This window comes from Rattus norvegicus, chromosome X, assembly GCF_036323735.1.
Source record: "Rattus norvegicus strain BN/NHsdMcwi chromosome X, GRCr8, whole genome shotgun sequence".
Taxonomy (NCBI): Eukaryota; Metazoa; Chordata; class Mammalia; order Rodentia; family Muridae; genus Rattus; species Rattus norvegicus.
The window spans coordinates 22,382,068-22,526,246 of record NC_086039.1 but is presented as its reverse complement, the minus strand read 5'-3'; the positions used below and the strand labels follow the sequence as shown (position 1 = coordinate 22,526,246).

The window sequence follows — 144,179 nt, the reverse complement described above, 5'->3', positions numbered from 1 at the left end:
TGTACGAGTCTGCAATCCCACCAACAATGGAGGAGTTTTCCTCTTTCTCCACATCCTCGCCAGCATTTGCTGTCACCTAAGTTTTTGATCTTAACCATTCTCACTGGTGTGAGGTGAAATCTCAGGGTTGTTTTGATTTGCATTTCCCTTATGACTAAAGATGTTGAACATTTCTTTGGGTGTTTCTCAGCCATTCGGCATTCCTCAGCTGTGAATTTTTGTTTAGCTCTGAACCCCATTTTTTAATAGGGTTACTTGTCTCTCTGCGGTCTAACTTCTTGAGTTCTTCGTATATTTTGGATATAAGGCCTCTATCTGTTGTAGGATTGGTAAAGATCTTTTCCCAATCTTTTGGTTGCCGTTTTGTCCTAACCACAGTGTCCTTTGCCTTACAGAAGCTTTGCAGTTTTCTGAGATCCCACTTGTCGATTCTTGATCTTAGAGCATAAGCCATTGGTGTTTTGTTCAAGAAATTTTTTCCAGTGCCCATGTGTTTCAGATGCTGCCCTAGTTTATCTTCTATTAGTTTGAGTGTATTTGGTTTGATGTGGAGGTCCTCAATCCACTTGTACTTAAGCTTTGTACAGGTTGATAAGCATGGATCGATCTGCATTCTTCTACATGTTGACCTTCAGTTGAACCAGCACCATTTGCTGAAAATGCTATCTTTTTTCCATTTGATGGTTTTGGCTCCTTTGTCAAAAATCAAGTGCCCATGGGTGTGTGGGTTCATTACTGGGTCTTCAATTCTATTTCATTGGTCTATCTGTCTGTCTCTGAACCAATAGCATTCAGTTTTTATCACTATTGCTCTGTAATCCTGCTTGAGTTCCGGGATAGTGATTCCCCCTGAAGTCCTTTTATTGTTGAGGATAGTTTTAGTGATCCTGGGTTTTTGTTATTCCAGATGTATTTGCAAATTGTTCTGTCTAACTCTTTGAAGAAGTGGATTGGCATTTTGATGGGGATTGCATTGAATCTGTAGATCGCTTTTGGTAAAATGGCCATTTTTACTATATTAATCCTACCAATCCATGAGCATGGGAGATCTTTCCATCTTCTGAGGTCTTCTTCAATTTCTTTCGTCAGAGTCTTGAAGTTCTTATCGTACAGATCTTTTACTTGCTTGGTTAAAGTCACACCGAAGTACTTTATATTATTTGGGTCTATTATGAAGGGTGTCGTTTCCCTAATTTCTTTCTCGGCTTGTTTCTCTTTTGTGTAGAGGAAGGCTACTGATTTATTTGAGTTAATTTTATACCCAGCCACTTTGCTGAAGTTGTCTATCAGCTTTAGTAGTTCTCTGGTGGAACTTTTGGGATCAGTTAAATATACTATCGTATCATCTGCAAATAGTGATATTTTGACTTCTTTTTTTCTGATCTGTATCCCCTTTACCTCCTTTTGTTTTCTGATTGCTCTGGCTAGAACTTCAAGAACTATATTGAATAAGTAGGGAGCGAGTGGGCAACTTTGTCTAGTCACTGATTTTAGTGGGATTGCTTCAAGTTTCTCTCCATTTATTTTAATGTTAGCAACTGGTTTGCTGTATGTGGCTTTTACTATGTTTAGGTATGGGCCTTGAATTCCTATTCTTTCCAGGACTTTTTCATGAAGGGGTGTTGAATTTTGTCAAATGCTTTCTCAGCATCTAATGAAATGATCATGCGGTTTTGTCCTTTCAGTTTGTTTATATAATGGATCACGTTGATGGTTTTCCGTATATTAAACCAGCCCGGCATGCCTGGGATGAAGCCGACTTGATCATGGTGGATGATTGTTTTGATGTGCTCTTGGATTCGGTTTGCCAGAATTTTATTGAGTATTTTTGCATCGATGTTCATAAGGGAAATTGGTCTGAAATTCTCTTTCTTTGCTGGGTCTTTGTGTGGTTTAGGCATAAGAGTAACTGTGCCTTCATTGAAGGAATTCGGTAGTGCTCCATCTGTTTCAATTCTGTGGAATAGTTTGGATAATATGGGTGTGAGGCCTTCCATGAAGGTCTGATAGAATTCTGCACTAAACCCTTCTGGACCTGGGCTCTTTTTGGTTGGGAGACCTTTAATGACTGCTCTATTTCCTTAGGAGTTATGGGGTTGTTTAACTGGTTTATCTGTTCCTGATTTAACTCTGGTACCTGGTATCTGTGTAGGAAATTGTCCATTTCCTGCAGATTTTCAAGTTTTGTTGAATATAGGCTTTTATAGTAAGATCTGATGATTTTTTGAATTTCCTCTGAATCTGTAGTTATGTCTTCCTTTTCATTTCTGATTTTGTTAATTTGGACACACTCTCTGTGTCCTCTCATTAGTCAGGCTTATGGTTTATCTATCTTGTTGATTTTCTCAAAGAACCAACTTTTGGTTCGGTTGATTCTTTCTATGGTCCTTTTTGTTTCTACTTGGTTGATTTCAGCTCTGAGTTTGATTATTTCCTGCCCTCTACTCCTCCTGGGTGTTTTTGCTTCTTTTGTTCTAGAGCTTTTAGGTGTGTGGTCAAGCTGCTCACATGTGCTCTCTCCTGTTTCTTAATGCGGGCAGTCAGAGCTATGAGATTTCATCTTAGCACAGCTTTCATTGTGTCCCATAAGTTCAGGTATGTTGTACCTTCATTTTCATTAAATTCTAAAAAGTCTTTAATTTCTTTCTTTATTTCTTCCTTGACCAGGTTATCATTGAGCAGAGCATTGTTCAACTTCCATGTATATGTGGGTGTTCTTCTGTTTTTGTTATTGACAGCCAGCTTTATCCTGTGGTGGTCTGATAGGACACATTGGATCATTTCTATCTTATTGTATCTGTTGAGGCCTGTTTTTTTTTTAATTTTTTAAATTTTTTTAAACTTGAGTATTTATTTACATTTCGAGTGTTATTCCCTTTCCCGGTATACGGGCCAACGTCCCCTTAATCCCTCCCCCTCCCCTTCTTTATGGGTGTTCCCCTCCACATCCTCCCCCCATTGCCACCCTCCCCCCAACAATCACATTCACTGGGGTTCAGTCTTAACAGGACCCAGGTCTTCCCCTTACACTGATGATCTCACTAGGGTATTCAATGCTACCTATGAGGTCAGAGTCCAGGGTCAGTCCATGTATAGTCTTCAGGTAGTGGCTTATTCCCTGGAAGCTCGGGTTGCTTGGCATTGTTGTTCATATGGTGTCTCAAGCCCCTTCAAGCTTTCCAGTTCTTTCTCTGATTCCTTCAATGGGGGTCCTGTTCTCAGTTCAGTGGTTTGCTGCTGGCATTCACCTCTGTATTTGCTGTATTCTGGCTGTGTCTCTCAGGAGAGATCTATATTCGCCTCCTGCCTGCCTGCACTTCTTTGCTTCATCCATCTTGTCTAATTGGGTGGCTGTATATGTATGGGCCACATGTGGGGCAGACTCTGAATGGGTGTTCCTTCTGTATCTGTTTTAATCTTTGCCTCTCTATTCCCTGCCAAGGGTATTCTTGTTCTCCCTTTTAAAGAAGGAGTGAAGCATTCACATTTTGATCATCCGTCTTGAGTTTCATGTGTTTTAGGCATCTAGGGTAATTCAAGCATTTGGGCTAATAGCCACTTATCAGTGAGTGCATACCATGTGTGTTTTTCTGTGATTGGGTTACCTCACTCAGGATGATATTTTCCAGTTCCAACCATTTGCCTACGAATTTCATAAACTCGTTGTTTTTGATAGCTGAGTAATATTCCATGGTGTAGATGTACCACATTTTCTGTATCCATTCCCCTGTTGAAGGGCTTCTGGGTTCTTTCCAGCTTCTGGCTATTATAAATAAGGCTGCTATGAACATCGTGGAGCACGTGTCTCTTTCATATGTTGGGGCATCTTTTGGGTATATGCCAAAGAGAGGTATAGCTGGATCCTCAGGCAGTCCAATTTTCTGAGGAAACTCCAGACTGATTTCCAGAATGATTGTACGAGTCTGCAATCCCACCAACAATGGAGGAGTTTTCCTCTTTCTCCACATCCTCGCCAGCATTTGCTGTCACCTAAGTTTTTGATCTTAACCATTCTCACTGGTGTGAGGTGAAATCTCAGGGTTGTTTTGATTTGCATTTCCCTTATGACTAAAGATGTTGAACATTTCTTTGGGTGTTTCTCAGCCATTCGGCATTCCTCAGCTGTGAATTTTTGTTTAGCTCTGAACCCCATTTTTTAATAGGGTTACTTGTCTCTCTGCGGTCTAACTTCTTGAGTTCTTCGTATATTTTGGATATAAGGCCTCTATCTGTTGTAGGATTGGTAAAGATCTTTTCCCAATCTTTTGGTTGCCGTTTTGTCCTAACCACAGTGTCCTTTGCCTTACAGAAGCTTTGCAGTTTTCTGAGATCCCACTTGTCGATTCTTGATCTTAGAGCATAAGCCATTGGTGTTTTGTTCAAGAAATTTTTTCCAGTGCCCATGTGTTTCAGATGCTGCCCTAGTTTATCTTCTATTAGTTTGAGTGTATTTGGTTTGATGTGGAGGTCCTCAATCCACTTGTACTTAAGCTTTGTACAGGTTGATAAGCATGGATCGATCTGCATTCTTCTACATGTTGACCTTCAGTTGAACCAGCACCATTTGCTGAAAATGCTATCTTTTTTCCATTTGATGGTTTTGGCTCCTTTGTCAAAAATCAAGTGCCCATGGGTGTGTGGGTTCATTACTGGGTCTTCAATTCTATTTCATTGGTCTATCTGTCTGTCTCTGAACCAATAGCATTCAGTTTTTATCACTATTGCTCTGTAATCCTGCTTGAGTTCCGGGATAGTGATTCCCCCTGAAGTCCTTTTATTGTTGAGGATAGTTTTAGTGATCCTGGGTTTTTGTTATTCCAGATGTATTTGCAAATTGTTCTGTCTAACTCTTTGAAGAAGTGGATTGGCATTTTGATGGGGATTGCATTGAATCTGTAGATCGCTTTTGGTAAAATGGCCATTTTTACTATATTAATCCTACCAATCCATGAGCATGGGAGATCTTTCCATCTTCTGAGGTCTTCTTCAATTTCTTTCGTCAGAGTCTTGAAGTTCTTATCGTACAGATCTTTTACTTGCTTGGTTAAAGTCACACCGAAGTACTTTATATTATTTGGGTCTATTATGAAGGGTGTCGTTTCCCTAATTTCTTTCTCGGCTTGTTTCTCTTTTGTGTAGAGGAAGGCTACTGATTTATTTGAGTTAATTTTATACCCAGCCACTTTGCTGAAGTTGTCTATCAGCTTTAGTAGTTCTCTGGTGGAACTTTTGGGATCAGTTAAATATACTATCGTATCATCTGCAAATAGTGATATTTTGACTTCTTTTTTTCTGATCTGTATCCCCTTTACCTCCTTTTGTTTTCTGATTGCTCTGGCTAGAACTTCAAGAACTATATTGAATAAGTAGGGAGCGAGTGGGCAACTTTGTCTAGTCACTGATTTTAGTGGGATTGCTTCAAGTTTCTCTCCATTTATTTTAATGTTAGCAACTGGTTTGCTGTATGTGGCTTTTACTATGTTTAGGTATGGGCCTTGAATTCCTATTCTTTCCAGGACTTTTTCATGAAGGGGTGTTGAATTTTGTCAAATGCTTTCTCAGCATCTAATGAAATGATCATGCGGTTTTGTCCTTTCAGTTTGTTTATATAATGGATCACGTTGATGGTTTTCCGTATATTAAACCAGCCCGGCATGCCTGGGATGAAGCCGACTTGATCATGGTGGATGATTGTTTTGATGTGCTCTTGGATTCGGTTTGCCAGAATTTTATTGAGTATTTTTGCATCGATGTTCATAAGGGAAATTGGTCTGAAATTCTCTTTCTTTGCTGGGTCTTTGTGTGGTTTAGGCATAAGAGTAACTGTGCCTTCATTGAAGGAATTCGGTAGTGCTCCATCTGTTTCAATTTGTGGAATAGTTTGGATAATATGGGTGTGAGGCCTTCCATGAAGGTCTGATAGAATTCTGCACTAAACCCATCTGGACCTGGGCTCTTTTTGGTTGGGAGACCTTTAATGACTGCTCTATTTCCTTAGGAGTTATGGGGTTGTTTAACTGGTTTATCTGTTCCTGATTTAACTCTGGTACCTGGTATCTGTGTAGGAAATTGTCCATTTCCTGCAGATTTTCAAGTTTTGTTGAATATAGGCTTTTATAGTAAGATCTGATGATTTTTTGAATTTCCTCTGAATCTGTAGTTATGTCTTCCTTTTCATTTCTGATTTTGTTAATTTGGACACACTCTCTGTGTCCTCTCATTAGTCAGGCTTATGGTTTATCTATCTTGTTGATTTTCTCAAAGAACCAACTTTTGGTTCTGTTGATGCTTTCTATGGTCCTTTTTGTTTCTACTTGGTTGATTTCAGCTCTGAGTTTGACTATTTCCTGTCTTCTACTCCTCTTGGGTTTATTTGCTTCTTTTTGTTCTAGAGCTTTTAGGTGTGTTGTCAAGCTGGTGACATATGCTCTTTCCTGTTTCTTTCTGCAGGCACTCAGATCTATGAATTTTCCTCTTAGCACAGCTTTCATTGTGTCCCATAAGTTTGTGTATGTTGTACCTTCATTTTCATTAAATTCTAAAAAGTCTATAATTTCTTTCTTTATTTCTTCCTTGACCAGGTTACTGTTGAGTAGAGCATTGTTCAACTTCCACGTAAATGTGGGCGTTCTTCTCTTATTGTTATTGAAGACCAGCTTTAGGCCGTGGTGGTCTGATAGCATGCATGGGATTATTTCTATCTTTCTGTACTTGTTGAGGCCTGTTTTATGAACAATTATATGGTCAATTTTGGAGAAAGTACCATGAGGTGTTGAGAAGAGTGTATATCGTTTTGCTTTAGGATAGAATGTTCTATAAATATATTGTAAGTCCATTTGGTTCATGACTTCCCTTAGTTAGTCTATGTCTCTGTTTAACTTCTGTTTACATGATCTGTCCTTTCATGAGTGTGGTGTGTTAAAATCTCCTACTATTATTGTGTGAGATGGAATATGTTTTTTGCGATTTAGTAAGGTTTCTTTTATGTATGTAGGTCCCCTTTTATTTGGAACTTAGATATTTACTATTGAGAGTTCATCTTGGTGGATTTTTCCCTCAATGAATATGAAGTTTCCTTCCTTATCTTTTTTGATAACTTTTAGTTGAAAATCGATTTTATTCGATATTATAATGGGTACTCCAGCTTGCTTCTTCCGACCGTTTGCTTGGAAAGTTGTTTTCCAGCCTTTCACTCTGAGGTAGTGTCTGTCTTTTTCTCTAAGGTGTGTTTCCTGTAGGTAGCAGAATGCAGGGTCCTCATTGCATATCCAGTTTGTTAATCTATATTTTTTATTGGGGTTTGAGACCATTGATATTGAGAAATATTAAGGATTATTAATTATAGCTTCCTTTTATAGTCATATTTGGATATGACGTTATGTTTGTGTACTTTTCTTTTCTTTGTTTTGTTGCCAAGATGATGAGTTTCTTGCTTTTTCTAGGGTGTAGCTTACCTCCTTATGTTGGGCTTTACCGTTTTCTTTTTTTTTCTTTTTTTTTTTTTATTAACTTGAGTATTTCTTATATACATTTCAAGTGTTATTACCTTTCCCGGTTTCCGGGCAAACATCCCCCTCCCCCCTCCCCTTCCTTATGGGTGTTCCCCTCCCAACCCTTCCCCCATTGCCGCCCTCCCGCCATAGTCTAGTTCACTGGGGGTTCAGTCTTAGCAGGACCCAGGGCTTCCCCTTCCACTGGTGCTCTTACCAGGATATTCATTGCTACCTATGGGGTCAGAGTCCAGGGTCAGTCCATGTATAATATTTAGGTAGTGGCTTAGTCCCTGGAAGCTCTGGTTGCTTGGCATTGTTGTTAATAAGGGGTCTCCAGCTCCTTCAAGCTCTTTGAGTTCTTTCGCTGATTCCTTCAACGGGGGTCCCGTTCTCAGTTCAGTGGTTTGCTGCTGGCATTCGCCTCTGTATTTGCTGTATTCTGGCTGTATCTCTCAGGAGCGATCTACATCCAGCTCCTGTCGGTCTGCACTTCTTTGCTTCATCCATCTTGTCTAATTGGGTGGCTGTATATGTATGGGCCACATGTGGGGCAGGCTCTGAATGGGTGTTCCTTCAGTCTCTGTTTTAATCTTTGCCTCTCCCTTCCCTGCCAAGGGTATTCTTTTTCCTCATTTAAAGAAGGAGTGAAGCATTCACATTTTGATCATCCATCTTGAGTTTCGTGTGTTCTGTGCATCTAGGGTAATTCAAGCATTTGGGCTATTAGCCACTTATGAATGAGTGCATACCATGTATGTCTTTCTGTGATTGGGTTGGCTCACTCAGGATGACATTTTCCAGTTCCAACCATTTGCCTACAAATTTCATAAACTCGTTGTTTTTGATAGCTGAGTAATATTCCATGGTGTAGATGTACCACATTTTCTGTATCCATTCCTCTGTTGAAGGGCATCTGGGTTCTTTCCATTTTCTGGCTATTATAAATAAGGCTGCGATGAACATAGTGGAGCACGTGTCTCTTTTATATGTTGAGGCATCTTTTGGGTATATACCCAAGAGAGGTATAGCTGGATCCTCGGGCAGTTCAATGTCCAATTTTCTGAGGAACCTCCAGACTGATTTCCAGAATGGTTTTACCAGTCTGCAATCCCACCAACAATGGAGGAGTGTTCCTCTTTCTCCACATCCTCGCCAGCATCTGCTGTCACCTGAGTTTTTGATCTTAACCATTCTCACTGGTGTGAGGTGAAATCTCAGGGTTGTTTTGATTTGCATTTCCCTTATGACTAAAGATGTTGCATATTTCTTTATGTGTTTCTCAGCCATTCGGCATTCCTCAGCTGTGAATTTTTGTTTAGCTCTGAACCCCATTTTTTAAAAGGGTTATTTGTTTCCCTGCGGTCTAACTTTTGAGTTCTTTGTATATTTTGGATATAAGGCCTCTATCTGTTGTAGGGTTGGTAAAGATCTTTTCCCAATCTGTTGGTTGCCGTTTTGTCCTAACCACAGTGTCCTTTGCCTTACAGAAGCTTTGAAGTTTTATGAGATCCCATTTGTCGATTCTTGATCTTAGAGCATAAGCCATTGGTGTTTTGTTTAGGAAATTTTTTCCAGTGCCCATGTGTTCTAGATGCTTCCCTAGTTTTTCTTCTATTAGTTTGAGTGTGTCTGGTTTGATGTGGAGGTCCTTGATCCACTTGGACTTAAGCTTTGTACAGGGTGATAAGGATGGATCGATCTGCATTCTTCTACATGTTGCCCTCCAGTTGATCCAGCACCATTTGCTGAAAATGCTATCTTTTTTCCATTGGATGGTTTTGGCTCCTTTGTCAAAAATCAAGTGACCATAGGTGTGTGGGTTCATTTCTGGGTCTTCAGTTCTATTCCATTGGTCTATCTGTCTGTCTCTGTACCAATACCATGCAGTTTTTATCACTATTGCTCTGTAATACTGCTTGAGTTCAGGGATAGTGATTCCCCCTGAAGTCCTTTTATTGTTGAGGATAGCTTTAGCTGTCCTGGGTTTTTGTTATTCCAGATGAATTTGAAAATTGTTCTGTCTAACTCTTTGAAGAAATGGATTGGTATTTTGATGGGGATTGCATTGAATCTGTAGATTGCTTTTGGTAAAATGGCCATTTTTACTATATTAATCCTGCCAATCCATGAGCATGGGAGATCTTTCCATCTTCTGAGGTCTTCTTCAATTTCTTTTCTCAGTGTCTTGAAGTTCTTATTGTACAGATCTTTTACTTGCTTGGTTAAAGTCACACCGAGGTACTTTATATTATTTGGGTCTATTATGAAGGGTGTCGTTTCCCTAATTTCTTTCTCGGCTTGTTTCTCTTTTGTGTAGAGGAAGGCTACTGATTTATTTGAGTTAATTTTATACCCAGCCACTTTGCTGAAGTTGTCTATCAGCTTTAGTAGTTCACTGGTGGAACTTTTGGGATCACTTAAATATACTATCATGTCATCTGCAAATAGTGATATTTTGACCTCTTCTTTTCCGATCTGTATCCCCTTGATCTCCTTTTGTTGTCTGATTGCTCTGGCTAGAACTTCAAGAACTATATTGAATAAGTAGGGAAAGAGTGGTCAGCCTTGTCTAGTCCATGATTTTAGTGGGATTGCTTCAAGTTTCTCTCCATTTAGTTTAATGTTAGCAACTGGTTTGCTGTATATGGCTTTTACTATGTTTAGGTATGGGCCTTGAATTCCTATTCTTTCCGGGACTTTTATCATGAAGGAGTGTTGAATTTTGTCAAATGCTTTCTCAGCATCTAATGAAATAATCATGTGGTTCTGTCCTTTCAGTTTGTTTATATAATGGATCACGTTGATGGTTTTCCATATATTAAACCATCCCTGCATGCCTGGGATGAAGCCTACTTGATCATGGTGGATGATTGTTTTGATGTTCTCTTGAATTCGGTTTGCCAGAATTTTTGAGTATTTTTGCGTCGATATTCATAAGGGAAATTGGTCTGAAGTTCTCTTTCTTTGTTGTGTCTTTGTTTGGTTTAGGTATAAGAGTAATTGTGGCTTCGTAGAAGGAATTCGGTAGGGCTCCATCTGTTTCAATTTTGTGGAATAGTTTGGATAATATTGGTATGAGGTCTTCTATGAAGGTTTGACAGAATTCTGCACTAAACCCGTCTGGACCTGGGCTCTTTTTGGTTGGGAGACCTTTAATGACTGCTTCTATTTCCTTAGGAGTTATGGGGTTGTTTAACTGGTTTATCTGTTCCTGATTTAACTTCGATACCTGGTATCTGTCTAGGAAATTGTCCATTTCCTGAAGATTTTCAAGTTTTGTTGAATATAGGTTTTTATAGTAAGATCTGATGATTTTTTGAATTTCCTCTGAATCTGTAGTTATGTCTCCCTTTTCATTTCTGATTTTGTTAATTTGGACGCACTCTCTGTGTCCTCTCGCTAGTCTGGCTAAGGGTTTATCTATCTTGTTGATTTTCTCAAAGAACCAACTTTTGGTTCTGATGATTCTTTCTATGGTCCTTTTTGTTTCTACTTGGTTGATTTCAGCTCTGAGTTTGATTATTTCCTGCCTTCTACTCCTCCTGGGTGTATTTGCTTCTTTTTGTTCTAGAGATTTTATGTGTGCTGTCAAGCTGCTGGCATATGCTCTTTCCTGTTTCTTTCTGCAGGCACTCAGCGCTATGAGTTTTCCTCTTAGCACAGCTTTCATTGTGTCCCATAAGTTTGGGTATGTTGTATCTTCATTTTCATTAAATTCTAAAAAGTTTTTAATTTCTTTCTTTATTTCTTCCTTGACCAGGTTATCATTGAGTAGAGCATTGTTCAATTTCCACGTATATGTGGGCATTCTTCCCTTATTGTTATTGAAGACCAGTTTTAGGCCGTGGTGGTCCGATAGCACGCATGGGATTATTTCTATCTTTCTGTATCTGTTGAGGCCCGTTTTTTGACCAATTATATGGTCAATTTTGGAGAAAGTACCATGAGGAGCTGAGAAGAAGGTATATCCTTTTGCTTTAGGATAGAATGTTCTATAAATATCCGTTAGGTCCATTTGGCTCATGACTTCTCTTAGTCTGTCTACATCTCTGTTTAATTTCTTTTTCCATGATCTGTCCATTGATGAGAGTGGGGTGTTGAAATCTCCCACTATTATTGTGTGAGGTCCAATGTGTGTTTTGAGCTTTAGTAAGGTTTCTTTTACGTATGTAGGTGCCCTTGTATTTGGGGCATAGATATTTAGGATTGAGAGTTCATCTTGGTGGATTTTTCCTTTGATGAATATGAAGTGTCCTTCCTTATCTTTTTTGATGACTTTTAGTTGAAAATTGATTTTATTTGATATTAGAATGGCTACTCCAGCTTGCTTCTTCTGACCATTTGCTTGGAAAGTTGTTTTCCACCCTTTCACTCTGAGGTAGTGTCTGTCTTTGTGTCTGAGGTGTGTTTCCTGTAGGCAGCAGAATGCAGGGTCCTCGTTGCGTATCCAGTTTGTTAATCTATTTCTTTTTATTGGGGAGTTGAGGCCATTGATGTTGAGAGATATTAAGGAATAGTGGTTATTGCTTCCCGTTATATTCATATTTGGATGTGAGGTTATGTTTGTGTGCTTTCATTCTCTTTGTTTTGTTGCCGAGACGATTAGTTTCTTGCTTCTTCTAGGTTATAGCTTGCCTCCTTATGTTGGGCTTTACCATTTATTATCCTTTGTAGTGCTGGATTTGTAGAAAGATATTGTGTAAATTTGGTTTTGTCATGGAATATCTTGGTTTCTCCATCAATGTTAATTGAGAGTTTTGCTGGATACAGTAACCTGGTCTGGCATTTGTGTTCTCTTAGGTCTGTATGACATCAGTCCAGGATCTTCTGGCCTTCATAGTTTCTGGCGAGAAGTCTGGTTTGATTCTGATAGGTCTCCCTTTATATGTTACTTGACCTTTTTCCCTTACTGCTTTTAATATTCTTTCTTTATTTTGTGCGTTTGGTGTTTTGACAATTATGTGACGGGAGGTGTTTCTTTTCTGGTCCAATCTATTTGGAGTTCTGTAGGCTTCTTCTATGTCTATGGGTATCTCTTTTTTTAGGTTAGGGAAGTTTTCTTCTATGATTTTGTTGAATATATTTACTGGTCCTTTGAGCTGGGAGTCTTCACTCTCTTCTATACCTATTATCCTTAGGTTTGATCTTCTCATTGAGTCCTGGATTTCCTGTATGTTTTGGACCAGTAGCTTTTTCTGCTTTACATTATCTTTGACAGTTGAGTCAATGATTTCTATGGAATCTTCTGCTCCTGAGATTGTCTCTTCCATCTCTTGTATTCTGTTGGTGAAGCTTGTATCTACAGTTCCTTGTCTCTTCTTTTGGTTTTCTATATCCAGGGTTGTTTCCATGTGTTCTTTCTTCATTGCTTCTATTTCCATTTTTAATTCCTTCAACTGTTTGATTGTGTTTTCCTGGAATTCTTTCAGGGATTTTTGTGTCTCCCCTCTATGGGCTTCTACTTGTTTATTTATGTTTTCCTGGAATTCTTTCAGGGATTTTTGTGTCTCCTCTCTATGGGCTTCTACTTGTTTTTTTATGTTTTCCTGGTATTCTTTCAGGGATTTTTGCGATTCTTTCAGGCATTTTTGCGATTCCTCTCTGTAGGCTTCTACTTGTTCTCTAAGGGAGTTCTTCACGTCTTTCTTGAAGTCCTCCAGCATCATGATCAAAAATGATTTTGAAACTAGTTCTTGCTTTTCTGGTGTGTTTGGATATTCCATGTTTGTTTTGATGGGAGAATTGGGTTCCGATGGTGCCATGTAGTCTTGGTTTCTGTTGCTTGGGTTCCTGCGCTTGCCTCTCGCCATCAGATTATCTCTAGTGTTACTTTGTTCTGCTATTTCTGACAGTGGCTAGACTGTCCTATAAGCCTGTGTGTCAGGAGTGCTGTAGACCAGTTTTCCTCTCTTTCAGTCAGTTATGGGGACAGAGTGTTCTGCTTTCTGGCGTGTAGTTTTTTCCTCTCTACAGGTCTTCAGCTGTTCCTGTGGGCCTGTGTCTTGAGTTCTCCAGCATCATGATCAAATGTGATTTTAAATCTAGATCTTGCTTTTCTGCTGTGTTTGGATATTCAGCTCTTCAGGTGTTCCTGTGGCCCTGTGCCCTCATTCGACCAGGCAGGTCGCTTGGAGCAGAAAAGTTGGTTTTACCTGTGGTCCTGTGGCTCTAGTTGCTCATGGGGGACTGCTTTTTAACTCTCTGTAAGGGTGGCAACCAGGAGGGCCTGTGCTGCCTTTTCCGGGATCCCAGATGGTGTTAGGTGTTTTCCTCTGGAGTCAGACATGTGGGCAGTGTGTAGTCTCTTCTGGCTTCCCAGGCATGTCTGCCTCTCTGAAGGTTTAGCTCTCCCTCCCCCGGGATTTGTGTGCAGAGAACTGTTGATTCAGGTCCTGGCAGTGTCTGGAGTGTGGGGGACCTGCAGCTCCAGTGCCCTTATCTTCCTGTTCCCAGAGGCCGTATAGTTTTCTCTTGGGCCAGGGATGTGGACAGGGGTGGGTAGTATGTGTGTTCTCTCCCGCTCTGCAGTCTCAGGAGTACCCACCTGCCTCTCCCAAGGGGTTTGGGATCAGTGAGCTGTGGGCTGGGATCAGCGAGGTTGGGGCTCCAGCTAAAAACCGGAAGTGTCCGGTCCGTGAGGAATTTTGCCTCTCTGTGTCCTGAGAACACCAGTCAGGGCGCTTGGAGCAGAAAAGTTGGTCTTACCTGTGGTCCCGTGGCTCAAGTTTGCTCATGGGTGGTTGCCTTTGAGCTCTCCCTGAGCGCGGTAACGATGAGGGCCTGCGTTGCCTTTTCTGGAAGCCCCCGTGCACTGGAGTCCCAGATGGCGTTAGGTGTTTTCCTCTCGCGTCAAAAATGTGGGCAGAGTGTAGTCTCTTCTGGCTTCCCAGGTGTGTCTGCCCTCTGAAATTTTAGCTCTCCCTCCCACAGGGCCCTGATTCCAATGTCTAGCAGGAAGAAACAAACAAACCAACATGACTCAGGTTGCCCTAGGACTCTTCTGTCAGTCCTTTTAGCCTTTCTGTCTTGTCCATTTCCCTTCCTGTTGGCATATGCCAACATGAAGACTTTCTCTTCAAGGATCTCCACAGCTGCCACATGTGAATAAGACCCACATTGAACAAAAAGAACCGAAGAACAGAAAACCAACACAAGATAAGACCAGAAAACTATGCCAAGAGTTATTTGAAACATGACTCCAGATGCCTAGATCCCAGTTTGAAAATACAAACATTAAAATTCAAGATGATATGTATCCTCCAGAAGCCTGCCAGTCTATTTACTAGGTTCTAAAAATGGCAATTTATCAGAAACTGATGAAAAGGGCTTGCAAATAAAACTATGAAGATGTTCATAAACTTTGAAGTGGATATGAATAAATGCCTTACTTAATAAAGACCATGGAAATGCAACCAAAGAGTTGAATAAAATTTTGAAAATATTTCAAGACATGAAAGTAGAATTTCACAAGGAAACACAATCAATAAAAAAAATCCAAGCTGAAATGAAATTCAAAATGAAAAACTCAGGAAATCAAGCAAAAACTTCAGAGGTAAGACAAATACTTAAAAGACAGAGAAGTGGGGTTATAGAGGTAACTCAGCAGTTAAGAGCACTGGCTGCTATTACAGAGGGCATGGGCTCAATTTCCAGGACCCACATGATGGCTTCCACTGTTTTTAACTCCAGTTCCAGGGGATCTGACACACTCACACAGGCATACAGGCAGGCAAAACATCAATGCACATTAAAGTAAAAATAATAAATCATATTTTTAAAGATACAAAGAAGAGAGCACTTAAATCTTGATAATAAGGGAGAAGAAAGAGGGCTTACCTAAAGAAAATGTTCAATCTTTTTATAAAAACCAAGATCAAAACACCCAGGAAATCTGAGATACTATGACAAGAACAAACCTACAAATAAAAGTTTTAAAGGAAGGAGAAGAAACCCAGGTTGCAAGCATAGAAAATACTAATAAAACCATACAAGAAAATTTCCCCAAGCCCCCCCCCCCCAAATAAACTTACCAAGGAACAGGAAGCATGTAGAATTGCAAATGGAGTAGGCCAGATAAGAAATTCCAAATGACACACAATAATCAAAACATTAAATATACAGAATAAAGAATACTAAAAGCTGCAAGAGGAAAAGACTAAATAACATACAAAGGCAGATATATTAGGAAAACACCTGATGTTTTTATTCCTTAAAAATAGATTTTTACCCTCACATAGCATATCCTGATTTTGGTTTCCCCTCCATTTCTCCTCCCAGTTTCTGCTTGCTTTCCATTCCTGCCCCTCTGGATCAACTCCCTTTCTGTTTCTCATTAGAAAACATAAAGTTTTCCAACAGATAACAATTCATAACAAAATAAAATATACTAATATAAAAACATTAAATTACAGTTGGACAAGACAAAAGGAGAAGAGACCAAGAGAAGGTGCAAGAATCAGAAACCTACTTATTCAACCACTCAGGAATCCCATAAATACACTAAAATAGAAAGCATAATGTATAGTCAGAGGGACTGGTACAGACCACTGTAGGTTGCTTTAGTCTCTGTGAGTTCATATGAGCTTTGCTCATGTTGATTTGGAGGTTCCTGTTTCCTGGAGGGGAGGGAATTTGGTGGAGGCAAACAATTTAGTGTTCCAGGGTCTCTCACTCTCTGTGTAATATGTGTATTTGGGTCTCTGAATTTGGTCCTATCTGTTGCAGAAAGAAGCTTTTCTGATGAAGACTGAATATAGTACTGATTTATGAATAGATACAGAATGTCATCAAGACTCATTTTATTGCTACATTTTTTAGAATAATAGAACGTGCTTTTCCCTGGGTATCTGGACTAAGTAGTCTATGGTTCTTGGTCACCCAAGCAGGGTCAGGTATAGGTTCATTCTCATGGATGGGGCCTTCCGTAAAATCAGATATTGGCTGGTTACTCCCACAAGCTTTGTGCCACCATTGCCCTAGCATGTCTTGCAGGCAGGCCACACGTGATTGTAGCTGACTTGGTGTTTCTGTTTCTGTTTTGGTAACATATATGTACATTTGTGAAACAAAGTCTCTTGAAAGTAGGAGTGAAGTCTGTGTAGGTACCAGCTCAACTTCTCCATGTTCAATACGTTGAGTAGGTGTTGTCTTGAGCAATGGGGTCTGTAGAGAACAACCTCTAGTCCTGGCAACAGTATGGATTGTTCTGGACCCCTTTGGAAAACAACTCAATTAGATATAAGCAAATTTCAGTAGTAGAAGCTTTGTTTGGTAACAGAAGGTAGCTAGTAGGGACTTTGTCTCCCCCATTATTTGGTGACTTCATTTAGATTGCCTTCCAATACAGAGATATTTAAGTAAACTTCTATTGTATTAGTTTTCCATACTACTACTCAGCTGGCCCTTAATTTTAGCTCTCATAATTTATATTCTCTCTTGTTCCCCTACCTTCACCATGCCCATTTGATTCTCCTTGTCTAGCCCTACCCATCTATCCATAACTATCTATTCAACTCCCTTTCCTAATGAGATATATCTGTATTCCCACTCTCTGAATCTTCATTCCTAAATGTGGAGCAGTAGTGTACCATGCCACCAGACAAAAGAACTGGTAAGGCTGAAGCAAACTCAGAACCCCAATAAATCTCATTATGGAGAATGGCAGGAGGTTGAACCAGGTCTTGAAGTGGTTCCTCTTGTGGAGTACATGAGCATGACACCCCACAAAGTGTAGGGATGTCATGTAGGTCCAAAACCTGAAGTCTTTCCCCATGCAAATAGAAGATCCCTAACATCTCAGACTAAAGATCTACCCCTATATCCCACCCCACTCCGAAAGGTTTATAAGGTCCATGTCCAAAAGGAATAAAGTGCATGAGTTATTTCACCATAGATCCTATGAAGTTGGCTGCCTATTGAGGTGTAACACTCCAAGAAAAAATTTTCTCTTCAGAAGGTTTTATCGAGGGACCATGATTCCACCTAAGCTGGATGTGCATGCTTGCTTAGTGGCACCAGCCCAGCTCCTAGATGCCCAATGTGTCTTACCACTTGCCACCAACACTGGGGCAGAAGTAGCTGTGGAAGAGGTGTGGAAACCTGCCCTGATCCAGCTTACCCTTGGAGAGCTGTAACATTTTGGCTGTTATAGCCATGCCATAGCACCATGAGACCATTCTTTCCAGCCACCCAGGATAAGGAACCTAATCTGACTTCCCGTCAGTATGCATACTGCCACCTAACTTCTGTGATCCTATGGTAGATTTGTCATTACTTATTTAATGAATAATATCTGCGTATACCTGAATACATAGTGTATTTGAATTTTTGGGTCTGTAAAACCTCATTCAGGGTGATTTATTCTAGGTCCACCCACTTACCTGTAAACATCATGATGCCATTGGTTTTTCTTCTTTTTTTATTGGATAGTTTATGTATTTATATTTCAGATGTTATCCCCCTTCTTGGTTCCCCCTTATCCCTTTCTATCTACCCCTGCATCTATGGGGATTCTTCCTCTCCCACCCACCCACTACCACCTCAAAACCCTGGCATTCCCTTACAGTAGGAAAAAGAACCTTCATAGGACCAAGGGCTTCTCCTCTCATTGATGCCAGAAAATGCCATCCTCTGCTACATATGCAGCTGGAGCCATGAGTCCCTGCATGTGTACTCTTTGTTTGGTGGTTTAGTCCCTGGGAGCTTTGGGTTGTCTGCTTAATTGATATTTCTGTTCTTTCTATGGGGTTTCAAACCCCTTCAGCTCCTTCAGTCCATTCTCTAACTCCTCCTGAGGGGTCCCTGTGCTCAGTCTGATGTGTAGCTGCAAACATCTTCATTTGTATCAGTAGGGCTGTGACAGAGTTTCTCAGGAGACAGCCATATGAGTCAGCAAGCACTTCTTGGCATCAGCAATAGTGACTGGATATGGTGGTTGCATTTGGGATGAAAATCCAGGTGGAGCAGTCTCTGGATAACTTTTTCTCCCATTCCTTCTCCAATCTTTGTAGCTGTATTTCCTCCTGTGAGTATTTTGTTCCCCTTTTTAAGAAGGAGTGAAGCATCCTCACTGTGGTCATCCTTCTCCTTGAGCTTCATGTGGTCTGTGGATTGTATCTTGGGTAATTCAAGCTTTTGGCCTAATATCCACTTATCGGTGAGTGCATACCATGTGTGATATTTTGTGACTGGGTTACCTGACTCAGGATGTTATTTCCTAGTTTCAGCTATTTACCTAAGAATTTCATGTAGTCATTGTTTTCCAGTAGCTGAGTAGTACTCCATTGTGTAAATGCACTATATTTTCTATATCCATTCCCCTGTTGAAGGACATGTGCAAAGAATCTTATTGATTCTTTGTATTGTTCTTTTTGTTTATACATGGTTGATTTCAGCTCTGTGTTTGATTAGTTCCTGCCATCTACTCTCCTTGGATGTATTTGTTTCTTTTTGTTCTAGAGCTTTCAGGTGTGATGTCAAGTGTTAGTGTATGCTCTCTCCTGTTTCATTTTGAAGGCATTCAGATCTATGAATTTTCCTCTCAGCACTGCTTTCATCATTTCTCATAAGTTTGGGCATGTTGTACCTTCATTTTCATTTAATTCAAAAAATTCTTTAATTTCTTTCTTCATTTCTTCCTTGACCATGATATCATTGAGTAGAGCATTGTTCAGCTTCCATGTGTATGGGGGCTTTCTGTAATTTTTGTTGTAATTGAAGACCAGCCTTAGTCCATGGTGATCTGATAGGGTACATGAGATAATTTCAATCTTCTTATTTGTTGAGGCCTATTTTATGACTAATTATATGGTCAGTTCTGGAGAAGATACAATGAGGTGCTGAGAAGAAGGTATGTTCCTTTGTTTGGGAATGAAATGTTGCCAGCCCAACCTACTATATCCAGCAAAACTCTCAATTACCATAGATGGAGAAACCAAGATATTCCATGACAAAGCCAAATTTACACAATATTTTTCCCCCAAATTCAACCTTACGAAGGATAATAAATAGAAAACTACAATAGAAGGTAGGAAATAACAACTTTGAAAAAGCATGAAAATAATCTTTCAGCAAACCCAAAAGTAGATAACCACAAAAACGTAATTCCACCTCTATAAACAGATATAACAGGAAACAATCATTATTCCTTAATATCTCTTAACATCAGTGGACTCAATTCCACAATAAAAAGACATATACTAACAAAGGGGATAAGTAAAGAGGATCCAGCATTTTGCTGCATACAGAAAATGTACCTCAGTGACAAGGACAGATGCTACCTAAAATAAAATGCTAGGAAAAATGTTTCCAAGCATATGTTCTCAAGAAAAAAGCTGGACTAGCCATTCTAATATCGAATAAAATCAATGTTCAACCAAAAGTTATCAAAAAAGTTAAGGGAGGACACTTTATACTGCTACAATAACAGTAGAAGTCATCAACACACCACTCTCATCATTGGACAGATCATGGAAACAGTAAGTTCTTGGAGATTAGGAATTTAAGGGACATACCTCATTATAATAAAGACAATTTTTAGAAAGTTTTAGCCAACATTGTATTGAATAGAGAGGAAGTCAATTGAATTCAATTAAAATTGGAAAACAGAGGAGGTCCACTCTGTTTATTTTCAATATACTATTTGTAAGTAATCCCAAAAATTCCATCAAAGAACTCCTTTTTTATTTCTTTTTCTTTTTTAGAGGATACTTTTATATTTACATTTCAAATGTTATCCCCCTTTTCTGTTTCCTCTTCATAATCCTCCTATCCTATCTCCACTCCCCCGAATCTCTGAGGGTTTTCCCAAACCGAAAAACACACCCCCTTCCTGCCAACCTGCCCTGACATTACCCTACACAGGGCTATCAAGCCTTGGCAGGACCAAAAGCTTCTGCTCCCACTGATGTTGAACAAGTCCTTCCTCTGCTGCATATGCAGATGGCACAATGAGTCTGTCCATGTATACTTTTTGGATGGAGGTTTAGTCCCTGGGAGCTCTGTTTGATTGGTATTGTTGTTCTTATGGGGTTGTAAATCCCATCAGTTCCTTTAATCATTTCTGTAACTGCTCCAAAGGGGACAGTATTCTCAGGTCAATGGTTGGCTATGAGCATTTACCTCTGTATTTGTCATGCTCTGGCAGAGCCTCACAGGAGACAGGCTCCTATTAGCATGCACTTCTTGGCATCAGCAATGTTTTCTGTCTTTGGTTGCTGTATGTATATGGGCTGGATCCCCAGGTGGAACAGTCTCTGGATAGCCTTTTCTTCAGTCTTTGCTCTAAACTTTGTCTCTGCATTTCCTCCTATGAATATTTTTGTTTGCCATTCTAAGAAGGACTGAAGCATCCACACTTCGTTTGTACTTCCTCTTGAACTTCAGGCAGTCTGTGAATTATATCTTGGGTAATTTGAGCTGTTGGGCTAATATCTACTTAGAGGTGAGTGTGTTCTTTTCTGATTGGGTTACCTCACTTAGGATGATATTTTCTAGTTCCATCCATTTGATGAATTTGATGGAGTCATTGTTTTTGATAGCTGAGTAAAACTCCATTGTGTAGATGTACCACATTTTCTGGATACATTCCTCTGTTGAAGGGCATCTGAGTTGTTTCCAGCTTCTGGCTATTATAAATAAGGCTGCTATTAATTTAAAGGAGCATGTATAATTGTTGTATGTTGGAGCATCATTTGAGTATATTCCCAGGAGTGCCATAGCTGGGTCCTCAGGTAAAATAATGTATAATTTTCTGAGGAATAGTCAGACTGATTTCCAGAGTTGTTGTACCAGCTTCCAATACCACCACCAGTGGAGGAGTGCTTCTCTTTCTTCACATTCTCTCCATCATCTGTTGTCACCTGAGATTTTATCTTAGTCATGCTGACTGCTATGAGGTGGAATCTTAAGGTTGTTTGGATTTGCATTTCCCTGATGACTAAGGTTGTTGAAGATTTCTTTAGGTGCTTCTCAGCCATTTGATATTTCTCAGTTGAGAATCCTTTGTTTAGCTCTGTACCCCATTTATTAATGGGGTTATTTCATTCTCTGGAGTCTAACTTCTTGAATTCTTTGTATATATTGCATATTAACCCTCTATTGCATGTAGGTTTGGTAAAGATTTTTCTCAGTCTGATGGCAGCCGTTTTGTCCTAATGAAATTTTCCTTTGCCTTACAGAACCTTTGATACTTTATGAGATCCCATTTGTCAATATTTGATCTTAGAGCATAAGCCATTGGTGTCCTGTTCAAGAATTTTTCCCAGTGTTCATCTGTTCGAGGATCTTCTGCACTTTTTCCTCTATTATTTTGAGTGTATATGGTTTTATGTGGAGGTCCTTGATCCACTTGGACTTGAGATTTGTACAAGGAAATAAGAATGGATTGATTTCCATTGTTCTACATGCTGCTCGCCACTTGAAACATCACAATTTGTTGAAAATGTTATCTTTTTTCCCCACTGTATGCTTTTATCACCTTTGTCAAAGATCAAGTGACCATAGGTATGTGGTTTAATTTCTGGGTCTTCAATTCTATTCTATTGATATAACTCCCTGTCTCTGTACCAATACAATAAAGTTTTTATCAGTATTGTTTTGTAATACAGCTTGAGTTTAGAATTGTTGATTCCCCAAGAAGTTCTTTTATTGTTGAGTATATCCATCCTGGTATTTTTGTTTTTCCAAATGAATTTGTAAATCACTCTTTCTAACTGTGATGGTTTGCATATACTTGGTCCAGAGATTGGCACTATTAGAAAGTGTGGCCTTGGGGGAAGTGTGTCACTGTGGTGCTGGGCTTGGAGCCCCTTCTAGCTGCCTGAGGATGCTCATTCTGTTCCTTCGGGTGAAGATGTATAACTCAGGTCCTCCTCAACCATGCCTGCCTTGACCCTGCCATGCTCCTGCTTAATTATAATGGACTGTACCTCTGAACCTGGAAGCCAACTCCAATTAAATATTGTCCTTTATAAAACTTGCATTGGTCATGGTGTCTCTTCACAACAATAAAACTCTAACTAAGACAGAAGTTGTTACCAGGGGTCCGGTATTGCTGTGATAGGCCTGATCATGCTTTTGTTTGGAAGACTGTGGGGACTTTGAATTTGGAAAGCAGTGAAATGCTTTAAATGGGGCTTAGTGGGCTATCTTAGTAGGAATGTGGCAGACTTTGTTACTGAGGGTAATTTTTTTAATCTTTATTAACTTGAGTACTTCTTATTTACATTTTGATTGTTATTCCCCTTCCTGATTTCCGGGCCAACATCACCCTCCCCCTCCCCTTCTATGTGGGCTTCCCCTCCCCATCCTCCCCCCATTACCACCCTCCCCACCACAATAACGTTCACTAGGTGTTCAGTCTTGGCAGGACCAAGGGCTTCCTCTTCCACTGGTGCTCTTATTAGGCTATTCATTGCTACTTATGAGGTTGGAGCCCAGGGTCAGTCCATGTATGATCTTTGGGTAGTGGCTTAGTCCCTAGAAGCTCTGGTTGGTTGGCATTGTTGCTCATATGGGGTCTTGAGCCCCTTCAAGCTCTTTCAGTCCTTTCTCTTATTCCTTCAACGGGGGACTCGTTCTCAGTTCAGTGGTTTGCTGCTGGCATTCACCTATGTATTTGCTGTATTCTGGGTATGTCTCTCAGGAGAGATCTACATCCAGTTCCTGTTGGCCTGCACTTCTTTGCTTCATCCATCTTTTCTAGTTTGGTGGCTGTATATGTTACTGAGGGTAATTTGAACTGTTCGAACCTGTCCCAAGATGGTTCAGTGAAGAAGAATTTCAGGATGTGACCTAAAGACTGCTTTTGCGGTCTTTTGGTGAAGAATGTGGCTGCATTTTGCCCTTGTCTGAAGAGTCGGCCTCAGGCTAAGTTAAAAAAAACTCAGATTAATTGCAATGACAAAGGAAATCTCAGAAACCCCAATCAAAGACTTTGATCTCTGGCTAAGTTTCATGAAGAGCATTCTACTTAAGCATAGCAAAGGAAAAAATATAAAATATATGATATTATAGGAGCACCAAAAGGTGAATCCTGTGTTCAAGGATATTAAATTAAATTAAGGGACTAGTGAACCTGGGGCAAAATTTTACCCAGCTAAGTTAGCTTCAGGCAACACAGTACAAACATTTAGTCCCAGGATATAGGCATATAGATCTCTAAATTCAAAGTCAATCTACAGAGCAAAGACAGTCAAGCTTAGGCAGTGAAGGAGCTAGAAAGAAAAAGTTAGTGATAATGTAATAGAATAATGTGGCCATGTTCCAGTTCCTATAAGCAGTAGAACTAGTCTGTTTCAGCCATGTGGTTCTGGCTTCATATTCAAGAGGAGAAGGAGACTCCTGGGACAATTGCTGCTATTTAGCTACAGCTAAGAAGTAGATCAACCTCACGGATGTGAAATCTTCTGGGAAGTGTTTTCTGACAGGATAAAGAAGTTGTGTTTCAGAGATAGCTATGTTTAATTTAATGCTGCATATGTACATGGTAATGTGTAAGAGTCACCCAGATGGTTCTGATTTTAAGGCATGAAGGTGTCATGAAGAGCAAATGAGACTGGGAACTGTGAGAGGCCATGGAAGGCCATTGGTGAAAGTACAGCCTCAGTTGCAATTGATGGCCCAGGACGGAAGGGATCATGCAGAGGAGTTAAGGCTTATCAACATAAAGAGAGCCTGTGAGAGTCTACTGATGAAACCTAGTTGCAAAAGAAGACCCAAGTGCATTGGAGATGCCAGTACCATGGGATGATTACCAAGAACAGCTAGGGCAGTGGAGTGGTTCAACCAGAGTCCTACAGAGGGCAGAGCTAGAGAAGTGAAGCCAGCTCTTTGGAGGATCATGTGTAGATCCAAGACATTGGAACAAACAGCCTTGGAGACCAAAAGATGTTAAAGATGCCTGAGCCACGGGCGATCTGCTGAGGAAAGCAGCTAGCCTGTAGTGGAACCAGCTCTGGAGAAAGAAGTTTGTTGTAGTCAACAAAGACAAAAAAAGAGTTGAAGATATGAAGACTGTTTTGACATCAGACATGGAGATGGCAGAGTTTGGAGTTTGCCCAGCTGGTTACCAGTCTTAATTCGGGGATTACAGTTAAGTGCTTGGATGAATCTCAGAAGAGATTTTTGAATTTTGGCCGTTTAAGAATGTTGATACTGCTATAGACTATGGGGATTTTGGAAGTTGGAATAAACATATTTTTGTATTATACTATGTTTAGGTATGACCTCCATACACTCATGTGTTTGAACAAGCCTATGAAGGCCGGGAGAAGAATGCGATTCTTTGCCTGTACTTGGCCCAGGGATTGGCACTATTAGAGAGTGTGGTCCTGTTGGAGGAAGAGTGTCATTGTAGGTGTGGGCTTGGTGACCTTCTTCCTTGATGCCCGAGCATGCTCAGTCTGTCTCTGGTTTCCTTTGGGTGAAGATGTTGAACTTAGCTACTCTTGCACCATGCCTCCCTGGATGCTGCCATGCTCCTGCTTGATGATAAAGGACTGAACCTCTGAACCTGTAAACTAGCCACAATTAAATGTTATCCTTTATATAACTTGCATTAGTTATGCTGTCTGTTCACAGCAATAAAACCCTAACCAAGACAATAACTATATGAAAAATTGAGTTGGAATTTTGATGGGGATTGCATTGAATCTGTACATTGCGTTTGGCACGATGGCCATTTTTACACTATTGATCTTGCCAATCCCTGAGCATAGGAGATCTTCACATCTTCTGAGATGTTCAATTTGTTTCTTCAGAGACTTGAAGTTCTTGTCACTTTCATTCGCTTGGGTAGAGTCAAACAGAGGTATTTTATGTCATTTGTGACTACTGTGACAGGTGTGGCTTCCCTAGTTTCTTTCTCAGCCTGTTTTCCTTTAAGGAGAAGAAGGCTACTGAATTGTTTGAATTAAATTTATATACACCATTTTGCTGAAGTGGTTTGTCAGGCTTAATAATTCTCCGGGGAACTGTTAGGGTCATTTAAGTATGCTATCATATCATCTGCAAGTAGTAACATTTTTACTTCTTCCTTTAAAATTTCTATTACCTTGACCTCCATTTGTTGTCTCATTGCTCTGGCTAGGACTTCATATACTATACCTAATTGGTAGAGAGATACAGGGCAGTCTTGTGTTGTCCCTGATTTAGTGGGATTGTTTCAATTTTCTCTCCATTTAGGTTGATGTTGACTACTGGTTTGATGTATATTGCTTTTTACTATGTTGAGATATGGGCCTTGAATTCCTGATCTTCCCACGACTTTCAACATGAAGCGGTGTTGAATTTTTCCAAATGATTTGTCAGCACCTAATGAGAACATGATATCATTTATTTCTTTAAGTTTGCTTATACAATGGATTACATTGATGGAGTTCTGTATATTGAACCATCCCTGCATTCCTGGATTGAAGCCCACTTGATCATGATGGATGATGGTTTTGATTTGTTCTTTAAATGTGTTTGCTAGAATTTTATTGAATAGTTTTGCGATGATATTCTTTTTTTTTTATTAACTTGAGTATTTCTTACATACATTTAGAGTGTTATTCCCTTTCCCAGTTTCCGGGCAAATATCCCCCTCCCCCCTCCCCTTCCTTACGGGTGTTCCCCTCCCAATCCTCCCTCCATTGCCGCCCTCACCCTAACAGTCTAGTTCACTGGGGGTTCAGTCTTAGCAGGACCCAGGGCTTCCCCTTCCACTGGTGCTCTTACTAGGATATTCATTGCTACCTATGAGGTCAGAGTCCAGGGTCAGTCCATGTATAGTCCTTAGGTAGTGGCTTAGTCCCTGGGAGCTCTGGTTGCTTGGCATTGTTGTACACATGGGGTATCGAGCCCCTTCAAGCTCTTCCAGTTCTTTCTCTGATTCCTTCAACGGGGGTCCTATTCTCAATTCAGTGGTTTGCTGCTGGCATACGCCTCTGTTTTTGCTGTATTCTGGCTGTGTCTCTCGGGAGAGATCTACATCCGGCTCCTGTCGGCCTGCACTTCTTTGCTTCATCCATCTTGTCTAATTGGATGACTGTATATGCATGGGCCACATGTGGGGCAGGCTCTGAATGGGTGTTCCTTCTGTGTCTGTTTTAATCTTTGCCTCTCTATTCCCTGCCAAGGGTATTCTTGTTCCCCTTTTAAAGAAGGAGTGAAGCATTCACATTTTGATCATCCGTCTTGAGTTTCATTTGTTCCAGGCATCTAGGGCAATTCAAGCATTTGGGCTAATAGCCACTTATCAATGAGGGCATACCATGTGTGTTTTTCTGTGATTGGGTTACCTCACTCAGGATGATATTTTCCAGTTCCAACCATTTGCCTACGAATTTCATAAAGTCATTGTTTTTGATAGCTGAGTAATATTCCATTGTGTAGATGTACCATATTTTCTGTATCCATCTTCTGTTGAACGGCATCTGGGTTCTTTCCAGCTTCTGGCTATTATAAATAAGGCTGCGATGAACATAGTGGAGCACATGTCTTTTTTATATGTTGGGGCAACTTTTGGGTATATGCCCAAGAGAGGTATAGCTGGATCATCTGGTAGTTCAATGTCAAATTTTCTGAGGAACCTCCAGACTGATTTCCAGAATGGTTTTACCAGTCTGCAATCCCACCAAAAATGGGGGAGTGCTTCTCTTTCTCCACATCCTCGCCAGCATCTGCTGTCACCTGAGTTTTTGATCTTAGCCATTCTCACTGGTGTGAGGTGAAATCTCAGGGTTGTTTTGATTTGCATTTCCCTTATGACTAAAGATGTTGAACATTTCTTTAGGTGTTTCTCCGCCATTCGGCATTCCTCAGCTGTGAATTCTTTGTTTAGCTCTGAACCCCATTTTTTAATAGGGTTATTTGTCTCCCTGCGGTCTAACTTCTTGAGTTCTTTGTATATTTTGGATATAAGGCCTCTATCTGTTGTAGGATTGGTAAAGATCTTTTCCCAATCTGTTGGTTGCCGTTTTGTCCTAACCACAGTGTCCTTTGCCTTACAGAAGCTTTGCAGTTTTATGAGATCCCATTTGTCGATTCTTTATCTTAGAACATAAGCCATTGGTGTTTTGTTCAAGAAATTTGTTCCAGTGCCCATGTGTTCCAGATGCTTCCCTAGTTTTGCTTCTATTAGTTTGAGTGTATCTGGTTTGATGTGGAGGTCCTTGATCCACTTGGACTTAAGCTTTGTACAGGGTGATAAGCATGGATCGATCTCCATTCTTCTACATTTTGACCTCCAGATGAACCAGCACCATTTGCTGAAAATGCTATCCTTTTTCCATTGGATGGTTTTGGCTGCTTTGTCAAAAATCAAGTGCCCATAGGTGTGTGGGTTCATTTCTGGGTCTTCAATTCTGTTCCATTGGTCTATCTGTCTGTCTCTGTACCAATACCATGCAGTTTTTATCACTATTGCTCTGTAATACTGCTTGAGTTCAGGGATAGTGATTCCCCCTGAAGTGCTTTTATTGTTGAGGATAGTTTTAGCTATCCTGGGTTTTTTGTTATTCCAGATGAATTTGCAAATTGTTCTGTCTACCTCTTTGAAGAATTGGATTGGCATTTTGATGGGGATTGCATTGAATCTGTAGATTGCTTTTGGTAAAATGGCCGTTTTTACCGTATTAATCCTGCCAATCGATGAGCATGGGAGATCTTTCCATCTTCTGAGGTCTTCTTCAATTTCTTTCTTCAGAGGCTTGAAGTTCTTATTGTACAGATCTTTTACTTGCTTGGTTAAAGTCACACCGAGATACTTTATATTATTTGGGTCTATTGTGAAGGGTGTCGTTTCCCTAATTTCTTTCTCGGCTTGATTCTCTTTTGTGTAGAGGAAGGCTACTGATTTCTTTGAGTTAATCTTATACCCAGCCACTTTGCTGAAGTTGTTTTTCAGCTTTAGTAGTTCTCTGGTGGAACTTTTGGGATCACTTAAATATACTATTATATCATCTGCAAATAGTGATATTTTGACTTCTTCTTTTCCGATCTGGATCCCCTTGACATCCTTTTGTTGTCTGATTGCTCTGGCTAGAACTTCAAGAACTATATTGAATAAGTAGGGAGAGAGTGGGCAGCCTTGTCTAGTCCCTGATTTTAGTGGGATTGCTTCAAGTTTCTCTCCATTTAGTTTAATGTTAGCAACTGGTTTGCTGTATATGGCTTTTACTATTTTTAGGTATGGGCCTTGAATTCCTATTCTTTCCAGGACTTTTATCATGAAGTGGTGTTGAATTTTGTCAAATGCTTTCTCAGCATCTAATGAAATGATCACGTGGTTTTGTTCTTTCAGTTTGTTTATATAATGGATCACGTTGATGGTTTTCCGTATATTAAACCATCCCTGCATGCCTGGGATGAAGCCTACTTGATCATGGTGGATGATTGTTTTGATGTGCTCTTGGATTCGGTTTGCCAGAATTTCTTGCTTCTTCTAGGGTACAGCTTGCCTCCTTATGTTGGGCTTTACCATTTATTATCCTTTGTAGTGCTGGATTTGTAGAAAGATATTGTGTAAACTTGGTTTTGTCATGGAATATCTTGGTTTCTCCATCTATGTTAATTGAGAGTTTTGCAGGATACAGTAACCTGGGCTGGCATTTGTGTTCTCTTAGGGTCTGTATGACATCAGTCCAGGATCTTCTGGCCTTCATAGTTTCTGGCAAGAAGTCTGGTGTGATTCTGATAGGTCTGCCTTTATATGTTACTTGACCTTTTTCCCTTACTGCTTTTAATATTCTTTATTTATTTTGTGCGTTTGGTGTTTTGACAATTATGTGACGGGAGGTGTTTCTTTTCTGGTCCAATCTATTTGGAGTTCTGTAGGCTTCTTCTATGTCTATGGGTATCTCTTTTTTTAGGTTAGGGAAGTTTTCTTCTATGATTTTGTTGAAGATATATACTTGTCCTTTGAGCTGGGAGTCTTCACTCTCTTCTATACCTATTATCCTTAGGTTTGATCTTCTCATTGAGTCCTGGATTTCCTGTATGTTTTGGACCAGTAGCTTTTTCTGCTTTACGTTATCTTTGACAGTTGAGTCAATGATTTCTATGGAATCTTCTGCTCCTGATATTCTCTCTTCCATCTCTTGTATTCTGTTGGTGAAGCTCGTATCTACAGCTCCTTGTCTCTTCTTTTGTTTTTCTATATCCAGGGTTGTTTCCATGTGTTCTTTCTTGATTGCTTCTATTTCCATTTTTAATTCCTTCAACTGTTTGTGTTTTCCTGGAATTCTTTCAGGGATTTGTGTGACTCCTCTCTATGGGCTTCTACTTGTTTATTTATGTTTTCCTGGAATTCTTTCAGGTATTTTTGTGACTCCTCTCTATGGGCTTCTACTTCTTTATTTATGATTTCCTGGAATTCTTTCAGGGATTTTTGCGATTCCTCTCTGTAGGCTTCTACTTGTTCTCTAAGGGAGTTCTTCAGCATCCTGATCATATATGATTTTGAAACTAGATTTTGCTTTTCTGGTGTGTTTGGATATTCTATTTTTGTTTTGGTGGGAGAATTGGGCTCCAATGATGCCATGTAGTCTTGGTTTCTGTTGCTTGGGTTCCTGCGCTTGCCTCTTGCCATCAGATTATCTCTAGTGTTACTTTGTTCTGCTAATTCTGACAGTGGCTAGACTGTCCTATAAGTCTGTGTGTCAGGAGTGCTGTAGACCTGTTTTCCTGTTTTCTTTCAGCCAGTTATGGGGACAGAGTGTTCTGCTTTCGGGCGTGTAGTTTTTCCTATCTACAGGCCTTCAGGTATTCCTGTGGGCCTGTGTCTGGTGTTCATCTGGCAGGTCACTTGCAGCAGAAAAGTTTTTCTTACCTGTGGTTCCAAGGCTCAAGTTTCCTCGTGGGCTGCTGCCTACGAGCTCTCTGTGGCGGCAGCAATCAGGAAGATCTGCACCGCCCTTTCCAGGAGCCTCTGTACACCAGGGTTCCAGATGGCGTTTGATGTTTTCCTGTTGCGTCACAGATTTGTGCGGAGTGCAGTCTCTTCTGGTTTCCCAGGCGTGTCTGCCTCTCTGTAGGTTTGGCTCTCCCTCCCACGGGATTTGGCTGCAGAGAACTGTTTATTCGGTCTGTCCCTTCTGGTTCTGGTGGTGTCTCAGGCGCAGGGGTCCTGCCGCTCCTTGGCCCTCCCCCACGGGAACCCAAAGGCCGTATACAGTTTCCTCTTGGGCCAGGGATGTGGGCAGGGTTGGGCAGTGTTGGTGGTCTCTTCTGCTCTGCAGCCTCAGGAGTGCCCACCTGACCAGGCAGTGAGGTCTCTCTCCTACGGGGTTTGGGAGCAGAGAGCTGCTGCGGGCCGGGATCCGCGGGTTTGGGACTTCCGGTAAACACAGGAAGTGCCCGGTCCTAGAGGAATTTTGCCTGTGTGTGTCCTGAGTTCACCAGGCAGGTCTCTTGCAGCAGAAAAGTTGGTCTTACCTGTGGTCCCGAGGCTCAAGTTTGCTCGTGGGGTGCTGCCTACGAGCTCTCTGTGGTGGCAGCAATCAGGAAGATCTTGCGATAATATTCTTAAGGAGAATTGGTCTGAAGTTTTCTTACTTTTTTGAGTCTTTGTGTGCTTTAGATATGAACATAAATGTGGCTTCATAGGAATTTGCTAGTGTTTTTTCTGTTTCTACTTTGTGGAATAGTTTGGGAAGTATTGGTATTAGGTCTTCTATTAAGGTCTGATAAAATTCTCCACTAAACCCATCTGGTCCTGAGCTTTTTTTTTTTTTTTTTTTTTTTTGTTGTTGTTGTTGTTGGGAGACTTTTAATAACTGCATCCATTCTTTTAGGAGTTCTGAAACTGTTTAGTTAATCTGATCCTGATTTAAATTTGATACCTGGTATTTGTCTAGAAAATTGTCCATTTCATCCTGGTTTTCCAGTTTTGTTGAACATAGGCTATTGTAGTTGGATATGATGACTTTTTCAATTTTTTCAGATTCTGTTGTTGTGTGTCACCTTTCATTTCTAATTTTCTTAATTTGGATATTCTTTCTGTATTCTCTTTTGAGTCTGGCTAAGATTTTTCTATTCTGTTGATTTTTCTCAAGGAACCAGCTCCTGGTTTTGTTGATTCTTTGTATCGTTCTTTTTCTTTCTGCTTGGTTGATTTCAAACCTGAGATTGATTATTTTCTGCCATCTACTCCTGTTAGGTATATTTTCATCCTTTTGTTCTAGAGCTTTTAGGTGTGCTGTCAAGCTGCTAGTATACACTCTGTTCAGTTTCTTTTTGGAGGCAATCAGAGCTATGCGTGTTCCTCTTAACACTGCTTTCATTGTGTTCCATAAGTTTGGGTATGTTGTGCCTTCACATTTATTAAATTCTAAAAAGTCTTTAATTTCTTTTCTTTATTTTTCTATTGACCAATTTATCATTCAGTATGGTGTTGTTCAACTTTCTTGTGTATATGGGCTTTCTGTAATTATTGTTCTTATTGAAGACAAGCCTTAGTCCACGGTGATCTAATAGGATCCATGGGATTATTTCAATATTCTTGTATTTGTTGCGGCTTGTTTTGTGACCACTTGTATCTTTAATTTTGGAGAATGCATCATGACATGCTGAGAGGAAAATTTATTCTTTTGTTAGAGGATGAAATGTTCCATAGGTGTCTGTTACATCCATTTGGTTTATAACTTATGTTAGTTTCACTGTGTCTCTGTTTAGTGTCTGTTTCCGTGATGTGTCCATTAATGAATGGGGTGTTGAAATCTCCAAGTATTATTGTGTTAGTTGCCATATGTGCATCGAACTTTAGTATGTTTTCTTTTATGAATGTAAGTACCCTTGTATTGCACAGATACTCAGGATTGAGATTTCATCTTGGTGGTTTTGTCATTTGATGAATATGAAGTGTGCTTCCTTATCTTTTTGATAGCATTTGTTTGAAAGGTGATTTTATGGATATTAAAATGGGTACTCCAGCTTGTTTCTTTGGACCATTTTCTTGGACTAATTTTTTTCTAGTCTTTTACACTGAGATAGCGTCTGTCTTTGTCACTTACATTTGTTTCCTGTATGCAGCAAAATGGTGGGTCCTTTTAAGTATTCAGTTTGTTAGTCTATGTCATTTATTGGGTAATTGAGTCTATTGATGCTAAGAGAGTTCAAGTAATAGTGATTGTTGTTTCTTGTTATTTTTGTTGTTAGAGGTGGAATTATGCTTTTTTGGCTCTCTTCTTTGGGGTTTGTTGCCAGACGATTTCTTTCTTGCTTTTTCTAGGGTGTTGGACCTTTCCATTTATTATCCTTTTTAGGGCTGGATTTATGGAATGATATTGTGTAAAATTGGTTTGACTTGGAATATCTTGGCTTCTCCATTTACGTTAATTGAGAGTGTTGCTAGATATAGTAGCCTAGTCGTTCGTGTTCTCTTTGGGTCTGTATGAGATGTCATACAGAAGTAATAGCAAGTTAAGGAACAGCTTCTAACAAAGAGTGTGGGAAAGCTTGGATCACTCAATTCTAAATAAGATCTCAGTATCAGATGCTTCTTCTGGGACTCATTCTTTCCAGGTATGGCAGATAGAGTGAAAGAGCTAGAGGACATAGTGTACAACAGCAGAACAATGCCCTTTAAGTCAATGTGAAAAAAGTTCATGTGAGCCCAGAGAGACTGTGCCAGTACCCCCAGGTTCTACAATGGTCTACACCAGGTCCTCTGCCTAAATACTGTATGTGCTTCTTTATTGATTCATGAGAATCTGGAGTACCAGTTGAATTGTAAGTGGGTCTCTGCTTCTTGATTTCTCCTGTTGTCATTTTGTCCTTTCCAACGTCAACATGATGGTGTTTCTTTTTCCTTGTTGTATTTTATTTTGTCATATTTTACTATTATCTGTTAGCCTTCTATTCTTTTCTAATGAGAGATAGAATGTGAGTAGATCCAAATGGGATGGTAGTGGGAAGAAACTGGGATGAGAGGAGGAAAGGGGCCTCAGGTTCAATATGGATCTAGACAGTGAGAAAAAATATAATTTTCAGTAAGAATTTTTTAAAAGAACAGATTCTACTCTTTTTTTAATTTCAATTTCTTGGATATTAAATTTAACTGGATTTTTACATTTCAAATGTGAACCCATTCTCCCTCCTCTCCTATCCCTGTTACCTGTCTGCATACTTCTATAGGAATGGTCCTACTCCAAACAAGCCACCCATTCCTTCTTGTATTTTCTGGCATTACCCTTCATTGGGGAAATGAGCCTTCACAGGTCCAAGGGCTTCTCCTCCTATTGATGCTGGACAATGCAATCCTCTGCTATATATATATATATATATATATATATATATATATATATATATATATATATATATATATGTGAAGTCTTGGGTTCCTCCATATGTACTTATTGGTTGATGGTTTAGTCCCTGGTAGCTCTAGTGGGTTCTGGTTGGTTGATACTATGGTTTTTTTCTATGCAGTTTCAAACCCCTTCAGCTCTGTCAGTCTTTTCTCTAACACTTCCTTTGGGGTCCCCTTGATTGGTCCAATTGTTTCTCTAATGTACCATTTATTTTTATGCTCTTTTGATTTTTTTTGCTCTTTTTCATACCCTTAAGTCTGTCTTCAAACCTCATCCCCATGATCCCTTCAGCGTGACACATTTTCCACCACAAATATTTATTTTCTGTCAGAAGCATGGGAATGAAAGTTCCTGGGCTCCAGAGCTCCTTGTACCCTGGTTCCAGGCAGTGCCATCCTTGTGACTGACTCCATACCCTCAGGATTATAACTGTTTCTCAGTGGACATTATGGTTCTTATCTCCAGGGTCTCAAATATTACAGTGTAAGTGTTGCTTGGACATGGAGTTCATGCTTGTTGCTCTCAGCTTTTCCTTAGTCAGGAGAGAGGCAGGTACAAGGAAACTGTCCTATTTCTCAGACTACTAGCAATGCTGCTAGTATTTGTACCTGAACATAAGACAAATGAGAATTAGAAGCAGTTAAAGGTGAGCCTGAGCCTTGAGCAGGTTCTTAGGAAGGAAGATACAAGGGAACCTAGCTTCTTCTTTCTGCTGGAGAGCATTTTACAAGCTTTTCCAAACAGCATGGTGTAGATGGTGACTTCTTACAGGGTCCATCTCTACAGAGAGAGAGTGGTACCAACTCAAAGAAGAGTGACTTCCAGGGATCTCGTCTATACAGCTCATGTATGACTTATGGTGACCTGATAAAAGCAGTCTTGTCCCTCTCTGAGCCCCCAGAATACAGGGTTCCTCCATTGACTCTCTACAGCTTCATCCAATAGGGAAGCAGGACAATAGAAAAAAGGCTATAATTTAGGGAGCGTTTTCTACATGACAAGCATTTGCTTTACACCAGATCATTTTAGTGAGCATCCTCTGTGTGTCAGGAAGTGGACTACGATATGGACATGTTCCAGTGCACTGTTGAAATTGTCATCTTTCATTGACTTTACTTGGTACTGTGGTCTACAGAAATCAACATTGAAGGGAACCAATCACTCCCCCCCCCATGCGGGTAATCTCCCTATACATCCCCCTTATTGCCCGCCTATATTCCCCTGCACTGGGGGTCCAACCTTGGCAGGACCAAGGGCTTCCCCTTCCAATGGTACCCCAACAAGGCTATTCACTGCTACATATGCAGTTGGAGCCCTGGGTCAGTCCATGTATAATCTTTTGGTTGGGGTTTAGTCCCTGGAAGCTCTGGTTGGTTGGCATTGTTGTTTTTATTGGGTTGCAAATTCCTTCAACTCTTTACTCTTTTGGGCAAGGTTTAAGTGTACTCTGAAGTTGTTAGTTACTGAAAATGTGTGTGTCAGCACTCTACCTTTAAATTTATAATGCAAGCACTTACACATTTTTGTTGTCTTTTAAATGCAATGTCTAGGGGGCCAGTCTCCCTGAGAAAGTCCTACCTGAGCTCATAGTTGAAGACAGGGAGGGTTCAAAAGCTATCTGGAAGAATAGGAGGTATGGAGGAATGAGTACAGAAGAGATAGGGGGATTCAGAGTCTGTGTCAGAGCACCCAAATGTGCAGTGCAGGCACTGGAAGTCCCTGAAATGTTGGGAAGACAGTTAAGTACAGAAACAGTTTTTAACTGGATAACAAATGCTGTTAGATAAAAGGAAATATGGAAAAGTTGGGCACACTGTGTGGACACCTTCTATTAGTCTAGATTTGGGGAGTTTCTTGTATGTTAAAAAATGCTTTTCAGAATCTGTGATGATTTTGTATATCCTTGGGAGGGACTCCACTATAGGAGGTATGTCAGTTTGGAGTATGTGGCCTCTGTGGGTGTGGGCTTTAATACTTTAGTTCTAACTGCATGGGACTATTCTGTAGCAGAATTCAAATGACAATGTAGAACTCTAAGATCCTCCTGCATCATCGCTGCCTGAATGCTACAATGTTCCCACATTGGTGGTAATGGACTGAACCTCTGAACCTGAAAGCCAGGCCCTAAGAAAGGATCCATGAAACAGCATATGCTAAGTACTGTGAATCAAAGTTGATACAGCTTGTTTTATTTGTTTTATTTATTTATTTATTTATTTATTTATTTATTTATTTTTATTAACTTGAGTATTTCTTATTTACATTTAGAATGTTATTCCCTTTCCCGATTTCCGGGCAAACATCCCCCTAATCCCTCTCCCTCCCATTCCTTATGGGTCTTCCCCTCCCTACCCTCCCCCCATTGTCACTCTTCCCCCAACAATCACATTCACTGGGGGTTCAGTCTTAGCAGGAGCAAGGGCTTCCCCTTCCACTGGTGATCTTAGTAGGATATTCATTGGTTACCTATGAGGTCACAGGCCAGGGTCAGTCCATGTATAGTTTTTAGGTAGTGGCTTAGTCCCTGGAAGCTCTAGTTGCTTGGCATTGTTGTTCATAAGGGGTCTCGAGCCCCTTCAAGCTCTTCCAGTTCTTTCTCTAATTCCTTCAATGGGGGTCCTATTCTCAGTTCAGTGGTTTGCTGGTGGCATTCACCTCTGTATTTGCTGTATTCTGGCTGTGTCTCTCAGGAGAGATCTACATCCGGTTCCTTTCTGCCTGCACTTCTTTGCTTCATCCATCTTGCCTAATTGGGTGGCTGTATATGTATGGGCCACATGTGGGGCGGACTCTGAATGGGTGTTCCTTCTGTCTCTGTTTTAATCTTTGCCTCTCTATTCCCTGCCAAGGGTATTCTTGTTCCCCTTTTAAAGAAGGAGTGAAGCATTAGCATATTCATCATCCATTTTGAGTTTCATTTATTCTAGGCATCTAGGGTAATTCAAGCATTTGGGCTAATAGCCACTTATCAATGAGTGCATACCATGTATGTTTTTCTGTGATTGGGTTACCTCACTCAGAATGATATTTTCCAGTTCCAACCATTTGCATACGAATTTCATAAAGTCATTGTTTTTGATAGCTGAGTAATATTCCATTGTGTACCACATTTTCTGTATCCATTCCTCTCTTGAACGGCATCTGGGTTCTTTCCAGGTCCTGGCTATTATAAATAAGGCTGCTATGAACATAGTGGAGCACGTGTCTTTTTCATATGTTGGGGTATCTTGTGGGTATATGGCCAAGAGAGGTATAGCTGGATCATCGGGTAGTTCAATGTCCAATTTTCTGAGGAACCTCCAGACTGATTTCCAGAATGGTTTTACCAGTCTGCAATCCCACCAACAATGGGGGAGTGCTTCTCTTTCTCCACATCCTTGCCAGCATCTGCTGTCACCTGAGTTTTTGATCTTAGCCATTCTCACTGGTGTGAGGTGAAATCTCAGGGTTGTTTTGATTTGCATTTCCCTTATGACTAAACATGTTGAACATTTCTTTAGGTGTATCTCAGCCATTCGGCATTCCTCAGCTGTGAATGCTTTGTTTAGTTCTGAACCCCATTTTTTAATAGGGTTATTTGTCTCCCTGCAGTGTAACTTCTTGAGTTCTTTGTATATTTTGGATATAAGCCCTCTATCTGTTGTAGGACTGATAAAGATCTTTTCCCAATCTGATGGTTGCCATTTTGTCCTAACCACAGTGTCCTTTGCCTAACAGAAGCTTTGCAGTTTTATGAGATCCCATTTGTGGATTCTTGATCTGAGAGCATAAGCCATTGGTGTTTTGTTCAGGAAATTTTTTTCCAGTGCCCATGTGTTCAAGGGGCTGCCCTAGTTTTTCTGCTATTAGTTTGAGTGTATCTGGTTTGATATGGAGGTCCTTGATCCACTTGGACTTAAGCTTTGTACAGGGTGATAAGCATGGATCGATTTGCAGTCTTCTACATGTTGACCTTCAGTTGAACCAGCACCATTTGCTGAAAATGCTATCTTTTTTCCATTTGATGGTTTTGGCTCCTTTGTCAAAAATCAAGTGCCCATAGGTGTGTGGGTTCATTTCTGGGTCTTCAATTCTATTCCATTGGTCTATCTGTTGGTCTCTGTACCATACCATGCAGTTTTTATCACTATGGCTCTGTAATACTGCTTGAGTTCAGGGATAGTGATTCCCCCTGAAGTCCTTTTATTGTTGAGGATAGTTTTAGCTCTCCTGGGTTTTTTGTTATTCCAGATGAATTTGCAAATTGTTCTGTCTAACTCTTTGAAAAATTGGATTGGTATTTTGATGGGATTGCACTGAATCTGTAGATTGCTTTTGGTAAAATGGCCATTTTTACTATATTAAACCTGCCAATCCATGAACATGGGAGATCTTTCCATATTCTGAGGTCTTCTTCAATTTCTGTCTCCAGAGGCTTGAAGTTCTTATTGTACAGATCTTTTACTTGCTTGGTTAAATTCAAACCGAGATACTTTACGTTATTTGGGTCTATTATGAAGGGTGTCGTTTCCCTAATTTCTTTCTCGGCTTGTTTCTCTTTTGTGTAGAGGAAGGCTACTGATTTATTTGAGTTAATTTTATACCTAGCCACTTTGCTGAAGTTGTTTATCAGCTTTAGTAGTTCTCTGGTAGAACTTTTGGGATCAGTTAAATATACTATCATGTCATCTGCAAATATTGATATTTTGACTTCTTCTTTTCCAGTCCTTATCCTCTTGATCTCCATTTGCTGTCTGATTACTCTGCCTAGAACTTCAAGAACTATATTGAATAAGTAGGGAGAGAGTGGGCAGCCTTGTGTAGTCCCTGATTTTAGTGGGATTGCTTCAAGTTTCTGTCCATTTAGTTTAATGGTACCACTGGTTTGCTGTATATGGCTTTTACTATGTTTAGTTATGGGCCTTGAATTCCTATTCTTTCCAGGACTTTTATCATGAAGGGGTGTTGAATTTTGTCAAATTCTTTCTCAGCATCTAATGAAAAGATCATGTGGTTTTGTTCTTTCAGTTTGTTTATATAATGGATCACGTTGATGTTTATCCGTATATTAAACCATCCCTGCATGCCTGGGATGAAGCCTACCTGATCATGGTGGATGATTGTTTTGATGTGCTCTTAGATTTGGTTTGCCAGAAATTTATTGAATATTTTTGCATCGATATTCATAAGGGAAATTGGTCTGAAGTTCTCTTTCTTTGTTGGGTCTTTGTGTGGTTTAGGTATAAGAGTAATTGTGGCTTCATAGAGGGAATTCGGTAGTGCTCCATCTGTTTCAATTTTGTGGAATAGTTTCGATAGTATTGGTTTGAGGTCTTCTATGAAGGTCTGATAGAATTCTGCAATAAACCCGTCTTGACCTGGGCTCTTTTTGGTTGGGAGACCTTTAATGACTGCTTCTACTTCCTTAGGAGTTATGGGGTTGTTTAACTGGTTTATCTGTTCCTGATTTAACTTCAGTACCTGGTATCTGTCTAGGAAATTGTCCATTTCCTGCAGATTTTCAAGTTTTGTTGAATATAGGCTTTTATAGTAAGATCTGATGATTTTTGAATTTCCTCTGAATCTGTAGTTATGTCTCCCTTTTCATTTCTGATTTTGTTAATTTGGACACACTCTCTGGTCCTCTCGTTAGTCTAGCTAAGGGTTTATCTATCTTGTTGATTTTCTCAAAGAACCAACTTTTGGTTCTGTTGATTTTTTTCTAGGTCCTTTTTGTTTCTACTTGGTTGATTTCAGTTCTGAGTTTGTTTATTTCCTGTCTTCTACTCCTCCTGGGTGTATTTGCTCCTTTTTGTTCTAGAGCTTTTAGGTGTGCTGTCAAGCTGGTGACATATGCTCTCTCCTGTTTCTTTCTGCAGGCACTCAGAGCTATGAGTTTTCCTCTTCGCGCAGCTTTCATTGGGTCCCATAAGTTTGTGTATGTTGTACCTTCATTTTCATTAAATTCTAAGAAGTCTAATTTCTTTCTTTATTTCTTCCTTGACCTGGTTATCATTGAGTAGAGCATTGTTCAACTTTCATGTATATGTGGGCATTCTTCCCTTATTGTTATTGAAGACAAGTTTTAGACCCTGGTGGTCTGATAGCACGCATGGGATTATTTCTACCTTTCTGTACCTGTTGAGGCCCGTTTTTTGACCAACTATACGGTCAATTTTGGAGAAAGTACCATGAGGAGCTGAGAAGAAGGTATATCCTTTTGCTTTAGGATAGAATGTTCTATAAATATCTGTTAAGTCCATTTGGCTCATGACTTCTCTTAGTCTGTCTACGTCTCTGTTTAATTTCTGTTTCCATGATCTGTCCACTGATGAGAGTGGGGTGTTGAAATCACCTACTATTATTGTGTGAGGTGCAAGGTGTGTTTTTTTTATGATTATTAACTTGAGTATTTCTTATATACATTTCGAGTGTTATTCCCTTTCCCAGTTTCCGGGCAAACATCCCCTCCCCCTCCCCTTTCTTATCGGTGTTCCCCTCCCCACCCTCCCACCTTTGTCCCCATCCCCCCAACAGTCTAGTTCACTGGGGGTTCAGTCTTAGCAGGACCCAGGGCTTCCCCTTCCACTGGTGCTCTTACTAGGATATTCATTGCTACCTATGAGGTCAGAGTCCAGGGTCAGTCCATATATAGTCTTTAGGTAGTGGCTTAGTCCCTGGAAGCTCTGGTTGCTTGGCATTGTTGTACATATGGGGTCTCGAGCCCCTTCAAGCTCTTCCAGTTCTTTCTCTGATTCCTTCAACGGGGGTCCTATTCTCAGTTCAGTGGTTTGCTGCTGGCATTCGCCTCTGTATTTGCTGTATTCTGGCTGTGTCTCTCAGGAGCGATCTACATCCGGCTCCTGTCGGTCTGCACTTCTTTGCTTCATCCATCTTGTCTAATTGGATGGCTGTATATGCATGGGCCACATGTGGGGCAGACTCTGAATGGGTGTTCCTTCAGTCTCTGTTTTAATCTTTGCCTCTCTATTCCCTGCCAAGGGTATTCTTGTTCCCCTTTTAAAGAAGGAGTGAACCATTCACATTTTGATCATCTCTCTTGAGTTTCATTTGTTCTAGGCATTTAGGGTAATTCAAGCATTTGGGCTAATAGCCACTTATCAGTGAGTGCATACCATGTATGTCTTTCTGTGTTTGGGTTAGCTCACTCAGTATGATATTTTACAGTTCCAGCCATTTGCCTACGAATTTCTTAAAGTCGTTGTTTTTGATAGCTGAGTAATATTCCATTGTGTAGATGTACCACATTTTCTGTATCCATTCCTCTGTTGAAGGGCATCTGAGTTCTTTCCAGCTTCTGGCTATTATAAATAAGGCTGCAATGAACATAGTGGAGCACGTGTCTTTTTTATATGTTGGGGCATCTTTTGGGTATATGCCCAAGAGAGGTATAGCTGGATCCTCAGGCAGTTCAATGTCCAATTTTCTGAGGATCCTCCAGACTGATTTCCAGAATGGTTGTACCAGTTTGCAATCCCACCAACAATGGAGGAGTGTTCCTCTTTCTCCACATCCTCGCCAGCATCTGTTGTCCCCTGAGTTTTTGATCTTAGCCATTCTCACTGGTGTGAGGTGAAATCTCAGGGTTGTTTTGATTTGCATTTCCCTTATGACTAAAGATGTTGAACATTTCTTTAGGTGTTTCTCCGCCATTCGGCATTCCTCAGCTGTGAATTCTTTGTTTAGCTCTGAGCCCCATTTTTTAATAGGGTTATTTGTTTCCCTGTGGTCTAACTTCTTGAGTTCTTTGTATATTTTGGATATAAGGCCTCTATCTGTTGTAGGATTGGTAAAGATCTTTTCCCAATCTGTTGGTTGCCGTTTTGTCCTAACCACAGTGTCCTTTGCCTTACAGAAGCTTTGCAGTTTTATGAGATCCCATTTGTCAATTCTTGATCTTAGAGCGTAAGCCATTGGTGTTTTGTTCAGGAAATTTTTTCAAGTGCCCATGTGTTCCAGATGCTTCCCTAGTTTTTCTTCTATTAGTTTGAGTGTGTCTGGTTTGATGTGGAGGTCCTTGATCCACTTGGACTTAAGCTTTGTACAGGGTGATAAGCATGGATCGATCTGCATTCTTCTACATGTTGACCTCCAGTTGAACCAGCACCATTTGCTGAAAATGCTATCTTTTTTCCATTGGATGGTTTTGGCTCCTTTGTCAAAAATCAAGTGACCATATGTGTGTGGGTTCATTTCTGGGTCTTCAATTCTATTCCATTGGTCCATCTGTCTGTCTCTGTACCAATACCATGGAGTTTTTATCACTATTGCTCTGTAATACTGCTTGAGTTCAGGGATAGTGATTCCCCCTGAAGACCTTTAATTGTTGAGGATAGTTTTAGCTATCCTGGGTTTTTTGTTGTTCCAGATGAATTTGCAAATTGTTCTGTCTAACTCTTTGAAGAATTGGATTGGTATTTTGATGGGGATTGCATTGAATCTGTAGATTGCTTTTGGTAAAATGGCCATTTTTACTATATTAATCCTGCCAATCCATGAGCATGGGAGATCTTTCCATCTTCTGAGGTCTTCTTCAATTTCCTTTTTCAGTGTCTTGAAGTTCTTATTGTACAGATATTTTACTTGCTTTGTTAAAGTCACTCCGAGGTACTTTATATTATTTGGGTCTATTATGAAGGGTGTCGTTTCCCTAATTTCTATCTCGGCTTGTTTCTCTTTTGTATAGAGGAAGGCAACTGATTTATTTGAGTTAATTTTATACCCAGCCACTTTGCTCAAGTTGTTTATCAGCTTTAGTAGTTCTCTGGTGGAACTCTTGGGATCACTTAAATATACTATCATATCATCTGCAAATAGTGACATTTTGACTTCTTCTTTTCCGATCTGTATCCCCTTGACATCCTTTTGTTGTCTGATTGCTCTGGCTAGAACTTCAAGAACTATATTGAATAAGTAGGGAGAGAGTGGGCAGCCTTGTCTAGTCCCTGATTTTAGTGGGATTGCTTCAAGTTTCTCTCCATTTAGTTTAATGTTAGCAACTGGTTTGCTGTATATGGCTTTTACCATGTTCAGGTATGGGCCTTGAATTCCTATTCTTTCCAGGACTTTTATCATGAAGGGGTGTTGAATTTTGTGAAATGCTTTCTCAGCATCTAATGAAATGATCATGTGGTTTTGTTCTTTCAGTTTGTTTATATAATGGATCACATTGATGGTTTTCCGTATATTAAACCATCCCTGCATGCCTGGGATGAAGCCTACTTGATCATGGTGGATGATTGTTTTGATGTGCTCTTGGATTCGGTTTGCCAGAATTTTATTGAGTATTTTTGCATCGATATTCATAGGGAAATTGGTCTGAAGTTCTCTTTCTTTGTTGTGTCTTTGTGTGGTTTAGGTATAAGAGTAATTGTGGCTTCGTAGAAGGTATTCGGTAGTGATCCATCTGTTTCAATTTTGTGGAATAGTTTGGATAATATTGGTATGAGGTCTTCTATGAAGGTTTGATAGAATTCTGCAGTAAACCCGTCTGGACCTGGGCTCTTTTTGGTTGGGAGACCTTTAATGACTGCTTCTCTTTCCTTAGGAGTTATGGGGTTGTTTAACTGGTTTATCTCTTCCTGATTTAACTTCGGTACCTGGTATCTGTCTAGGAAATTGTCCATTTCCTGAAGATTTTCAAGTTTTGTTGAATATAGGTTTTTGTAGTAAGATCTTATGATTTTTTGAATTTCCTCTGAATCTGTTGTTATGTCTCCCTTTTCATTTCTGATTTTGTTAATTTGGACGCACTCTCTGTGTCCTCTCGTTAGTCTGGCTAAGGGTTTATCTATCTTGTTGATTTTCTCAAAGAACCAACTTTTGGTTCTGTTAATTCTTTCTATGGTCCTTTTTGTTTCTACTTGGTTGATTTCAGCTCTGAGTTTGATTATTTCCTGCCTTCTACTCCTCCTGGCTGTATTGCTTCTTTTTGTTCTAGATCTTTTAGGTGTGCTGTCAAGCTGCTGACATATGCTCTTTCCCGTTTCTTTCTGCAGGCACTCAGCGCTATGAGTTTTCATCTTAGCACAGCTTTCATTGTGTCCCATAAGTTTGGGTATGTTGTACCTTCATTTTCATTAAATTCTAAAAAGTTTTTAATTTCTTTCTTTATTTCTTCCTTGACCAGGTTATCATTGAGTAGAGCACTGTTCAATTTCCAAGTATATGTGGACATTCTTCCTTGATTGTTATTGAAGACCAGTTTTAGGCCGTGGTGGTCCGATAGCACGCATGGGATTATTTCTATCTTTCTGTACCTGTTGAGGCCCGTTTTTTGACCAATTATATGGTCAATTTTGGAGAAAGTACCATGAGGAGCTGAGAAGAAGGTATATCCTTTTGCTTTAGGATAGAATGTTCTATAAATATCCGTTAAGTCCATTTGGCTCATGACTTCTCTTAGTCTGTCTACATCTCTGTTTAATTTCTGTTTCCATGATCTGTCCATTGATGAGAGTGGGGTGTTGAAATCTCCCACTATTATTGTGTGAGGTCCAATGTGTGTTTTGAGCTTTAGTAAGGTTTCTTTTACATATGTACTTGCCCTTGTATTTGGGGCATAGATATTTAGGATTGAGAGTTCATCTTGGTGGATTTTTCCTTTGATGAATATGAAGTGTCCTTCCTTATCTTTTTTGATGACTTTTAGTTGAAAATTGATTTTATTTGATATTAGAATAGCTACTCCAGCTTGCTTCTTCTGACCATTTGCTTGGAAAATTGTTTTCCAGCCTTTCACTCTGAGGTAGTGTCTGTCTTTGTGTCTGAGGTGTGTTTCCTGTAGGCAGCAGAATGCAGGGTCCTCGTTGCGTATCCAGTTTGTTAATCTATTTCTTTTTATTGGGGAGTTGAGGCCATTGATGTTGAGAGATATTAAGGAATAGTGGTTATTGCTTCCCGTTATATTCATATTTGGATGTGAGGTTATGTTTGTGTGCTTTCATTCTCTTTGTTTTGTTGCCAAGACAATTAGTTTTTTGCTTCTTCTAGGGTATAGCTTGCCTCCTTATGTTGGGCTTTACCATTTATTATCCTTTGTAGTGCTGGATTTGTAGAAAGATATTGTGTAAATTTGATTTTGTCATGGAATATCTTGGTTTCTCCATCTATGTTAATTGAGAGTTTTGCTGGATACAGTAACCTGGGCTGGCATTTGTGTTCTTTTAGGGTCTGTATGACATTAGTCCAGGATCTTCTGGCCTTCATAGTTTCTGGCGAGAAGTCTGGTGTGATTCTGATAGGTCTCCCTTTATATGTTACTTGACCTTTTTCCCTTACTGCTTTTAATATTCTTTCTTTATTTTGTGCGTTTGGTGTTTTGACAATTATGTGACGGGAGGTGTTTCTTTTCTGGTCCAATCTATTTGGAGTTCTGTAGGCTTCTTCTATGCCTATGGGTATCTCTTTTTTTAGGTTAGGGAATTTTCTTCTATGATTTTGTTGAAGATATTTACTGGTCCTTTGAGCTGGGAGTCTTCACTCTCTTCTATACCTATTATCCTTAGGTTTGATCTTCTCATTGAGTCCTGGATTTCCTGTATGTTTTGGACCAGTAGCTTTTTCAGCTTTACATTATCTTTGACAGTTGAGTCAATGATTTCTATGGAATCTTCTGCTCCTGAGATTCTCTCTTCCATCTCTTGTATTCTTTTGGTGATGCTTGTATCTACGGCTCCTTGTCTCTTCTTTTGGTTTTCTATATCCAGGGTTGTTTCCATGTGTTCTTTCTTGATTGCTTCTATTTCCATTTTTAATTCCTTCAATTGTTTGATTGTGTTTTCCTGGAATTCTTTCAGGGATTTTTGCGATTCCTCTCTGTAGGCTACTTGTTTATTAATGTTTTCCTGTGTTTCCCTAAGTGTGTTCATATCTTTCTTGAAGTCCTCCAGCATCATGATCAAATATGATTTTGAAACTAGATCTTGCTTTTCTGGTGTGTTTGGATATTCCATGTTTGTTTTGGTGGGAGAATTGGGTTCCGATGATGGCATGTAGTCTTGGTTTCTGTTGCTTGGGTTCCTGCGCTTGCCTCTCGCCATCAGATTATCTCTAGTGTTACTTTGTTCGGCTATTTCTGACAGTGTCTAGACTGTCCTATAAGCCTGTGTGTCAGGAGTGCTGTAGACCTGTTTTCCTCTCTTTCAGTCAGTTATGGGGACAGAGTGTTCTGCTTTCGGGCGTGTAGTTTTTCCTCTCTACCGGTCTTCAGCTGTTCCTGTGGGCCTGTGTCTTGAGTTCACCAGGCAGCTTTCTTGCAGCAGACACGTTGGTCTTACCTGTGGTCCCGAGGCTCAAGTTTGCTCGCGGGGTGCTGCCCAAGGGCTCTCTGCGGCGGCAGCAACCAGGAAGACCTGTGCCGCCCCTTCCGGGAGCTTCAGTGCACCAGGGTTCCAGATGGCCTTTGGTGTTTTCCTCTGGCGTCCGAGATGTATGTACAGAGAGCAGTCTCTTCTGGTTTCCCAGGCTTGTCTGCCTCTCTGAAGGTTCAGCTCTCCCTCCCACGGGATTTGGGTGCAGAGAACTGTTTATCCGGTCTGTTTCCCTCAGGTTCCGGTGGTGTCTCAGGCAGGGGTCCTGCCCCTCCTGGGCCCTCCCCCACAGGAGCCCAGAGGCCTTCTACAGTTTCCTCTTGTGCCAGGGATGTGGGCAGGGGTGAGCAGTGTTGGTGGTCTCTTCCGCTCTGCAGCCTCAGGAGTGCCCACCTGACCAGGTGGTTGGGTCTCTTTCCCACAGGGTCTGGGAGCACAGAGCTGCTGCGGGCCGGGATCAGCGGGCGTGGGACCTCCGGCAAACAGAGGACGTGCCCGGTCCTAGATGAACTCTGCCTCTGTGTGTCCTGATCTCACCAGGCAGCTCTCTTGCAGCAGACAAGTTGGTCTTACCTGTGGTCCCGAGGCTCAAGTTTGCTCGCAGGGTGCTGCCCAAGGGCTCTCTGCAGCGGCAGCTACCAGGAAGCGCTATGTGTGTTTTGAGCTGTAGTAAGGTTTCTTTTACGTATGTAGGTGCCCTTGTATTTGGGGCATAGATATTTAGGATTGAGAGTTCATGTTGGTGGATTTTTCCTTTGATGAATATGAAGTGTCCTTCCTTATCTTTTTTGATGACTTTTAAATGAAAATTGATTTTATTTGATATTAGAATGGCTACTCAAGCTTGCTTCTTTTGGCCATTTGCTTGGAAAGTTGTTTTCCAGCCTTTCACTCTGAAGTAGTGTCTGTCTTTGTCTCTGAGGTGTGTTTCCTGTAGGCAGCAGAATCCAGGGTCCTCGTTGCGTACCCAGTTTGTTAATCTATGTCTTTTTATTGGGGAGTTGAGGCCATTGATGTTGAGAGATATTAAGGAATAGTGATTATTGCTTCCTGTTATATTCATATTTGGATGTGAGGTTATGTTTGTGTGCTTTCATTCTCTTTGTTTTGTTGCCAAGACGATTAGTTTCTTGCTTCTTCTAGGGTATAGCTTGCCTCCTTATGTTGGGCTTTACCCTTTATTATCCTTTGTAGTGCTGGATTTTTAGAAAGATTTTGTGTAAATTTGGTTTTGTCATGGATTATCTTGGTTTCTCCATCTATGTTGATTGAGACTTTTGCAGGATACAGTAACCTGGGCTGGCGTTTGTGTTCTCTTAGGGTCTGTATGACGTCTGTCCAGGATCTTCTGTCCAATAAGATCTGTACAATAAGAACTTTAAGCGTCTGAAGAAAGAAATTGAAGAAGACCTCAGAAGATGGAAAGATCTCCCATGCTCATGGATTGGCAGGATTAATATAGTAAAAATGGCCATTTTACCAAAAGCGATCTACAGATTCAGTGCAATCCCCATCAAAATACCAATCCAATTCTTCAAAGAGTTAGACAGAACAATTTGCAAATTCATCTGGAATAACAAAAAACCCAGGATAGCTAAAACCATCCTCAACAATAAAAGGACTTCAGGGGGAATCACTATCCCTGAACTCAAGCAGGATTACAGAGCAATACTGATAAAAACTGCATGGTATTGGTACAGAGACAGACATATATATCTATGGAATAGAATTGAAGACCCAGAAATGAACCCATATACCTATGGTCACTTGATTTTTGACAAAGGAGCCAAAACCTTCCAATGGAATAAAGATAGCATTTTCAGCAAATGGTGCTGGTTCAACTGGAGGTCAACATGTAGAAGAATGCAGATCGATCCATGCTTATCACCCCGTCCAAAGCTTAAGTCCAAGTGGATCAAGGACCTCCACAGCAAACCAGATACACTCAGCCTAATAGAAGAATAGGAGGGGAAGCATCTGGAACTCATGGGCACTGGAAAAAATTTCCTGAACAAAACACCAATGGCTTATGCTCTAAGATCAAGAATTGACAAATGGGATCTCATAAAACTGCAAAGCTTCTGTAAGGCAAAGGACACTGTGTTTAGGACAAAACGGCAACCAACAGATTGGGAAAAGATCTTTACCAATCCTACAACAGATAGAGGCCTTATATCCAAAATATACAAAGAACTCAAGAAGTTAGACCGCAGGGAAACAAATAACCCTATTAAAAAATGGGGTTCAGAGCTAAACAAAGAATTCACAGCTGAGGAATGCCGAATGGCGGAGAAACACCTAAAGAAATGTTCAACATCTTTAGTCATAAGGGAAATGCAAATCAAAACAACCCTGAGATTTCACCTCACACCAGTGCGATTGGCTAAGATCAAAAACTCAGGTGACAGCAGATGCTGGCGAGGATGTGGAGAAAGAGGAACACTCCTCCATTGTTGGTGGGATTGCAGACTGGTAAAACCATTCTGGAAATCAGTCTGGAGGTTCCTCAGAAAATTGGACATTGAACTGCCTGAGGATCCAGCTATACCTCTCTTGGGCATATACCCAAAAGATGCCTCAACATATAAAAGAGACACGTGCTCCACTATGTTCATCGCAGCCTTATTTATAATAGCCAGAAAATGGAAAGAACCCAGATGCCCTTCAACAGAGGAATGGATACAGAAAATGTGGTACATCTACACAATGGAATATTACTCAGCTATCAAAAACAACGAGTTTATGAAATTCGTAGGCAAATGGTTGGAACTGGAAAATATCATCCTGAGTGAGCTAACCCAATCACAGAAAGACATACATGGTATGCACTCATTGATAAGTGGCTATTAGCCCAAATGCTTGAATTACCCTAGATCCCTAGAACAAACGAAACTCAAGACGGATGATCAAAATGTGAATGCTTCACTCCTTCTTTAAATGAGGAAAAAGAATACCCTTGGCAGGGAAGGGAGAGGCAAAGATTAAAACAGAGACTGAAGGAACACCCATTCAGAGCCTGCCCCACATGTGGCCCATACATATACAGCCACCCAATTAGACAAGATGGATGAAGCAAAGAAGTGCAGACCGACAGGAGCCGGATGTAGATCGCTCCTGAGAGACACAGCCAGAATACAGCAAATATAGAGGCGAATGCCAGCAGCAAACCACTGAACTGAGAATAGGTCCCCTATTGAAGGAATCAGAGAAAGAACTGGAAGAGCTTGAAGGGACTCGAGACCCCAAAAGTACAACAATGCCAAGCAACCAGAGCTTCCAGGGACTAAGCCACTACCTAAAGACTATACATGGACTGACCCTGGACTCTGACCCCATAGGTAGCAATGAATATCCTAGTAAGAGCACCAGTGGAAGGGGAAGCTCTGGGTCCTGCTAAGACTGAACCCCCAGTGAACTAGTCTATGGGGGGAGGGCGGCAATGGGGGGAGGGTTGGGAGGGGAACACCCATAAGGAAGGGGAGGGGGGAGGGGGATGTTTGCCCGGAAAGCGGGAAAGGGAATAACACTCGAAATGTATATAAGAAATACTCAAGTTAATAAAAAAAATAAAAAAAAAATAAAAAATAAAAAAAAAAAAAAAAAAAAACAGAGACTGAAGGAACTACCATTCAGAGTCTGCCCCACATGTGGCCCATACATATACAGCCACCCAGTTAGACAAGATGAATGAGGCAAAGAAGTGCAGACCAACAGGAGCCGGATGTAGATCGCCCCTGAGAGACACAGCCAGAATACAGCAAATACAATGGTGAATGCCAACAGCAAAACACTGAACTGAGAATAGGACCCCCGTTGAAGGAATTATAGAAAGAACTGGAAGAGCTTGAAGGGGCTCGAGACCCCATATGTACAACAATGCCAAGCAACCAGAACTTCCAGGGACTAAGCCACTACCTAAAGACTATACATGGACTGACCCTGGACTCTGACCTCATAGGTGGCAATGAATATCCTAGTAAGAGCACCAGTGGAAGGGGATGCCCTAGGTCCTGCTAAGACTGAACCCCCAGTGAACTAGACTGTTGTGGGGAGGGCGGCAATGGGGGGAGGGTTGGGAGGGGAACACCCATAAGGAATGGGAGGGGGGAGGGGGATGTTTGCCCGGAAACCAAAGAACTATTATTAAGTATTAAATAAATTAAAAAAAAGAAATAGTGATCTTTGCTTCCTGTTATATTCATATTTGGATATGAGGTTGTGTTTGTGTGCTTTTCTTCTCTTTGTTTTTTTGCCAAGACGATTATTTTCTTGCTTTTTCTAGGGTGTAGGTTGCCTCCTTATGTTGGGCTTTACCATTTATTTTCCTTTGTAGTGCTGGATTTGTAGAAAGATATTGTATAAATTTGGTTTTGTCATGGCATATCTTTGTTTCTCCATCTATGTTAATTGAGAGTTTTGCAGGATACAGTAACCTGGGCTGGCATTTTTGTTCTCTTATGGTCTGTATGACATCTGTCCAGGATCTTCTGGCTTTCATAGTCTCTGGCGAAAATCTGGTGTGATTCTGATAGGTCTGCCTTTATATGTTACTTGACCTTTTTCCCTTACTGTTTTTAATATTCTTTCTTTATTTTGTTCGTTTGGTGTTTTCACTATTATGTGTCGGGTGCTGTTTCTTTTCTGGTCCAATCTATTTGGAGTTCTGTAGGCTTCTTGTATGCCTATGGGTATCTCTTTCCTTAGGTTAGGGACGTTTTCTTCTATGATTTTGTTTAAGATATTTACTGGTACTTTGAGCTGGTTGTCTTCCCTGTCTTCTATACCTATTATCCTTAGGTTTGATCTTCTCATTGAGTCCTGGATTTCCTGTATGTTTTGGACCAGTAGCTTTTCTGCTGTATATTATCTTTGACTGTTGAGTCGATGATTTCTATGGAATCTTCTGCTCCTGAGATTCTCTCTTCTATCTCTTGTATTCTTTTGGTGATGTTTGTATCTACGGCTCCTTGTCTCTTCTTTTGGTTTTCTATATCCAGGGTTGTTTCCATATGTTCTTTCTTGATTGCTTCTATTTCCATTTTTAATTCCTTCAATTGTTTGATTGTGTTTTCCTGGAATTATCTCAGGGATTTTTGTGATTCCTCTCTATAGGCTTCTACTTTTTTATTTATGTTTTCCTGTGTTTCTCTAAGGGAGTTCTTCATGTCTTTCTTGAAGTCCTCCCGCATCATGATCAAATATGATTTTGAAACTAGATCTTGCTTTTCTGGTGTGTTTGGATATCCCGTGTTTGCTTTAGAGGGAGAATTGGGCTCCGAAGATACCATGTAGTCTTGGTTTCTGTTGCTTGTGTTCCTGCGCTTGCCTCTCACCATCAGATTATCTCTAGTGTTACTTTGTTCTGCTATTTCTGACAGTGGATAGACTGTCCTATAAGCCTGTGTGTCAGGAGTGCTGTAGACCTGTTTTCCTGTTTTCTTTCAGCCAGTTATGGGGACAGAGTGTTCTGCTTTCTGGCATTTAGTTTTTCCTATCTACAGGTCTTCAGCTGTTCCTGTGGGCCTCTGTCTTGAGTTCACCAGTCAGGTCACTTGCAGCAGAAAAGTTGGTCTTACCTGCAGTCTCGAGGCTCATGTTTGCTCGTGGGGTGTTGCTTATGATCTCTCCGTGGCAGCAGCAACCAGGAAGATCTGCGCCGCACTTTCCGGGAGCTTCCGTGCCCTATGGTTCCAGATGGCGTTTGGTGTTTTCCTCTGGAGTCAGAAATGTGGGCCGAGTGTAGACTCTTCTGGTTTCCCAGGCGTGTCTGCCTCTCTGAAGGTTTAGTTTTCCCTCCCACGGGATTTGGGTGCAGAGAACTCTTTATCAGGTCAGTCCCTTCAGGTTCTGTCGGTGTCTCAGACGCAGCGGATTTCCTTCTCCTGTGCCCTTATCCAAGGGAACCCAGAGGCCGTATACAGTTTCCTCTTGGGCCAGGGATGTGGGCAGGGGTGGGCAGTGTTGGCGGTCTCTTCTGCTCTGCAGTCTCAGGAGTGCCCAACTGTCTCGGCGGTGAGCTCTCTCTCCCACAGGGTTTTCCAGCTTGTTTTTCTGATCTGTCTTGTTCTCAAGTCAAACTTCGCTTTCTATATCTGATATCCCAAAAGCATTGTTAGAGAAAACACTGCCCAGTGACCCACCATAAGTGGTTTTTCTTTTTTCCAGTTTTCCTTAGTCTATATGACTCATAAAAGGCAAGCTTGCATCATGACATTGCTGTATGTGCGCATAATATGCTTGGGCCTTACTCACCTCTTTAATATTATGTTATCCTTCCCCAGCACTTTACAAGTCATTGCCTACACTCCCTGTATACGTCCCTTTAAATTTTTGTCCCTTTTTATTTGCTATGCCTTACTTCTCTTTTTTATGGCATCCACATATGTGATATTTGACTTTCCAAATCTGGCCTATTTCACACAAAATCCAATTTCTTCCATCAAACAATGTAGTTTTATCCTTCTTTTCAACCATAGAAGGCTTTCTTCTGTAAGCTCACAACATTTTTATTTTTAATTAAACCTAATATTAATTATTATTAAACCAAATATTCAGTGCATCATTTGAATTAACACTGAACCAGCCTCAAATGATGTACCTTTGTGTTGTTGCTCTCACTGTGGTATTCCGGGCTCTCCAGGATCTGACCCATGCCAGAAAAGATTGGATGAGATGTGTCAGCATTGGCCAACCTCCATCTGTGTCCACTGATTTTCTCCTTGGGCTCATTTTTCTCCTCTCTGTGATTCCACTTGTCTTAACATGGGGTGTGAGTCAACAAGGCACTCCATAAGCTATCGGTGATATACAACACACATTGTGCCAGGAAGTCCCCTCTGAGATAGGTCTGAATACAATCACATTGTGTAGAGGGAGTAAAGGCTTATAGGAAACATTAAAGAAGTGGTTGTTTCTTTCAAAAGTCACCAGTATCTGAACAATAAGTGATGGTGATCTGTGTGCTCTATTTGCAGGAATTCTGTTCTGCGGTTTCTTGTCATACACATACTCAATACAGCAGGCAAAGGTGTGCTACAACAGATATTTCAAAGACAGAGAGTGCACCTTTTGCATGTTGGAGAGTTGCTACCAAAAACAAAGGAAGACAAAACAAAACACAACACAATACAAGAAAACCAAAAATAGCAGTTTGATGTTAAAATTTTCATCTTTCAAATCATGAGACGCAAGCTCGCTGAACCCAAATCTCTTTCGGGAGAGTGCTGAATTCCCAGAAGTGCAGACAATTTTGAGTTCTCTATTTCTGCCCACTCCTGCTCACATTCCTGGCCAAGGAGGAACCTGCATAGTGGCCTCTGGATACAGGAATATAGGAGAAGTCATCAGCAGGAACCTGTTAGTTTCTGCCTGTGCCCAGAACTGAACTGAACAGGTCCTACAACTCCCTGCACTCAAATCCCATGGAGGAGAGATATGGACCCTCAGAAGTGCAGAACATCCTGAGAACTCAGAGGAGACAACTACTTTCTGCCCACATTCCTGATCAAAGAGGAAATCACCTAGTGCCATATGTGCCCTCTGGGCACAGGGAGTTAGGAGAGGCCCTATGGGCACAGTCAGGGGCAGGAACATTCTGTTTTCTGCCTGCACAGAGAGCTGAAAGTCAGTTGCCAGGAGCGCCTACATATGTAATAGCAGAAGTAAGACCAACTGTTCTGCACTGAGCAACCCAGATCAATGTTTCAGGTCACACAAATCCAGGAGCAGCTCTCCGTTCCCAGATCCGTGTGGAAAGAAAACAGGTCTATAGGAACGCTGACAAACAGGCCTACAGGAGGCCCAAACCACTGTCAGAGACAGCAAGACAGGCTAACACCAGAAACAACCTGATGGTGATAGGCAATTATAGGAACATAAGCAACAGAAACCAAGAAGACTTGACATCATCAGAGCCAAGTTCTCACACCAAAGCAAATATGGATTGTTGTGGTTTGCCCTGAAGTTACTGTATTTTGATGCTAATTCCACTGCCCCAAGGACAGCTGCCTAGTCACTACTCAGGACTCAGGTGACTTCACCAGAACCACCTCTTCACTGAATTTGTAAAGCACAGGTGAGGGGCAGGTACAGGATAGAAGGAGGCCTGTCGTTGGAGGAGAAGGAAGGATTGGCTGGAGAGAAGTTTGAAGGAAGAGGAGGAGACTAGAAGAGAGACGGGGAAGGAGAGAGGGGAGAAGCCGTGACAGGACAAGATGGCAGGTGATGTTAAGATTCTGCTCTGTGTATTTACAGGTTGTTATTAATGTTCTCAAGGGATGGATGGTACCGGGCTTTGTATGTTTAAGTGTGCAATTATATCTTACCAATAGGGTCAAAGATTATTGTGTTGTGTGTTCTTTTATGTGAGGGTTTGAGTGTAGGAAAGTGTGCGGCTGGGATGTGTTTCCGCCAAGATATCTAGCAGATATCTTGGGGCACCAAGGTGCAGACCTAGCGGGGTAAAAGACAACCACTACTTTATATTTTTATATTTTTACAACAACACTGGATATCAAAACACACCAGAGAAGCAAGATTTGGATTTAAAATCACATTTCATGATGATGATGGAGGACTTTAAGAAGGTCATAAATAACTCCCTTAAAGAAATATAGGACAACACAAGTAAACAAGTAGAAACTCTTAAAGAGGAAACACAAAAACACAACCAAACAAATAAAGGAATTGAACAAAACCATCCAGGATTTAAAAATGGAAAAAGAACCAATAAAGAAAGCACAAAGAAAGTTAGCCCAGGAGATAGAAACTTAGGGAAGAGATCAGGATTCCCAGATACAAGGATCACCAACAGAATACAAGAGATAGAAGAGAGAATCTCGGGGTCAGAAGATACCATAGAAAACAGTGTCCCACCAATCTAAGACAATTTAAAACACAACAAAAACTTGTAGCACAAATCCTCCAGAAAATTCAGAACACAATAAGAAAATCAAACCTATGTATACTAGGTACAGAAGAGAGCGAAGACTCCCACCTTAAAGAGCCAGTAAATATCTTCAACAAAATTATTGAAGAAACTTCTGTAACCTAAAGTAAGAGATGCCCATAAACATAAAAATTACAGAACTCCAAATATTTTGGACAGGAAAAGAAATTCCTCCCATCTCAAAATGGTCAAAACACCAAATGCACAAAACAAAGAAAGAATATTAAAAACTGTAAGGGAATATGGTCAAGTAATATATTAAGGCAGACCTGTCAGATTACACCAGACTTCTCAGAAGAGACCATGATGGCCAGAAGATCCTGGGCAGGGGTCATGCAGACCCTAAGAGAACAAATGCCAGCCCAGGCTACTATATCCAGCAAAATTCTCAATGAAAATAGATGGAGAAACCAAGATATTCCATGAAAAATCCAAATTTATACAATATCTTTCTACAAATCCAACCTTACACAGGAATAATAGATGGAAAACTCCAACACAAGGAGAGAAACTCCACCCTAGAAAAAGCAAGAAAGTAATCTCCTTTCAACAAAACAAAAAGAAGAGAGACACAGAAAGGTAATTTCCACCTCTATTAACAAAAATAACAGGAAGCAACAATCATTATTCCTTAATATCTCTTAATATCAGTGAACCCATTTCCCCAATAAAAAGACATAGAATAACAACGTGGATACTTAAAGAGAACCAAGCTTTTTGCTGCATACAGGAAACCCACCTCAGAGACAAAGACAGGTACTACCTCAGAGTAAAAGGCTGGAAAACAACTTTCAATGCAAATGGTCCAAAGAAACATACTGGAGTAGCCATTTTAATATTGAATAAAATCAACATTCAACCAAAGTTATCAAAAATGAAGAAGAAGGAAACTTCATATTCACCAAAGGAAAAATTGACCAAGATGAACTCTCAATACTAAATATCTATTTTCCAGATGCAAGGGCACCCAAATTCATAAAAGAAACCTTATTAAAGCTCCAAGTACATATTTCAGCTTGTACAATAATAGTAGGAGATTTCAACATCCCACTCCCATCAATGGACAGGTCATGGAAACAGAAATTAAACAGAGACGTGGAGAAACTAACAGAAGTTTTGAACCAAATGGACTTAATAGACATTTATAGAACATTTCATCCTAAAACAAAAGAATTCAACTTCTCAGCACTTTATGGTATCTTTTCTAAAAACTGATCATATAATCGGTCTCAAAACAGGCCTCAACAGATAAAAGAATATTGAAATAATCCCATGCATCCTATCAAATCACCATGGACTAAGGCTTGTCTTCAATAATAACAAGAAAAACAGAAAGCCCATATACACACAGAAGTTGAATAAGGCCATACTCAATGATAATTTGGTCAAGGAAAAAGCAAAGAAATCAATTAATAAATTTTTAGAATTTAATAAAAATGAAGGTACTACATACCCAAACTTATGGAACACAATGAAAGCAATGCTAAGAGGAACACTTATAGCTCTGACCGTCTCCAAAAAGAAACTGGAGCAGCTTGACAGCACACCTAAATGCCCTAGAACAAAAAGAAGCAAATATACCCAGGAGGAGTAGAAGGCAGAAAATAATCAAACTCAGGGTTGAAATCAACCAAGAAGAAACAAAAAGAACTATACAAAGAATCAACAAAACCAGGAGCTGGTTCTTTGAGAAAATCAACAGGATAGATAAAACCTTACCCAGATTCACCAGAGAGCAATGAGAGAGTATCCAAATTAACAAAAACAGAAATGAAAGGTGACACATAACAACTGAATCTGAAGAAATTCAAAAAGTCATCATATTCAACTACAATAGCCTATGTTCAAAACACCTGGAAAATCTGGATGAAATAGACAATTCTCTAGACAAACACCAGGTGATAAAGTGAAGTCAGGATCAGATAAATCATGTAAACAACCCCATAACTCCTAAAGAAATAAAAGCAGTTTTTAAAAGTCTCCCAAACAAAATGAGCCCAAGACGAAAGTGGTTAAGTGGAGAATTGTATCAGACTTTTATAAAAGGCCTCATACCAATACTCTCCAAACTATTCCACAAAATAGAAACACATGGAGCACTACTAAATTATGTCTATGAAGTCACATTTATGCTTATTCCTAAAGCACAGAAAAACCCAACATAAAAGAGATCTTCAGACCAATTTCCCTTATGAATATTGACGCAAAAATACCCAATAAAATTCTCACAAACCCAGCCCAAGAATACATCATAATGATCATCCATCATGATCGAGTAGGCTTTATGCCAAGAATGTAGAGATGGTTCAATATATGGAAATACATCAACATAATCCACTTTATAAACATACTCAAGAAAGAAAACACATGATCATTTCATTAGATGCTGAAAAAGCATTTGACAACATTCAACACCCCTTCATGATAAAAGCTCTGTAAAGATCCGGAATTCAAGACCCATACCTAAACATAGTAAAAGCAATATATGGCAAACCAGAAGCTAACATTAAACTACATAGAGAGAAACTTGAAGCAATCCCACTAAAATCAGTGACATATAAGTCTTATTGTGGCTTCTTAGAAGGAATTGGGTTGTGTTACTTCTTTTTCTATTTTGTGGAATAGTTAGAAGAGTATTGGTATTAGGTTCTCTTTGGAGGTATGATAGAAGTCTGCACTAAACCCATGTGGTCCTGGACTTAATTTTGTTGGGAGACTTTTAAAGACTACTTGTTTTCCTTTAGGGGTTATAGTACTGCTTTTATAGTCTATTTGACCCTGATTTTACTTTGGTACTTAGTATCTGGCTAGAAAATTTTCCATTTTATCCAGATTTTCTAGTTTTGTTGAACTTAGGCTTTTATAGTTGGTTTTTATATTTTTTGAATTTCCACAGTTATAGCTTACTTTTCTGATTTTGTTAATTTGGATACTGTGTCTCTGCCCTCTGGTTAGTCCGGCTAAGGGTATATCCATCTTTTTGATCTTCTAAACAAACAAAACAAAAACGGTCCTTGTTTTGTTGATTCTTTTTATATTTCTTTTTTTTTTTCTACATGGTTGTTTTCAGATCTGAGTTTGTTTATGTCCTGCCATCTATTGCTCTTGGGTGAATTTAGTTTTTTTCTCTAGAGCTTTAATATGTGCTGTCAATCTGTTAGTGTATGTTTCTCCAATTTCTTCTTGGAGCCACTCAGAGTTGTGAGTTTTCCTATAACTGCTTTTGTAGTTTCCTATAAGTTTGGGTATGTTGTGCCTTTATTTTCGTTAACTTCTAAAAAGCCTTTAATTTCTTTATTTCTTCCTTGACAAAAATGTCACTGAATAGAGTGTTGTTCAGCTTCCGTATATATGTGGGCTTTCTGTTCTTTTAATTGTTATTGAAGTCAATCCTTAGTCCATGGTGATCTGATAAGATGTATGGAATTTTTTCCATCTCCTTTTGTCTATTGAGGCCTGTTTTTGACCAATTATATGGTCAATTTTGGAGAAGGTATGAAGAGTTGCTGAGAAGAAGGTATATTCTTTTCTTTTAGGGTGAAATGTTCTATAGATGTCTAATTAATTTTGTTTATAATTTCTTTTGTTTCACTGTGTCTTTGTTTATTTTCTGTTTCCATGATCTGTAAATTTATGAGATTGTGGTGTTGAAGTCTCCCCCAATTATGTGTGTGGTGCAATGTGTGCATTGATCTTTAGTAAAGTTTCTTATATAAATGTGGGTGCCCTTGCATTTGGAGTATAGATATTTAGAAATGTGAGTTTATCTTGGTAGATTTTCCTTTGATGAATATGAAGTGTCCTTCCTTATATTTTTTTATAACTTCGCTGAATGATGGTTTTATTTTACATTAGAATGGCTATTCCAGTTTGTTTCTTGGGACAATTTGCTTTGTATACTTTTCCCCAGTCTTTAACGCTTAGGTAGTATCAGTCTTTCTCAGTGAGGTACATTTCCGGTATGCAGCAAAATGTTTATTTACATATCCAGTCTTTTAGTCTATGTCTTTTATTGGAGAAATTGAGTCCATTGATGTTGTGAGATATTAGGTATCAATGATTGTTGTTTTTTTCTTATTTTTGTTGTTAGAGTTGTGATCATGTTTTTGTGGCTATCATATTTTGGGTTTGTTGCAAGATTTTTTTCTAGCTTTTTTTAGGGTCTAGTTTCCCTCATTTTGTTGGAGTTTTCCATATATTATCCTTTGTAGGTCTAGTTTTTGGGAAAGATATTATATAAATCTTTTACTTATGAAATATATAGGTTTCTCCATCTATGATAAACGAGTGTTTTGCTGAGTATTATAGCCTGAGTTGGCATTTGTGTCCTTTTATTTTCTGTACGACATCTGTCCAGCATCTTCTAACTTTCATAGTCTCTGATGAGAAGTTTGGTATAATTCTGAAGGTCTGCCTTCATATGTTACTTGACCTTTTTCCCTTTGTGCTTTTAGTAATGTTTCTTTATTTTGTGTATTTTGTGTTTTGACTATTATGAAATGGGAGGAATTTCTTTTCTGGTCCAATCTGTTTTGAGTTCTGTAGGCATCTTGTATGTTTGTGGTTCGTTCTTTCTTTAGGTCAGGGAAGATTTCTCTGTAATTTTTTTGAATATATTTGTTGGTATTTTAAGGTCGGAATCTTTGTTCTCTTTTATACCTATTATTCTTATGTTTGGTCTTCTCATTGTGTCTGGATTTCTTGGATGGTTTTTGTTAGACACGTTTTTCGTTTTACATTTTTTTGAATATTGTGCCAATGTTTTCTGTGGAATCTTCTGCCCCTGAGATTCTCTCTTCAATCCCTTGCATTTTGTTGCTCATACTTGAATCTATGACCCCTGATCTCTTTCCTAGTTTTTTTTGCAGGGTTATCTCTCTTTGTGATTTCTTTATTGTTACTATTTCCAATTTTAGATCCTGGATGGTTATGCTCAATTCCTTCACCTGTTTGGTTGTGTTTTCCTTAAATTCTTTAATAGATTTTGAGTTTCCTCTTTAAGGGCTCTACTTGTTTACTTGTGTTCTCCTGTATTTCTTTAAGGGAGTTATTATGCCATTCTTAAAAATCTCTATCTTCATCATGAGATGTGATTTTAAATCCAAACATTGCTTTTCCTTTGTCTTGGGTATCCTGAACTTGCTGTGGCAGGAGAAATGTGTTCTGAAGATGCCAAGTAGTCTTAGCTTCTTTGTCTTAGGTTCTTGTGCCTGCCCCTTACCATCTGATTATGTCTGATGTTCGTTGGTCTTGCTATCTCTGAGTGGAGGTTGTCCTTCCTTTGGGTCTGTGAGCCTATGATTTTAGGATTGAGAGTGATCCTGGGAGACCAACTCTCTATATCCTACAGTTATTAGATAGGCCAGATTGGGTCCCCAGAGATTTACAAGTCATTCCTGTGGTTGAAAAAATCCAATAAAAGCCATTCTACACTAGATACCTCACCCAGAGATTGGACAGTTGCACTTTTGTCCCATTGAAAGCTTATTTCCACACAAAACTCTTCTTTCCATTGTTCATAGACCTGTTTTTGTACTAACTATCGAAAATCTGGAAACCAAAATGCCCAGTTGGTGACTATGCAAAAAAGCCAGTGGTACACCCAAACCATGGCATGGCACACAGTATATCTAAGGAGTAGGAGCAGAGGTTTCATCTTCTTTATATAACTGTGGTGCTGGATAATCAAACATAGCCCATGTCCCCCAAACACACACACACACACACACACACACACACACACACACAAACACAGACACACACACACACACACACACACACACACACACACACACACACACACACGGGTCAAGCAATTTTCCCATAAGCTGAATTCCTACAGAAGGGAATTTTCACATGCTCCAAAAAGTATGGATAATTAAGCACATGGTGATGAGCAGAAAGTGCCCACACCACCCATTTTTATGTGACATTATTGAAATGAAATGATTATGGAAATAGTAAACAATGGGGTGTGCTGCCCCAGTTTTAAGCATGCTAATAGATGACATCATAAAAACTAGCATGAGTCAGAGTTTCCCAATGGGATAGATGTGACAGTGGTTACAGTAGTGCTTTCATGAATTTGCACATAAGATACAACTACAGAAAGCTCTACACATCCATTATAGCGGTATTTGTGCCCTGCTTATGATGTATTATTATAACTCAAGGTAACGATCAGGGGAATTAACTAGATGAACAATGCTCTATATATTCAGATTCTTCTTTATCTATTTATAATGGTTTTGTAACAAAATCTTCACACACACACACACACACACACACACACACACACACACACACACAGACCTCCTTTAGACAGAGCACTCCTTTTGTGTTCCAGTCAATAAAATGGAAAGGAAGCAGTGTGAAAACAGCAAGCCAGAAACATTACATAGTTGTTCTAAATTTATTGGCAACATGTAAGGGAGGAAAAATGGAAAAATCAAGGAGGAAAAAACATTAGCTAGCACCATGAAAATAGCAACATGTGGAGTAGAGAAGTATTGATATCTGGTTATCCATACTGAGGAGCCTAACTTTCCAGAAGGCCTCAGGGAGGATGTCAAAATTACTAAAGAAAAGTTTAAAAACTTGATCTGGCAGAAGCAAGCTGGAGTTGCAATTCTAATATCAAATAAAACTGACTTTTAACCAAAAGTCATTAAAAAATTAAGGAAGGACACTTCATATTTGTCAAAGGAAAAATCCACCAAGATGAACTCTCAATTCTAAATATCTATGCTCCAAATGCAAGGGCACCTACATTCATAAAAGAATCCTTACTAAAGCTCAAAGCACACATTGCACATCACACAATAATAGTAGGAGATTTCAACACCCCACTCTCATCAATGGACAGATCATGGAAACAGAAATCAAACAGAGATATAGACAGACTAAGAGAAGTCATGAACCAAATGGATTTAAGAGATATTTGCAGAACCTAAGCAACAGAAACCAAGACTACTTGGCATCATCAGATCCCAGTTCTCCCTCCAAAGCAAATACTGGATATCGAAATGCACCAGAAAAGGAAGATTTGGATTTAAAATCACATCTCATGATGATGATAGGGGACTTTAAAAAAGACATCAATAAGAAGAGACTGCACGCTGCACACATTACTGATTCCAGAGGAAAACACCAAACGCCATCTGGAACCTTGGTGCACTGAGGCTCCCGGAAACAGTGGCGTAGATCTTCCTGGTTGCTGCCACCGCAGAGAACTTGTGGGAAGCACCCCGCGAGCAAACTTGATTCTTGGGACCACAGGTAAGACCAACTTTTCTGCTGCAAGTGACCTGCCTGGTGAACTCAAGACACAGGCCCACAGGAACAGCTGAAGACCTGTAGAGAGGAAAAACTACACGCCCGAAAGCAGAACACTCTGTCCCCATAACAGGCTGAAAGAAAACAGGAAAACAGGTCTACAGCACTCCTGACACACAGGCTTATAGGACAGTCTAGCCACTGTCAGAAAGAGCAGAACAAAGCAACACTAGAGATAATCTGATGGCAAGAGGCAAGCGCAGGAACCCAAGCAACAAAAACCAAGACTACATGGCATCATTGGTGCCCAATTCTCCCATCAAAACAAACATGGAATATCCAAACACACCAGAAAAGCAAGATCTAGTTTCAAAATCATATTTGATCATGATGCTGGAGGACTTCAAGAAAGACGTGAAGAACTCCCTTAGAGAACAAGTAGAAGCCTACAGAGAGGAATCGCAAAAATCCCTGAAAGAATTCCAGGAAATCATAAATAAACAAGTAGAAGCCCATAGAGAGGAATCACAAAAATCCCTGAAAGAATTCCAGGAAATCATAAATAAACAAGTAGAAGCCCATAGAGAGGAGTCACAAAAATCCCTGAAAGAATTCCAGGAAAACACAATCAAGCAGCTGAAGGAATTAAAAATGGAAATAGAAGCAATCAAGAAAAAACACATGGAAACAACCCTGGATATAGAAAACCAAAAGAAGAGAGAAGGAGCTGTAGATACGAGCTTCACCAACAAAATACAAGAGATGGAAGAGAGAATCTCAGGAGCAGAAGATTCCATTGAAATCATTGACTCAACTGTCAAAGATAATGTAAAGTGGAAAAAGCTACTGGTCCAAAACATACACGAAATCCAGGACTCAATGAGAAGATCAAACCTAAGGATAATAGGTATATAAGAGAGTGAAGACTCTCAGCTCAACGGACCAGTAAATATCTTCAACAAAATCATAGAAGAAAACTTCCCTAACCTAAAAAAAGAGATACCCATAGGCATACAAGAAGCCTACAGAACTCCAAATAGATTGGACCAGAAAAGAAACACCTCCCGTCACATAATAGTCAAAAACCAAACGCACAAAATAAAGAAAGAATATTAAAAGCAGTAGGGAAAAAGGTCAAGTAACATATAAAGGCAGACCTACCAGAATCACACCAGACTTTTCTCCACAAACTATGAAGGCCAGAAGATCCTGGACTGATGTCATACAGACCCTAAGAGAACACAAATGCCAGCCCAGGTTACTGTATCCTGCAAAACTCTCAATTAACATAGATGGAGAAACCAAGATATTCCATGACAAAACCAAATTTACACAATATCTTTCTACAAATCCAGCACTACAAAGGATAATAAATGGTAAAGCCCAACATAAGGAGGCAAGCTATACCCTAGAAGAAGCAAGAAACTAATTGTCTTGGCAACAAAACAATGAGAAGAAAAGCACACAAACATAACCTCACATCCAAATATGAATATAACAGGAGGCAATAATCACTATTCATTAATACCTCTCAACTTCAATGGCCTCAACTCCCCAATAAAAAGACATAGATTAACAAACTGGATATGCAACGAGAACCCTGCATTCTGCTGCCTACAGGAAACACACCTGAGAGACAAAGACAGACATTACCTCAGAGTGAAAGGCTGGAAAACAACTTTCCAAGCAAATGGTCAGAAGAAGCAAGCTGGGGTAGCCATTCTAATATCAAATAAAATCAATTTTCAACTAAAAGTCATCAAAAACGATAAGGAAGGACACTTCATATTCATCAAAGGAAAAATCCACCAAGATGAACTCTCAATCCTAAATATCTATGCCCAAAATACAAGGGCACCTACATACGTAAAAGAAACCTTACTAGAGCTCAAAACGCACATTGTACCTCACACAATAATATTAGGAGATTTCAACACCCTACTCTCATCAATGGACAGATCATGGAAACAGAAATTAAACAGAGACGTAGACAGACTAAGAGAAGTCATGAGCCAAATGGACTTAACAGATATTTATAGAACATTCTACCCTAAAGCAAAAGGATATACCTTCTTCTCAGCTCCTCACGGTATTTTCTCCAAAATTGACAATATAATTGGTCAAAAAACGGGCCTCAACAGGTACAGAAAGATAGAAATAATCCCATGCGTGCTATCAGACCACCACGGCCTAAAACTGGTCTACAATAACAATAAGGGAAGAATGCGAACATATATCTGGAAATTGAACAATGCTATACTCAATGATAACCTGATCAAGGAAGAAATAAAGAAAGAAATTAAAAACTTTTTAGAATTTAATGAAAATGAAGGTACAACATACCCAAATTTATGGGACACAATGGAAGTTGTGCTAGGAGGAAAACACATAGCACTGAGTGCCTGCAGAAAGAAACAGGAAAGAGCATATGTCAGCAGCTTGACAGCACACCTAAAAGCTCTAGAACAAAAAGAAGCAAATACACCCAGGAGGAGTAGAAGGCAGGAAATAATCAAACTCAGAGCTGAAATCAACCAAGTAGAAACAAAAAGAACATAGAAAGAATCAACAGAACCAAAAGTTGGTTCTTTGAGAAAATCAACAAGATAGATAAACCCTTAGCCAGACTAACAACAGGACACAGAGAGTGTGTCCAAATTAACAAAATCAGAAATGAAAAGGGAGACATAACTACAGATTCAGAGGAAATTCAAAAAATGATCAGATCCTACTACAAAAGCCTATATTCAACAAAACTTGAAAATCTGCAGGAAATGGGCAATTTCCTAGACAGATACCAGGCACTGAAGTTAAATCAGGAACAGATAAACCAGTTAAACAACCCCATAACGCCTAAGGAAATATAAGCAGTCATTAAAGGTCTCCCAACCAAAAAGAAACCAGGTCCAGACGGGTTTATTGCAGAATTCTATCAGACCTTCATAGAAGACCTCATACCAATACTCTCCAAACTATTCCACAAAATTGAAACCGATGGACCACTACAGAATTACTTCTATAAAGCCACAATTACTCTTATACCTAAACCACACAAAGACCCAACAAAGAAAGAGAACTTCAGACCAATTTCCCTTATGAATATCTACACAAAAATACTCAATAAAATTCTGGCAAACCGAATCCAAGAGCACATCAAAACAATCATCCACCATGATCAAGTAGGCTTCATCCCAGGCATGCAGGGACGGTTTAATATATGGAAATCCATGAACGTGATCCATTATATAAACAAACTGAAAGAACAAAACCACGTGATCATTTCATTAGATCCTGAGAAAGCATTTGACAAAATTCAACATCCCTTCATAATAAAAGTCCTGGAAAGAATAGGAATTTAAAGCCCATACATAAACATAGTAAAAGCCATATACAGCAAACCAGTTGCTAACATTAAACTAAATGGAGAGAAAGTTGAAGCAATCCCACTGAAATCAGGGCCTAGACAAGGCTGCCCACTCTCTCCCTACTTATTCAATATAGTTCTTGAAGTTCTAGCCAGAGCAAACAGACAACAATAGGAGGTCAAGGGGATACAGATCGGAAAAGAAGAAGTCAAAATATCACTATTTGCAGATGATATGATAGTATATTTAAGTGATCTGAAAAGTTCCACCAGAGAACTACTAAAGCTGATAAACAACTTCAGCAAAGTGACTGGGTATAAAATTAACTCAAATAAATCAGTAGCCTTCCTCTGCACAAAAGAGAAACTAGCCGAGAAAGAAAATAGGGAAATGACAGCCTTCATAATAGACCCAAATAATATAAAGTACCTCGTTGTGACTTTTACCAAGCAAGTAAAAGATTTGTACAATAAGAACTTCAAGACACTGAAGAAAGAAATTGAAGAAGACCTCAGAAGATAGAAAGATCTCCCATGCTCATGGATTGGCTGGATTAATATAGTAAAAATGGCCATTTTACCAAAAGCGATCTACAGATTCAATGCAATCCCCATCAAAATACCAATCCAATTCTTCAAAGAGTTAGACAGAACAATTTGCAAATTCATCTGGAATAACAAAAAACCCAGGATAGCTAAAACTATACTCAACAATAAAAGGACTTCAGGGGGAATCACTATCCCTGAACTCAAGCAGTATTACAAAGCAATAGTGATAAAAACTGCATGGTATTGGTACAGAGATAGAGAGATAGACCAATGGAGTAGAATTGAAGACCCAGAAATCAACCCACACACCAATGTTCACTTGATTTTTGACAAAGGAGCCAAAACCATCAAATGGAAAAAAGATAGCATTTTCAGCAAATGGTGCTGGTTCAACTGGAGGTCAACATGTAGAAGAATGGAGATCGATCCATGATTATCAGCCTGTACAAAGCTTAAGTCCAAGTGGATCAAGGACCTCCACATCAAACCAGACGCACTCAAACTAATAGAAGAAAAACTACGGAAGCATCTGGAACACATGGACACTGGAAAAAATTTCCTGAACAAAACACCAATGGCTTACGCTCTAAGATCAAGAATCGACAAATGGGATCTCATAAAACTGCAAAGCTTCTGTAAGGCAAAGGACACTGTGGTTAGGTCAAATCGGCAACCAACAGATTGGGAAAAGATCTTTACCAATCCTACAACAGATAGAGGCCTTATATCCAAAATATACAAAGAACTCAAGAAGTTAGACAGCAGGGAGACAAATAACCCTATTAAAAAATGGGGTTCAGAGCAAAACAAACAATTCACAGCTGAGGAATGCCGAATGGCTGAGAAACACCTAAAGAAATGTTCAACATCTTAACTCATAAGGGAAATGCAAATCAAAACAACCCTGAGATTTCACCTCATGCCAGTGAGAATGGCTAAGATAAAAAACTCACGTGACAGCAAATGCTGGCGAGGATGCGGAGAAAGAGGGACACTCCCCCATTGTTGGTGGGGTTGCAGACTGGTACAACCATTCTGGAAATCAGTCTGGAGGTTCCTCAGAAAAATGGACATTGAACTGCCTGAGGATCCAGCTATACCTTTCTTGGGCATATACCCAAAAGATGCCCCAACATATAAAAAAGACACGTGCTCCACTATGTTCATCGCAGCCTTATTTATAATAGCCAGAAGCTGGAAAGAACCCAGATGCCCTTCAACAGAGGAATGGATACAGAAAATGAGGTACATCTACACAATGGAATATTACTCAGCTATCAAAAACAATGACTTTATGAAATTCATAGGCAAATGTTTGGAACTGGAAATTATCATCCTGAGTGAGCTAACCCAATCACAGAAAGACATACATGGTATGCACTCATTGATAAGTGGCTATTAGCCCAAATGCTTGAATTACCCTAGATGCCTAGAACAAATGAAACTCAAGACGGATGATCAAAATGTGAATGCTTCACTCCTTCTTTAAAAGTGGAACAAGAATACCCTTGGCAGGGAAGAGAGAGGCAAAGATTAAAACAGAGACTGAAGGAACACCCATTCAGAGCCTGCCCCACATGTGGCCCATACATATACAGCCACCCAATTAGACAAGATGGATGAAGCAAAGAAGTCCAGATCAATAGGAGCCGGATGTAGATCGCTCCTGAGAGACACAGCCAGAATACAGCAAATACAGAGGCGAATGCCAGCAGCAAACCACTGAACTGAGAATAGGACCCCCGTTGAAGGAATCAGAGAAAGAACTGGAAGAGCTTGAAGGAGCTCGAGACCCCATATGTACAACAATGCCAAGCAACCAGACCTTCCAGGGACTAAGCCACTACCTAAAGACTATACATGGACTGACCCTGGACTCTGACCTCATAGGTAGCAATTCATATCCTAGTAAGAGCACCAGTGGAAGTGGAAGCACTGGGTCCTGCTAAGACTGAACCCCCAGTGAACTAGACTGTTGGGGGGAGGGCGGCAATGGGGGGAGGGCGGCAATGGGGGGAGGGTGGGGAGAGGAACACCCATAAGGAAGGGGAGGGGGAGGGGGATGTTGCCCGGAAACCGGGAAAGGGTATATCACTCGAAATGTATATAAGAAATACTCAAGTTAATAAAAAAAGAAAAGAAAATAAAAGAAAAGAAATTCCTCCTGTCACGTAATAGTCAAAACATAAAGAAAAAAAAAAGAAAGAGATCAATAACTTCACTAAATAAATAGAGGACCACAAAGGTAAAAAGTAGAAGCCCTTAAAGGGGAAACACAAATATCCCTTCAAGAATTACAAAAAATCAAAACCAAACAGGTTTAGAAATTAAATAAAACCACACAGGATCTAAAATGTATAAACAAGAAGACATCACAAAGGGAGACAACCCTGGAGGGAGAAAACCTAGGAAAGTGATCACAAGTCATAGAGGCAAGCATCACCAACAGACTACAAACGATAGAAGACAGAATCTCAGGGGCAAAAGATATCATAGAAAACATTAACCTAACCATAAAAGAAAGTGCAAAATCCAAAAAGCTCCTAACCCAAACCATCCTGGAAATCAAGGACACAATGAGAAAAATCAAACCTAAGGATAATAGGTATAGAAGAGAGCAAAGATTCCCAACTTAAAGGGCCAGTAAATATCTTGAACAAAGTTATAGAAGAAAACTTCCCTAATCTAAAGAAAGAGATTTCCATGAACATGCATGTATCCTGCAGAACTCCAAATTGATCGGAACAAAAAAGAAATTCCTCCTGTCACATAAAAGTCAAAAGAGAAAATGCATAAAACAAAGAATATTAAAAACACTAAGAGACAAAGTTCAAATAACATATAAAGGCAGACCTATGAGAATTACACCAGACATCTTATTAGAGAATATGAAAGTCAAAAGATCCTGGGCAGATGTCATATAGACCATAAGAGAACACAAATCATCCCAGGTCACTATATCCAACAGAGCTCTCATTAAACATAGATGGAAGAACCAGGATATTCCATTACAAAAACAAATTTACATAATATCTTTCCACAAACACAGCCCTATGAAGGATAACAGATGGAAAACTCAAAAAAAGGGAGGGAAGGTAACTTCACCCTAGATAAAGCAAGAATGTAGTCTTCTTACAATGGACCCATAATAAAATAGCCACACAAACATAATTCCACCTCTAACAACAAAAACACAACAGAAAGCCCACGTATACATAGAAGTAGAACCATGTTCTACCTAATGAAAAACTTGTCAAAGAAGAAATAATCAACTAAATTAAGGACATTTAATATTCAATAAAAAAAGAAAGCACAACATAACCAAACTTATGGGACCCAAATGAAAGCATTACTAGGAGGAAAACACAAATCTTTGAGTCCCTGTGAAAAGAAATTGGAGAGAACATATACTAGCAGCTTGATAGGGTACATAAAAACTCTGGAACAAAAGTAACCAAACACCAAAGAGGAGTAGATGTCAGGAAATAGTCAAACTTCAGGCTGAAATCAACGAAGTAGAAACAACAAGAACAACAACAACAACAAAAAAAAACATACAAAGAACCATCAAAATCAGGAACTGGTTCTTTGAGAAAATCAACAAGATAGATAAACACTTAGCCAGACTAACCAGAGGGCACAGAGAGTTTAACAAAATTAAGAAAATCAGAAATGAAAAGGGAAACATAAGAACAGAATCTGAAAAAAATTCAAAATCATCAAGTCATACTACAAAGCCTATATTAAACAAAACTGGAAAATCTGGATAAAATGAACAATTTTTTAGACAGATACCAGGTACCAAAGTTATATCAGGAGCAGATAAACTATGTAAACTCTCCCATAAACTCTAAAGAAATAGAAGCAGTTACTAAAAGTCTCCCAACCAAGAAAACCCCAGGACCAGATGGATTTAGTGGAGAATTCTATCAGTCATTCATAGAAGACCTATTATCAACATTGTCTAAACTGTTCAACAAAATAAATCAGAAGGAACAGTAGCCAATTCCTTCTATGAAGCCACATTTATGCTTATACTTACACCACACAAAGTCCCAACAAAAAAGAGAAATTCACACCAAGTTCCCTTATGAATATGGACTCAAAAACAACTCAGTAAAATTCCTGCAATCACAGTCCAAGAGCACATGAAAATAATCACCAGTCACGGTCAAGTAGGCTTTATCCCAGTGTGGCAGGGAGGGTTCACTGTATGGAAATCCATCAGCATAATCCACTATATAAGCAGACACAAAGAAATAAACCACATGGTCATCCCATTAGAGGCTGAGAAAGCATTTGACAAAATTCAACACCCCTTCATGTAAAAAGTCTTGGGAAGACCAGCATTTAAATTCCCATACCTAAACACAGTAAAGGCAATATACAGAAAACCAGTAGCCAATATCAAACTAAATTGAGAGAACCTTGAAACAATCCCACTAAAATCAGTGATTAGTCAAGGCTTTCCACTCTCTCCCTACTTATTTAATATAGTATTCAAGTCCTAGCCAGAGCAACCAGACAATTAAGGGAGGTCAAAGGGATACAAATTGGAAAGGAAGAATTTCAAAATATCACAATTTGTAGATGGTATGATATTATACTTACGTGACATCAAAAGTTCTACAAGAGAAATACTAAGCCTGATAAACAACTTCTGCAAAGTGGCTTGATATAAAATGAACTCAATCAAATCAGGAGCCTTCTTCTACTCAAAGATAAACAGGCTGAAAGTGAAATTAGGGAAATGACACCCTTCACAATAGTCCCACATAGCATAAAATACCTAGATGTTACTCTAACCAACAAGTTAAAGATCCATAAGAGAAGTTCAAGTCTCTGAAGAAAGAATTTGAAGAAGATCCCAGATTATGGAAAGATCTCCCATACTCATATATTAGCAGGATTAGTATTTGTAAAAATTGCCACCTTGATCAAAGCATTCTAAACATTCAATGCAATCTCCAACAAAACTCCAACTCATTAGAGTTAGAAAAAGCAATGTGCAAATACATTTAACATAACAAAAACCCAGGATAGTAAAAAAATCTTCAAAGGTAAAAGAACTGCTGGGGGAACTACCATCCCTAACCTCATGTTGTATTACAGAGCAACAGTGATAAAAACTGTATAGTATTTGCACAGAGACATACAGGTAGATAAGTGGAATTGAATTGTAGACCAAGAAATGAACTCACATGCCTATAGTCACTTGATCTTTGACAAAGGAGGTAAAACCATCCTGTGGAAACAAAGTAGCATTTTTAACAAATGGTGATAGTTCAACTGGAAATCAGCATGTAGAAAAATACAAATTGAACCATTCTTATTGCTCTGTACAAAGTTCAAGTCGAGGTGGATCAAAGACCTAGACATAAAATCAGATACACTCAAACTAATAGAAGGAAAAATGGGGAAGAGAGTCAAACACATTGGAAATGGGGAAAATTTCTTGAACGGAACAGAAATGGCTTATGGTCTAAGATCAAGAATCAGGAAATAGGACCTCATAAAATTGCAATGCTTCTGTAAGGGAAAGGATACTATAATTAGGACAAAATGGCAATGAACACATTGGGAAAAGATCTTTACCAATCCTACATCAGATAGAGGCTAATATCAAATATATACAAAGAACTCAAGAAGTTAGACTCCAGAGAGTCAAATAACCCTATTCAAACATGCTGTACAGAGCTAAACAAAGAATTACCAACTGAGGAATATAGAATCGCTAAAGAAGTCCCTAAAGAAATGTTGAACATTCTTAGTCACCTGGGAAATGCAAATCAAAACAACCCTGAGGTTCTACCTCACAGCAGTCAGAAGGGCTAATTTCAGAAACCCAAGTGACAACAGATGCTGGCAAGGATGTGGATATAGAGGAACACTTCTACATTGTTGGTGCGATTTCAAGCTGGTACAACCACTCTGGAAATCAGTCTGTAGATTCTGAGAAAATTGGACATTTTACTTCCTGTGGACCCAGGTATACTAACCACTCCTGAGCAAATACCCAAAAGATGCTCCAACAATAACAAGGACACATGCTGCACTATGTTCACTGCAGCCTTACTTACAATAGCCAGAGGTGGAAAGAACCCAGGTACCTTTCAACAGAGGAATGGATACAGAAATGTGGTACATCTACACAATGGAATACTATGAATCTATTAAAAACAATGACATCATGCAATTCATAGGCAAATGGAAAGAACTAGAAAATATGATCCTGTGTGTGGGAACCCAATCCCAAAATCACCTACATGTTATGTACTCACTGATAAGTGGATATCAGTTCAAAAGCTTGAATTACCCAAGATACAATCCACACACCACATGAAGCTCAAGAAGAAGGAAGACCAAAGTGTGGATTCTTCAGTCCTTCTTAAAAGGAGTAACAAAAATATTGATAGGTGGAGATATGGAGACAGAGTTTGGAGCAGAGACTGAAGGAATGGCCTTCAGAGCCTGCCCTACCTTGGGTCCAGCCCATATACATACAGCCATCAAACTCAGACAATGTTGCTGATGCCAAGATGTGCACGCTGACAGGAGCCTGATCTAGCTGTCTCCTGAGAGGCTTTGACAGGGCATGACAAATACAGAGGTGAATACTAGCAGCCAACCATTGAACTGAGAATGGGGTCCCTGTTGGAAGGGTAATATTAAGTATTAAGGGAGTTGAAGGAGCTTGCATACCCACAAGGACAATAATACCAAACAACCAGAGCTCCCAGGGGGTAAAACACCACCCAAAGAGTACACATGGCCAAACCCATGGCTCCAGCTGCATTTGTAGTAGTGGATGGCCTTGTTGGGCACCAATGTGTCGAGAAGCCTCTGGTCTTGCCAAGGCTTGAACACTAGTGTAGGTGAAATTCAGGGCAGGGAGGAGTAAGTGGTGGTTGGATGAGAGGGGGAACATACCCGTAAAAGAAGGGAGTGGGGGAATAAGACAGGGGGTTTTCGGAAGGAAACTGAAAGGGATAATATTTGAAAAGTAAATAAGATGCAATAAAAAAGAATAATAATAAATCTGGTTGTAGAATCTCTGGCCTATGCCAAAATATGGCTTCAACGAGTCTGAAGGAGAAAGTGTGGAATAGGCATAAAACACAGTCACAGGAAGTCTCTTTTTAGGTCAAACATGTTTTCTCTTTATTTGGAGATGAAACACAAACACACACACACACACACACACACACACACACACACACACACACACACACACACAGAGATGTAGCAAGGCTCCAACAAGCTACTACAAATATATTTTTTCTCCCAACCTGTTACAGAGTATTTGATCACATTGTGATCACCTAGAATGTGACCTGGAAAAATTTGTTTTTTGCTACAGATTAGTCAGCCCTAGCACACACATTTAAGTCAAGAGCTTTCTGTAAATCAGAACTAAATAAAGTCTAAATACTACTAATATTACTACTACTACTACTACTACTACTACTACTACTACTACTACTACTACTATTACTACTAATACTAATACTAATAATGATAATATCTAAAGGAAAAATGGCATATTTTCTTATATTAAAATACAGATGACTAGCTCAGAATAAAGCAAGTTCAAATAATTGACACATTCTGTCCCTGATTCCAAAACTATATCAGATCTGAATATAAAAAGAATGAAAAGGTATTAGAGATGAAAAATCTGTATTAGTTACAATGTTTCAATAGTAATTAAAAGTTTATTTACAACACAGTGACTGTATAGATCATAGAAATGTCTACAAATATATAGGTTAACAAAGACAAAGATAGACGGATATGGAGTTGCTGTATTACTCATGGAGCTGTTGGAAAGGATAACAGTCACTGAATGAAGGTCACAGTGACAATTTTGATTTCTGAATCATGTCACAATTTTATTACCTTTGAAGTTGGAAAATATATGCTCTCAACATACTATTTTAATAATCTTTTAATCTAAAATGTTGGATTGTATAAGTTCTAAGTAATTTACTCCCTGAAAGCAGCAGGATAGTTTCATTTTGGAAAATATGATAGCAAGACACAAGTGATTATTTGCTAACAATTCTGAGAAGTCTGTTGATGAATTGTTTTTAAGAATTGTGTTTTACAGAGACAGAAGGAACACCCATTCAGAGCCTGCCCCACATGTGGCCCATACTTATACAGCCACCCAATTAGATAAGATAGATGAAGCAAAGAAGTGCAGGCTGACAGGAACCAGATGTATATCTCTCCTGAGAGACACAGCCAGAATACAGCAAATACATAGGCGAATGCCAGCAGCACACCACTGAAGGAATCAGAGAAAGGTCTGGAAGAGCTTGAAGGGGCTCGAGAACCCATATGAACAACAATGCCAACCAACCAGAGCTTCCAGGGACTAAGTCACTACCCAACGACTATACATGGACTGATCACGGGCTCCAACCTCATAGGTAGTAATGAATTACCTAGTAAGAGCACCAGTGGTAGGGAAAGCCCTTGGTCCTGCCAAGACTGAACACCTAGTGAACGTGATTGTTTGGGGGAGGGTGGTAATGGGGGGAGGATGGGGAGGGGAAGCCCATATAGAAGGGGAGGGCGAGAGGTTAGGGGGATGTTGGCCCAGAAACCCGGAAGGGGAATAACAATTGAAATGTAAATAAGAAATACTCAAGTTAATAAAGATTAAAAAAAAAAGCTCCAGAAAAATAAAAAAAAATACAAAGATCTCAAGAAATTAGACTGCAGGAACACAAATAACCCTATTAAAAATGGGGTTCAGAGGGGCTGGGGATTTAGCTCAGTGGTAGAGCGCTTACCTAGGAAGCGCAAGGCCCTGGGTTCGGTCCCCAGCTCCGAAAAAAAGAACCAAAAAAAAATGGGGTTCAGAGGTAAACAAAGAATTCACAGCTGAGGAATGCCGAATGTCTGAGAAACCTAAAGAAATGTTCAACATCTTTAGTCATAAGGGAACTGCAAATCAAAATAACCCTGAGATTTCACTTCATACCAGTGAGAATGGCTAAGATCAAAACTCAGGTGATGGCAAATGCTGGTGAGGATGTGGAGAAAGAGGAACACTCCTCCATTGTTGGTGGGATTGCAGACTGGTACAACCATTCTGGAAATCAGTCTGGAGTGTCCTCAGAAAATTGGACATTGAACTACCTGAGGACCCACTCTTGGGCATATACCCCAAAGATGCCCCAACATATAACAAAGACACATACTCCACTATGTTTATAGCAGCCTTATTTATAATAGCCAGAAGCAGGAAAGAACCCAGATGCCCTTCAACAGATGAATGGATACAGAAAATGTGGTACATCTACACAATGGAATACCACTCAGCTATCAAAAAACAATGACCTTATGAAATTCATAGGCAAATGGATGGAACTGGAAAATATCATCCGGAGTGAGGTAACCCAATCACAGAAAAACACACATGGTATGCATTCATTGATAAGTGGATATTAGCCCAAATGCTCGAATTACCCTAGATGCACAGAACACATGAAACTCAAGAGGGATGACCAAAATGCTAATGCTTCACTCTATCTTTCAAAGAGGAACACGAATACCCTTGGGAGGAAATAGGGAGCGAAAGGTTAGAACAGAGGCACAAGGAACACCCATTCAGATCCTGCTACCCGTGTGGCCCCATATGAACAACAATGCCAAGCAACCAGAGCTTCCAGGGACTAAGCCACTACCCAAAGACTATATATACATGGTCTGACCCTGTGCTCCAACCTCATAGGTAACAATGAATAGCTTAGTAAGAGCAACAGTGGAAGGGGAAGCCCTTGGTCCTGCCAAGACTGAACCTCCAGTGAACTTGATTGTTGGGGGGAAGGTGGTAGTGGGGGGAGGATTGGGAGGGAAAGCCCATATAGAAGGGGAGGGGAGGGGCTGGGGGATGTTGGCCCAGAAACCGGGAAGGGGAATAACAATCAAAATGTAATTAAGAAATACTCAAGTTAATAAAGATACAATAAATAATATTTAAAAATGGATAGATAACAATAAATAATTAAAATAAATATAAATAATGATAAAATATCACATTTATTAGAAACAAAATTTACTATGTAAATATCATCAAAAACTGAAACTGATAAAGCACCTCCTTATATTTCTAATGAAATGAAATAAAATGAAATGAAAATTAACAAAATATAATAAATATATTACTAATATTCCTCATAATCCTATAAGCAATTCTGGAAAGGTCTTAGTGTACATTAAAAGAGATGCTTTTAAATGGAAGGAAAAAAGATAAGGGCCCCTAGAGATAGGTTGAAAATGTGTTACTAACTTGACTATTTCTAATGCTAGTGAAACAGGAGCAACAGCTACTGCAAGGCATTGAATTATTTTTTTAAAAAAATACTGCTGTGTTAAATTAACCTGTGTAGTACTAAGATGTCTTAACATTAGAATAAAAGGCAAGTAACATATTACAGTAGAGTTTAGGCTATGTCTTTGTTTTTACAAGAGAAGAACAAATGTGAATTACATAAAAACTAATTAAAATTCAACATGAGCAAGAGAGGTTTCATGCAAGCCCTGGCTGCTTACATGGATAGCAGGGTAAAAAAAAGGGGGAACAAAAAAGATTTTGAATCAAACAGCTGATCATCCTACTGCCTAGAAAATCTCTGAACACAATAGCCTTGTATTTTTGCCATGCTCTCTATGGTAACTGTACAGGCAATTGGAACAAATCATACTTATTGAACTTATATTACTAATCCTCCAATTAACATAGGAGCACGTTGGGGAGGGAGATATTTCTTTAATTTTCTTCGCCACCTGATCCTAACAAAAATTGTGGATCTGCTCAACCTGTAGAAGAGTGTAAAGAAACTGTAAAATATATTGTGGAAATAAAAGGAAGTCCTATTTGTGTGGGTAATGCAGTTCATTTTTAAAACACAACCTCCAAAATTTGGTTATCTAGAATTGATTATAGTACTATCCAGAATTCTTTCTTTAATTATCATGAGTCTTTTTATTACATTTTGGAAGGCTAATGTACTGGAAAACACCACATCAGCAATGAGAACAGAGAGGATATGGACTTAATGTGGCACTGGCTTCATTCACTCAGTTAACTCCATGACATGAAACTACTGTTAAGTTTTAGGAGACTTCTGTACAAACCTTATTGTTCCCCCAAAACTAAGTAAGCCCTGCTGCCCTTGAACCTTATACTGTTTGGTCCTAAGCAGGAGGTGGGCATATTGTCTGAGGCCAATATGTACTTACTTTAACAAAATCTTGATGTAGAAATGAAAATTTGGCCATTGATTCACTAACAGCTGAACATCCCTTACTACTATGTGATGGGGCTTGATTTGTTGTTGAAAAGAAGATGCAGGCTCTGCTCTCACGAAGCTTTTAGGTTATGTGAGTGTCATCACATGGCTTCTAATAATGGATACTATAATGGAAACAAATATTTGAGGCCACAATGTAGGACTAAAATGTGCACAGGAGAGACTCAGGTTCATGTGACTACTGTCAGTCAGAGAGCAGGACATGTGAAAGGCAGCATGGTGAGAAATAAAAATTAGGTATACATCGTGAAGTTATTGTTTTCTTAACGTCTGTATTTCTACCATCCTTTACAAGATCTTTGGGTAACCTGTAATTTTTTAATTTACAAATTGGTTTTGTTGTTTAGCAGGATGACTTCACACCACTGTTGCTGGCACTCAGAGAAAAGACAGTGGAGCCACATTAACCAGGACACAGGGGATATGCAAACAAGTCAGTCAGTTGCACAGGTTATCCAAAGTTTCATCTTCTTTTAAAGGAAAAACAGAATAAAGATTTCCCAGTGTTTCTAGTTTCCACCTGGTGCTGTTTCTTCAGCAATAACTTATCTTGGTTCAGAGTGACCCAAACCTCCTTGCAGACTGAGAATACAATTCGGCCAGCCGGCCAACTCTTAAGATGTGTTTCCTCTTATAAGTAAAAACAAAGTTAGTTACTTCTGAGCAAAGAATTATGAAGGGCACTTCCCCAGGTTTGCATCTTGCTGGGCAGAACACCAAGATCCCCTGCATAAGAAAGTCTGCTTCGTTTATATCTCAGTATACTGAGACTGACAGAATCATCCTAGGTTGCCTAGCAGCTAGTAAGCTGGGAGCAGTCTCCTCATATCATTTCTCTAGTTAGGGACCTTGTACTCATTTTGGGAGTAAGGTGGGATCCAGTGGTAGATGCTTCCTATTGTCTCTGTTTCAGAAGTTAGGGGGCTTTATTTGCATGGAGAATTGTGTCAGATGTTCTCCTTACCTGACTGTCGGCATTCTCAGTTGGGTATCATGGTAACATTTTCCAGGACATGTGCACCCTGGCTAGGAGCTGGTTCCAAGGTCTGTCATTCTCAATTATGAGAATTCCCAGGGTGTTTGAACCTGATTCAACATTACCAGGTGTTCTGTCTGGTGGCATGAACCACTTGCTCTTCAGGAATACAGAATTGTATAACCACTTCTGAAGTCAATTTGGGGATTTCTCAGAAAATTGGGAATTATTCTACCCTAAGACACAGCTGTACCATTCTTCTCTGAGCAGGTGGGGCCCCCTGGGCAAACCCCCACACTTGCACATCAAGGTTTTGTGAGACTAGGCACTTCAAATCATAAATGGAGTAAGAATTTTAAAACAGAGATATTTACATATGTATCCATTAAGACTAAACAATCATTAACTTTCAAAAGGGCTAGTTTCATGGAGGGTTAAAGACCATAATTAAGTTGTCATTAAAGTTTTGTATAGATAAACCCAGGCAATATTTTATCTTCTGTCCTTGCACCAACAATAAACATTCATTCCGTTTTTTTCATGTTAAAGAGGCTTTTATTTGTTTCTCTCACAACATTTTTTTTTATGTCTTGTCTGCATGCATGTATATGGGCCACATAAAAGTTGAGTTTCCACAGAGGTATGAAGAGGGTGGTGGAACACCAGGAACTGGAGTTCTAGAAGCAATGAGCTACCATATGGATTCTGAGATTTGAACTCAGATCATCTACATGAACAGAAAGTGCTCTTAATCTGTGTGCCCTCTCTCCAGCCACTACGTCAGTGTTTATTTTTTTTCTTTTTTTCATCTTTATTAACATGAGTATTTCTTATTTACATTTCAATTGTATTTGCCCTTCCCGGTTTCCAGGCCAACATCCCCCTAACACCTCCCCCACACCTTCTCTATGACAATTGCCCTCCCCATCTTCCCCTCCTTACCAACCTCCCCCCAACAATCACATTCACTGGGGGTTCAGTCTTGGCAGGACCAAGGGCATGCCCTTCCACTGGTGCTCTTACTAGGATGTTCATTGCTACCTACAAGGTTGGAGCCAAGGGTCAGTCCATGCATACTCTTTGGGTAGTGGCTTAGTCCCTGGAAGCTCTGGTTGCTTGGCATTGTTGTTCATATGGGACCTGAAGCCCCTTCAAGTTCTTCCAGAACTTTCTCTGAATCTTACCTAGTTTGGTGGCTGTATATGTATGGGCCAAATGTGGGGCAGGCTCTGAATGGGTGTTCCTTCTGCCTCTGTTCTAAATTTTGCCTCCCTATCCCCTCCCAAGCGTATTCTTGTTCCCCTTTTAGAGAAGGAGTGAAGCTTTCACATTTTGATCATCCGTCTTGAGTTTCATTTGTTCTGTGCATCTAGGGTAATTCAAGCACTTGGACTAATAGCCACATATCAATGAGTGCATACCATGTGTGTTTTTTCTGTGATTGGGTTACCTCACTCTGGATGATATTTTCCAATTAAATCCATTTGCCTATGAATTTCATAAAGTCATTGTTTTTGATATCTGTATAATATTCCATTGTGTAGATGTACCACATTTTCTGTATTCATTCCTCTGTTGAAGGGCATCTGGGTCTTTCCAGCTTCTGGCTATTATAAATAAGGCTGCTATGAGCATAGTGGAGCATGTGTGTTTGTTATATGTTGGGGCATTCTTTGGGTATATGCCCAAGAGAGGTATAGCTGGGTCCTCAGGTAGTTCAATGTCCAATTTTCTGAGGAACCTCCAGACTGATTTCCAGAATGGTTTAACCAGTGTGCAATACAACCAAAAATGGAGGAGTGTTCCTCTTTCTCCACATCCTCGCCAGCATTTGTTGTCACCTGAGTTTTGATCTTAGCCATTCTCACTGGTATGAAGTGAAATCTCAGGGTTATTTTGATTTGCATTTCCCTTATGACTAAAGATGATGAACATTTCTTTAGGTGTTTCTCAGATATACGGCATTCCTCAGTTGTGAATTCTTTACCTCTGAACCCCATTTTTTAATACGGTTATTTGTCTCCCTGCGGTCTAACTTCTTGAGTTCTTTGTATATTTTGGATATAAGGCCTCTATCTGTTGTAGGATTGGTAAAGATCTTTTCCCAATCTGTTGGTTGCCGTTTTGTCCTAACCACAGTGTCCTTTGCCTTACAGAAGCTTTGCAGTTTTATGAGATCCCATTTGTCGATTCTTGATCTTAGAGCATAAGCCATTGGTGTTTTGTTCAGGAAATTTTTTCAAGTGCCCATGTGTTCCAGATGCTTCCCTAGTTTTTCTTCTATTAGTTTGAGTGTGTCTGGTTTGATGTGGAGGTCCTTGATCCACTTGGACTTAAGCTTTGTACAGGGTGATAAGCATGGATCGATCTGCATTCTTCTACATGTTGACCTCCAGTTGAACCAGCACCATTTGCTGAAAATGCTATCTTTTTTCCATTGGATGGTTTTGGCTCCTTTGTCAAAAATCAAGTGACCATAGGTGTGTGGGTTCATTGCTGGGTCTTCAATTCTGTTCCATTGGTCTATCTGTCTGTCTCTGTACCAATACCATGCAGTTTTTATCACTATTGCTTTGTAATACTGCTTGAGTTCAGGGATAGTGATTCCCCCTGAAGTCCTTTTATTGTTGAGGATAGTTTTAGCTATCCTGGGTTTTTTGTTATTCCAGATGAATTTGCAAATTGTTCTTTCTAACTCTTTGAAGAATTGGATTGGTCTTTTGATGGGGATTGCATTGAATCTGTAGATCGCTTTTGGTAAAATGGCCATTTTTACTATATTAATCCTGCCAATCCATGAGCATGGGAGATCTTTCCATCTTCTGAGGTCTTCTTCAATTTCTTTCTTCAGTGTCTTGAAGTTCTTATTTTACAAATCTTTTACTTGCTTGGTTAAAGTCACAGCGAGATACTTTACGTTATTTGGGTCTATTATGAAGGGTGTCATTTCCCTAATTTCTTTCTCGGCTAGTTTCTCTTTTGTGTAGAGGAAGGCTACTGATTTATTTGAGTTAATTTTATACCCAGCCACTTTGCTGAAGTCGTTTATCAGCTTTAGAAGTTCTCTGGTGGAACTTTTGGGATCACTTAAATATACTATCATATCATCTGCAAATAGTGATATTTTGACTGCTTCTTTTCAGATCTGTATCCCCTTAACCTCCTTTTGTTGTCTGATTGCTCTGGCTAGAACTTCAAGAACTATATTGAATAAGTAGGGAGAGAGTGGGCCCTGATTATAGTGTGATTGCTTCAAGTTTCTCTCCATTTAGTTTAATGTTAGCAACTGGTTTGCTGTATATGGCTTTTACTAAGTTTAGGTATGGGCCTTGAATTCCAATTCTTTCCAGGACTTTTATCATGAAGGGGTGTTGAATTTTGTCAAATGTTTTCTCAGCATCTAATGAAATGATCATGTGGTTTTGTTCTTTCAGTTTGTTTATATAATGGATCACATTGATGGTTTTCCATATATTAAACCATCCCTGCATGCCTGGGATGAAGCCTACTTGATCATGGTGGATGACTGTTTTGATGTGCTCTTGGATTCGGTTTGCCAGAATTTTATTGAGTATTTTTGCGTCGATATTCATAAGGGAAATTGGTCTGAAGTTCTCTTTCTTTGTTGGGTCTTTGTGTGGTTTAGGTATAAGAGTAATTGTGGCTTCATAGAAGGAATTCGGTAGTGCTCCATCTGTTTCAATTTTGTGGAATAGTTTGGATAGTATTGGTATGAGGTCTTCTATGAAGGTCTGATAGAATTCTGCACTAAACCCGTCTGGACCTGGGCTCTTTTTGGTTGGGAGACCTTTAATGACTGCTTCTATTTCCTTAGGAGTTATGGGGTTGTTTAACTGGTTTATCTGTTCCTGATTTAACTTCGGTACCTGGTATCTGTCTAGGAAATTGTCCATTTCCTGCAGATTTTCAATTTTTGTTGAATATAGGCTTTTGTAGTAGGATCTGATGATTTTTTGAATTTCCTCTGAATCTGTAGTTATGTCTCCCTTTTCATTTCTGATTTTGTTAATTTGGACATACTCTCTGTGTCCTCTCATTAGTCTGGCTAAGGGTTTATCTATCTTGTTTACTTTCTCAAAGAAACAACTTTTGGTCCTTTTAATTCTTTGTATAGTCCTTTTTATTTCTACTTGGTTGATTTCAGCTCTGAATTTGATTATTTCCTGCCTTCTACTCCTCATGGGTGTATTTGCTTCTTTTGGTTCTGTAGGTTTTAGGTGTGCTGTCAAGCTACTGATAAATGCTCTCTCTCCTGTTTCTTTCTGCAGGCACTCAGAGCTATGAGTTTTCCTCTTAGCACAGCTTTCATTGGGTCCCATAAGTTTGGGTATGTTGTACCTTCATTTTCATTAAATTCTAAGAAGTCTTTAATTTCTTTCTTTATTTCTTCCTTGACCAGGTTACCATTGAATAAAGCATTGTTCAACTTCTATGTATGTGTGGGCGTTCTTGCCTTATTGTTATTGAAGACCAGCTTTTGCCCATGGTGGTTTGATAGGACAGATCGAATATTTCTGTTATTGTATCTGTTGAGGCCTGTTTTATGACCAATTATATGGTTACTTTTGGAGAAAGTACAATGAGGTGGCAAGAAGAAAGTATATCCTTTTGTTTTAGGATAGAATGTTCTATAAATATCTGTTAAGTCCATTTGGTTCATGATTTCTCTTAGTCTGCCTATGTCTATGTTTAATTTTTTTTCCATGACCTGTCCATTGATGAGTGTGGGGTGTTGAAATCTCCTACTATTATTGTGTGAGGTGCAATGTGTGTTTTGAGCTTTAGTAAGGTTTCTTTTATGTATGTAGGTGCCCTTGTACTTGGAGCATAGATATTTAGGATTGAGAGTTCATCTTGGTTAATTGTTCCTTTGATGAATATCAAGTGTCCTTCCTTATCTTTTTTGATGAGCTTTAGGTGAAAGTCGATATCATTCGATATTAGAATGGCTATTCCAGCTTGCGTCCTCAGACCATTTCCTTGTAAGGTTTTTTTCTAGCCTTTTATTCTGAGGTATTGTCTGTCTTTGTCCATGAGGTGTGTTTCCTGTATGCAGCAGAATTCACGGACCTCATTGTGTTTCCAGTTTGTTAATCTATGTCTTTTCATTGGGGAGTTGAGACCATTGATATTGAGAGACATTAAGGAATAGTGATTATTTCTTCGTGTTATATTCATATTTGGATATGAGATTATGTTTGTGTGCTTTTCTTCTGTTTGTGTTGTTGCCAAGACAATAAGTTTCTTGCTTTTTCTCGGGTGTAGTTTGCCTCCTTATGTTGGGCTTTACCATTTATTATCCTTTTAGGGCTGGATTTTTAGAAAGATTTGTTTAAATTTTGTTTTGTCATGGAATATCTTGGTGTTTCCATTCATGTTCATTGATTGTTTTGCTGGATACAGTAACCTGGGCTGGCATTTTTGTTCTCTTAGTGTCTGTATGATATCTGTCCTGGATCTTCTGGCTTTCATAGTCTCTGGCGAAAAGTCTGGTGTGATTCTGATAGGTCTGCCTTTATATGTTACTTGACCTTTTTCCCTTACTGCTTTTAATATTCTTTCTTTATTTTGTGCATTTGGTGTTTTGACTATTATGTATTGGGAGGTGTTTCTTTTCTGGTTCAATCTATTTGGAGTTCTGTAGGCTTCTTGTATGCTTATGGGTATCTCTTTTTTTAGGTTAGGGAAGTTTTTTTCTATGATTTTGTGGAAGATATTTACTGTTCCTTTGAGCTGGAAATCTTCACTCTCTTCTATACCTATTATACTCAGGTTTGATCTTCTCATTGAGTCCTAAATTTCCTCTACGTTTTTTACCAGTAGATTTTTTCGTTTTACAGTTTGTTTGACAGTTGTGTTGATGATTTCTATGGAATCTTCTGCTCCTGAGATTCTCTCTTCTATCTCTTGTATTCTGTTGGTGATGTTTGTATCTATGGCTCCTTTATCTTACTTTGGTTTCTACATCCAGTGTTGTTTCGCTGTGGCCTTTCTTCATTGCTTATATTTCTATTTTTAATTCCTTCACCTGTTTGATTGTGTTTTTCTGGAATTCTTTCAGGGATTTTTGTGATTCCTCTCTATAGGCCTCGACTTGTTTATTTATGTTTTCCTGCATTTCTCTAAGGGAGTTCTTCATGTCTTTCTTGAAATCCTCCAGCATCATGATCAAATGTGATTTTAAATCTAGATCTTGCTTTTCTGGTGTGTTTGGATATGCAGTGTTAGCTTTGGTGGGAGAATTGGGCTCTGATGATGCCATGTAATCTTGGTTTCTGTTGCTTGGGTTCCTGTGCTTGCCTCTCGCCATCAGGTTGTCTCTGGTGTTACCTTGTTCTGCTATTTCTGACAGTGGCTAGACCGTCCTATAGGCCTGTGTGTCAGGAGTGCTGTAAACCTGTTTTCCTGTTTTCTTTCAGTTGGTTATGGGAATAGAGTCTTCTGCTTTCGGGCATGTAGTCATTCCTGTCTACCGCTCTTCAGCTGTTCCTGTGGGCCTGTCTCCTGAGTCTATGAAGCAAGTCTCTTGGAGCAGAAATGTTGGTCTTACCTGTGGTCCCGTGGGTTAAGTTGCTCGTTGGGGGCTGCTTTTGAGCTCTCTGTGAGTGTGCCAACCAGGAGGGCCTGTGCTGCCTTTTCCTGCCTTTTCCCACTCCCCCACCCCCCGTGCACCAGGGTCCCAGATGGAGTTAGGTGTTTTCCTCTGGGGTCAGAAATGTGGGCAGAGTGTAGTCCCTTCTCACTTTCCAGGCTTGTATGCCCCTCTGAAGGTTTAGCTCTCCCTCCCAAGGGATTTGGGTGCAGAGAACTGTTGACAGTTTATTTTCAGGTCTGGGCGGTGTCTGGACTGCAGGGGATCTGCCCACTGAGTGCCCCTAACTCTGGTTCCTAGTGGCCATATATAGTTTCCTCTTGGGCCAGGGATGTGGGCAGGGGTCAGCAATATTGGTAGTCTCTCCCTCTCTGCACTGTCAGGAGTGCCTACCTGTCAGGCGGTGAGCTCTCTCTCCCAAGGGGTTTGGGTACAGAGAGCTGTGGGTTGGGATCAGTGAAGTTGGGGCTCCAGCTAAACCAGAATTGTCTGGTTCCAGAGCAATTTTGCCCCTGTGTGTCCTGAGTCCACCAGGCAGGTCGTTTGGAGCAGAAATTTGGTCTTACCTGAGGTCCTATGGGTCAAGTTGCTTGTGGGGCGCTGCTTTTGAGCTCTCCATGAGGGCAGCAGCCAGGAGGGCCTGCCTTGCCTTTTCCCAGAGCCCCTGTGCACCGTGGTCCCAGATGGTATTAGGTGTTTTCCTCTGGAGTCAGAAATGTGGGCAGAGTGTAGCTCTTCTGGCTTCCCAGGTGACCCTCTGAAGGTTTAGCTCTCCCTCCCATGGGATTTGGGTGCAGAGAACTGTTGACCAGTTACTTTCAGGTCTGGATGGTGTCTGAACTGCAGGGGATCTGCCGTTCGAGTGCCTAAATATTATTTTTATATTTACTCTCATTAACAGTATTATATATTATCATTTATAATTAAATTCTGTTATTTTTATTGTTATTTACTATTAAGTAATCTTGAATAATAGAGAATATACACCTTCAAATCATAAGACAGTTGAAACCTTTGAAAGCCCAATATGATGGTATATATTTTTTAGCTTTCCAAACTTTGTTAAATAAAATATATCCATTTACAAACTTTAATTCTTTTGTCCAACTTGAGATTACTGCCTGACTAGTGAGGATGTTTGAATCTCACAAGAGGGAATAAAATGTTCATAAGAGCAGATGGAGAAAGGTAGAACTAAGTGGAAAAGGGGATGGAGAAGGGAAGGGGGGATTTCAGGATGAGGTATAAGGGAAAATAGCAGAGATGGTCCAATGGCCAAGAGTATGAATGTAAATCTTCAGCTGAATGGGTGGGAATTGCAGTTGTAGGGAGCTACAGGAATAAACAGAGACCTGGGATGAGGAAGATGCTGAAGAATCAGTGAGGGTGACCTTACCTGAGGCTCAAATCATTGAGCATGATGACCAGAAGATGCTACCTCCTGTAGCCATGGGGGAACCCTAGTAGAGTTGTAGAGTCACCAGCCCATCCTCAAAGCTTTCATCCAAAAATTTAACTTGTCTACAAAAAATGCAGGCACAGGGGATGGAGCAGAAACTGAAAGTCCAACCAATAACCAACCCAATGAGAGACCCATCCCATTGGTGTGCGCTAATCTCTAAAACTATTAATTGTACTGTTATGCTTACAGAAAGGAATTTGTCCCAGCTGTTCTCAGATGCTCCAACCAGCACTTGGATCAGACAGATACAGACAACACATAGCCAAAGTGTGAATGGAGCTTGGGGACTCTTATGGAACAGTAAGAGGAAGAATTGCAGGCCCCAAAAGGGATAGAAACTCTACAGGGAGACAAAAGAGTAAGTTAACCTGTATTTTTGGGGCTTTCAGAACCTGAACAACCAACCAAAGAAAACATATGGCTTGACCTAGGCTTCCCCACACACATGTAGCAAATGTATAGCTTGGTCTTCATGTGGGTCCCGAACAACTGGAGTTTGGGCTATCCTAACAGCTGTTGCCTATATGTAGGACATGTTCTAGCTCTCTGACCTCAGGGTGAGAGAAAGTGCAGAGACTTGAAGTTCCAGGGTGGAGTGGAGTGCCAGGGTGGGGGCTGGGGATAACACATACTCAGAGGAAAAGTGAAGGGGCAATGGGGGAAGGATTATGGGGCTGTGACTGAAATGTGGGCAGTGATTGGATGTAAAGAGAATGAGTAAAAAAATTAAAAATAAAATAAAGTTTTAAAAAGGAAAAAGGAGAAAAATATTAACGTACAAAAAAGATTACTGCCTTCATGTATAGGATTGATTATGTAAGGAAAATTTAGGACAATTTTTAATAATAATATTAAGAAATTTAAGCTTGTTGTCATGTCACTTTAAGTCTTTACTATTACTGTGATTTATTTAAAGAAATTTTCCTGATTCTAAAATATTTTCAAATAATTTTACTATTTCATCATTACTTTGTGTCAATGGTTGTAGCAATGCAGTATGAGAATGAATATAAGTTATATACAATGTATAATTTCTTTCTCTAACTGCTTGTTGCAATTGCATAACTAATAAGGTTAATTCTGAGTGATAAGGAACATATTCAGCAGTTTGCATATGTAAAACAACTACTTTTGCATATTGACAAACAGTACTTATATTGAGAGCTTCAGGCAAATTTCACAATACTTTATGAATTGCATAAAATTCTTATTTTGAAAAAATTAAAATTTAAAATATTATCTTTTCTTGTAAAATTATTCCAGTAGGAGAATGACTGTAGGGTAGAACAATGAAATACAGTCAGGTTTATTATGATCTACTCAGTCCACATAGGCATCTTATAATCTTGTTCAACCTCGGCCAATTCCTTTTCTGTTTTAGTTGTTTCTTTTCATGGGCTGGTTAAACTTGAATAACCTTATAGGGTTTGGAACAAATTATATAACTCTTGAGTGATTAACTCAAATAGTAGGGCATAACCAGTTAATGTCTTTCAATAACCTTTTAAATCTTTGAGTGCTTTTCATTTATCTCTTCTAATCTAAACCTTTGTTTTTGGACTTTTTCTTGACTCAGTTTAAATCCTAAGTAATTTATAGAATTTATTTCTGTTTTTTTTTTCTTTCTGGTTCAAGCTATAATCCCCAGTAAAGTAAAACCTTTCCTGTTTCCTTAATATTTTTTAAGGTTATCTCTATCAGAGTCAGCCAATAAATTATCATCTATGTAATGGTAAATAATAGACCGAGGAGATAGTTTATGATTTTTGCTATCAGTTGTTGCACAAAATGCTGACATAACATTGGACTAGTAAACATTCCTTTAGAAAAAACTTTCCACTATATCTCTTTACAGGTTTAGATTATTATATGTTGGCACAGTAAAAGCTAATTTTTATCCATTTTGTTTTGCAAGGAAGTAGTAAAAATAATCTTTTAAATCATTAGGCCAATCTGCATGGTATAGAAGGTAAAGTAATTCCAAGCTGCAAAATACATTTATGGTGAATTACTTTAATTACCACTCTTAAACCTGTTAACATTCTTCATTTTCCAGAATCCCTTTTTATTACAAATACAAAAGAATTCCAAGGAGTAGTAGGCTCGTTATGTTTAGAAACCAATTGTTCTTGCACCAATGGCTCAAGTGACTATGCAATTGTTTGAATATGCTTGGCCCAGGGAGTGGCACTATTAGGAGGTATGGCCTTTTTGAAGTAGGTGTGACTTTGTTGGAGGACTTGTCACTGTGAGGATGGGCAATGGGACCCTCTTCCTAAGCACAGGGGAGCCAATCTTCTGTCTACCTTTAGATGAAGATGTAGTATTCTCAGCTCCTTCAGCCCTACATCTGTCTAAATGGTCCATGCTCCCACCTTGATATAAGCCAGCCCCAATTAAATGTTGTCCTTTATAAGTATTACCTTGGTCACAGTGTCTATTCACAATAATAAAACCCTAACTAAGACAGAAGTTAGTTCCATGGACTGGGGTGTTTCTGTGATAGGCCTGAATATGTTTTGGTGTAGAAGATTGTGAATTTAGAACTTTGGATTTGAAAAGCAGTGGAATGCTTTAAGTGGGGCTTAATGGGCCATCCTAGTGGGAATATGGAAGACTTTGTTGCTGAGAGTGATTTGAAATGTGCAGATCTCACCAAGAAGTTTCAGTGGAGAAGAATTTGAATATGGAGTCTAGAGAGTGGTTTTGGCAAAGAACATGCCTTTTTTGTTCTTCTCTGCAAAGTCTACTATGAGGCTAAGGTGAAAGGATTTATATTAATTGAATTAACAAAGGAAGTCCTAAAAATGCCAAGTAGAGACTCTGCCCCTTATGTTAGTCTCATAAAAAATTTCTGATCAAGCATAGCAAGTATAAAAAGAAAAAAGACAAATGTAAGGTTCAAGTAATAAGAAAGGAGCATCAGGAAGGGAAATGAAGGTAAATCCTATGTTCAAGGAGATAAAGAGATTAAGGCAAGCTAAGCTTATTATCTGTGTTTGCAGTCAACAGGAGTAATTTGGACTTTTTCTATTGACTAGTTTAGTTATTTGCATTTTAAATGTTATCTCCTGGATTCCCCACAGGAAAACCCCTATCCCACCCCCCACTTTTTTCTCCATAAGGGTCCTCTTCCACCTACTCCCTCCTACCTCCCTTCCCTGGCGTTGCCCTACACAGGGCCATCAAGCCTTCACAGGACCAAGGGTCTCTTCTCCCATTGATGCCCAAGAAGTCCAATTTTCTCTGCTAGCTATGAGACTAGAGCCATGGGTCACTCTAAATGTACACTTTGGTTTAGTCCGTGGAAGATCTGGGGTGGTCTGGTTAGTTGATATTGTTATTCTTCCTATGGGGTTGCAAAGCCCATCACCCAGCTCTAATCATATTGTTTTCTTAACATAAGCCATGATTTAATTTCAGTTTGATAATCTTCATCTACTGATCCTAGATGTACAATAAATCCTTGAGCTATGAAATGTTGGGAGCAATGCCCTTGAAGCCCTCCATTGTTGATGTTAAAATTAAGTATGACTAGGTTCATGGAAAATCCCCAGCCAGCTGCAGAAGACTAATACAAATCTGGTGGTCAAGAAAAATAATAATATGATAAAGACATCCTGCTGACTAATAGATATGACAAACCTGTGACCTTTCTGACATCCTGTCAACATCAGCCTACTCCCTGACCACAATATTGTGTCCTTGGCCTGTGTAAATGTTTCTTACACCCCCTCCTTCTGTTACCCATATTACGTTATAAATTCAGCCTTGGGAAAAAATAAAGTTGTCGCCTTGATCAGACTCTTGTCTTGGCATCCTTCTTCATGTCCCTTGTCCCACATTCTCTTCCAGGTACCCGAGACCCTTCGCTTACAATGAAACTACTTCCAAAAATTATTTTACAGTTTCTGTAGGGAAAGGGACCATACATACTAGTGACTATTTTATAACAAGGAAATAACAAACAATGTATTTACCCATTGCCAACTCAAGATGACACAAAATAGTATCCTTTAGATGTACAATACTGAATTTATATTTCCCTGGTTGCTTTGTTTAATTATTCCATTGCTGATGGGATATTGTTGGCCTGTTTTGTTTGTTCTTGCACTCTGATCTAGGCCCCTTTTCTTGTTTCCAGACAGTAAAAGCACTGCCTTGAGATCTCTTATTCATAGGCATTCAATAGCTCAACTACCAGGAACCATCCAGAGAAGGTAAAGAATAAAAGGTGATCTTCCTGAGATGGATCCAACATCAATTGTAAAGGCATGATGAGTTTTCACCATCTAAGCAAGGCAGAAGTAATTACATTAGAGGAAAATTAATGCAATTAATTTGCTTTCCTATTTTAAATTATATTTAATATATATGCATACATATATACATAAATATATATGTGTATATATATATATATATGTATACACACACGCACATATATATATACATATACATACATATATATGTATATAAAACCACTAGGAATTAGCCTAATTTTTGTGCAGATTCATGCAGAAATATGAAGATGTACTTTCTTGTAGTGATGCTAAAAAGATACATAGATGATTTCTTTTTATTTATCTATTTATATATTTATATATTTATTTATTTATTTATTTATTTATTTATTTATTTATTAACTTGAGTATTTCTTATATACATTTCGACTGTTATTCCTTTTCCCGGTTTCCGGGTTAACATCCCCCTACCCCCTCCACTTCCTTATGGGTGTTCCCCTCCCAATCCTCCCCCCATTGCCGCCCTCACCCTAACAGTCTAGTTCACTGGGGGTTCAGTCTTAGCAGGACCCAGGGCTTCCCCTTCCAATGGTGCTCTTACTAGGATATTAATCACTATCTATGAGGTCAGAGTCCAGGGTCAGTCCATGTACAGTCTTTAGGTATTGGCTTAGTCCCTGGAAGCTCTGGTTGCTTGGCATTGTTGTACATATGGGGTCTCGAGCCCCTTCAAGCTCTTCCAGTTCTTTCTCTGATTCCTTCAACAGGGGTCCTAATCTCAGTTCAGTGGTTTGCTGCTGGCATTCGCCTCTCAATTGCTGTATTCTGGCTGTGTCTCTCAGGAGCGATCTACATCCGGCTCCTGTCTGTCTGCACTTCTTTGCTTCATCCATCTTGTCTAATTGGGTGGCTGTATATGTATGGGCCACATGTGGGGCAGGCTCTGAATGGGTGTTCCTTCAGTCTCTGTTTTAATCTTTGCCTCTCTCTTCCCTGCCAAGGTTATTCTTGTTCCCCTTTTAAAGAAGGAGTGAAGCATTCACATTTTGATCATCTGTCTTGAGTTTCATTTGTTTTAGGCATCTAGGGTAATTCAAGCATTTGGGCTAATAGCCACTTATCAATGAGTGCACACCATGTATGTCTTTCTGTGATGGGGTTAGCTCACTCAGGATGATATTTTCCAGTTGCAACCATTTGCCTACGAGTTTCATAAAGCTGTTGTTTTTGATAGCTGAGTAATAGTCCATTGTGTAGATGTACCACATTTTCTGTATCCATTCCTCTGTTGAAGGGCATCTGGGTTCTTTCCAGCTACTGGCTGTTATAAATAAGGCTGCTATGAACATAGTGGAGCACATGTCTTTTTTATATGGTGGGACATCTTTTGGGTATATGCCCAAGAGAGGTATAGCTGGATCCTCAGGCAGTTCAATGTCAAATTTTCTGAGGAACCTCCAGACTGATTTCCAGAATGGTTGTACCAGTCTGCAATCCCACCAACAATGGAGGAGTGTGCCTCTTTCTTCGCATCCTCACCAGCATCTGCTGTCACCTGAGTGTTTGATCTTAGCCATTCTCACTGGTGTGAGGTGAAATCTCAGGGTTGTTTTGATTTGCATTTCCCTTATGAGTTAAGATGTTGAACATTTCTTTAGGTGTTTCTCAGACATTCAGCATTCCTCAGCTGTGAATTGTTTGTTTAGCTCTGAACCCCATTTTTTAATAGGGTTATTTGTCTCCCTGCGGTCTAACTTCTTGAGTTCTTTGTATATTTAGGATATAAGGCCTCTATCTGTTGTAGGATTGGTAAAGATCTTTTCCCAATCTGTTGGTTGCCGATTTGACCTAACCACATTGTCCTTTGCCTTACAAAAGCTTTGCAGTTTTATGAGATCCCATTTGTCGATTCTTGATCTTAGAGCATAAGCAATTGGTGTTTTGTTCAGGAAATTTTTTCCAGTGCTCATGTAGCTCAGATGCTTCCCTAGTTTTTCTTCTATTAGTTTGAGTGTGTCTGGTTTGATGTGGAGGTCCTTGATCCACTTGGACTTAAGCTATGTACAAGGTGATAAGCATGGATCAATCTGCATTCTTCTACATGTTGACCTCCAGTTGAACCAGCACCATTTGCTGAAAATGTTATCTTTTTTCCATTGGATGGTTTTGGTTCCTTTGTCAAAAATCAAGTGACCATAGGTGTGTGGGTTCATTGCTGGGTCTTCAATTCTATTCCATTGGTCTATCTGTCTGTCTCAGTACCAATACCATGCAGTTTTTATCACTATTGCTCTGTAACACTGCTTGAGTTCAGGGATAGTGATTCCCCCTGAAGTCCTTTTATTGTTGAGGATAGTTTTAGCTATCCTGGGTTTTTTCTTATTCCAGATGAATTTGCAAATTGTTCTGTCTAACTCTTTGAAGAATTGGATTGGTCTTTTGACGGGGATTGCAGTGAATCTGTAGATCGCTTTTGGTAAAATGGCCATTTTTACTATATTAATCCTGCCAATCCATGAGCATGGGAGACCTTTCCATCTTCTGAGGTCTTCTTCAATATCTTTCTTCAGTGTCTTGAAGTTCTTATTGTACAGATCTTTTACTTGCTTGGTTAAAGTCACGCCGAGGTACTTTATATTATTTGGGTCTATTATGAAGGGTGTCGTTTCCCTAATTTCTTTCTCGGCTTGTTTCTCTTTTGTTTCGAGGAAGGCTACTGATTTATTTGAGTTAATTTTATACCCAGCCACTTTGCTGAAGTTGTCAATAAGCTTTAGTAGTTCTCTGGTGGAACTTTTGGGATCAGTTATTATACTATCATATCATCTGCAAATAGTGATATTTTGACTTCTTCTTTTCCGATATGTGTCCCCTTGACCTCCTTTGTTATCTGATTGCTCTGGCTAGAACTTCAAGAACTATATTGAATAAGTAGGGAGAGAGTGGGCAGCCTTGTCTAGTCCCTGATTTTAGTGGGATTGCTTCAAGTTTCTCTCCATTTAGTTTAATGTTAGCAACTGGTTTGCTGTATATGGCTTTTACTAAGTTTAGGTATGGGCCTTGAATTCCAATTCTTTCCAGGACTTTTATCATGAAGGGGTGTTGAATTTTGTCAAATGTTTTCTCAGCATCTAATGAAATGATCATGTGGTTTTGTTCTTTCAGTTTGTTTATATAATGGATCACGTTGATGGTTTTCCGTATATTAAACCATCCCTGCATGCCTGGGATGAAGCCTACTTGATCATGGTGGATGATTGTTTTGATGTGCTCTTGGATTCGGTTTGCCAGAATTTTATTGAGTATTTTTGCGTCGATATTCATAAGGGAAATTGGTCTGAAGTTCTCTTTCTTTGTTGGGTCTTTGTGTGGTTTATGTATAACAGTAATTGTGGCTTCATAGAAGGAATTCGGTAGTGCTCCATCTGTTTCAATTTTGTGGAATAGTTTGGATAATATTGGTATGAGGTCTTCTATGAAGGTTTGATAGAATTCTGCACTAAACCCATCTGGACCTGGGCTCTTTTTGGTTGGGAGACCTTTAATGACTGCTTCTATTTCCTTAGGAGTTATGGGGTTGTTTAACTGGTTTATCTGTTCCTGATTTAACTTCGGTACCTGGTATTTGTCTAGGAAATTGTCCATTTCCTGTATATTTATTTATTTTTAACTTGAGTATTTATTTACATGTCGAGTGTTATTCCCTTTCCCGTTTTACAGGCCAACAACCCCCAGTCCCTACCCCTCCCCTTCTTGATGGGTGATTCCCTCCCCATCCTCCCCCCATTGCCGCCCTCCCCCAACAATCACGTTCTCTGGGGGTTCAGTCTTAGTAGGACTCAGGGCTTCCCCTTACACTGATGATCTTACTAGGGTATTCAATGCAACCTATGAGGTCAGAGTCCAGGGTCAGTCCCTGTATAGTCTTTAGGTAGTGGCTTTGTCCCTGGAAGCTCTGGTTGCTTGGCATTGTTGTTCATATGGGGTCTCGAGCCCCTTCAAGCTTTCTAGTTCTTTCTCTGATTCCTTCAATGGGGTCCTGTTCTCAGTTCAGTGTTTTGCTGCTGGCATTCGCCCCTGTATTTGCTGTATTCTGGCTGAGTCTCTAAGGAGAGATCTACATCCAGCTCCTGTCTGCCTGCACTTCTTTGCTTCATCCATCTTGTCTAATTGGGTGGCTGTATATATATGGGCCACATGTGGGGCAGGCTCTGAATGGTTGTTCCTTCTGTGTCTGTTTTAATCTTTGCCTCTCTCTTCCCTGCCAAGGGTATTCTTGTTCCCCTTTTAAAGAAGGAATGAAGCATTCACATTTTGATCATCCATCTTGAGTTTCATGTGTTCTATGCATCTAGGGTAATTCAAGCATTTGGGCTAATAGCCACTTATCAATGAGTTCATACCATGTGTGTTTTTCTGTGATTGGGTTACCTCACTCAGTATGATATTTTCCAGTTCCAACCATTTGCCTACGAATTCCATAAAGTCATTGTTTATGATAGCTGAGTAATATTCCATTGTGTAGATGTACCACATTTTCTGTATCCATTCCTCTGTTGAAGGGCATCTGGGTTTGTTCCAACTTCTGGCTATTATAAATACAGCTGCTATGAACATAGTGGAGCACGTGTCTTTTTTATATGTTGGGGCATTTTTGGGTATATGCCCAAGAGAGGTATAGCTGGATCCTTAGGCAGTTCAATGTCAAATTTTCTGAGGAACCTCCAGACTGATTTCCAGAATGGTTGTACCAGTCTGTAATCCCACCAACAATGGAGGAGTGCTCCTCTTTCTCCACATCCTCACCAGCATCTGCTGTCACCTGAGTTTTTGATCTTAGCCATTCTCACTGGTGTAAGGCGAAATCTCAGGGTTCTTTTGATTTGCATTTCCCTTATGACTAAAGATGTTGAACATTTCTTTAGGTGTTTCTCAGCCATTTGGCATTCCTCAGCTGTGAATTGTTTGTTTAGCTCTGAACCCCATTTTTTAATAGGGTTATTTGTCTCCCTGCGGTCTGACTTCTTGAGTTCTTTGTATATTTTGGATATAAGCCATCTATCTGTTGTAGGATTGGTGAAGATCATTTCCCAATCTGTTGGTTGCTGTTTTGTCCTAACCACAGTGTCCTTTGCCTTACAAAAGCTTTGCAGTTTTATGAGATCCCATTTGTGGATTCTTGATCTTAGAGCATAAACCATTGGTGTTTTGTTCAGGAAATTTTTTCCAGTGCCCATGTGTTCCAGATGCTGCCCTAGTTTTTCTTCTATTAGTTTGAGTGTATCTGGTTTGATGTGGACGTCCTTGATCCACTTGGACTTAAGCTTTGTACAGGGTGATAAGCATGGATGGATCTGCATTCTTCTATATGTTGACCTCCAGTTGAACCAGCACCATTTGCTGAAAATGCTATCTTTTTTCCATTGGATGGTTTTGGCTCCTTTGTCAAAAGTCAAGTGACCATAGGTGTGTGGGTTCATTTATGGGTCCTCATTTCTGTTCCATTGGTCTATCTGTCTGTCTCTGTACGAATACCATGCAGTTTTTATCACTATTGCTCTGTAATACTGCTTGAGTTCAGGGATAGTGATTCCCCCTGAAGTCCTTTTATTGTTGAGGATAGTTTTAGCTATCCTGGGTTTTTTCTTATTCCAGATGAATTTGCAAATTGTTCTGTCTAACTCTTTGAAGAATTGGATTGGTATTTTGATGGGGATTGCATTGAATCTGTAGATCGCTTTTGGTAAAATGGCCATTTTTACTATATTAATCCTACCAATCCATGAGCATGGGAGATCTTTCCATCTTCTGAGGTCTTCTTCAATTTCTTTCCTCAGTGTCTTGAAGTTCTTATTGTACAGATCTTTTACTTGCTTGGTTAAAGTCACACCGAGGTACTTTATATTATTTGGGTCTATTATGAAGGGTGTCGTTTCCCTAATTTCTTTCTCGGCTTGTTTCTCTTTTGTGTCGAGGAAGGCTACTGATTTATTTGAGTTAATTTTATACCCAGCCACTTTGCCGAAGTTGTCAATAAGCTTTAGTAGTTCTCTGGTGGAACTTTTGCGATCAGTTAAATATACTATCATATCATCTGCAAATAGTGATATTTTGACTTCTTCTTTTCCGATCTGTGTCCCCTTGACCTCCTTTTGTTATCTGATTGCTCTGGCTAGAACTTCAAGAACTATATTGAATAAGTAGGGAGAGAGTGGGCAGCCTTGTCTAGTCCCTGATTTTAGTGGAATTGCTTCAAGTTTCTCTCTATTTAGTTTAATGTTAGCAACTGGTTTGCTGTTTATGGCTTTTACTATGTTTAGGTATGGGCCTTGAGTTCCTATTCTTTCCTGGTCTTTTATCATGAAAGGGTGTTGAATTTTGTCAAATGCTTTCTCAGCATCTAATAAAATGATCATGTGGTTTTGTTCTTTCAGTTTGTTTATATAATGGATCACGTTGATGGTTTTCCGTATATTAAACCATCCCTGCATGCCTGGGATGAAGCCTACTTGATCATGTTGGATGATTGTTTTGATGTGCTCTTGAATTCTGTTTGCCAGAATTTTATTGAGTATTTTTGCGTTGATATTCATAATGAAATTGGTCTGAAATTCTCTTTCTTTGTTGGGTCTTTGTGTGGTTTATGTATAAGAGTAATTGTGGCTTCATAGAAGGAATTTGGCAGTGCTCCATCTGTTTCAATTTTATGGAATAGTTTGGATAATATTGGTATGAGGTCTTCTATGGAGGTCTGATAGAATTCTGCACTAAACCCGTCTGGACCTGGGCTCTTTTTGGTTGGGAGACCTTTAATGACTGCTTCTATTTCCTTAGGAGTTGTGGGGTTGTTTAACTGGTTTATCTCTTCCTGATTTAACTTCGATACCTGGTATCTCTCTTGGAAATTATACATTTACTGCAGATTTTCAAGTTTTATTGAATATAGGCTTTTATAGAAAATCTGATGATTTTTTTAATTTCCTCTGAATCTGTAGTTATGTCTCCCTTTTCATTTCTGATTTTGTTAATTTGGACACACTCTCTGTGTCCTCTCATTAGTCTGGCTAAGGGTTTATCAATCTTGTTGATTTTCTCAAAGAACAAACTTTTGATTCTGTTGATTCTTTCTATGGTCCTTTTTGTTTCTACTTGGTTGTTTTCAGCTCTGAGTTTGATTATTTCCTGCCTCCTACTCCTCCTGGGTGTATTCGCTTCTTTTTGTTCTAGAGCTTTTAGCTGTGCTGTCAAGCTACTCATAAATGCTCTCTCTCCTGTTTCTTTCTGCAGGCACTCAGAGCTATGAGTTTTCCTCTTAGCACAGCTTTCGTCCTGTACCATAAGTTTGGATATGTTGTACCTCCATTTTCATTAAATTCTAAAAAGTCTTTAATTTCTTTCTTTATTTCTTCCTTGACCAGGTTATCATTGAATAGAGCATTGTTCAACTTCCATGTATATGTGGGCGTTCTTCCCTTATTGTTATTGAAGACCAGCTTCAGCCCATGGTGGTCTGATAGGACGCATGGGATTATTTCTTTCTATCTTTCTGTATCTGTTGTGGCCTGTTTTATGACCAATTATATGGTCAATTTGGGAGACAGTACCGTGAGGAGCTGAGAAGAAAGTATATCCTTTTGCTTTAGGATCGAATATTCTATAAATATCTGTTATGTCCGTTTGGCTCATGACTTCTCTTAGTCTGTCTACGTCTCTCTTTAATTTCTGTTTCCATGATCTGTCCATTGATGAGAGTGGGGTGTTGAAATCTCCTACTATTATTGTGTGAGGTTCAATGTGTGTTTTGAGCTTTAGTAAGGTTTCTTTCATGTATGTAGGTGCCCTTGTATTTGAGGCATATATATTTAGGATTGAGAGTTCATCTTGCTGGATTTTTCCTTTGATGAATATGAAGTGTCCTTCCTTGTCTTTTTTGATGAATTTTAGTTGAAAATTGATTTTATTTGATATTAGAATTACTCCAGCTTGCTTCTTCTGACCGTTTGCTTGGAAAGTCATTTTCCAGCCTTTCACTCTGAGGTAGTGTTTGTCTTTGTCTCTGAGGTGTGTTTCCTGTAGGCAGCAGAATGCAGGGTCCTCGTTGCGTATCCAGTTTCTTAATCTATGTCTTTTTATTGGGGAGTTGAGGCCATTGATGTTGAGAGATATTAAGGAATAGTGATTATTGCTTCCTGTTATATTCATATTTGGATATGAGGTTATGTTTGTGTGCTTTTTCTTCTCTTTGTTTTGTTGCCAAGACGATTAGTTTCTTGCTTCTTCTAGGGTGTAGCTTGCCTCCTTATGTTGGGCTTTACCATTTATTATCCTTTGTAGTGCTGGATTTGTAAAAAGATATTGTTTAAATTTGGTTTTTTCATGGAATATCTTGGTTTTTCCATCTATGTTACTTGAGAGTTTTGTAGGATACAGTAACCTGGGCTGGCATTTGTGTTCTCTTAGGGTCTGTATGACATCTGTCCAGGATCTTCTGGCTTTCATAGTCTCTGGCGAAAAGTCTGGTGTGATTTTGATAGGTCTGCCTTTACATGTTACTTGACCTTTTTCCCTTACTGCTTTTAACATTTTTTCTTTATTTGTGCGTTTGGTGTTTTGACTATTATGTGACGGGAGGAGTTTTTTTTCTGGTCCAATCTATTTGGAGTTCTGTAGGCTTCTTGTATGCTTATGGGTATAAAAATATGGAACTATCACGAATTTGTGTGTCATCCTTGCGCAGGGGTCTTGCTAATCTTCTCTGTATCGTTCCAATTTTAGTATATGTGCTGCCGAAGTGAGCACATATAGATGATTTCTCAATGATAATCCTATAAGAATTCCTAAAATTGTATCAGTACTTATTAAGTCCTTTATATTAAGACCTGCTACTTAGTTCTCTCTGATATATAAACTGCAGTAAGAATTCTGCCAGGCTTACATGCCATAAGTAAATTGCTTTGGAGATAGAAAGTAGGTATTTATTGCTTAGAACATGTTCTTAGAGATTGTAAAACAGTTTACAAAGGGAACTAATGTAAGGACAGAAGATAAAATATTGGCTGGATTTATCTATACAAAACTTTAATAATAACTTAATTATGGCCGTTAATCCTCCATGAACCTGTAGAGGTAGTAAAAGATAATGAATATCTAGTCTTAAGGGATACATATGTAAACATCTCTGTTATAAACTTCTTAATCAATTTATGACTTGAATTTATGTTTGAACTATTAGTGAACATTTTAGGAAACAAGGTGGAAAGCTTGGGAAAACCATGTGATCTATTACCCTAAAAAATGGTAAAAATCTTGGAAGGAATACATTCCACGTGCATTATCCAGAATGAGTGAATTCTTTCCTCACTGACATCTGGTCCTTTGCTCCATTTGTGTATGTAAATATGAATGTGTGTGTGTGTGTGTGTGTGTGTGTGTGTGTGTGTGCATGATGCAATTATGAAATAATCATGTAACTGGGCCCAACTGGTTTACATGAAAGTTTATGTGTATCCATGAGTTTGTATAGTCATATGTGTGTGTTTCTACATATTTTCTTATGTAACAGTTTTTTGTTCTGTGAGATGGTTTTCTTCTCCTGGTTCAATCCTAGGCCTCGCTGCACATATATAGCAGATGTGCAACTCGACCTTCATGTAGGTCCTAAACACCTGGAATGGGGGCTATCCCAAGAGCTGTTGCCTATACATGAGATATGTTCCTTTTATTGGGCTGCCTTGTCCGGCCTCAGTAGGAGAGGAAGTGCCTAGCCTCACAGAAACTTGATATGCCAGGGTGGGAAGATACCCAGGGAGGTCCCAACAGCTCAGAGCAGAATGGTACAGCTGTGTCTTAGGGTAGAATAATTCCAAATTTCCTGGGAAACCTCCAAATTGATTTCAGAAGTGGTTGTACAAGATTGTATTCCTGTAAGGCAAGTGGATCGTGCCACCAGACCAAACACCTATTAATGTTGAAGCAGGTTCACAAACCCTGGGAATTCTCATAATTGAGAATGGCAGGTCTTGGAAACAGCTCCTAGTCAGGGTGCAAATATCCTGGAATACGTTAAAATGATACCCCTCTGAGAGGGCCATAGCACTCAGGTAAGAAGTACATCTGAAGCCCTTTTCCATGAAAACAACGCATCCCTAACATCTCAAAGTGAGCTAATGGAAATCATCTACCACTGGATCCTTACCCCCAAAAGGTTTATAATCTCCTTAACTATAGCAAAATGGAATGAGGGGACTGATCGCAACTTGTTAGCAGCTAGGCAACTTAGGATAATTCTCAGCATACTGAGATGAAAAGGAGACAGACTTTCTTTTTTTTTTTACCTTTTTTTTTATTAACTTGAGTATTTCTTATATACATTTCAAGTGTTATTCCCTTTCCCGGTATCCGGGCAAACATCCCCTCCCCCGTCCCCTTCCTTATGGGTGTTCCCCTACCGACCCTCCCCCCATTGCCGCCCTCCCCCCACCAGTCAAGTTCACTGGGGGTTCAGTCTTAGCAGGACCCAGGGCTTCTCCTTCCACTGGTGCTCTTACTAGGATATTCATTGCTACCTATGAGGTCAGAGTCCAGGGTCAGTCCATGTATAGTCTTTAGGTAGTGTCTTAGTCCCTGGAAGCTCTGGTTGCTTAGCATTGTTGTACATAAGGGGTCTCGAGCCCCTTCAAGATCTTCCAGTTCTTTCTCTGATTCCTTCAATGGGGGTCCTATTCTCAGTTCAGTGGTTTGCTGCTGGCATTCGCCTCTGTATTTGCTGTATTCTGGCTGTGTCTCTCAGGAGCGATCTACATCCGGCTCCTGTCGGTCTGCACTTCTTTCCTTCATCCATTTTGTCTAATTGGGTGGCTGTATATGTATGGGCCACATGTGGGGCAGGCTCTGAATGGGTGTTCCTTCAGTCTCTGTTTTAATCTTTGCCTCTCTCTTCCCGCCAAGGGTATTCTTGTTCCCCTTTTAAAGAAGGAGTGAAGCATTCACATTTTGATCATCCGTCTTGAGTTTCATTTGTTCTAGGGAACTAAGGTAATTCAAGCATTTGGGCTAATAGCCACTTATCAATGAGTGCATACCATGTATGTCTTTCTGTGATTGGGTTAGCTCACTCAGGATGATGTTTTCCAGTTCCAACCATTTGCCTACGAATTTCATAAAGTCGTTGTTTTTGATAGCTGAGTAATATTCCATTGTGTAGATGTACCACATTTTCTGTATCCATTCCTCTGTTGAAGGGCATCTGGGTTCTTTCCAGCTTCTGGCTATTATAAATAAGGCTGGAATGAACATAGTGGAGCACGTGTCTTTTTTATATGTTGGGGCATCTTTTGGGTATATGCCCAAGAGAGGTATAGCTGGATCCTCAGGCAGTTCAATGTCCAATTTTCTGAGGATCCTCCAGACTGATTTCCAGAATGGTTGTACCAGTTTGCAATCCCACCAACAATGGAGGAGTGTTCCTCTTTCTCCACATCCTCGCCAGCATCTGTTGTCCCCTGAGTTTTTGATCATAGCCATTCTCACTGGTGTGAGGTGAAATCTCAGGGTTGTTTTGATTTGCATTTCCCTTATGACTAAAGATGTTGAACATTTCTTTAGGTGTTTCTCAGCCATTTGGCATTCCTCAGCTGTGAATTCTTTGTTTAGCTCTGAACCCCATTTTTAATAGGGTTATTTGTTTCCCTGCGGTCTAACTTTTTGAGTTCTTTGTATATTTTGGATATAAGGCCTCTATCTGTTGTAGGATTGGTAAAGATCTTTTCCCAATCTGTTGGTTGCCATTTTGTCCTAACCACAGTGTCCTTTGCCTTACAGAAGCTTTGCAGTTTTACGAGATCCCATTTGTCGATTCTTGATCTTAGAGCGTAAGCCATTGGTGTTTTGTTTAGGAAATTTTCTCCAGAGCCCATGTGTTCGAGATGCTGCCCTAGTTTTTCTTCTATTAGTTTGAGTGTATCTGGTTTGATGTGGAGGTCCTTGATCCACTTGGACTTAAGCTTTGTACAGGGTGATAAGCATGGATCGATCTGCATTCTTCTACATGTTGACCTCCAGTTGAACCAGCACCATTTGCTGAAAATGCTATCTTTTTTCCATTTGATGGTTTTGGCTCCTTTGGAGACAGACTTTCTTAAGCAGAGGATCTTGGTGTTTTGCCTAGGAAGCTGCAAACCTGGGGAGTGGTCCTCATAATTTTTTTTCTCATGGGAAAGTAACCAGCTCTTCACTTTGTTGATTCTTTGTATACTTTTTTTGGTTTCTACTTGGTTGCTTTGAGCCCTGTGTTTCATTATGTCCTGCTGCCTATTCCTCTTGGTTGAATTGGCTTCCTTTTTTCTAGAGCTTTTAGGTGTGTGTCAAGCTACTAATGCATGCTCTATCCAATTTCTTTTTATTCACATTCATATCTATGAGATTTCCACTTAGCACTTCTTTCATTTTGTTCCATAAATATGGGTATATTTTGCCTTCATTTTCATTAAATTATAAAAACTATTTAATTTTTTTATTTATTCCTTGACCATGTTACCATTGAGTAGTGCATTGTTTAGCTTCCATGTGTATGTTAGCTTTCTGTAGTTATTGTTGTTATTGAAGACCGGCATTTGTCAGTGGTAATCTTATGGGATGCAGGGATTTTTTACAATTTTCTAGTATCTGTTGATGCCTGCTTTGTGACCCATTATGTGGCAAATTTTGGAGAAGGTAATTTGAGTTTCTGAGATGAAAGTATATTCTTTTGTTTTAGTACAAAATGTTCTATGAATATTTGATAGAACCATTTGGTTCATAATATCTGTTAGTTTTTCAATGTCTCTATTTTGATTTTGTTTCCATGATCTGTCCATCGAAGAGAGTGGGGTGTTGAAGTCTGCCACTATTATTGTGTGAGTTGCAATGTGTACTTTGAGCTTTAGCAAGGTTTCTTTTATGAATGCAGATGTCCTTGCATTTGGAGCACAGATACTCAGGATTGAGGGTACTTTTTCATGGATTTTTCCTTTGATGAATATGAAGTTCCCTTCCTTAACTTTTTGATAAGTTTTGGTTGAAAGTCGATTTTATTCGATAGTAGAATGACTACTCCATCTTGTTCCTCGGGATCACTTTCTAGGGAAACTTTTTCCAGCCTTCTACTCTGAGGTAGTGTCTGTCATTGTCACTGAGGTTTATTTCAGGTATGTAGCATAATGCTGGGTCTTCTTTCCATGTCCAGTCTGTTAGCCTATGCTTTTTTATTGGAACATTGAATCCATTGTTTTCAAGAAATATTAAGATATAACAATTGTTGTTTCCTGATATTGTTAGAGGAGGAATTGTTTTTGTGTCTCTCTTCTTTTGGTTTTGCTGCAAGAAGATTACCTTCTTGCTTTTTCTATGGGGTAATTTCCCTCCTTGTGGTGTTTTTCATTTATTATCATTTGTAGGACTGGAATTGTAGAAAGTTATTGTGTGAATTTGCTCTTGTAATGGAATATCTTGGTTTCTCCACTTATGTCAATTTAGAGTTTTGCTCCATATAGTAGCCTGGGCTAGTGTTTGCGTTCTCTGCATGACATTTATTTAGGATCTTCTGTCTTTCATAGTCTCTGTTGAGAAGTCTGATGTAATTCTGATAGGCCTGCCTTTATATGTTACTTGACTCTTTTCCCATAATGCTCTTAGAAATGTTTCTTTGTTTTGTGTATTTGGTATTTTGACTATTATGTGACTGGAGTGATTTCTTTTCTGGCAAATCTGTTTAAATATTTGTCTGCTTCTTGTATGGTCATGGGCCTTTCTTTCTTTAGGTTAGGGAAGTTTTCTTCTATAATTTTATTGAAGATATTTACTGGCCTTTCAAGTTGGGAATCTTTGTTCTTTTCTATATCTATTATTCGTAGATTTGTTCTTCCAATTGTGTCCTGTATTTCCTGGGTACTTTCCGTTAGGAGATTTTTCCTTTTTGCATTTTCTTTGTCTATCTTGTCAATGTTTTCTAAGGTATGTTCTGCCCCTAAGATTTTCTCTTCTCTCTCTTTTATTCTGTTGGTGATGCTAATGTCCATGACTCCTGATCTCTTTCCCAGAATTTCTATCACCAGGGTTTTCTTCATTTGTGTTTTCCTTATTGTTTCTATTTACGTTTTTAGATCCTGGATGATTTTGTTCAATTGCTTCACCTGTTTGGTTCTAGTTTCCTGTAATTCTTTAATCGATTTTTTTGTTTCCTCCTTATGGTCTTCTACTTTTTTACATGTGTTCTTCTCTATTTCTTTAAGGAAGTTATTTATCATCATCATGAGATGTAATTTTAAAACCAAAACTTGCTTTTATAGTGTGTTGGAGAATCGAGAACTTGCTGTGGTAGAAGGTATGGGTTCAGAAGATGTCAAGTAGTCTTCATTTCTGTTGCTTAGATTATTGTGCTTGTTCCTCTCCATCTGGTTATGTCTGGTGTTTGTTGGACTTGTGGCCTCTGAGTGGAGTTTGTTCCTCCTGTGGGTCTGTGAGACTATGATATTAAAAGTGAGAACAATCCTGGGAGACCAGCTCTCTCAGGTCACCTTGTAGGTCCAAGAACTGTGGGATAACTCCAGCTTGGGGGAGAGATGCAAGGCAGAAGATTCCTGTCCTTGGCTGCCTTTTGACTCCAGGACCCCATGTACTCCAAGACATTCATCTCCTTTGTCAGTCAATGAAAAGAAATTAGTGTCTCACCTTTGGGCTATGGGCTTAGGAGGGAGAGTGCTCCTGTCTGAACAACTTTGTGCAGGCAAGTTTTGTGTCTGAGACCTGTGAAACAGTTCCAGTTTTTATGAAGACCAGAAGGGTCCACTCCAAATCTGCCCTATGGCTCCTATGCCCAGTGAGCTCTGGCATGTCTCTTCTTGGATAATCAGTGGAGAAAAAGTGGGGTCCCATATCTGGGCTTTGGAGGAGAGTGGTCCTGGTAGACCAGTTCTCTACAGTCAAGGTTTGTGTCCTAGCGCTGTGGGAGAGCTCCAGTTCTGGGCCCCATTTGTTGATTCTTGATGTTGAAGCATAAGCCATTGGTGTTATGTTCAGGACTTTATTTGCAGTGCCCATATGTTGGATGATCTTCCCCACTTCCTCTTCTATTAGTTTCAGTGTATCTGGTTTTATGTGGAGGTCCTTGATCCACTTGGACTTGAGCTTTGTACAAGGAAATAAGAGTGAATCCACGTACATTCTTCTACATGCTGAGCACTAGGTGGAATAGCAGAATTTGTTGAAAATGCTGTCATTTTTCCAGTGGATGGTTTTAGCACCTCTGTCAAACATCAAGTAACCACAGGTATGTGGGTTCATTTCTGTGTCTTCAATTCTATTCCATTGATCAACTGCCTGTCACCGTACCAATACCATTCAGTTTTTATCATTATTGCTCTGTAATACAGATGCAGTTTAGGATTTGTGATTTCCCTCAGTTCTTTTATTGTTAAGAAGATTTTTCACTATCCTGTTTTTATTCCAAATGAGCTTGCAAATTGCTCTTCCAAATTCTATGAAAAAATTAGGTGGAATTTTGATGGGAATTGCATTGAACCTTTAGATTGCTTTCTGCAAGATGGCCACATTTACAATATTAATCCTGCCAAATAATCAGCATAGGCAATCTTTCCATCTTCTGAAATCTTCAATTTCTAACTTCAGAGACTTGAAGTTCTTGTCATACAGTTTTGCTTGGTTAGAGTGTGACCCCAAGGTATTTTATATTATTTGTGACTATTGTGAATGTTGTCATTTCCCTAATTTCTTTTTTTTCTTTTTCCTTTTTTTTCCGGAGCTGGGGACCAAACCCAGGACCTTGTGCTTGCTAGGCAAGCGCTCTACCACTGAGCTAAATTCCCAACCCCATTTCCCTAATTTCTTTCTCGGCCTATTTATGCTTTATGTTGAAGAAGGCTACTGATTTGTTTCAGTTAATTTTATATCTAGCCACTTTGCTGAACTTGTATATCAGGTTTAGGAGTTCTCTGTTGGCATTTTTGGTGTCACTTAATTATACTATCATGTCATTTGCAAATAGTAATATTTTTGACTTCTTCCTTTTCTATTTGTATCCTTTTTATCTCCATTTGTTGTCTAATAGTTCTTTCTGGCTAGGACTTTGAGTAGTATCATGACTAAGTAGGGAGAGAGTGGGCAGCCTTGTTTGGTCCCTGATTTTAATAGGATTGAGTCAACTTTCTCTCCATTTAGTTTGATGTTGGCTACTGGTTTGCTGTACATTGCTTTTATTATGTTTAAGTATGGGCCTTGAATTCCTTATCTTTCTAAGTCTTTTAACATGAAGGGGTGTTGAATTTTGTCAAATGCTTTCCCAGCATCTAATGAGATGATCACGTGTTTTTTCTTTGAGTTTGTCTAAATAGTGGATTACTTTGATTAATTTCCATATGTTGAAATATCACTGCATGTCTGGGAAGAAGCCTACTTGATCATGGTGAATGATCATTTTTATGTGTTCTTTGATACTGTTTGAGAGAATTTTATTGAATATTTTTGCATCAATATTCATGAAGAAAGTTGTTCTGAAGTTCTCTTTCTTTGTAATGTCTTTTTGTGTTTTGGGAATAAGCATAATTGTGGCTTCATAGATCGAATTGGGTCATATTCCTTCTGTTTCAATTTTGCCTAATTGTTTGATGAATATTGGTATTAGGACTTCTATGAAGACCTGATATAATTCTGCACAAAATACATTTGGTCCTGGGATTTTTTTTGGATTATTTTTTTGTTTGTTTTTTGTTTGATTTTGGTTCAGAGACTTTTAATGACTACTTCTATCTCTTTAGGTGTTATGGGATGGTTTAGATGGTTTACCTAATCATGACTTAATTTGGTACCTGGTTTCTGTCTAGAAAATGCTCATTTAATGCAGATTTTCCAGTTTTGTTGTATATAGGCTATTGCAGTAGAATCTGATGATTTTTGACTTTCCCCAGGCTCTGTTGTTATGTCTCACTTTTCATTGCTGATTTTGTCAATTTGTATACTGTCTCTTTGCTTTCTGCTTAGTCTAGCTAAGTGTTTATCTATCATGTTATTTTCTCAAAAAAACCAGCTCTTGGTTTTGTTGATTCTTTGTATAGTTCTTTTTTCTACTTGGTTGATTTCATCTCTGAGATTAAATATTTCCTGCCATCTATTCCTCTTGGTTGGATTTGCTTCTTTTTGTTCTATAGCTTCCAGGTGTGCTGTCAAGCTGTTACAGTATGTATTCTCTAGTTCCTTTTTGGATGCACTGAGAGCTATGAGTTTTTCTCTTAGCATTGCTTTCATTGCATCCCATAACTGTGGGCATGTTGTGTCTTCATCTTCATTAAATTCTAAAACATCTTTAATTTCTTTATTTATTTCTTCCTTGACCAATTTGTCATCGAGTGTCGTTCAGCTTCTGTATGTATATGGGACTTCTTTTGATTTTTTGTTGTTGTTGTTATCGAAGACCAGCATTAGTCCATGGTGATCTGATAGCATGCATGGGATTGTTTCAATCTCATTGTCTGTTGAGGCCTTTTTGTGACCAATTATATGGTCAATTTTGCAGAAGATACCATGAGGTACTTAGTAGAAGGTATATTCTTTTGTTTTAGCATAGATGTCTACTAAATCCATTTGGTTCATAACTTCTCTTAGTTTCACTGGGTCTCTGTTTACTTTTTCTTTCCATTTCCTGTTCTTTGATGAAAGTGGCATGTTGAATTCTCCTACTATTTTGATATGTTGTGCAATATATACTTTAAGGTTTAGTAAATATTTTTATTAATGTAGTTGCCCTTGCATTTGGAGCATAGTTGTTCGGAATTGAGAGTTTACCTTGGTAGATTTTTTTTGATGATTATGAAGTGTTCTTCCTTATGATTTTTTGATAACTCTTGGTTGAACATTGATTTTATTTGATATTATAATTGCTACTCCAGCTTGTTTCTTGGGCCCAATTTCTTAGAAACTCTTTTCTCAGTCTTTTATATTGAGGTAGCTTCTCTCTTTGTCTCTTAAGTGTGTTTCTTGTATGCAGTAAAATGCTTGGTCCTCTTTATGTATTCAGTCCGTTATTCTGTGTCTTTTTAGTGGGAAATTGATTCCATTGATGTTAAGAGATATTAAGTAATTGTGATTGTTTCCTGTTATTTTTGTTGTTAGAAGTGGAATTATGTTTGTGTGTCACTCTTCTTTTGGCTTTGTTGCAAAGATGATTACCTTCTTGCTTTTTCTATGGGATAATTTTGCTCATTTTGTTGGAGTTTTCCATTAATTATCCTTTCTAGTAATGGATTTGTGGAAAGATATTGTGTAAATTTGGTTTTCTCACGGAATATCTTGGTCTCTCCATCTATGGTAATTGAAAGATTTGCTAGATGCCAGGACTGGCATTTGTGTTCTATCAGGGTCTGTGTGACATCTGCAAGGATCTTCTGTTTTTCATAGTCTCTGTTGGGAAGTCTGGTGTAATTCTGCTTGTCTCCCTTTGTGATTTCTTTATTGTTGCTATTTACATTTATAGGTCCTGGATGTTTATGTTCCATTCCTTCACCTCTTTGTTTTTGTTTTCCTTTAGTTCATTAAGGAATTTTTATGTTTCCTCTTTAAGTGCTTCTACTTGTTTACCTGTGTTGTGCTGTGTTTCTTTGAGGGAGTTATTTATATTCTTCTTAATGTCCTCCATCACCATCAAGAGATGTGAATTTAAATACAAATCATGCTTCTCTGGTGTGTTGGGATATCCAATATTTACTTTGGTAGAAAGACTAGGCTCTGATACTGTCAAGTAGTCTTGGTTTCTGTTGCTTAGGTTCCTGTGCTTGCCTCTTGCCATCAGGTTGTCTCTGTTGTTAGCTGGTCTTTCTGTCTCTGAGAGTCACTTGGCCCTCCTATAAGCCTGTGTTTCAGGACTCATGTAGACATGTTTTCTCCCAGAAGGATCTGGGTACAGAGAGCTCTGGGATTGGGTCAGCTCTTGGCATAGGTAGAAACCAACAGAGTCCTCTCCCAGCCTGCTCCTGGGTTTTTGTGTCCTGAGGTCTTCAAGCAGGTTTCTCAGAGCAGAAGTGTTGTTCTTACCTCTGCTCTCAGGTGTGTCAACATTCATGGAGACTGTCTTTCAGATGTGAGCACAGACAGAGACTATAGGATTCCTCTCCCTGACTGCTCCTAGGTTCCTGTGTCCAGAGAACAGTAGTCTGGTTTTTCTTGACCCAGAAATGTGAGCAGAAGTGGTGGTCTCCCCTGAGCTCTAAGGATTTTCCACACTTATGAGAGTCCAGATCTCTCCTAGGCAGGATTTGGGTACAGAGCACTTTTCTTCCCCTGTGAATCTCTCTTCAGTCTCTTGCATTATGTTGGCAATGCTTCGGTCCATGACTCCCTATTTCTTTCCAAGGTTTTTGATCCTCAGGTTTGTCTCCCTTTTTCATTTCTTTATGTTTGCTATTTCCATTTTTATATACTGGTAGGTTTTACTCAATTCCTTTATCTCTTTGGTTGTATTTTCCTGCAGTTCTTTAAGGGAATTTTAGGTTTCCTCTTTAAGGGCTTCTACTTGTTTACCTGAATTGTTGTGTATTTCTTTAAGGGAGTTATTCATTTTCTTCTTAAGTGCTCTCTCATCACCATGAGATGTGATTTTAAACCCAAATATTGCAATCCTAATGTGTTGGGATATCCAGTATTTTCTGTGAGGGGAGAACTGGGTGCCAATGATGCCAAGTAGTCTTGGTTTCTGTTGTTTAGATTCTTGGGTTTGCCTTTCAATGTCTTGTTGTCTCTGATGTTAGTTGATCTTGATGCCCATGATTGGAGATTGTCCCTCCTGTGGGTCTGTGAACCTGTGATCTTAGGTGTGTGAAGGCTCCAGGGAGACCAGCTCTCTCAGGACAGGTTTTCATTCTGAGTTCTGCAGGCCTGCCCCAGCTTTGGGTGCAGATGGATACCTGAAGCTAGCTGTCCTTGGAAGCCCTCCAGCTCCCACACCCTGTGAACTTCCCAGTATGTCTCTCCTTGGATCATCAATGGAGAGAAAATGGCATCTCACTTGTGTGATATGGGCTTAAGTGTGTGAGCGTTCCTCATTGGCCAGCTTTCTGAGAGTGTGTGCTGTGTTTGAGGGCTATGGGAAAGCCCCAGCTCTAGGACCAGATGAAGACTGGAAGGGTCCTGTCCCAGGCTGCCCTGCAGTTTCCAAGCCTTGTGTACTTCTGCCAGAGCACTCCTTCAATGGTCAGTGGAGAGAAAGTGACTCCCATCTGTAAGGTATAGGCTTAGGAAGGAGAGTGCTCCTGCCAACACAGTTACTTGCCAAAAACTTTGTGGTCTGAGAGCTGTAGGACAACCCCGGTTCTGGGTGCAGATGAAGACCCAAAGGGTTTTATCCTGGGTTGCCTTGTGCTTCTGCACCCAGTGAGCTCAAGACAAGTCTCTCCAACTTTAGTCAATGGAGAGAAAGTGGGGTCCTACTTGTGGGCTTAGAAAGGAAAGCCCTTCCTGGCATAGCCATAATCTATAGGAGTATCAACAATGTTAAAAGTTCAAAGTTCAAAGTTTCTTCCTGCTCTCTGTAGGCAGGGTTTATGTTCTAGAGCTATGGGACAGCTCCAGCTCTGGGCCCCTTTCGTTGGTTCATGATGTTAAATTAAAAGCCATATGTGTTATGTTCAGGAAAAATTTCCCTGTGCTCATATGTTCCAGACTTCTCCACTTTCTCTTCTATTATTTTCAGTGTATCTGGTTTTATGTGGATGTCCTTGAGTCACTTGAATTGAGCTTTGTACACAGCAATAAGAGTGGAATGATTTCAATTCTACATGCTGACTGCCAGTTCCCCCAGCATTATTCGTTTAAAATGCTGTCTTTTTTTCCACTGGATGGTCTTAGTACCTTTGCAATGGATCATGTGACCATAAATGCATGGGTTCATTTATGGTTCTTGAATTCTATTCCCTTGATCTACTTGCCTGTCTCTATACAAATGCCATACAGTTTTAATCACTATTACTTTTTAGTATATGTGCTGCCGAAGCGAGCACTCACTATTACTTTTTAATAGAGCTTGAAGTGAGGGATGGTGATTTCCCCCAGAAGATCTTTTATTGTTGTAGTAGGCCGGGATGGAGACATTTCAAAAGCCCTTTCCAGTTCATTTAAAAAAGTGTGGCATTTGGGATACTGAGAAGCAGGAGACACATCCAACAGGGGACCTGCCATATGAAATAAGAGGCAGCCTTTAGTAGGCCAGGATGGAGACATCTCAGTAGCTCACAGCAGCTCTTTGTAAAAAACAGTTGTTCCCATTTCTCTTAACCTTAACCCTTGACAACATCTGTATAGATTTCATTTGTGTGTGACTGTCTTTTAGTTGGCTTTGCTGTGCATAACCATTCTATTATATCTGACTTTCCTACTTCTTTCTCCTTCTACTCTGGTGAAATCTGTTAAAATAGACGTTCCTTGATGTAATGATTCTTAAACAATTGGAAACTGAGGCATAGGAGCATAGCACAGCACAGTCCTATTGGCCCAGGTGCATGCTGTATGTTCTCATCTTAGAAACAATGTAATAACTGCACAATGGAAGTTCTAGATTAATGCTTGACTTTCAAAGTAAGTTTGAAAAAATTATTATAAAATGAATTAGAACCAACATTGGGACCCCAAGAAAAGAAAAAGTAATCGAAGTTCGAAAATAAATTTTTCATAACATTTGAGAGTGTTTCCTGGATATGACAGTATAGAATGCATAAAATTATATACTAGTAGAACTAGATCAAAATATTGGAATTCTTAGGAGAGTCATTTTGTGGATTGGTGCAATGTAAAGGAACAGAAAGATGGTGGAACTACCAAGTTAGGGTTAACTTGATTCTTTCTGGTCACTGCCTTTGCACATGTCATTTATACTTCGAGCATCACAGGAAAATGCAAGTAGTTGCCCTCACAGCTCTGAGTTCTGAAGTATAATAAGTCAAAAGTTAAAGTTTAAACAATGATAAGTTTGCAATTATTATTTTTTTGTCTACAGACCTGGGAAGAGAGGAAGCTTGAAATTTTGGGGAACAAGTGTAATTTTTAATTCTTTGAGATATGTGGTCATTCTTTTGAATTTGATTTGACAATGAATATACAGTGTCTTTTTCAATGTACTTTTTGGAGTATCAATAAAAGACTGGGGCAAGAGAAAGGCAAGAGAGCACGAAAAGTGCATGTGAAGAGAGAATGTGAGATGTGTATGAAGATTGTTTTTGAGTGAAAGGAGAGTACATGTAGTATGTGTGAGATATGTATGAGCTGTGAATGAAGAGTGTGTGTGAGAGTGAAAGGGTAATGAACAGAGTTGTGTATTAGTGTGGGAGTTGGAGAAAAGAAAAGCACAAAAGAAAAAAGCGGAGTGCATGAGAGAATGCAAAGTGTGTGTGGCCTCAACCTATGGGCAAGCAGTGAGAAATAAAGGGAGCAGAGGGAGAGAGGGAGGGATGGAGGGGGAGAGAGAGAGAGAGAGAGAGAGAGAGAGAGAGAGAGAGAGGAGAAACTTACTTTAAGCCTTGAAAAATTGGCTGTTAGTTTGTACACCGAAAATAGTCTGTGTATATTTATTAGGTGCCTTCCAGATATCCCTGGTTCCAGTTGAAAACTCCCATCCTGTGTCAAGGCTGGACCCTGTCAGTAAGTGTGCTCAGGTAGGTCATGGGACTCAGAACTGAAAGATTTGGGTATGACCTGTCTTAGTTTGGGTATTATTGTTGTGAACAGACACCATGATCAATACAAGTTTTATAAAGTATGACATTTATTTGGGTCTGGCTTACAGGTTTAGAGGTTAAGTCCATTATCATCAAGGCAGGAGCATGGCAGCACAGTGGCATCCAGGCAGGCATGGTGCAGGAAGAGCTGAGTTCTACATCTTCAGCAGAAGGAAGCTAGGAACAGACTGAGCATCCTCTGACATCTAGGAAGAGGGTCTCCAAGCCCACCCCCACAAGTGACACACTTCCTCCAACAAGGCCATGTCTTCTAATCTTGTCATGCCCTGGACCAATAATATGCAAACCATCACATTCCATTCCCTGGCCTCCATAGATTTATTTAAACACTTGAGTCTTTGGAGGCCATACTTAAACATAACATAATAAAAATGTACATTTAGCCCAACTTCCAAAGTCCCCATAGTCTATAGCAGTATCAACAATGTTAAAAGTCCAAAGTTCAAAGTCTCTTCTGAGATCCATCCAATCACTTAACTGTAATCCATGAATTACAACAGGCAACCAGCTGGGAAAACTTCAAACTCTGCCATCTCCATGTCTGATGTCAAAGTGGTCTTCAGAGCTTCAATTCCTTTTTCATCCTTGTTGACTGCAACAAAATTTTCTCCTGAGCTGGTTCCACTCCCTGTTAGCAGCTTTCCTCAGTAGATAGCCCATACCTCTGGCATCTTTAACATCTTTGGGTCTCCAAGGCAGCTTCAATGTTACAGCTTGTTTCAGTGTCTGGGATCTACAAATGAACCTCCAAAGGGTTGCCTTCACTTCTCCAACTCTTCCCTCTAGAGCATTCAGGTTGATTCACTCCACTGCTTCAGCTGTTCTTGGTGAACATCCCATGGTACGGGCATCTCCAATACATTGGGGTCTTTTGTTGTAGCTAGACTTCACTAATAGCCTCTCATAGGTTCTCTTCATGGTGCCAAGCCTCAACTCCTTTGCATGATCCCTTCAGTCCTGGGCTATCAGTTGCAACTGAGGGTGCACCTTCACCAATGACCTTCCATGGCCTCTCACAATGCCTCAGCTGTTCTTCATGACCCGTTCATGCCTTCAAAACCAGTACTACCTGGGTGAATCTTACCCATTACTAAGTACAGCTTCAGCATTAGGTACAATCTTGACTATCTTTGGAATACAGCTTCTTTTTGCTCTCAGAAACCACTTCCCTGAAGATTTCAACTCAGTGATACTCCTCTCTTTCTTAACTCCAGTTGACCAGCATCAATTGTTTCCTTCTCCTCTTAAATATAAAGCCAGAGACACATGGGCGAAGCTGCTGAGTTCTGCTGCTTGCAGGAGCTGGAACACACCCCCTTGTTCTATTACATTATCATTAGCTTCCTCTTTTCTAACTCCTTCATTGCCTATACTTGGCTGTTCTGGATCTTACTGTGTAGATTGCCTTTCAATTTAGAGATCTGTATGCCTGTCTCCTGGAATAAAATGTTTGTAGTAAGTTGCCTGGAGCTAACTTAGCTGGGCAGAATCTTGCCCCAAAGTCAATAGGCCCTTAATTCAATTTAATATCCTTGAATACAGGATTCAGCTCCTGGTGCCCCTGTAATATCATATATTTTATATTTGTCCTTTCTAAGCTTGCTATGCTTGTTTAGAATCCTCTTCATGAGACTTAGCCAGAGAACAAACTCTGTGATTGGGGTGTCTGAGACTTCCTTTGCTATTGCAATTAATCTGATTCTTTTTATCTAACCTTTCTGATACCAAATCCTGTGGAAGCAGTCTCCTGATGGTTTGCTTCCACCCTCTTCAAGATCCAGATTTGGTGGCCATTTTGTCCATTTCCTTCTTTCACAACTTATGCATGGCCTTGATCTTACCCTCTAAGGATCAATCTTGCCTAAGGAACTGAGATTCTAGACTTTTTTCTTGATCTGTCATTGGCACCCACCACATGATCCCTGAAAATCTTATATTCACTTCTCTCTTCCTTCAGGTTCTGGAGACAAAATTTGAAGGCAATGTTTTCTGTGGGCTTCCATGTTCTACTGCCTGGAATGTGAACCCAGTTATATTACACAGAAATTGCCTTATCAATAGGATGGCACCCATTGTTTGTTTTTCACCAATCTAAAGATTTATAGATCTGCATCTGTTTTTCCCATGCTGTTTCACAGAAAGCAGCCTGGTCCTCCAGACAAACCTTTCTTTGTCTATTCTGTTCGCAGCTGTATTGACCAACTATTGTTAAGCCCCATGGTATTGAATTACATGGCAGCAGAACTCCATCAACCATAGCCTCAAAAACGCTCAGAAAATGTTGCTATGATAGTATCAATGGTAAAAGAAAATTTTGTTTGACAATAGGTACCACTTCCATTCAAAGGGATTTCTTGTCACTTTCTGGATGAGTGGTTTTATGAAACTAAACAAATCATATTTCAGTGTTAACAAAAAGCAAATAAGTTTATGGGACATGTTACAGTAACATTTACAGAACTCTAGATAATTCTTACTGAATTTTTACTGAAATCACTGGGTTGTGGGCATTATTGGTCCATGGTTCTAACTTCATCCTTCTGGAGGGAAAGTCAGGTTGATTGCTGAGTGTCTTTGACCAGCCTTAAGTATGGGAGATTCAGGTGAGACCCACTTACTGAGTGACATCCTGTCTCAAAGAAACTAACTATATAACCACAAAAGAACATTCAGAAATGAAAATTCTATGTGAGTTTCATGAATGATTGGCATTTCCAAATAAAATCCTGATAAGAAGAAATTTGTATAGGGCCCACATATTTTGTGCTCTTAATTGTCTTGTGCCCTTTAAACTAACTTCTTTATTCTGACAATTGTTATGCCTGAGAGGGCATACAATTTTCATCCTTCTTTCTCCCCGTGAGAACTGCTCAAAAGTTCCCTCGCATATCTTTCTTGACTTCAAGACCTCTTCTACTGTAATTGGGGTACTTGCACAGGCATACATGCTTGCTGCTACAGTAAGACACAGAGCTGCATAGACAGATTACCACAAACCCTCTAAAACTGTTTCATATGGCTCCCATGTGTATAAGAGTAGGGCTTACCAGGTGAGTGTGAGTAACTCATCACGGTGTTCAACTCTGCAGAGAATAGATTCTCCTTCTTTTGTCAGATATATAAAGTCTGTAACTCTTTGTCTAAGGGAATAGGGGCTCATGAAGTTTCTTCCATCAGCATTGCCACATTGAATACTGTGAACATGATGCAATTCTATGATTAAAAAAACGTAGTGTTGAGATTTCATTGAGTACAATATCCATCATGTGTAGAGGATTCTATGGCCATGCCCTCATCCTGATCTTCTGGCTTTTACAATCTTCCTATCTCTTTGGCTGTGGTTTTCCCTGACCCATGGTTATAGTGATTCCTACATAGATTCACCGGTATGAATAATGGTGGAATAAATGCTGGGATTTTCCTCCATTTTGTTAGGGCATATCATCCATCAAATTCTTCCCTTATAGCACAACTCTAAGAATACATTCTTTTCTGTCATACTTCTATCCCCTAGCAAACACACAACACAGTCACATAGTAGTCCTCAAGAGGTTTCCTGCAAGGTTTTCATCTAACAATGCCCTGCTTCTTGAGGATTCCATTACAAACTGAGGAGAGAGATTATTCCACTATGAGCTGAGGCTATTGGTTGATGGTTTCTAATCTTTCCTTCTATACCAGTAAGCATAAAGTGCTAATACTTTTAAACACAACATCTGCAATAAAACCAACTGCTTTCCATCTCACTCCTCCAATTGATGCACAGAAGAGAGAAGTATGTTGTTGAGAATAATTCAGATAAAATCACCATAGAAACGGAGGTTTCTTCTAACACATGCCAAGTGAATGTAGGATCCCATGTCTTTGAATATTGTTTAATAAATTTGGAAACTAGTGTCCTGAGATTCTGAACTATAGTTATGCTACTTTGTGAAAGCATTTGTAAGAATACATAATTCTCAAAACTACTTTGGATAAAAACTAGTCTCTGGTGACTCAGACTTGCCATAAATTCCTATAGTAAATTGGTCTCTGAAACATCCATGAATTCCATATGTAAATAAAAGTGTCTCTGACCTGACAGTCCTTTTTCTTTAAAACCACTAACCTATCCTTGCCTATGAAAACACTAATAAACTGGAAGAGTAGGATGCCTATCGACATCCTGCTTGGGCTAGCAGCCTAACAGATATCCATATTCATAAATAAGACTCCATATAACTTATGCCAGAATCTCAAGTACCATGGAACACCAGTACATGGGAAAAGGGCCAAGGTGTATTTCAGATGTTGAACAACTGTTAACCATGTGAATGTCCTGAGTTCCATGCCCAGCACATCAGGATGAATTCAAATTAAAGCATCAGTTAGAGATTGTGAATACAGACATCACAGGTACTCAGGTCTGAGGATGCTGTGAGATGCTACTCTTCTCACTAAAGCAATCACATCCAGTAGTCTCCAAGGAAATCAGATTCATTCTTCTAATCAAAATCTCCTAGTGGAGGGGCTCAAGAGATCTTCTCTTTGTCTCTGTCCATGTTGCTTTGATTTTCCTTCAGTCTACTTCTTGGAATGTGTTACTCATAGAGTTCTTCGTACCGATGTGCTGGCTTTGTCTTGCCACACAGTCATTCTGACTATATCTGCATGCCACTGGGCTCACACAGCACTAGTTATAGAATTCATCCTGGTATGCCTTTGTGTTTCCTCAGGGTTTTCCCTGTTACTTAAACATTACTCTGACCAACCCTCTGTTTGTTATATTTTTGATCATTTGTTCTGAAAAATCATGTTGATGGGTAGGAGGGGGTGAGTCATAGCTTCCTTGTTTGAGTGAGCCCAACATAAAACTGTGTCCACAGTGGATATGGGCCTCAGAACTGTGAATTATACAAATATGTCTAACCTCACACACAGGTGATACTCAGTTTCAAATAAACTTGGCTTCCTGTGGAAAACTTCTTTCCTTCACTACAAATGTATTTTTATAAATGCAGGTATCAATTTTTTTTGCACATGGGAAATTGTAGTTTCTGAGAGACTATAAGTTCTGTTTATATAAGTACTCTCAAAAGCATTTAATAAAGATGCATTATTTCACAGACCTTCATTATTTGTCACATAATAGCAAGTTAAGGAACAGATCTTAACAAGGAGAGAGAGACCTTGGAACACTCTGTACTGAATGGGATCTCAGCATCAGATATTTCCTCTGGAAACCAGGCCAACCCAAGGAATGGGAGGTAGAAATAGTGTGAGAGCCACAGGGCATGGTATACATCAGGAGAACAAGGCCCTCTAAATCAACATGAACAAAGCAATGTGAGCTGAGAGTGGACTGAACTGGCATCCCCAGGGCCTACACTAGTCTATACTAGGTCCTCCACTGAAGTATTGTATCTGATGCTTTATTGTTTTCATGAGACTCCTGAGTACCATGTAAAGTATAAGTGGGTCTCTCCTTCTCATTTTCTCCTTTTGTCATTTTATATTGTCCAACTTCAGCAAGATGGTATTTCTTTTCCCTTGTTGAATTTTATTTTGTTATATTTTCTTATTATCTATTAGCATCCTGTTTTATTTTTCTAATGAGATATAAATTGAGTGGATCCAGATGGGAGGGTGGTGCAGAGGAACTGGAAGGAGTGGAGGGATAGGGCATCATAATAAAACAAGATATAGTGTGTGAGAAAATAATATACTTTTCAAAAAGAATTTTAAAAAATGTACAGTTTCTTCTTTGGTTTCTGTTTGTGCCCAGAAGTGACCTGGTTCCACATCTCTCCATACCCAAATCCCATGTGGGAGAGAGCTAAACTCTAAGAAGTCTGGACAATCCTGATAGTTCAGAGGAGGCAATTACTTCTGCCCCCATTCCTGTCTCAAGAGGAAACCCTCTAGAGGATACTGGACACAGGAACTTAGAAGCAGTCAGGGAGAGGATCCTTTTGGGGTCAGAGCTGAAAGCCAGTCACCAGGAGTGCTGTCACACCTGATAGCAGAGGTAAAATAAACACTTCTGCTCCGAGAGACCAGCCTGGAGCTTTCAAGACACAGAAACCCAGGAGCAGTTTGAGACATGGCACTTCTGGTCTCTGCCTGTGCCCTAAGCTCACAGGCCCATAGCTCTGGTACCCAGATCCCTAAGGGAGAAATGAAGTCACTAGGAGTGCTGACACACAGGCTTACAAAAGGTCAAGCCACTGGTAGAGACAGCAAGACCAGAGACAACCAGATGGCAAGAGGCAAGTCCAAGAAGTTAAACAACAGAAACCAAGAATGCTTGGGAACATCAAAGCCTGGTTCTCTCACCAAAGCAAATACTTGATATCCAAACACATTGGAAAAGCAAGATTCGAATTTAAAATCACATCTCAGGATGATGTTTGGGGTCTTTAAGAAGGACATAAATAACTCCCTTAAAGAAATACCTAACACAGGTAAACAAGTAGAAGACTTGCTCTTACAGAGAAAACACAAAAATTGCTCAAATAATTACAGAAAAACACAAGCAAACAGGTGAAGGAGTCGAAGAAAACCATCCAGGATCTGAAAATGAAAATAGAAAAAAAATGAAATCACAAAGTAAGACAACCCTGGTGATAGAAAACCTATGAAAGCAATCAGGAGTCATCGACACAAGCATCACCAACAGAATACAAGAGCTAGAAGATAAAATCTCAGGGGCAGAAGATACCATGGAAAATATTGACACATCCATCAAAAAATGTAAAATGCAGAAAGCCACTTATTCAAATAATCCAAAAATTTCAGTACACAATGTGAAGAATAAACTTATGGATAATACGTATAGAGGAGATTGACGATTCCCAAATTAAAGGGTCAGTAAATATCTTCAACAAAATTTTAGAAAAAAAACTGCCCTAACATAAAGAAAGAGATGCCCCTAAACATACAAGAAGTTTATAGAACTCCAAATAAATTGGACCACAAAAATTCCTCCCCACACATAATAGGCAAAACTCCAAATGCAAAAAACAAAGAATATTAAAAGCAGTAAGAGAAAAAGAGCAAGTAACATAAAGGCTCACCTATCAGAATTATACCAGCCTTCTCACCAGAGACTATGAAAGCCAGAAGATCCTAGAAAAATTTAATACAAACCCTAAGAGAACACAAATACCAACTCAGGCTATTATATCCAGTGAAACTCTCCATTACCATGAATGGAGAAAACAATATATTCCATGACAAAAGCAAATTTACACATCTTCCCAAAAATCCATCCCTACAAATGATAATAGATGGAAAACTCCAACAGAAGGAGGGAAAGTACATGCTACAAAAAGCAAGAAAGGAATCTTCTTGCAACAAACCCAAAAGAAGATAGCAATGCAAATATGACTCTAACTCTAACAACAGAAAACAACAAAACCCCAAAGAACAAAACAGGAAACAACAGTTACTATTCATTAATATCCATAACATTAATGGACTCAATCCCCCCCAAAAGACATAGACTAACAGACTGGATACATAAAGAGGACCCACCATTTTGCTCCATACAGAAAACATAACTCAATGACAAAGACAGACACTACACCAGAGTGAAAGCCTAGAAAACAATTTTCCAAGCAAATGGTCCCAAGAAAGTAGTTGGAGTAGACATTCTAATATAGAATAAAATTGACTTTCAACTAAAAGTTATCAAGAATATAAGGAAGTACACTTCATATTCATCAAAGGAAAAATTTCTCAACATGAACTCCCAATTCTGAATGTGTATGCTCCAAACGCAAGGACAACCACATTCACAAAAGAAAACTTACTAAAGCTAAAAGCACACATTGTACATCACATAATAGTAGTGGAAGAGTTCAAAACCACACTCTCATCAATGGACAGATCACGAAAACAGAAAAATAAACAGAGACATAGAGAAAGTAACATACATTATGAACCAAATGGATATAACAGATATTTACGGAATATCATTCTAAAGGAAAAGGATATACTTTCTTCTCAGCATAGTACCTTCTCCAAAAGTGACAAAACAGGCTTCAACATCTGAACAAGAAGATTGAAATAAATCCATGCATCTTATCAGATTACAACAACTAAATGCTGGTCAACAAAAAGAAAGAAAGGATCCATACACATGGAAGTTGAACAACATTCAACTCAATGATAACTTGGTAAAAGATGAAATAAAAAAGAAATTAAATTATTTTTAGAATTTAATGAAAATGAAGGCACAGCATAAGCAAACTTAAGGAAACAATGAAAGGAATACTAAGAGGAAAACTCATAGTTTCAAGTGTCTCCAAAAAGAAACTGTAGAAAGTATACACTAGCAGCTTCATGGAATCTCTAAAAGCTCTAGAACAAGAAGAGGGAAATACACTCAAGAGGAGTAGAATTCAGGAAATACTCAAACTAAGGGCTGAAATAAACCAAACAGAAACAAATAAAACTACACAAAGAATCAACTAAACCAGGAGCTGCTTCTTTGAGAAAATGAACAAGATGGGTAAACCATTAGCCAGAATAATTAGAGGGTACAGAGAGAGTATCAAAATTAACAAAAGCAGATATGAAAGGGGAGACATGACAACAGAATCTCAGGAAATTCAAAAAATCATCAGATTTTTCGACAAAAGACTATATTCAACAAAAGTGGAAAATATGGATGAAATGGACAAATATCTTTTTTTCTTTATTAACTTGAGTATTTCTTATTTACATTTCAATTGTTATTCCCTTTTCCAGTTTCCTGGCTAACATTCCCCTAACTCCTCCCTCTCCCCTTATATATGGGTGTTCCCCTCCCCATTCTCTCCCCATTAACGCCCTACCCCCAAATATCACGTTCACTGGGGGTTCAGTCTTAGCAAGACCAAGGGCTTCCCCTTCCACTGGTGCTCTTACTAGGCTATTCATTGCGACCTATGAGGTTGGAGCCCAAGTTCAGTCAATGTATAGTGGCTTAGTCCCTGGAAGCTCTGGTTGATTGGCATTGTTGTTCATATGGGGTCTCAAGCCCCTTCAAGCTCTTCCAGTCCTTTCTCTGATTCCTTGAAAGGTGGTCCCGTTCTCAGTTCAGTGGTTTGCTGCTTGCATTAGCCTATGTATTTGCGGTATTCTGGCTGTGTCTCTCAGGAGAGATCTACATCCGGTAGCTGTTGGCCTGCACTTCTTGCTTTATCCATCTTGTCCAATTGGGTGACTGTATATGTATGGGCCACATGTGGGGCAGGCTCAGGATGGATGTTCCTTCTGCCTCTGTTTAATCTTTGCCTCTCTATTCCCTGTCAACGGTATTCTTCTTGCCCTTTTAAAGAAGCAGTGAAGAATTCGCATTTTGATCATCCTTCTTGAGTTTCATGTGTTCTGTGCATCTAGGGCAATTCAAGCATTTGGACTAAATAGCCACTTATCAATGAGTTCATCCATGTGTGTTTTTCTGTGATTGGGTTACCTCACTCAGGATGATATTTTACAATTCAATCCATATGCCTATGAAATTCATAAAGTCATTTTTTGATAGCTGAGTAATATTCCTTGTGTAGATGTACCACATTTACTGTATCCATTCCTCTACTGAAGGGCATCTGGGTTCTTTCCAACTTCTGGCTATTATAAATAAGGCTGATATGAGCATAGTGGAGCATGCGTCTTTGTTATATGTTGGGGCATCTTTTGGGTATATGCCCAAGAGAAGTATAGCTGGATCCTCAGGTAGTTCAATGTCCAATTTTCTGAGGAACTTCCAGACTGATTTCCAGAATGGATTAACCAGTGTGCAATACAACCAAAAATGGAGGAGTGTTCCTCTTTCTCCACATCCTCGCCAGCATTTGTTGTTACCTGAGTTTTTGATCTTAGCCATTCTCACTGGTGTGAGGTGAAATCTCAGGGTTGTTTTGATTTGCATTTCCCTTATGACTAAAGATGTCGAACATTTCTTTAGGTGTTTCTCAGCCACTCAGCATTCCTCAGCTCTGAATTCTTTGTTTAGCTCAGAACCCCATTTTTAATAGGGTTATTAGTCTCCCTGCGGTCTAACTTCTTGAGTTCTTTGTATATTTTGGATATAAGCCCTCTATCTGTTGTAGGATTGGTAAAGATCTTTTCCCAACCTGTTGGTTACCGTTTTTTCCTAACCACAGTGTCCTTTGCCTTACAGAAGCTTTGCAGTTTTATGAGATCCGATTTGTTGATTCTTCATCTTAGAGCATAAGCCATTGGTGTTTTGTTCAGGAAATTTTCTCCAGTGCCCATGTGTTCGAGATGCTTCCCCACATTTTTATCTATTAGTGTGAGTGTATCTGGTTGATGTGGAGGTCCTTGATCCACTTGGACTTAAGCTTTGTACAGGGTGATAAGCATGGATCGATCTGCATTCTTCTACATATTGACCTCTAGTTGAACCAGCACCATTTGCTGAAAATGTTATCTTTTTTCCATTGGATGGTTTTGGCTCCTTTGTCAAAAATCAAGTGATCATAGGTGTGTGGGTTCATTTCTGGGTATTCAATTCTATTCCATTGGTCTATCCGTCTGTCTCTGTACCAATACCATGCAGTTTTTATCACTATTGCTCTGTAATACTGCTTGAGTTCAGGGATAGGGATTCCCCCAGAAGTCCTTTCATTGTTGAGAATAGTTTTTGCTATCCTGGGTTTTTGTTATTCCAGATGAATTTGCAAATTGTTCTGTCTAACTCTTTGAAGAATTGGATTGGTATTTTGATGGGGATTGCGTTGAATCTGTAGATCGCATTTGGTAAAATGGCCATTTTTACTATATTAATCCTGTCAATCCATGAGCATGGGAGATCTCTCCATCTTCTGAGGTCTTCTTCAATTTCTTTCTTCAGTGTCTTGAAGTTCTTCTTGTACAGATCTTTTACATGCTTGGTTAAAGTCACACCGAGGTATTTTATATTATTTAGGACTATTATGAAGGGTATCACTTCCATAATTTCTTTCTCAGCTTGTTTGTCTTTTCTGTAGAGGAAAGCTATTGATTTATTTGAGTTAACTTTATACCCAGGCACTTTGCTGAAGTTGTTTATCAGCCTTAGTAATATTTGGTGGAACTTTTGGGATCACATAAATATACTATCATATCATCTGCAAATAGTGATATTTTGACTTATTCTTTTCCAATCTGTATCCCCTTGATCACCTTTTGTTGTCTGATTGCTCTGGCTAGAATTTCAAGAACTATATTGAATAAGTAGGGAGAGAGTGGCAGCCTTGTCTAGTCCCTGATTTTAGTGGGATTGCTTTAAGTTTCTCTCCATTTAGTTTAATGTTAGCGACTGGTTTGCTGTATATAGCTTTTACTATGTTTAGGTATGGGCCTTGAATTCCTATTCTTTCCAGGACTCTTATCCTGAAGGGGTGTTGAATTTTGTCAAATGCTTTCTCAGCATCTAATGAAATGATCATGTGGTTTTGTTCTTTCAGTTTGTTTATATAGTGGATTGTGTTGATGGTTTTCCGTATATCAAACCATCCCTGCATCCCTGGAATGAAGCCTACTTGAAGGATGATTGTTTTGATGTGCTCTTGGATTCAGTTTGCAGAATTTTATTGAGTATCTTTTAGTCGATATTCATAAGGGAAATTGGTCTGAAGTTCTCTTTCTTTGTTGTTTTTTTGTGTTGTTTAGGTATAAGAGTAATTGTGGGGATTGGGGATTTAGCTCAGTGGTAGAGCGTTTGCCTAGCAAGTGCAAGGCCCTGGGTTCGGTCCCCAGCTCCAAAAAAGAAAAAAAAGAAAAAAAACAGTAAGAGTAATTGTGGCTTCATAGAAGGCATTCGGTACCGTTCCATCTATTTCAATTTCGTGGAAAAGTTTGGATAGTATTGGTATGAGGTCTTCTATGAAGATCTGATAGAATTCTGCACTAAACCCATCTGGACCTGGGCTCTTTTTGGTTGGGAGACCATTAATGACTGCTTCTGATTTGCTAGGAATTATGGGGATGTTTAAATGGTTTATCTGTTCGTGATTTAACTTCGGTACCTGGTATCTGTCTAGGTAAATGTCCTTTTCCTGCAGATTTTCAAGTTTTGTTGAATATAGGCATTTGTAGTAGGATCTGATGAATTTTTGAATTTCCTCTGTTTCTGCAGTTAAGTCTCCCTTTTCATTTCTGATTTTCGTAATTTGGAAACACTCTCTGTGTCTTCTCATTGGTCTGGCTAAGGGTTTATCTATCTTGTTGATTTTCTCAAAGAACCAACTTTTGGTTCTGTTGATTCTTTCTATGGTCCTTTTTGTTTCTACTTGGTTGATTTCAGCTCTGAGTTTGATAATTTCCTGCCTTCTACTCCTGCTGGGTGTATTTGCTTCTTTCTGTTCTAGAGGTTTTAGTTGTGCTGTCAAGCTGCTGACATATGCTCTCTCCTGTTTATTTCTGCAGGCAATCAGAGGTATGAGTTTTCCTTTTCATTGTGTCCCATAAGTTTGGGAATGTTGTACCTTCATTTTCATTAAATTCTAAGAAGTCTTTAATCTCTTTCTTTATTTCTTCCTTGACCAGGTTATCACTGAGTCGAGCGTTGTTCAACTTCCATGTATATGTGGGCATTCTTGCCTTATTGTTATTGAAGACCAGCTTTAGCCCATGGTGGTCTCATAGGAAGCAGGGGATTATTTCTATCTTATTGTATCTGTTGAGGCCTCTTTTATTATCAATTATATTGTCAATTTTGGAGAAAGTACCATGAGGTGCTGTGAAGAATGTATATCTTTTTGCTTTATGATAGAATGTTGTATAAATATCTGAAAAGTCCATTTGGTTCGTGACTTCTCTTAGTCTGTCTATGTCTCTGTTTAATTTCTGCTTCCATGACCTGTCCATTGATGAGAGTGGGGTGTTGAAAACTCTTACTATTATTGTGTGAGCTGCAATGTGTTTTGAGCTTTAGTAAGGTTTCTTTTATGCACATAGGTTCCCCTGTATTTGAAGTATAGATATTGAAGAGTGAGAGTTAATCTTGGGGGATTTTTCCTTTGATGAATATGAAGTGCCCCTGGGTTCGGTCCCCAGCCCCGGAAAAAAAAAAGAAAAAAAAAAGAAAAAAAAGAATATGAAGTGCCCTTCCTTAACTTTTTTGGACCCTTTCTTGGAAATTTATTTTATCCGATATTAAAATTGCTACTTGAGTTTGCTTCTTCAGACCATTTGCTTGGAAAGTTGTTTTCCAGCCTTTCACTCTGAGGTAGTGTCTGTCTTTGTCTCTGAGGTGTGTTTCCTGTAGGCAGCAGAATGCAGGGTCCTCGTTGCGTATCCAGTTTGTTAATCTATGTCTTTTTATTGGGGAGTTAAGGCCATTGATGGTGAGAGATATTAAGAAATAGTGATTATTGCTTCCTGTTATATCCATATTTGGATGTGAAATTATGTTTGTGTGCTTTTCTTCTCTTTGTTTTGTAGCCAAGATGATTAATTTCTTGCTTTTTCTAGAATGTAGCTTGCCTCCATATGATGAGCTTTTCCATTTATAATCCTTTGTAGTGCTGCATTTCTAGAAAGACATTGTGTAAATTTGGTTTTGTCACGGAATATCTTGGTTTCTCCCTCTATGTTAATTGAGAGTTTTGCAGCATACAGTAAACTGGGCTGGCATTTGTGTTCTTTGATGGTCTATATGACATCTTCCCAGGATCTTCTAGTTTTCATATTCTCTGGTGAGAATTCTGGTGTGATTCTGATAGGTCTGCCTTTATTTGTTACTTTACCTTTTTCCATTACTGCTTTCAATATTCTTTTTTTGTTTTGTTCAATTGCTGTTTTGACTATTATGTGACGGGAGGAGTTTCTTCTCTGGTCCAATCTATTTGGAATTCTGTAGGCTTCTTGTATTTTTATGGGCATCTCTTTCTTTAGGTTAGGGTATTTTTCTTCTATGATTTTGTTGAAGATATTTACTGGTCCTTTGAGCCGGGAGTCTTCACTCTCTTCTATACCTATTATCTTTAGGTATGATCTTCTCATTGAGTCCTGGATTTCCTGTATGTTTTGGACCAGTAGCTTTTCTGCTTTACATTATCTTTTAAAATTGAGTCAATGATTTCTATGGAATCTTCTGCTCCTGAGATTCTCTCTTCTATCTATTGTATTCTGTTTGTGATGCTTGTATCTATGGCTCCTTGTCTCTTCCTTTGGTTCTCTGTATCCAGGGTTGTTTCCCTGTGTTCTTTCTTCATTGCTTCTATTTTTTTTTAATTCCTTCATCTGTTTGTTTTTTCCTCGAATGCTTTCAGGGATTTTTGTGATTCCTCTCTATAGGCTTCTACTTGTTTATTTATGTTTTCCTGCTTTTTTTTTTATTAACTTGAGTATTTCTTATATACATTTCGAGTGTTATTCCCTTTCCCGGTATCCGGGCAAACAACCCCCTCCCCTCCCCTTCCTTATGGGTGTTCCCCTCCCAACCCTCCCCCCATTGCCGCCCTCCCCCCACCAGTCTAGTTCACTGGGGGTTCAGTCTTAGCAGGACACAGGGCTTCTCCTTCCACTGGTGCTCTTACTAGGATATTCATTGCTACCTATGAGGTCAGAGTCCAGGGTCAGTCCATGTATAGTCTTTAGGTAGTGGCTTAGTCGCTGGAAGCTCTGGTTGCATAGCATTGTTGTACATACGGGGTCTCGAGCCCCTTCAAGATCTTCCAGTTCTTTCTCTGATTCCTTCAATGGGGGTCCTATTCTCAGTTCAGTGGTTTGCTGCTGGCATTCGCCTCTGTATTTGCTATATTCTGGCTGTGTCTCTCAGGAGCGATCTACATCCGGCTCCTGTCGGTCTGCACTTCTTTGCTTCATCCATCCTGTCTAATTGGGTGGCTATATATGTATGGGCCACATATGGGGCAGGCTCTGAATGGGTGTTCCTTCAGTCTCTGTTTTAATCTTTGCCTCTCTCTTCCCTGCCAAGGGTATTCTTGTTCCCCTTTTAAAGAAGGAGTGAAGCATTCACATTTTGATCATCTGTCTTGAGTTTCATTAGTTCTAGGTATCTAGCGTAATTCAAGCATTTGGGCTAATAGCCACTTATCAATGAGTGCATACCATGTATGTCTTTCTGTGATTGGGTTAGCTCACTCAGGATGATATTTTCCAGTTCCAACCATTTGCCTACGAATTTCATAAAGTCGTTGTTTTTGATAGCTGAGTAATATTCCATTGTGTAGATGTACCACATTTTCTGTATCCATTCCTCTGTTGAAGGGCATCTGGGTTCTGTCCAGCTTCTGGCTATTATAAATAAGGCTGGAATGAACATAGTGGAGCACGTGTCTTTTTTATATGTTGGGGCATCTTTTGGGTATATGCCCAAGAGAGGTATAGCTGGATCCTCAGGCAGTTCAATGTCCAATTTTCTGAGGAACCTCCAGACTGATTTCCAGAATGTTTGTACCAGTATGCAATCCCACCAACAATGGAGGAGTGTTCCTCTTTCTCCACATCCTCGCCAGCATCTGTTCTGCCCTGTGTTTTTGATCTTACCCATTCTCACTGGTGTGAGGTGAAATGTCAGGGTTGTTTTGATTTGCATTTTCCTTATGACTAAAGATGTTGAACATTTCTTTAGGTGTTTCTCAGCCATTCAGAATTCCTCAGCTGTGAATTCTTTGTTTAGCTCTGAACCCCATTTTTTAATAGGGTTATTTGTCTCCCTGCAGTCTAACTTCTTGAGTTGTTTGTATATTTTGGATATAAGGCCTCTATCTGTTGTAGGATTGGTAAAGATCTTTTCCCAATCTGTTGGTTGCCGTTTTGTCCTAACCACAGTGTCCTTTGCCTTACAGAAGCTTTGCAGTTTTATGAGATCCCATTTGTCGATTCTTGATCTTAGAGCGTAAGCCATTGGTGTTTTGTTTAGGAAATTATTTCCAGTGCCCATGTGTTCCAGATGCTTCCCTAGTTTTTCTTCTATTAGTTTGAGTGTGTCTGGTTTGATGTGGAGGTCCTTGATCCACTTGGACTTAAGCTTTGTACAGGGTGATAAGCATGGATCGATCTGCATTCTTCTACATGTTGACCTCCAGTTGAACCAGTACCATTTGCTGAAAATGCTATCTTTTTTCCATTGGATGGTTTTGGCTCCTTTGTCAAAAATCAAGTGACCATAGGTGTGTGGGTTCATTTCTGGGTCTTCAATTCTATTCCATTGGTCTATCTGTCTGTCTCTGTACCAATACCATGCAGTTTTTATCACTATTGCTCTGTAATACTGCTTGAGTTCAGGGATAGTGATTCCCCCTGAAGTCCTTTTATTGTTGAGGATAGCTTTAGCTATCCTGGGTTTTTTGTTATTCCAGATGAATTTGCAAATTGTTCTGTCTAACTCTTTGAAGAATTGGATTGGTATTTTGATGGGGATTGCATTGAATCTGTAGATTGCTTTTGGTAAAATGGCCATTTTTACTATATTAATCCTGCCAATCCATGAGCATGGGAGATCTCTCCATCTTCTGAGGTCTTCTTCAATTTCCTTCTTCAGTGTCTTGATGTTCTTATTGTACAGATCTTTTACTTGCTTTGTTTAAGTCACACCGAGGTACTTTATATTATTTGGGTCTATTATGAAGGGTGTCGTTTCCCTAATTTCTTTCTCAGCTTGTTTCTCTTTTGTATAGAGGAAGGCAACTGATTTATTTGAGTTAATTTTATACCCAGCCACTTTGCTGAAGTTGTCTATCTGCTTTAGTAGTTCTCTGGTGGAATGTTTGGGATCACTTAAATATACTATCATATCATGTGCAAATAGTGATATTTTGACTTCTTCTTTTCCAATCTGTATCCCCTTGACCTCATTTTGTTGTCTGATTGCTCTGGCTAGAACTTCAAGAACTATATTGAATAAGTAGGGAGAGAGTGGGCAGCCTTGTCTAGTCCCTGATTTTAGTGGGATTGCTTCAAGTTTCTCTCCATTTAGTTTAATGTTAGCAACTGGTTTGCTGTATATGGCTTTTACTATGTTCAGGTATGGGCCTTGAATTCCTATAATTTCCATGACTTTTATCCTGAAGGGGTGTTGAATTTTGTCAAATGCTTTCTCAGCGTCTAATGAAATGATCATGTGGTTTTGTTCTTTCAGTTTGTTTATATAATGGATCACGTTGATGGTTTTCCGTATATTAAACCATCCCTGCATGCCTGGGATGAAGCCTACTTGGTCATGGTGGATGATTGTTTTGATGTGCTCTTGGATTCGGTTTGCCAGAATTTTGTTAAGTATTTTTGCGTCGAAATTCATTAGGGAAATTGGTCTGAAGTTCTCTTTCTTTATTGTGTCTTTGTGTGGTTTAGGTATAAGAGTAATTGTGGCTTCGTAGAAAGTATTCGGTAGTGCTCCATCTGTTTCAATTTTGTGGAATAGTTTGGATATTATTGGTATGAGGTCTTCTATGAAGGTTTGATAGAATTCTGCACTAAACTCGTCTGGACCTGGGCTCTTTTTGGTTGGGAGTCCTTTAATGACTGCTTCTATTTCCTTAGGAGTTATGGGGTTGTTTAACTGGTTTATCTGTTCCTGATTTAACTTCGGTACCTGGTATCTGTCTAGGAAATTGTCCATTTCCTGAAGATTTTCAAGTTTTGTTGAATATAGGTTTTTATAGTAAGATCTGATGATTTTTTGAATTTCCTCTGAATCTGTTGTTATGTCTCCCTTTTCATTTCTGATTTTGTTAATTTGGACACACTCTCTGTGTCCTCTCGTTCGTCTGGCTAAGGGTTTATCTATCTTGTTGATTTTCTCAAAGAACCAACTTTTGGTTCTGTTGATTCTTTCTATGGTCCTTTTTGTTTCTACTTGGTTGATTTCAGCTCTGAGTTTGATTATTTCCTGCCTTCTACTCCTCCTGGGTGTATTTGCTTCTTATTGTTCTAGAGCTTTTAGTTGTGCTGTCAAGCTGCTGACATATGCTCCTTCCTGTTTCTTTCTGCAGGCACTCAGCGCTATGAGATTTCCTCTTAGCACAGCTTTCATTGTGTCCCATAAATTTGGGTATGTTGTACCTTCATTTTCATTAAATTCTAAAAAGTTTTTAATTTTTTTCTTTATTTCTTCCTTGACCAGGTTATCATTGAGTAGATCATTGTTCAATTTCCAAGTATATGTGGGCATTCTTCCTTGATTGTTATTGAAGACCAGTTTTAGGCCGTGGTGGTCCGATAACACGCATGGGATTATTTCTATCTTTCTGTACCTGTTGAGGCCCGTTTTTTGACCAATTATATGGTCAATTTTGGAGAAAGTACCATGAGGAGCTGAGAAGAAGGTATATCCTTTTGCTTTAGGATAGAATGTTCTATAAATATCCATTAAGTCCATTTGGCTCATGACTTCTCTTAGTCTGCCTACATCTCTGTTTAATTTCTGTTTCCATGATCTGTCCATTGATGAGAGTGGGGTGTTGAAATCTCCCACTATTATTGTGTGAGGTGCAATGTGTGTTTTGAGCTTTAGTAAGGTTTCTTTTACGTATGTAGGTGCCCTTGTATTTGGGGCATAGATATTTAGGATTGAGAGTTCATCTTGGTGGATTTTTCCTTTGATGAATATGAAGTGTCCTTCCTTATCTTTTTTGATGACTTTTAGTTGAAAATTGATTTTATTTGATATTAGAATGGCTACTCCAGCTTGCTTCTTCTGACCATTTGCTTGGAAAATTGTTTTCCAGCCTTTCACTCTGAGGTAATATCTGTCTTTGTCTCTGAGGTGTGTTTCCTGTAGGCAGCAGAATGCAGGGTCCTCGTTGCGTATCCAGTTTGTTAATCTATGTCTTTTTATTGGGGAGTTAAGGCCATTGATGTTGAGAGATATTAAGGAATAGTGATTATTGCTTCCCGTTATATTCATATTTGGATGTGAGGTTATGTTTGTGTGCTTTCATTCTCTTTGTTTTGTTGCCAAGACGATTAGTTTCTTGCTTCTTCTAGGGTATAGCTTGCCTCCTTATGTTGGGCTTTACCATTTATTATCCTTTGTAGTGCTGGATTTGTAGAAAGATATTGTGTAAATTTGGTTTTGTCATGGAATATCTTGGTTTCTCCATCTATGTTAATTGAGAGTTTTGCAGGATACAGTAACCTGGGCTGGCATTTGTGTTCTCTTAGGGTCTGTATGACATCAGTCCAGGATCTTCTGGCCTTCATAGTTTCTGGCGAGAAGTCTGGTGTGATTCTGATAGGTCTGCCTTTATATGTTACTTGACCTTTTTCCCTTACTGCTTTTAATATTCTTTCTTTATTTTTTGCGTTTGGTGTTTTGACTATTATGTGACGGGAGGTGTTTCTTTTCTGGTCCAATCTATTTGGAGTTCTGTAAGCTTCTTGTATGCCTATGGGTATCTCTTTTTTTAGGTTAGGGAAGTTTTCTTCTATGATTTTGTTGAAGATATTTACTGGTCCTTTGAGCTGGGAGTCTTCACTCTCTTCTATACCTATTATCCTTAGGTTTGATCTTCTCATTGAGTCCTGGATTTCCTGTATGTTTTGGAACAGTAGCTTTTTCCGCTTTACATTATCTTTGACAGTTGAGTCAATGATTTCTATGGAATCTTCTGCTCCTGAGATTCTCTCTTCCATCTCTTGTATTCTGTTGGTGATGCTTGTATCTACGGCTCCTTGTCTATTCCTTTGGTTTTCTATATCCAGGGTTGTTTCCATGTGTTCTTTCTTGATTGCTTCTATTTCCATTTTTAATTCCTTCAACTGTTTGATTGTGTTTTCCTGGAATTCTTTCAGGGATTTTTGCGATTCCTCTCTGTAGGCTTCTACTTGTTCTCTAAGGGAGTTCTTCACGTCTTTCTTGAAGTCCTCCAGCATCATGATCAAATATGATTTTGAAACTAGATCTTGCTTTTCTGGTGTGTTTGGACATTCCATGTTTGTTTTGGTGGGAGAATTGGGCTCCGATGATGCCATGTAGTCTTGGTTTCTGTTGCTTGTATTCCTGCGCTTGCCTCTCGCCATCAGATTATCTCTAGTGTTACTTTGTTCTGCTATTTCTGACAGTGGCTAGACTGTCCTATAAGCCTGTGTGTCAGGAGTGCTGTAGACCTGTTTTCCTCTCTTTCAGTCAGTTATGGGGACAGAGTGTTCTGCTTTCGGGCGTGTAGTTTTTCCTCTCTGCAGGTCTTCAGCTATTCCTGTGGGTCTGTGTCTTGAGTTCACCAGGTGGGGTGCTGCCCAAGGGCTCTCTGTGGCGGCAGCAACATGAAGACCTGTGCCGCCCCTTCCAGGAGCTTTAGTGCACCAGGGTTCCAGATGGCCTTTGGTGTTTTCCTCTGGCGTCCGATATGTATGTACAGAGAGCAGTCTCTTCTGGTTTCCCAGGCTTGTCTGCCTCTCTGAAGGTTCAGCTCTCCCTCCCATGGGATTTGGGTGCAGAGAACTGTTTATCCGGTCTGTTTCCCTCAGGTTCCGGCGGTGTCTCAGGCAGGGGTCCTGCCGCTCCTGGGCCCTCCCCCACGGGAGCCCAGAGGCCTTATACAGTTTCCTCTTGGGCCAGGGATGTGGGCAGGGGTGGGCAGTGTTGGTGGTCTCTTCTGCTCTGCAGCCTCAGGAGTGCCCACCTGACCAGGCGGTGAGGTCTCTTTCCCACGGGGTCTGGGAGCAGAGAGCTGCTGCGGGCCGGGATCCGCGGGCGTGGGACCTCCGGCAAACACAGGACGTGCCCGGTCCTAGATGAACTCTGCCTCTGTGTGTCCCAATCTCACCAGGCAGCTCTCTTGCAGCAGACAAGTTGGTCTTACCTGTGGTCCCGAGGCTCAGGTTTGCTCGCGGGGTGCTGCCCAAGGGCTCTCTGCCGTTTTCCTGCTTTTTTATAAGGGAGTTCTTCATGTCTTTCTTGAAATCCTCCAGCATCATGATCAAATATGATTTTAAATCTAGATCTTGTTTTTTTGGTGTGTTTGAATATTCAGCGTTTGCTTTGGTGTGCGAATTGGGCTCAGATGATGCCTGTACTCTTCGTTTCTCTTGCTTAGTTTCCTGTGCTTGCCCCTCACCATCTGGTTTTCTCTGGTGTTACTTAGTTCTGCTACTCTGACAGTATCTAGACCATCCTATAGGCCTCTGTGTCAGGAGTGCTGTAGACCTGTTTTCCTGTTTTCTTTCAGCCAGTTATGGAAACAGAGTGTTCTCCTTTCGGGTGTGTAGTCTTTCCTGTCTACTGGTCTTCAGCTGTTCCTGTTGGCCTGTGTCCTGCATTCACCAGGCACATCACTTGGAGCAGAAAAGTTGGTGTCACCTGTGGTCCCGTGGCTCAAGTTTGCTCGTGGGATGTTGCTTTTGAGCTCTGTGTGAGGGCCCAACCAGGAGGGCCTGCATTGTCTTTTCCGGGAGCCCCCTGTGCACTGGGGTCCGAGATGGCATTAGGTGTTTTCCCCTGGAGTCAGAAATGTGGGCAGAGTGTAGTCTCTTCTGGCATCCCAGTCGTGTCTGCCTCTCTGAAGGTTTAGCTCTCCCTCCCACATGATTTGCGTTCAGAGAACTGTTGATCAGGTCCCTTCAGGTCCTGGCAGTGTCTGGGGTGCTGGGGACCTACAGCTCCATGTCCCTATCTTCTGGTTCGCAAAGGCCGTATACCGTTTCCATTTGGGCCAGGGTGGTGGGTAGGGGTGTGCTGTATTGGTGATCTCTTCTGCTCTGTAGTCTCAGGAGTGCCCACCTGTCTGGGCGGTTAGCTCTCTCTCCCACGAGTATGGGAGACTATACATGTTCTTCCCCTGGACTCTGACCTCATAGGTAGCAATGAATATACTAGTAAGCTCACCAGTGGAAGGGGAAGCCCTTGGTCCTGCTAAGACTGAACCCCCAGTGAACGTGATTGTTGGGGAGAGGGCGGCAATGGGGGGAGGGTGGCGAGGGGAACACCCATAAAGAAGGGGAGGGGGAGGTATTAGGGGGATGTTTGCCCGGAAACCAGGCAAGGGAATAACACTCGAAATGTAAATAAGAAATACTCAAGTTAATAAAAAAAGAGTAAAAAAAAAAAAAAGAAAAGCACATGATCTTTTCATCAGATGCTGAGAAGGCATTTCACAAAATTCAACACCCCTTCATAATAAAAGTCTTGGAAAAATCAGGAATTCAAGGCCCATAAATAAACATAGTAAAAGCAATATAGAGCAAACCAGTCCCACTAAAATCAGGGACTAGACACATCTGTGCAATCTCTCCCTACTCATTCAACATAGTAATTGAAGTCCTGTCCAGAGCAATCAGACAACAAAAGAAAGTCAAAGGGATATAAACTGGAAAAAAGACAAAGTCAAATATCACTATTTGCAGATTATATGATTGTACACGTATTCGACCCTAAAAGTTCCACCAGAGAACTAATAAACCTGATAAACAACTTCAGCAAAGTGACTGGATATAAAATTAACTCAAACAAATCAGTAGCCTTCCTCTACTCGAAGAATAAACAGGCTGAGAAAGAAATTAGAGAACAGACACCCTTCACAATAGTCACAAATAATATAAAATACTTTGGTGCGACTCTAATCAAGCAAGTGAAAGATTTGTATGAGAAAAACTTTGTTGCTTCTGTCTTCGACCCACAGAAAAGAGCTACACCAAAATGTTCTTCTCAACGCGGTTTATTCAGGAACCTTACAACATGCAAACAGGAATCTTTCTTTTCTTTTCTTCTCTCCCTCTTTCCCAGCCCCTGAGCACACTCCCTTATATCCTCCCTCAACTTTGCCTCCTCAGTCCAGACTGTGTATTCTCAGTTCATAGGTCCACTTCACATGGCCTGATCTTGTGTCATGGTGTGCCTGCACAGCTCTCAGAATGGATGTCACTAGTTTCAGGTGTGTGAGGAAGTCAGGTGCTACTCATGAGACTTAGCTGCAGTCCTGGGCACCATCTTAGGTCTGCTGCCACACTCACTCCCCTCATCTTCCCCTTCTTTATGCTTTTGACAGAGAGAATGCCTGTCTTAGGTTGCCCCCTGCAGCAATGGCCCTCAGCCATCATCGGGAGAAAAACAGCTTAGGTTTGATCCCTGCCTTTGGTTGGTAACACGCCCAGGGAGTCTTACCTGTCATTGACTACTTCTCTAGCATGCCAAGCCACACTTGGGGAGACTGTCCCATCTCCACCACTACAGAAGCCTGTATCATTAAGGCTTGAGTTCTGTGCTGACGAAACCACATACGGCAAATGCACCAAAAGACAAGGATGCTCATAAGAATCAGGCACAGGGCGAGTCCAGCGAGTCCTGCCCATTCTTTTAGCCAAGAAGCAGCTGTGGCGATCCAGTCAGCCAGTCCTCCAGCTAAAGACACGTCCACAAGGGTGAAGTTGATATGGACGATGGGTTGTCTAAGCTCCTGAACTAGTCTATCAAAATGTTGAGACCAATTCCTATAATATACTGTGATAAGTTGTGGGATAAATCCAAAGCTTCTGCCACACCTACAGATAAACTATTCACAGCAGCAGCAGTCTGTACTATCGAGGTAAGGGATACAGCCACAGCTGTGTTTGAGGTGGCAGAGATTGCTATAGCAGAAACAATGGCTGCAATGTTGCCAAAATCCCTTTTTTGCCTAAACAAAGTCATAGCAGAAGGAGCCTGAACAGGCCAGGGCACGAAATGAGGCATCCTAGTCACAACAGCTAAAGAATATGCAGATGCATTCCAACACATACTATAGAAACAACTACCACTACTACAATTAACAACATTATCATCTTAACTCCCATTATAAACAATAAACACAAAAGGAGGTCACATAGAAACAGGTGTAGCCTTAAAGGAAATATTAAGCCCATAAGCAAGTTGAGAGACAGAGGTTTCAAACCCTATAGATCCATTCCTATGAAAGCTTACATTACCCCAACCCCCTCCCACTAACATGCTCAGAGGAGAGATATCTGTACAACTACCATTCACTCCACACAACAACCACACATTGAAAGGATTACTAGCTACTGCCTGAGCAGGATTCTGATAGGTCCAATTATATCCTGAAAATGAGCCATTATGAGCTGTGATAATATAAGGAGAAAAGGTAAAATACTTCTTTACAGCCCATGTTGCCTTTCTAGCCTGACACCCAGTCCATGGTGGAAGTGACTCACGGGTACCCTTCCAAAAGGGAGCCCATCTAGATTGGGAAGGTATGGTATCATTACCTTTGGAAATACTGGCAGGCCACTCAAATCCATGTGGCATTAGCTTTGGTAGAACTATTGATAGGCATTTCAAACCATGCAGCTGATTGATTATACATTTGAATGCAATCACTATTCTGAGAAATATTTTGAATCATCTGAAAGCATAGCAATCCCTTCAGCTGAAGCTGCAATTAATCATTGACAGGCGCTATTTCTCCATCCCATGGCAAAAAGGGGTAACTGTAACGAAGCATTAGAAGAGAAAAACTGGGAAACACTTGTGCCGAATGCGTCAATGGCAGGGGTTTGGGAAATACAGATAAAAGTCCCCAGAGTTGGTCTTCAGCCATCACCGCAGGAAGCATCGGCAACACTAGGAACATCCATAGTGTCCTCCTTCCGTTCATCCTGGACCGCTCTGGCCAGCCTCTCTGAGACCCACAGCGGCTGCCGATGATCATGGGGAAACACACAAACAGACCCTCTTGCCCAAACCAACACTGGTTCAGGACCCCGCCAAGTACCAGTTAGGACGTCCTTCCACATGACCACGCCTTTTGAAGAAACATCAGGGTTGACTTGACGCTTGGCTGCAACCTGACCCTGCTTATCTTCATTTAAAAATTCAAGGTAAAGAGAGCAATGGCTAATCTTTCCTAGGGGTGGAGCCAGTGGAGGCAATTCCCCCCTTTTGTTTAATTAAGTATTCCTTTAGGGTGTGATGGGCTTGTTCAATAATGTCCTGCCCCTGAGGGTTGTAGGGCAATCCATGAGTCAATCGAACACCCATCATTTTACAAAAGGACACAAAAGAAGTAGAAGTATAGGCTGGTCCATTATCAGTCTTCAATTCTTTAGGCTGGCCCCAGGCACCCCAAGCTTCAAAGTAATGTGTGATCACATGACATGCCTTCTCTCCCGTATGTAGAGAGGCAAAAATGATTCCCAAAGCTGTATCTATGGATACATGAAGATACTTTAATTTTCCAAATTCTGGAAAATGGGTAACATCCATTTGCCATAGGTGTAGAGGGCGCAACCCACGTGGATTGACCCCCACTCCAGTCTGAGGCAGTAATGGGGCATATGTTTGGCACATTTTTACAATATCTCTTGCCTCCGCTTGAGAAATATTAAAGCAGGATGACAGGGTCTTTGAATTAACATGAAAATGTGAATGAAAATCTCGAGCCAATGCAACAGGTAAAGCAATAAAAAAGGCCATGCGTGCCTTTGAGGCTTTATCTACAATAACATTCCCCTCAACTAGGGGTCCAGGCAACCCGGTATGAGCACAAATGTGTTGTGCAAAAAAGGGTGAGGATCTCTTTAAAATTAAATCACATAAAGTAACAACTAAATTTCCAATGATAGATTTTAAATTAACTTTGCCAATCACTTCCAAACAGAGTAACATATTAACAACATATTGGCTATCAGAAATCAAATTAAAAGGACCTGGAAATAATTCAAACACCTTAATCACAATTTGTAACTCAATAACTTGGGGTGATGCAGGGGGAAATTGTATAGTAATGGTGCTGCTCCTGCAACTACATATGCTCCACAACCCATCTTGGAACCATCTGTAAAGATGAGCAGAGCATCCATTAAGGGATGTTTAGAAGTAATATGAGAAAAAATTACAGCAGCTGTAAGCAATTGCAATATTGGATCCTTGGGAAAATGATTATCAATGTTACCTTGGAAACTGCACCTCACAATAGCCCAATCATCTATTGAGGCTGACAACACTTCCATCTGCTTTACATTATAGGGAACTATCAAATCCTTTGGCAGGATATGCCAAAGTACTGTATACATTGCTGAATGCCAAGCAAGGCTAACTGAGCCACTGAGGTGGGATAATGAACAAGTGTTTTGGCTGGGGATATCTTTGGATGCATCCAGAGCAAGGGAGCTCCCTGCCATAAATCTCCCTTGTTCTAACAACCTATCTTGATCCCAAGCAGGCTGCCCATAATGAGCGTTGAGCGCTGCCTGCTCAGCGGCAAACTCAATATAATATGCCCTCTAATCCATGTCAGACAGGCACAAGCCAGATTCTGCCAATCACTAGGAGTCATACAAAAGCGAGATAAGGATTCTAACTGCGCCACTACATAAGCAGCGGTAACACCGTATGCGCGAACTCCTTCGGCCAGTCTTTGGACAATCTTCCAATCTAGCGGCTCATGTGTACGATTGCCCTGCGCATCCTGAAACACAGGGAAGCATTGGGCTTGCAGTTCCCTCCAGGTTTCCGGGTGTAGACTAAATCCCTCTACCTCGCCTGCATCGTATGGTGGTGGATGAGGCAGCCCCAGAGCTGATGGCTCTACCTTCAGTTTTACTTTCTCTAAGCTGTCTGCAATGCTCTCCAGGTTGTCTTCCGACATTATCTCCCTCACTAGAAGTTCCCTTGGTCTCCGATTTTTGGGAGTGTTCCTCTCTAACCTGACTTAATGCCTCATTGCCCTTTTTTTTTTTAAAACTCTGCACCACATCTTTCTGCATCTCCTATGCAATTTTTCACTAATTTCCATATTGGCATTACTCTTTTTGGTAAAACCCCCTGCTCCTTGGCAAACCTCAAGTCTTTCCCTAATTTTTCCCAACTGGGCATCGTCAGGTGTCCTGTTACAGGAAACCATGGAGCAACTTGGTCCACTGCTTTTAAAAAATTCTCCACTATGTCTTTTTTTAGCCTGATTCCTTTCACTTTCAACAAATCCTTGAGGGCCTGGCGAACTGTCTGAGCAGAGGTCGAGTTCCCCATTGCGTTTGGTGCAACTTGTCCCAAAACCGGGAACCTTATAGTCTCAACCCGAGAGCTTTCCTCATCCCACTTACCTGGGAACTTACCAGCTAGCCACCCTGACCCTGATGAGTTCTGACCAAATTTCCCAGTACGGGCCACCACTTGTTGCTTCTGTCTCCGACCCACAGAAAAGAGCGACACCACGATGTTCTTCTCAAAGCAGTTTATTCAGGAACCTTACAACATGCAAACAGGAGTATTTCTTTTCTTTTCTTCTCTCCATCTTTCACAGCCCCCAAGCACACTCCCTTATATCCTCCCTCAACTCTGCCTCCTCAGTCCAAACTGCGTGCTCTCAGTCCATAGGTCCACGTCACATGGCCTGATCTTGTGTCATGGTGTGCCTGCACAGCTCTCAGAATGGATGTGGCTAGTTTCAGGTGTGTGAGGAAGTCAGGTGCTACTCATGAGACTTAGCTGCAGTCCTGGGCACCATCTTGGGACTGCTGCCACACCCACTCCCCACAGAACTTCAAGGCTCTGAAGAAAGAAATTGAAGAAAATCTCAGAAGATGGAAAGATCTCGCATGATCTTTGTTTGGCAAGATTAATATAGTAAAAATGTCCATTTTGCCAAAACCAATCTACAGATTCAATGAAATGTCCTTCAAAATTACAACTCAATTCTTTATAGAGTTAGAAAGAGCAATTTGCAAATTTATCTGGAATAACAAAAATCTCAGGATAGCAAAAACTACCATCAACAGTAAAAGAACTTCTATGGGAATCACTATCCATAGCTAACAAGCTGTACTACAGAGGGAGTGTTAAAAACTGTATAGTTCTCATCCAGAGACAGGAAGGTAAATCAATGGAATAGAATTGAAGGCCCAGAAATGAACAAACACAAGAATTGTCACTTGCTCTTTGAGAAAGGAGCTAAAACCATCTAGTGAAAAAAGATATCATTTTCAAAAAATGATGCTGGTAAACATGAAAGCAATGTATAGAAGAATGCAAATCGATACATTCTTGTACTCCTGTACAAAACTCCAGTCCAAGAGCATCAAAGACCATCACATCAAACCAGATACACTCAATTTAATAGAAGAAATACTGGATGAAACCCTTAAATACATGGGCACTGGGGAAATTTCCTTAAGAGAACAATAATGGCTTATGCAATAAGATCACAAAATGACAAATGGGACCTCATAAAATTGCAAAGCTTCTGTAAGACAAAGAACACTACACTGTCATTAGGACAAAAATGACAATCAACAGATTGAGAAATGATCTTTACCAATCCTACATCTGATAAAGTGTTAATATCAAATATATACAAAAACCTCAAGAAGTTAGACTCTAGGGAATCAAATAATATTATTAAAAATAGGATACATAGCTAAACAAAGAATTCTCGGCTGAGGAATATCATATGGCTGAGAAATACCTAAAGAAATGTTCAACACCTTATTACTCAGGGAAATGCAAATTCAAAAAATCATGGGATTCCACTTTACACCATTCAGAATGGCTAAGACCAAAATCTCAGTTTACAGCAGATGGTGGTGAGATGCTCCAACATATAACAAGGACACATGCTCTACTATGTTCATAGCAGTCTTATTGATAATAACTGGAAGCTAGAAAGAACCCATATGTCCTTCAACAAAGGAATGGATACAGAAAATGTGGTACACCTATCAATGGAGTACTACACAGCTATTAAAAGCAATGACTTCATGAAATTCATAGGCAAATGCATGGAACTAGAAAATATCATCCTGAATGAGTTAACCCCAATCACCAAAAAGACACATGGTATGCACTCATTGATAAGTGGATATTAGCCCAAAAGCTTGGATTTTCCAAGATAAAATGAACAGACAACTTGAAGGTCAAGAAGAAGGACATCCAAAATGTGGATGTTTCAGTCCTTCTTAAAAAGGGGTACAAAAATATTCTTAGTAGATACAGAGATAAAGTTTGGAGCAGAGACTGAAGGAATGGCTCTTCACAGCCTCACCTGGGGATCCAGCCCATATACATATAGCCACAAAAACCTAGACAATATTGCTGATGCCAAGAATTGCATGCTGACAGGAGCCTGATATAGCTGTCTCTTGAGAGGCTATGCCCCAGCATGACAAATACAAAGATGAATGCTAGCAGCCAACCATTGTACTGAGAACAGGGTCCCAACCAGAAGAGTTAGAGACAGAATTGAAGGAGATGAAGGGGCTTGCAACCACATATGTTCAACAATACTAACCAACCAGAGCTCCCAGGGACTAAAACACTACCAAAAGTATACACATGGACAGACCCATGGCTTTAGCTGCATATGTAGCACAAGATGGACTTTTTTTGACAACAATGAGAGGAGAAGCAATTGGTCCTACCAGGCATGGAAGCCCCAGTGTAGGGAAATGTCAGGGCAAGGAGGGGGGAAGGGTACATAGTTGGGTTGGGGAACACGATCCTAGAAGAAGGGGGAGAGGACGTGGAATTGTGGCTTTTGGATAAGAAACAAGGAAAGAGTATGACATTTGAAATGTAAATAAAATAATCCAGTAAAAAGCAATCTTTTATAGTATTTAGAAGTGCAATTCATTATTGTGTATATATGTATATATTCATGCATTTCCCCTGCACACTTTGTTGAAGAGATTTCCACTTCCTTGTTATATGTATATAGGATCTCTATTGAAATGAAGGTCAGTTATTCTCTGTAGGTTTACTTTGGTATAATTATTTAATTATATTTATTGAAATATCTCTTTGATGCCACCATTATACTGTTATGAGTGCTATAACTTTGTATTAGCTTTTTTTTTTATTAACTTGAGTATTTCTTATTTATATTTCGAATGTTATTCCCTTTCCCAGTTTCCGGGAAAACATCTCCCCTAAACCCTCCCCCTCCCCCTCTATGTGGATGTTCCCCTCCCCATCCCCCCCGTTACCACCCTCCCCCCAACAATTACGTTCACTTGGGGTTCAGTCTTGGCAGGACCCAGGGCTTCCCCTTTCACTGGTGCTCTTACTAGGCCATTCATTGCTACCTATGAGGTTGGAGCCCAGGGTCAGTCCATGTATAGTCTTTGGGTAGTGGCTTAGTCCCTGGAAGCTCTGGTTGGTTGGCATTGTTGTTCATATGGGGTCTTGAACACCTTCAAGCTCTTTCAGTCCTTTCTCTGATTCCTTCAATGGGGGTCCCGTTGTCAGTTCAGTGGTTTGCTGCTAGCATTCGCCTATGTATTTGTTGTATTCTTGCTGTGTCTCTCAGGAGAGATCTACATCCGGTTCCTGTTGGCCTGCACTTCTTTGCTTCATCCATCTTGTCTAATTGGGTGGCTATATATGTATGGGCCACATGTGGGACAGGTCCTGAATGGGTGTTCCTTCTGCCTCTGTTTTAATCTTTGCCTCCCTATTCCCTGCCAAGGGTATTCTTGTTCCCCTTCTAAAGAAGGAGTGAAGCATTCGCATTTTGATCATCCGTCTTGAGTTTCATGTGTTCTGTGCATCTAGGGCAATTCAAGCATTTGGGCTAATAGGCACTTATCAATGAGTGCAGTGTATTAGCTTTTGAGGTAAGAAAATGTATGCCCTTTAGCTTGGCCCTTATTTCTTAGATTCTTTTGGTTGTTTAGGGTTATGTGAGATTACAA

General features: G+C 39.8%; 1 non-coding gene across 1 annotated transcript; it reads right to left on the bottom strand.

The window, feature by feature from the left end:
* Positions 1 to 99,542: 99,542 nt before the first annotated feature.
* On the bottom strand, positions 99,543 to 99,648 carry LOC120099558 (U6 spliceosomal RNA). Its single transcript, XR_005498702.1, has one exon. It is a non-coding gene; the product is annotated as a U6 spliceosomal RNA (small nuclear RNA).
* Positions 99,649 to 144,179: the final 44,531 nt, after the last annotated feature.